Source organism: Castanea sativa, chromosome 3 (genome assembly GCF_040712315.1).
Source record: "Castanea sativa cultivar Marrone di Chiusa Pesio chromosome 3, ASM4071231v1".
NCBI lineage: Eukaryota > Viridiplantae > Streptophyta > Magnoliopsida > Fagales > Fagaceae > Castanea > Castanea sativa.
In genome coordinates, this window is record NC_134015.1 from 59564671 (window position 1) to 59700053 (window position 135383).

Sequence of the window (135383 nt, forward strand, 5' to 3'; positions counted from 1 at the left end):
TCCATAGAATTATTTTTCTGTTACTTCATACTCTGTTTCGAGTACTCCATGTAAAATTTGGTTCGAACAAATGGAAATTATTTCTCATGTAATTTTTTGTTGGTTATGTGCTGTGAGGGATATTTTTGGTGAGTGGGAAGAAAAAAAGGGGAAAAAAAAAATGAAGTCCAAGTGCATGAAAAGGAAATCTAGAGGTCTTAGCTTAAATGACGTAGATTGGGTTTTGAGCTACTTCACGAGAAGAATCTAAAAATATTAAACTTCATGGGTTATCAAATTTGAGAATTGATGCCTCTTTGAATTTGAAGTTTTGTTAAAAGTTATTATGGTATAATATTATTGATATGTATATTAACCTTTGATGATGCTTAATTAGTTTTTAAATTTTGATCATCTTGTGTATTTGGATGGATTGCGAAATGGTAACTTGATTGTTACTCCGTATGCGTTGTCAAAATGGGAATTGATGCTACGTTTTGTTCTAGAATTTGAATCTGTAAAAAGTTATGACAAATGACAATTCATTGATAGTAGCATATCCGGGATTTTACGGAGCTGGAGTGCATTGACAAAACTGTTGTGGAAAATTTCACTAAATTAATTTAAATTTTTTCAAAAGGAAAAAAAAAAAAATCTAAGAAGGGTATAATAAAATATGGCAGGTTTGGTTAAAGAGCACTGATTTATGTCTATGATGGGCTATAATAACAGCACACAAAGGTGTTAGATTTTGGGTTTTGAAGCATAAATAAAATTGTCGCTGTCTAGTTTCCTTTTGGTGTTCATTTGGCTCCATGTGGTGTTGCTCCCTGCTAAAAGTATAAACCAAACAAGGATGATATAGTATTTTTAATTTCTTATCCTTTTGGCATTTGACTAGATTCTATTATTTCTTCTTTTGCAGCTTGCTTGGACCTACTACAACTTCTATCAGTCAACACCAACAAAATTGGCCGGGAAGAATCATTTCTTTCATTCTGGGTAGGTGAGTTTCTTGACAACCTGATAACAGAATTACACATGCCATTCCCTACTAAATACAATAGGTTCTGAGGGATCCATACCAAAAATGAAAAAGTCCAGGCTCTTATTTGGCATTTATTTATACACTAGCTTTGATAAAATTAGTAGTATTTGGCAGTTTGCAATGAATTTTTCTTTTGTAGCAAATATGCCTATGTTTCTGATATTCATTGTGGTTGTGATGCATAAGCCTTTTTGGGTAAAAGTTTCTTTAGTATCACTAATTTTTGTATCACCAAGCTCTTTTGTGTTATTTGAAATCTCTGTTCATCATACCAGGTAACTTTAATCATGTTTGTGTGGTTGATGATGTTGACATAAAAATTTAATGTGGGCTGGTGGTTTAAAGAGGGTTTCATTTAGTCTTGACTCTTTCTGCTTGCACATCTAGTTTGATGTTTGAATACTTTTCATGAAAGGATTCAAAATAGCAAATTTGATTATATGACTTGTCAAAATGGCAAAACTTGTTCATTTACTATGTTAGTATTGGTGGGCAGCGGTTGCTGTTTTGCATCATGGGGAGGTTTATGTTCAAAATTCGAAGACATGGTTGTATGTGGTATTATCTTTTTTAATTAAAATTAAATTTAATTCAATTATGTGTTGAATTAAGAAAAAAAAAAAGATAAATGATTTATTGGAATTGTGCCAGATATATTTGTTTATGCATTACTTTATTAATGATTGAGAAATAATGATCATCTATCATATGCTTAATGACTTAATCCTTTCATTTTTTTTTCTTTTCTCTTCACTTAAACACACACACACACACACACACACACACACTCTCATTTCCCACACTCTCCCACCGGACTCCTCTTCAAACCACAATCTCACCATCATTTTTCTGACAAGATCACCGGAAAAATCCTTAGGAACCCCTAAGCATCTTCATCCCTTTTATTTGAGATAAAATTTTCTAATCTTTTTGGTGAGTTTTATATTTTGTTTGAGGTTATATTTTTATCCAAGCTTTAATAATGATACTCATGTGATTTATGAGTATTAGATGTGATATTTATGTGTTTATATGTATGGGTTTTGCATTGGTGGAATTATTTGATGAGTGAGTTTATGGTTTATGCTAATGATGACTACCTAAGATTTATTTATGGTGAAAAATTTAGGGGTTTTGAGTTATAACATGTGAAGGTTGGTATCAAATTTTTCCATTGCCATTGGGTTTATTTGGAATTAGTTGAAGTTCTAAATTTTTTATCTTGGAGGATATTTTGATTTTTGCTTTCATGGGTCTCTTAATGATGTAGTATAAATTTTATGGAAGCTAGTCATAATGTTGGAGATGATATTAAATGGGTTAACCTTATAAATTGGAGTTTATACCTTGTGAATCAATTTGTTGAGAAACTTTGGAAGTAGAATATATTATTATTGATGAGGTTAAATACTAGGCTTGTCTAATTATGTGCTTATTTGACAATTCCTAAATTGTAGCTAAATACAATTTCAAGCTCTTTGTTTATTGTGATAGGTTTACTTGATATATTGTTTAGGTTCTAGCTAATCTCCTTAGAGCTTGAAGAATTAGGCTTTTGCAGTTGCGATGTAAGTAGCTTTTTAATGAGATTTTTGAAAAATAATCACTTTGCATAAATATTGTTTTTGGATTAGACACGCTTTTGAAAACTACCTATAGAAACTATATTTTTCTAAAAACTATTGTGTCGTAACCTTTATATATATATAAAAATGCATCATATTTGGTATTGCATTTACGGAAATGCATGAATTGTTGATATGGAAAAATGAGCATCTTTTATTTAATCTTTGATTAGGAAATCATAGATTTTATGGTATATTAGAAAATTTAAAGATGCTTGTCTTGTTATGTGGGAAAATGATAGAAAATCTTTTGACAAGAATGAAGTTGAAAACTTTACAAATTTTGTAGAAGTTTTGGTTATTTAAGGTTTTTCTGAAACTACCTGGACATAAAATATGTGTTTCAAAGTACATTTAACCTGTGAGCTTTATGTGGTTTTAACACCATGTCATGTGTGATTTCCCGGTGATCACCTAATTTGGTTTTCGTAATCTTTATGAGAACAGAATCAAATTCAGGTCAGTACCCTTTCACTTTGGATAACGTGTTCTTTCTTGCTACCCATGTGGGGAAGAGGTTCCTTGATTGTGTATGAGTGAGGCTGCTGCCCATGGGGCCAAGAGACCACATACAAGAGAGGTCCTATTTGACACGCTCTATCTACTGCCTATTGGGGGGAGAGAAAAACCTTGAGGGTATGGGTGAGGCTATTGTCCATAGGGCCAAGAGTCTGCATACTAGAGAGGACAATATCATGCTAGTTGTGAATGTGTGGATCCCCGACTGGTCTATGTGGTAGTGTGGTATATTTGTGATAAATTACCGTATGTTAAATTTTATGGTTTTGGAAATTATATTGTTAGTGCTTACAGATTATGGTATATAGTTTCAAGGTATCTACTTTGAGAAACTTTGTATTTCATTATTCAGTCATTCTTGTCATATCATATTATTATTATTGAAAATGAAACTTGCATTTCTCCCACCCCCATTAATTATGCTACTTACTAAGCTCAGTCTCATCCCATTATTTTATAAACTTTTCAGAGTAGGCAACAATCTTTTGAAACAGCTTTTTGGTGGCTAACAGTAATTAGACTAACTATTGATGGAGGTTGAACTTTTGTGATGGAGATATTAGATGATGTACATCTTAGAATAGGCTTGACTCATTTTTTTGTACGTTATAGTGGTTGAATTTATTCCCACTAATGGGTCAAGCTGATAATATGTAATTATTTATTCAGACTTCTATTCTTTTATGGTCAATAATTCTTATAATTATTACATAGAGTTCTAACTTACTTTAGGAGTATATTTAATGGAATCATTATGATAATTCTTGATTTTGGTACTTGATATAATTTATTTGGATTGTATTGTCAAAAAGGAAAAATCAACAAGTACTTTTGAGATGTTTTTCTCATGCTTTGGACCCTTTGGGGTTCACGGCGTGATATGGTATCAGAGCTTATGTTATGATTTTGTAGACTTTTGAAGTTAGGAAATGATCTTGATCTAAGTTAGAATATTAGGCTTTGCACTAGTAATCCATGCAAGGTGGTTTTCTTGGGTTAGTTTAGGTGAGAAACTATCTTGTGTGTTATATTGGTTGATTGTAATGGCTTGGAATTTGTGTAGTCTTTGTCCTTTTGTGATGCTATTGTAAGTTTTTAAATCTTTGTGTGATGTGAATTGTTGTGCATCTATACTTTCGTTATTGCTAATGTGCTTACTATGCACTATTCTTGAAATGTCTGAAAGTTTAGAGTTAAATTCCTAAAATTGTTTTGAGCAAACAAAAATGAATCAAGTTATCAAATTTCATGTTTATAAATTTTGAGGACTTGTTTAAAGATGATTTGCCATTAGCAAATATTGTTGGTTATGCTGACTTTAGGTGGTGCAGTTTGGTCGAACCTCGCTGGCCTCGAGTGGCACGACAAATTGTTGACCAACTATCTTTAGCGTAGCCCAACAAATTTTTAATTTAATTTGTGATGGTTAGTTAGTGGATTTGTTTGATCCCATTGAGCTCACGTGGTGTCTAACAAACTGCTAAGTATCCAAGTTTTGTGCTATGGTATTTTTTGTTTGGTGTTAAAGAAAACTGTTTTGAAGCAACATCTTATGAAAATTTGTTACTTTATTTCAAGTGTTTTCTCTCTCTGTAGGGTTTGATACTAATATTGAATCTCTTAACTTAGATTTGAAAACTGTTTTCTGCCTATGACTTGTATATTAAATACTTTTACAAGCCTTAGATTTTTATTATAAGTTGGAAACCTTACATATTAGACATTGTAGATACCTCTAGTAATTGGAAGTCTTTTGAATGTTGCCTTGTTGATCAAGGATTTTTTATATGTGAGAGTTTGGACACAATTTTTTGTACGATTATTCTCTGTTATATTTTGGTCTTTGGTTTCTTTCCAAAGAGTGCTTGAAAAGCGAATGTGTGTATTCAATATGGATTTTGAAAGTCATACTTCTTTGCTTGTGGTGACTATACCTCCCCGTTATACTTGATCTTAAATTGTAAATCATGGCTCCTTGATTTAAACTGGCGGGATTTTCTTGCCACATTGAAAAGTATTTAAGTTTTGTGGGGCGTATGCCAGTTGTATTTGTAAAAGACAATTAATCCTTGTTTTGAAACTAAAACTTTGTAGATTATAAAATTTCATGGATGACTACTTTTAAGCTCTAAATTGAATACTCAGTTACTATGCCTGAGAACTTGCAACTAGTGATTGATATCATAAGGTTACACTCCTCTTTTAAATCAAAAGGCTACTTTGAAGTTTTATGACGTTCACCCATTTCCAAAAGGTTATCTATTTTATGAGTTGAAATCTAGGTTGCGTTCTTCAACCCAATTTAATTAGAAGTATATTACTCTATTCCTTTGATTTAAAAACTTTGGCAAACTTTTAATCTTATGACCAAAGGAATGATTGGTCTTGTTTTAAGATCCTTCTCTACGGGTACAATTTCGGGGACAAAATTCTTTTAAGGAGGGAAGAATGTAATACCCCCAGTTTTTCTTTAAATATATGGATATATTTTTAGTGAGGGCATTTTTGTAAAATTGTCAACAAGATATTTGTTAGAACGTCCACAGCAGTGCAGCTATTTTTTTAGCTATTTGACCACAAAAAGTTATTTTATCTATTTAACTACTCATTTTACAAAATATCCAGCAATAACGAATCTATTTTAGTTTCAACACAATAAAATAATATAAACATCACAATAAAATAATATATTAACTACAATAAAATAATACATCCCACTGCCAAAAAAAAAACCACAAACCGATCAATTGCACCATTCACAACCACTGCCAACCAAGAACAACCACCCACAACTACTGCCAAAAATCCAAATTAACCAAAAACCACCACACAAATCACCACAAAAAAAAAAAAAAATCAAATTCAAGCTAACTTGGCCAAATTGAACCAATTTTTACTCTACTTGTGGTGCTTGAGTGATGAAGTTGCTAATAACAAAAAAAAATGATTTATTTCATTTCGGAAAATTTTCTTGGCAACCAAACGCCTTAACAAAATTACATTTCCGATTAGAAAAACAACAAAACAGAACAAAAAATCAACAAAAAGAACTGGTGAAGCTAAAGCCTTTGTGGAGGATGAGAGTTTGAGTGCCGTTTGTGAGAGCTGAGAGCTTGAGAAGAGAAGAAATAAAAGAAATAGAAGCCCAGAGAAACCCAAAGCTTGGATCGACGATGAAACCCACGAAATCAAGAGAAACTCAGGCTTGTCGGCATTGGGTGAGCGGTGAGATGAAGGATTGGGCAGAGGCATGGGTCGGAGGCATGGATCGGCGGCTTGGGACTTTGACGAAGTGGGTCAGCGGTGGGCCGGTGACGTTGAGGCCAACGGTAGTGAGACAGAGAGGTGATGTTAAAGCCGGCGGCAGTGAGATAGAGAGGTGAGAGTTCAGAGGCAGTTGAGAGTGAGAGCGAGAGTGAGAGTGAGTCACGTTGGATAAAAAGAATAGAAAAAAAATCAACAAACAAATAGTATTTTAATTGGGTGGAGAATAATTTTTTTTTTAGCTGTCAGCTACGATGCATAGCCATATCTAGCTATGCATTGTAGCTAGATATGTAAAAAATATACCTATACCTTCATTGATGCAGCACTCTTTTTTATATATAGCGGTGCTAAAAATAGCTTTTCAACTTTTTAGCACCACTATTGCTAGTACTCTTATGTGTGGTCCATAATCTCTCCCATCTATCACCACACGTGAAACCCCCCCCCCCCCCTCTCTTTTAATTCTCACAGCTACTCTCCCTCCTATCTTTTATTCACTCTTTTTCTTCTCCAATGATGACCGAACCTCAAAGCTCTCATCTCTTTCATCATTTCTTTCCTCTCTCTAGTCAATTTCTTTCCCTTCTCTAGTAGAAATCTCCCTGTTAGGGAGGATTATGTCTCCATTGATTCTCCTAGTATAGCCAAAACTCCATGAGATTCTGAAGTGCAAGAGACCCAAGGTAAAAATCTAAGTTTTCTCTCAATTTCTTCTATAAAATCCTTTGGGTTTTGTTAGTTTATGATGTTTATGGTATATACTTGATGGGTTTGGTGAGTAATGGAAGATTAGAGGGTTATGAGGATTTGGGTAGCAAGTGTTTTGTTTAAATCCGAAAATTTCAGTTATTGGTGGGTTTTTGCTTTAATGGGATGATTTAGTTTTTACTATGGGTATTTATCCTATTTTGTTTGTATTGCTCTTTGATGTTGTGGGTTTTGTTTTGGGGCTTGTTTTTTTGAGTTGTTGGAACATTTAAGACTTCATTTGGAGACTATTAATTTAATGAGGTGAATTGGATGTTTTGTTTGGCAACCATGTGAGTTGGGTTTCTTGAGAAATCATATGGGTTTTTTATTTATGTTGAGGATTGGGATTTATTTTGAAAGTGAGTTCCTTGCATTTTGGGAAAGATTTTGACATATGTGATAGTTGATGGTATTGACTGTGAAATTGTTTAATTGATATGTACATTATGCCTGTTGCATGCCAAGTGTTTGATCAATTGCCTATATTTGAATTTCTTGACTTGTGTTGTGATGATTGTTATATGAGGTTACGGGTTGTAATCCTAGTTGTTTATATGGGCTAACACATGTAGCTCTAAGGTTTAACCAAGTCTCAAAACTTTTGGCATAGTGTTAAAATTATACTATTTTTCTTTTGGGACTCTAAATCTGTCCCTGACAGATTTGAGTAAGTTTACACTACATGATTTTTTATAAATTATAGAAGAATTATTTTGAGCCAAATTTTTTATGAAATTTATTATTAGACTAATCAGTGTCAAAATGCAAAGAGTAGGTTACTAGCAAAAGACAATTTAATAGAGTTGATCACTTGATTCTATAAAATAAAAAAATAAAAAAAAATAAAAGAAGAAGAAGAAGAAGAAAAAAAAAAAGAGTTGATCACTAACAACTATGAATTTCCCATCATGAAATTTATTATTAGACAAATTAGGCTGAGTTTGGATACGGATGAAAACTGAAAGCGTCTGCGTTCAGCGTTTTTTTTTTTTTTTTTTTTTTTTCCCTTCTGCTTCACGCGGTTCATAGGAGAAGCGGCTACTGTTCATGCTACTGTGCATGAACAGTAGCCGATTTTGTTGACTTTCAGTAAATTTGTGGGTCCCGTGTACTGTTCACGGGACCCACAAACTTCACTTTTTAGATTTTTTTAAATTAAAAATGGGACCCACAGCACTATTCACACATTTAAAAATTATTTTGGTACAGTGTTTTCAGTTTTCAGTTTTCAGTTTTCAGCAATAAGCTCTATCCAAACGGACCCTTAGTGTCAAAATGCAAAGGGTAAGTCACTAACAAAAGGCAATTTAATAGAGTTGATCACTTAATTTTCGAAAAAAAAAGGAGTTGGTCACTAAATTTCCTATCATGAAACTTATGATTAAATAAAATTGCAAAGAGTAGGTAGCTAAAAAAAGGCAATTTTAATAGAGCTGAATAGCTGATCACTTGATTCTCAAAATAAAGAAAAAAAAGAAAAAAAGAGTTGATTACTATTTTATATATACAAGAGAGTTGATTACTAACAACTATGAATTTCCTATTATGAAATTTGGATAGGTAAATAATAATATAATGAAACGTAATTAAATATGGTATAGTAAATCGTATAGCTTTGTTTGGGTCTATATATAATTATATGACCTATTTTCTTTAGGTAGATTTTATTTATTTATTTAGATGATGGGTAGGCTGAGATGATGGTAAAACCAGGAAGCCAAAATAATTTTTTGACTGTCCTAAACATTTGGGACAGCGCTAGCTTTAATAAGAGCTCATCTTTGGGCCTAAACATTTCACAGCATCTCAAGTCATAGTTAAAATGTTAACTTGGGCTTGAATTTCAATGGTATAAAAGCTCATGATATATATATATTTTTTTGGATAAGAAATAGCTCATGAATTTTGCTGGAGAGAGATTCAAATTGCAAGGGTAAAAGGGTTACAACCAGCACTTACATACTAGTTACATCTACTAAACCTAATTAATATTGTACTTTACCATTAAAATGAAAAAAAAAAAAAAAGTGCATTAAGACAGTGAATACCATTTGATTGAGGGTGGAAATGTTGAGGGTTGGCCCAGGCATTAAGGCAGTGACAAAAACAGTAACAGAGATCTTACTTGGAAAATATTTCATGGCTTGAGAAATTGCCATGCCACCAAGGCTATGATTAACAAGGATTACTCTTTCGTGAGAAGGAAGAGCTTCCATGAAGTCCCTCAAGGGCTTGAAATAGTCAAAACTTGATTGGAGATCATTTGCCTGCAATGGATTGATCCTAGAAGCAACTAAGTCTAGTGCAATGACATTGTGACCAGGAGATTTTAGTAGTGTCACAAGCTTGTACCAGGACCAAGCTCCAAGGCATGACCATGAATTAGCACAAAGTGCTTGCCAGTTCTTGGTGGCTCCTTAGTAGCCTCAATTCCAAGAGATGAAAGAATGATGAAAAAAGAAATTAACATGAAATGCTTCTTGCTCAACTCCATATTATGTTTTGTTCTTCCTAAGGACACACAAATTGTCATGGGTTTTATGTAGTTATAAAGGTAGGTTTTGATGATGAGCACCTTTCCTAAGGACTCAACATAAACTATGCAATTTGACCATATAATTTTTTTTCCCTTTGTTTGAATTTGACTTTGAGATCTCTGATAAGGCCTTTTGAAAATCTTGTCACAAAGAACACCAAGCTGATCACTTGTCAAACATGTTAACAAGCACAAATGATTAAATATTTTTTATTTCTTTGTGCAGTTCTCCACTACTACACAAATTATCATCAATGTATAAAGGGTAGGTTTTGACAATGATTATTCTAATGGGCTCTTCTAGCAAAGAAAGAAAGAAAGAATTTTATTTTATTTTTTTTAAAAGGAAAAGAAAAAAGAAACCCATTCTAATAGGCTCACGTTTTCTCAATAAAAGAAAAATATCATGCAACTTAAAACTTTGACTTTTAGAAAAGATTTTGAAAGTCATAGCAAGCAAGTGCAGCTTCTGGAATCTGTTTATTTTGTGAATGGGTAGAAGATGACAACATTTTGTAACTTATAATGACATTTTTCAGGTTTAAAACCACCCCTCCTTCACTTATATATATATAAAAAAGAAAGATATTAGACATATTATAATTTTTACTGTATTCATTGTCATGTTTGTTTGTAAGATTTTTTTTTTCTTTTTATATTTCATATTTGGAATTGAGTTTGATGCTAAAAGAAAATATATTATCTTTATTTGTAAAACACAATTTTGTGAAGAACAAGAATCTAGCTAAATAATTATTTTTGTATTATGTATGTCATTCAACAATATTATACTAAGTTTCAATGAATTTATCATAATTTATAATTTATATTTTGTCATTATTTTTTGGAGGAAAAAAAATGACGTGATATTGTATTTACAAATGTAACGATAATTTGAGAAAAATAAATAACTACTATAAGGTTCTTAAGAATAAACCAAACACAACAATTTCATATTCCTATGAATCTTATTAAATTCCTAATCAAACCAAACATAGGAACAATTGGATTATCAAGCATCCAAATTACTAGGCTTCACTTCTCAAGATTTTGAATTGGATGCCGGTGGTAACATAGATTCCCGTAACATGTTGATTCTCATAACATAGATTCCTAAGAATATTTCTCAGCAATGCCTTGGATATGAGACCAAAGCTCTATTGTCTTAGACATCATGACCATGTGATCTGATCCTTTGATCTCCACCACATCATTGGGTGGATTTCTCTCAATATTCCACAATTGAAAATCTCTCTTTATCACCTTATCTATTTCAGCTATGATGTAAACCCTTTTAACTGACCCATACTTCTCAGTAGACAGCATTAGCTGCTTTGACAAGTCTTCATCACTAAACAAACGTAATGGTCTCAACAACAAGGTAGCCAGTGTCAAATCCTACAACAAATTGCAACATAAAATGTTAGAGCACTTGTTTGAACATGATCAGAAGGTTGACACTTAGTTTCAAAAAGAAGTTTTGGAAAAGAAAATGCATTTCTTACCTCAATTGGACTAAGCGGGAACAATTCTGATGCCGAGTACAAGGGCCCGAAGATAAGAGTAGTTGGAGGGTTGTTTGGGCCTTGGCCATATGTATAGTGAGTGTCAAGCTGAGGGCCTCGTTGGCTCATTGACTGTAATAATAAGATAAATCAGTGTCAAAACTCAAAGAGTGGGGTTGGTGTTACAGGAGTAAAGTGAAAACTTATTTTTAAGGATCACATATCTGATATCACCAATTTAATAGAGGTTTTTTTTTTAAAAAAAAAAAAAAAGAAGAAAATTCAACAAAGTATTCAAAAAATTTAATAGAGTTGATCACTAACAAGTAACAACTATGAATTTCTAATCATGAAATTTGTATAGGCAAATAGCTTCTTCTTTTTTTCTTTCAGAATCGAACGGGTAAATATTAATAATTAGCCAATTTCATAGAAATATATATATAATAATTATATAATGAGATATTTTCTTAAGGGTAGATTTAGACTTTATTTTTATTTTATTTTTATGATGGGCAGGTCGAGATTATAGTAAAGCCAGGAGCCTAGAACAATTTTTTGCCATCCTAAAGTATTTTTGGCCCAGCTATAGCTTCAACAAGAGCTCATATTTTGGGCATGGACATTGCACAATAGTTCGAATTTTGTGGCTATATGCCAACTTGTGCCCAAATTTCAATGGTATTTTAAAGGGTAATGAATTTTGTTGGAGAGAAATTGCAAGTGTAATAGGATTACACTTACTTCTATTTGATCTAATTATATTATATTGAATTTTATCATTAAAAAAAATCATTTGAAAAAAAGTTGCGAGGATTACCATTTGATTAAGTGTGGAATAGTTAAGGGTCGGCCCAGGCATGAAGGCAGTGGCAAAAACAGCTACAGAAATCTTACTTGGAAAATATTCCATGGCTTGAGAAGTTGCATACCCACCATAGCTATGACCAACAAGGATTACTCTTTCATGAAAAGGAAGAGCTTCCATGAAGTCCCTCAAAGGCTTGAAATAGTCAGAACTTGATTGGAGATCATTTGCCTGCAGTGGGTTGATTCCAGAAGCGCCTAAGTCTAGTGCAGTGACATTGTGCCCTGAAGATTTTAGCAGTGTCTCAAGCTTGTACCAAGACCAAGCTCCAAGGCATGCTCCATGAATTAGCACAAAGTGCTTGCCAATTCTTGGTGGCTCCTCCTTAGTAGACTCAATTCCAAGAGATGAAAGAATGATAAAGAAAGAAATTAGCATGAAATACTTCTTGCTCAACTCCATATTATGTTTTGCTCTTCCTATTCACACAAATTGTCATGCGTTTTATGTAGTTATCAAGAGGTAGGTTTTGATCATGACTCATGAACTTTCCGATGGGCTAGTTTTTCCTCGATATAAATATGCAATTTAATTAACCATATAATTTTTTTTCCCTTTGTTTGAATTTGACCTTGAGATCTTTGATAAGAATTTTGAAAAACTTGTCACAAAACAACACAAAGGTTAATACTTCTCAAACAAGTTTAACAAGTTCAAATGATCATTGAGTATTCTTTAATTTCTTTGTGCAGTTATCCAGTAAACAGATTATCATTGATTTATAAATGAGTAGGTTTTAACAATGATCACCTATTCTATATCCTGATAACGAGCAAGCTTGGTAGGAGGCACTAGTGTAGTCCAACATCAAGTGTTCACATCAAAAATAAGGAAGGTCGACTCGCCATCATATTTTTGAGATACAAGAATCTATTTTTTGAAGGAGAGAGTAGTGTAAACAATATGTTTAGCAAAAGGTGTTATCAAAGCCAAAACCAGATGGAGGATTGGGCAAGGGGTTCCCAAGTATTTAAGATAGGGTCATAAACCTCCATCCAGCCATACCCTTTTGCTTCTGTTTCTTCCAATCGAAACTCACCACATGCCAACTACCCATGACATATAACTTACCATCAAGGACTACGGATTTTGGGTATAATTTATCAGGAGAAATCATGGGTGGAAGAGCTTCCCAACCTGCATCAGGACAGTTAAGGTCCAAGCGATGCGATTTATTAAAATGATTCATATCCAAGAAACCAGCTAGTTTGATATCACCTTCAAAATTCAGGCCCACAATAGAATAGAGATAAGGCGCTATATATTCATGTTTACTTTATATACCTATTGATGGGGTTCAAGTTAAGGTAGTTCATCCATATTGGTCTAGTCATCCAGAAGGTTTTGCGAGGAAATCTAGTTTTATAACTTTTTCCCAATTCAAATAATTAAGAAAGTTAGGAGGGATGAGTAGCTGGGTGAAAAATTTTGCTTTATTGTAGGGTTTATAGCTTTTCCCTGTGTAAAAAGTAGTACTGTCCTAAGTTCACCCATCTACATATAGTTTTTAGGTGGAGCTGTAATTAGATATTGTTGGCTGAATTTGTCTTTGGACTTTGGAGCTACCCTTGCAGTTTGTACATAGAGTACTGTGTAGCTAGAGATATTTGTTAGATTTTTTTAGGGATATCAGGTTAACATGGCTATTTAACCAACTACAACACTTGTTGACTTCACAACCAACTTAGTTGCTTGCAAAGCTAGCTAACTACCTACTTACCTTTGCAATTTTTTTTTCCGCCAGCCTTTAGTATTAAGATTATCCAAAACAATCAATTTGGTTCCTTGTAAAGCTACCTACTTTTATCTACCTTTGTGCTAATTAAGAAGATCCAAATTGGATGTAAAGCTACCTAAACATGTAAGAGCTTATTCCTATTGAATTTTAAGTTGATTGGATAACTTGTGATGGACCAAGTGGTTTTTACAAAAGGACTGACCTACTGTGCAGTGAATCTAAAAGTATGATGAGAATGTTGAGATTTTGTGAAACTTACTTGAAGCCTTTGTTGAGTGGGTTGGCATGTGTTTTACTTAGTTAACTTTAATAATGGTTTGGTTTAATCTCTCGTAATAGTGTATTAAAAATGATTTGGTTGTGTTATGATCTTTTGGATCACTTGTATACTTGTTTGATAACTCTTGGAAATAGGTACCTCGAGATAGTCAAGTTAGGCATTAGGCCCTTAAACTTGTCTCCATTTTTGATTTATGGAGACAAGTTTAAAGGTTTTTTGTAATAGGCCTTATTATTGATAGGCTTGATCATTGTGTTTCTAGGTTTCAAGATTCTTAGTAAGAGACATTTTTTATTTATGGAGACAAGTTTAAAGGTATTTTGTAATAGGTCTTGTTATTGATAGACTTGATCATTGTGTTTCTAGGTTTCAAGATTCTTCGTAATGAACCTAGTAATTGGATTGCTTCCTTAGGTGGTGGTGCCCAATTGAGGGAAAATTTGTTGGCCTCCTGGGGTAAGTGGCTTTTAATGAAATTTTCAAAAATAAATCATTATTACACTAAAGTATTTTATGGTTAAGCCTATTTTGTAACATTATCCATGATTTTTCTAAAACGTTCGAGGTGTACTATTATCATGGTTTTAAAAACGAGACCAGACCAATCGGTCTGACCAGTTCAACCGAGAACCGGCTTTCAACCCAGTTCGATTATGACTAAAAACCGAAAATCATCCAATACACAGGAAAAATCGAGAACCTGCAGGTTCAATCATAAAAACCGGAAACCGGTATGGTTGAATTGGTTATTGGCCGGTTCGCTTAAAACACCAAAATGCAGCAATTTTGACTAAATAGTAAAGATCTGAAAAAGCAAAGCAATCAACCAAGAATGTCGACCATCCTTTGCCACTGAAAAAGAAAAAAGAAAAGAAAAAAAGAGTAGTTGAGGAGAGAGATTTTTCAATAGAGGCACCATCTGACTATCTGAGATTCTGAGCACACACAAAAATGTCGACCAAGACAACTTAAACAAGTCTAAAAGAAAAGAGAAGAATCAGATCTAAGTTGAGAGAGTAAACTTTAAAAAAAGAAGTGGAGATACCCAGAAGTTTCTGGCGAAAATAAGAAGGAGAGAAAGAAGTGGAAAGTGGGGTACGTGGGGTATTAAATGGTTTTTTATTAGAGTTTTTTTTTTTTTTTTTTTTCAATGTTGTCTTGTAGTGTATGTAATATGCAGTTTCGTTCTTTTTGGAGGTGTGTTTTTTGCTTTTGGGCTTTTGGCAACCTTTGGGCTATTAGCCTATTTCATGAACTTTAGTCCAGAGGAAAAGAGGTAAGTGACATGTTACTTGCCAATTGTCAATTTTGATCATATAAATAAATAATATACTAGTCTCATCACACGCGCTTCGCGCGTGCGATGAAACTTTTCTCTTTTAGTGGTTTTATTTTGTAAAAAAAATTGTATTTAATTATTTTATATATATATATATGATTTTTATTTTAAAAATCTAATTTATAAGTGAATAAATCAATTTAAAAATTAATAGGAGAGTGGTCCTATTTTTTAGACAATATTTTAGTGGGAGTTAGAGTTGCATTTTTACCAGATTGTCCTTGAATTTTGTCTCTACTTAAACATAAGACTGTAGGGGCATCTTTGAACTAAAAAATGAATTTTTACCGGATTGTCCTTTAGTTTTGTCTCTACTTAAACATAAGACTGTAGGGGTATTTTTGAACTAAAAAAATAAGAATCCAAACAGGGGAAGCCCCTTAAATAGTAGTATAGATAATATATAATAAATGAAGCCAAAGCATAATATATATATATATATATATATATATATATATATATATATATATAAATGCACAATAATAATCCATATAAATTTAGTAATAAATAATAGTAAAATTTTTCTTTTTCTTTTTCTTTTTTTCTTTTAAGAATTACTAATTTATTATGTATTGTTAATTTCATACTAAATATTTTTAATAGTATAAAAGTTGTGGATTTGTTATCTTAATTTTCTAAATATAAGATGTGACAATTAAACTCATATTTTTTAAATAAAAAATATGTATTTAAAACTAAATATTTTTAGTTTTAAACTTATTACATATTTTATTATTTATATTTTATAATTTATAATTAATTAATTAATTATGACATCACCAATTTGACCATCGATCTGACCACGGTCCGACCATAAAACTGAAAATCACAACCTTTTCCAGTTCTTTAACCGGTCCCATTTTTAAAACCATGACTATTATTGTTAATCATTTATGGAAAATTCATGAAGCATTTAAAGTGCATCATATTTCTTATTGCATATGGGGAAATGCATGATTTGGCATGGAAAAGAAAAGCATCTTTGATTAAATTCTTGAGAATGGATTTTATTGGTTTATTGCATTATTTGCAAAGTTTAAAGGTGCTTTGATAATTAGGAAAGATGATACAAATATTTTGGACAAGGAATGAGTTTGAAAGCTTTGAGAACCTTGTGAATATCTTCAGATATTAAAGGTTTTGTGAAACTACTTAGAGATGTATTGTGTTTTGAATTCCTGTAAATTGTGAGCACTTTTTGTTTTACCCTTGAGCTGTGACATGTGATTACCCAGTGATTACCCAGCTAGATACTATAGTCTATGTGACATTGGTATCTTAGTACCCGTCTTTGTGATGGTTATGAGTTTCAACTTTGTGTCAGCGATTGAGTTCCGGCTTTGTGCCGGCAAATTAGTTCCAGCTTTATGTCTGAGATGAGTTCCGGCTTTGTGTCAGTGAGTGAGTTTTGGCTTCGTGTCGACGATTGTCTTGTGGTCCTAGGTTAGATTTTCTGGTTTGGAACAGTGTTGTTATTGCTCACAGTGTATAGTATGTAGTTTCATGTTAAGATATTTTAAGAAAACTTTGTGCTGCATAGTATTAATAATTCTTGTCATTTTACCAATGAAAATGAATTTGCTGGATTTTCATTGAATTTCCCAAAAGTATAACATGTTTTGTAAAATGCTCATTATCATGAGACTTGCATTTCCCCCACCCCCATTAATTATACTATTTACTGAGTTTTAGCTCATCCTAATCTCCAACAGTTTTACAGATAAATTAGCTACACGTTGGGCATAAAGCTTAATTTATTGGTGGTGATTGGAGTGCTATATTAAATTGGGAAACTTGGGCCATAAATGGTTGATGACTCAATCTTACAAAGTTTAACGAGATCATAATTAATTCTATTGGAGGTTGGATACTTGAGATTTGTTAGCCTTAGGCTTTGTAGGCCTAACTTCAATGTTGAGGTTGTGTATTCTAGAAGGGATTGTGGTTTTGTGTTATCCATTTGAAGCTTTGAAATATATTCATGCATTATTTGGAGGCACATGACTTGAGTTATTGTTTGTAAATGTGTTATAGAGTTTTGACTTGTAATATGAAAATTTTAGTATGGTTATTTATTCTTATCATGTGTCAAGGAGAAGAAAAGAAAAGAAAAGGAAAAAAAATCTCCTACATACTTCTCTCACGCTTTGGACCCTTTTGGGTTTGAGGCCTAACAATGGAGGATTCCTTTTATGGGAGCAAATAATATCTCCTTGATCATGCATGTTTTTGACCAATTTAAATAGGATAATGTTGGTGCAAGTTGGCCCTACCTTGAGTATTCTTTTTACCTCTCATTAAAAACAGGTTAGTCCTTCACGGGTTTGAAAGTTATCATCATAGTCTAATCCTTCCATAAATTATACCTTTTTGTAACCAAATATTATGGATACATCATCTTTGCATTTGAATTTGAAAACTCATAAGCAACTAACAATATTCATCAATGGTGTTGTTGGGACAAGAGGCCATATTGGTTATGGAGAAGCGTGTCATATTTTTAGTTAGGTTTTAGATTGGCAAATCCCATGACTTGTAATAGTCAAATGTGTATGTAATGTGTTCAACCATGTTGAAAATGTGTATGTAATATTGTGTTCTACCATTGGGTTTTATATATATATATAATGGGTCTATGTAATGGGTGTATATATATATATATATATGCTATATATTTTTTTTTTTTTGGGTGGAGTCAGGGGGGCCCGGGCCCCCTTTGCCCCTACTGGTTCCATCCCTGCTCTAAACCCAATTGAGCCAACTCGAGTTGGCCCACTTGAATTCTCCAATATATTACACAAGCTCAAAATTTGCCTACTAACTTAACCCAAAATCCATGATACAAAACTTGGGCTTCTGTCCCAACTTAACACACACACTTCCCCATTGGGCTCACAACCCCAAAAAGAAAAAGCAAATACCCTCTCTGCTCAACTCCAAAAGGCCACCGTCTCATTCAAACCCCACAAAACAAAACTCTCCTCCCCAGCTCTTCCTTATCAGTTATCCTCATAGCGACAAATCCTTTTTCCCATTTTTCTGTCAAAGAAAACAAAGTAGTTTTCCAATGGCAACATTTACACTCTCTTCTAGTCTTCTCCCTAAACCCTTAACCCCACTTTCTCACTCCAAGTCCAAACCCTTCACTCCCACATCTAGTCTCCACATCCAGTGCTGCACTCTCCCTCACTGGAACCCAACTCTTGCCACCAAATCTCGGCCCTCCATCAGAGTAGCAGCCGTGGATGGAGATTTCTCAGCTAGAAGAAGCAGTAGCAATAGCAATGAGCCCAGAGAGACCATTATGCTACCTGGGTGTGACTATAACCACTGGCTCATAGTCATGGAGTTCCCTAAAGACCCTGCCCCAACTAGGGAGCAAATGATTGACACTTACCTTAATACCCTCGCCACTGTCTTGGGCAGGTTCGGTTTTTTTTTTTTTCTCTTCTTCTTCTTTTGCTATGATATTTCTAGTTTGCCCATGTTTGCGTGTATGTCTGTGTGTGGAAAAAAATATGCATTATTATGAAAGTTCGGATTTTTTTTTCTTTTCCCAAGAGATGATACTGAATTGATATATAATTGGGTAAATGAGAAAAGGGTATATTCAAATTTGGGGTTTTTTTGTTCACCCATTTTCTTGCTAAGAAAGATGTTACTAAAATGATAAGCAATTGGGTAAATGATAAAAAGTTATTTAGATGACTTAGAGAATGTATATGACAGGGTCCTAGAGAGGTTATGTGGTGAGTTTTGGAAAAGAAATGAGTACTAAAGTATATTAAGTTGATTGAGGACATGTATGACAGAGTTGCAACTAGTGTGAGAACATGCAGAGGCGACAAGGTGTCATAAGTGAGTTTCCTATCATTATAGGTTTGCATCAAGGATTGCAATTAAGTCCACATCTCTTTGCATTAGCAATGGAAGAGCTCACTAAATTGATTTAAGAGGAACTCCCTAGGTGTACGGCCTTTGCAGATGATCTAATTTTAGTGGATGAAACTAGGCATGGAGTTAAACTCAATTTAAAATTCTGGCCAGAGGCTTTAGACTATAAGGCTTTCCATTAACTAGGAAAGTTTAGTAAAATTAGAAATAGAGATAGAGTTGTAAGACTTGATACTCAAGAAATTCCAAATGAGAATGTTAAGATGGATAAGTGGAAATGCATGGAAAGACAAGATTCAAATTGAGGAAACTTACTTAAACATTGGTGTGTCCCCTAATGATGAGAAGACAAGGGAGAGTCGCTTGCGATAATTTAGTCATGTTTAGAGGTGAGTGATTAATGCACCATTGTGAAAGAGTGATTTGATTCAAGTTAAGGGAACGAAAAAAGATATAGGAAGACCAAAGTAGCATTAATGGAAATAATAAAAAATTGAAATGTCAATTAAGGAAGTGGTTTGTTGAGGATCCATAGCCAATTAGCCAACCATTAAAATTTTGGGGCTAAGGCTTGGGTGTTGTTATTTTAGGAAGGAATATGTTACTAAAATGATAGGCAATTAGGTAAATGACAAAGTTATTTGCAAGTGATTATTTTGAAGGTAGCCCAATGAGCTTTGGCTCAAATGGGACATCCTTTTATCATAAGAATGGGGTGGAGGGTAAGCTTGTGAGTTCAAATCCCAATGGATGTGTGTAACTTAACAATAAAAAAGAAAGTGATGTTTTTGAAGAAAATTATGAGTTGAAAATGGATTTTGTGGCTGTGTGATTGCCTTTTTTTACATTGTTCTCCATTGCTAAAAATTGTTTGAGGAATTTGTTTGTTTACCAACTACATCTGTTGATGGATACTAGGACTTTGGGTTCCACAGATTTGGAATTTCATATGTAATCTCTTGGGATTATGCCTCTGATTTCTTTTGCTTCATTTGGGGTACTGCCACCTTTCTGAAGATAGGGCTGCTTGTGTGCAATCTGACACATGGTTGAATTTTTTTGTTAGCATTTTTTTTCCCCAAGTATTTTAGTTTCTTTCCTACACCTAAATTGAAGCAATTTTGGTTTCCAAAGGATGTAAGATTTCTTAATTTTGAATCATTAAATACCTCAGAAAAAACACTCCACTCATCACTGGTAATGGCATCCTTTGTGGTGCCCCATATCTATTGTTCGAACCCCACCTCCTCTTCATTACTACCTACCTATCTCAGAATAATGTTATTATATTACTTCTATTTAATAATCTTCCTGGTCACAGAATTAAGACACATATTCTAAATGGGAAGTGATAAAAAAATATATTCTTCTATGATCTATATTAAAGCTGTAATTGTAGCTGTAGTAGTTGGCATTTTTTCCATTACTGTTATTTCATAAATATGGAACCTGTGTTTGTGTGTCAGCATGGAAGAAGCAAAGAAAAATATGTATGCTTTCAGCACCACCACGTACACTGGATTTCAGTGCACTGTTGATGAAGAGACATCTGAGAAATTCAAGGGTAAATACCTATGTCAAGCACTTGTCCTTTGACCATTATATGGGTTTTGTTGATTTTGCTTCTTTCTAATGTATTTTCAACCTCATCATTGTAGGATTGCCTGGTGTTCTCTGGGTATTGCCAGACTCATACATAGACGTAAAAAATAAAGACTATGGAGGTGATTCCCATGCTTTATTTCTAAATTGACACATAATTTTCGTTATGTCTATATATTGTAAAGATGCTATGATGATGTTTCTAATTTTTTTTTGTTTTTATATCTTTTGTTGTAGGGGATAAGTATATCAATGGGGAGATCATTCCTTGCAAATACCCTACTTATCAACCTAAACGCAGTAATTCAAAATATGAGAGTAGAAGGTATGAAAGAAGGAGAGATGGCCCCCCTCCTGAGAAGAAAAAACCCAGACAAGAGGCAACCACTACAGACTCTGCCTCTGGCTGAGGTAGCGGAACTTTAGCGTCACGATATCTTTTCTTTTGATTCAGTTTTTCTTTCTCTATTTCAAATTTCTTTGCTGGATGAGGTTTCTGAACTTACTTGCCCATGAAAAATTATCCTTTGTGTATTTCAATACAGTAATTGAATGGTACCATCCACTGTTAAATTTAGACCTATCATGATTGTAATCCGTTTTGTTTCGTGCTGTTATGATTGCAGGTTGTTAAGGCTCGTTTTTGAAGTTCTTAGCCTGATAGCAGTTGCAATTTAATTATCATTCTTCAGTGTCTGCAAACTATAGGGCATGGATAGTTTAACATGAGGTCAGAAAACCTGCTTATAAAGTGAATTTGGTCAGATGCAGTGTTCTTGTATGTTTTGTAAGATCAACCTAAGTAGCATTATCTGGAGGAATACGTAGCTTTGCTGTATGACTATGTTATGCAAAGGGGATTTTGAGTTACCTGAATCTATGTTTAATCCAGAGTTACTTATGCAGCAACTATTTGTAGTTCGATTCATTGATATGTGATATCAATTTTCTTTTGTTATTCCATCTTTTTTGCAGCATAAAGCAATGCTCCTTGAAATTCATAAAAAATAAAATTATTTTCTTTTGTGCTTTTCTAACAATGTCAAGCATGTCATATCACCCTTTGCTAGTTTGGTGGTAGTCACGTGCGTATGTTTGACATCTCTTAATAGTCTGCATCTTAGCTTTATCACCTTAACACCTTGGCAAGGCAGCCAGGTAAACTATGTTGCAAACTTAATGCACATCTGATAGTGCATTCTTGCAGTGGCGTATCATTTCAAACCTTCTGACCATTTTCAGACATCTAATAGAGATTGAAGTCATTCTACATTCTTTCCATGCTAATAGAGATTGAAGTCATACTAGTTGGATTAAATTAGTAGGGTCTCCCCACTAGGGATGGCAATTTAGATCCAACCCGCGGATACCCGGCCCGGCCCGACCTTAATGGGCTGGATTTTACCCTGTTCGATAAAGAATAGGGTCGGGTATGGGTTTTAAAAAAAAAACCCGAAGCGGGTCCAGGTCGGGCCCGGGTTTTATCAAAAAATTCTGAAACCCGACCCGAAACCCGGTCCGGATAAATACCCGATATGTTAAATTACTAAAACACCCCTCCCTTATATATATATATATCATTTAGTAACCCTAACTCCCTAAGTCACTCCTCACTACACATCCCAGCCGCCCCTTTCATTCGGTCATTCCCATCAGGCCTCAGCTTCATGCTTCATTCCCATCAGTCCTCAACTTCACGCCTCAGCCCCTCACGCCCTTAGCTTCACGCTTCAGCCTTCAGCCCCTCACAGCTCATCATTGGAGATCTTGGTCGTCTGAGATAGAGAGAGGCCGAGTAGGAGTCCGAGATCGGAGATAGAGCCTTGGTGGACCGAGTTCTCCAATTTTTTTTGGGTTCATGTCCTCTCTCAAATCTAAGTTTGTGTTTGTGATTTTGTGAATCTATGTTTGTGAATCTATATTTGAAAGGGAATCTGTGTTTGTGAATCTGTGTTTGTGATTTTGTGATTTTTTTAAAAAAAAAATTGTATGGCACAACAATAGCGGACATAACGATGCCGTTGAGTTCTTCAGGTCTCGTGGCATTCAACCTCTCTTTAGGCAATATATGTTGGATTTTGTGTATATGTCAAATGCAAAGTACAAAAAAAGACAATGCCAGAAACTTTTTCAATATTTCGTTATTATTTTATATGTATATCTGAAAATCTCATTACATAAACACAACCATATTTTATATGTGTACGCCGGAGTTCAATTCTTTTTTTTTTTGGATGGGCCACCGCTGGGCCCAAATCTGGTTGGGCTAAACGGGGCCTGTGGAGCCCGGTGGGGTGGGTCTAGGCTCAAGAAAAAAAAAACCTGTTTAATAATCGGGCCGGGTACGGGTTGCGGGTTTAGACCCGCGGGTCAGGTCCGGGTATCAAAAAACCCAATCCGAACCCGACCCGTTGCCATTCCTACTCCCCACATGCAGCTGATGTTCCAGGACTCCAAAAATGTACATCCTACAACAAAATTGAACTATTTTTTTTTTTCTTTCATATGCGATTTTGTTATCTAATCAATGTGCAATACCTTGGAAATGTGATGTACCTACATTCACGGTAGGACCCCCCAAATTAAGAAATTAATATAACATAATTGAGCTTAAATTTATAGATTTAAAATTTTAGATTAAATAATGTCTTTATATATTATATAAAATTTAAATTCAAGATTCAAAAGTCATAGTAGCTCAATTAGTACCTTTTGACATTTTTAAAAGAGACATTCAATGTTTGAATTTCCTTCTCTTAGCTATCGAATTATTATTTTTCTAAAAAAAATCAAATTTGAATAATGATGATGGCAAGATCTTTAAGGTGGTGATTGTGATCCCTTTCACGTTAGGCGAGGATGAGATGCGTGCTCTTTGAGTTATGGACAATGTGCATCACAAACACAAATGACACACTTGGAGCTCTGGAAGTTCCACATACACAAATAACAATAACAATGACAATAATAATAATAATAATAATAATAATAATAATAATAATAATAATAATAATAATATAATTAGATTCAAACTCAAAAGTGATGTCTCCAACGAGAATAAATGTGATGCACTCATTAATGTATTCAATTTTCCAATTCATTTTAATGATTGATATAGGTTTTACAATTGAAATATTTAATACTGATAATGAAAAATTTTAACATGACATCCAACAGAAAACCACACATTCCATGTGAGAGGATGGAGGATTCATTTTATGGGAGCGAATAATTTCTCCTTAACCATGCATGTTTTTGCCCAAATTGAATGGGATAATGTTGGTGCCAGTTGACCCCACCTTGAGTATTCTTTTTACCTCGCATTATAAAGAGGTTAGTCCTCTAATTCATGGGTCTGAAAGTTATCAGCATAGTCTAAGCAACTAACAATATTCATCAATGGTGTCATTGGGACAAGGGACCATATTGGATACGGAGAAGAGTGTCATATTTTTAGTTAGGTTTTAGATTGGCAAATCTCATTACTTGTAATAGTCAAATGTGTATATAATGTGTTCAACCATGTTCAAGATAATTTGTTGAAGAAGTAGCACAATTTAAATAAATAATAAAGAAAGTAAGTTTCAAGCACCCATCGATCAACCTTCTATCAATCAAAGTTTGAAATCTCTAGATTGAGGCTTGATCAATCGAGAATTATGGTTGATGTATTTTAACTCTAGAACATCAACTATGCCTAGGTTTTTTACCCTACCAGGTACATTTCAAAAACTAAAAATGATGTTGGTAGACTATTTTGTTGTAAACCCTGTTGATAGAAAATCAATACCTAATCTTCACACACTGGATGAGTATAGATTGCGGGATATACAAAGATGATGGTATACTTGAATAGTTAAAGTTGAAAACACAGGAGCCCAATAAGTTACTATAGTAAAGAAAATCTTTAAGAGGCTTTTGGAGTCAATCGGAGGTTCCAACATGATGTACATTATCCTCTCCATTTTCTATTTCATGATTTAGATTTTATGTTCTATACTTAACAATATATTCATGTCATTTAAAATTTTCAATGATGTAGTACTAAATACATTTAAAATTCAATAGTATTTCATCTAAATTATAAAATGGATCAATTTTCAAGTAGAGAAGATCTAAAATTCCAAAAAACTAAGAGTTTAAATATTTGGTGTAAGGGTGTGCATGGGTCAGGTTGAGATGTTTTTAGAGGTTTTTTCAATCCGGCCTATCATGGCTAGGTTGAAAAAAATCCAACCAACTCAACCCATTACAAGGTTCCAACACAATCTAACACATACTATGTTATTAGTGCTTCAAAGATTAAACCAATACAAATAATAGTAGATTTATATTGGTAGTGCATCAAATCAACAACAATAATAAAACCAAATGATATTTGATTTAGCTAGTAAGATATTAAATAGTTATATCTCAACTTAGTTGAGAAACAAAATAAACATGAACTAGTTGTAGATGCTCATTTTTGTAAGCCCAGCAGGAGGGAAGGCCCAAAGTCATGGGCAAAAGAGAGTAGTATGGAAATGCCATTAAGCTAAGTGGCAGGGATGATGAATAATGGGTCTACAAAGCAAATAAATGGACCCTGAGAAAGTAAGTGGGCCTAAAAGGACTCGGAAGAAAGAAATAACAAACCCATAGGCTGTATGAATGTAGAAAAGTGAGAATAGGTCACGGCTGTCACAACAAGCCCAAGGTAATGTAAAGTAAAGAAAGTAAGGGGTAATGGAAGACCCATGAACCCCAAGAAAAAAGTGAGAAGCACTTGGGCAGAGGAAGCCTAAGGAGTTAGTAGAAGCCCCATGGTAAACACAGAATTAGAAAAGGGGCAAGGATGCTCTAAGAAAGTAAGAGGGCCAGTGATGTCCAAATGAAAGTGGGTGGGACAAGGGAGCCTGCGAGTGGCAAAAGGCCCAATAGGATTATTGGACCTTCTGAGAGAGAGTGAATAGAAAAGCCCAAAAAGGCACGGCAGGCCTGGGTCAAGCAAACTTCACGATAGGCATAGCAGAACAATGTGGCAAGAAGCAAGTAACAGGAGGCTGGAAAACATAAGAACAGCCCACAATCCGGCAAGGCTCGCCCCATAAGAAAAGCAAACCATAAATGCAAAGCCAGGGAAAGCAGCTCACACCAAAACAAGCCAAAAACGAGCGGGCAGACTGGATAGTTTGACCTTCAGACCGCGGCAGACAAGTGAGCAGCAGGCAGAATTTGAATAAGTATGGAGGCAAGGCACGCGCAAGGCCTAGGCACCACCAGCCTATACCCAGCCAATACAGGAAATGGTGAGGTCATGGGTTAGAGGTAAAGGGGTATGGTCTGGCAGTGGGGAGCCCCTCCCCATTTTTATGTTTCCTGCTCAAGCTCTTTTGGAGGCAATGTCCTGCTGGAAGGACATACTACCCAAAAGAGGCAAAGCTAAGTTGGAACCATTAGGTGCATGCCATGAGGGATAGAGAGAAGGAGAAGTATTTACACCATGGCAGGTAAGGGTGCCACGGCGAGCAAGCAAACAAAAAAGGAACCTTCTTTGTTTGATGAGGCAGAGTGGCGATGGCTGGGTGATTGATCAGTCAGCGATGGTCGGCAAAGAAACCCACGCCAGACAAAAGCGGTTAAGGGCTAAGTAAAAGCCAAGCACGGTTGGCCCTATATAAGGAGCCCTACTGTGCACAGCCGAGAAGGAGGGAAAAAAGAAAACCTCTGTGAAATAGTCGCTAGAATCACAAAAAACAGGGTAGCGAGAGAAACAAGAAGAAAAAGAGAGAAAGAATAAAAAGATAGTAAAAAAAAAAAAGGATTAAAGAAACAGAGAAAATGAAGTAAGAGAGAAGCAGAGAGAATGGAGCGATTGGCATGCACCGAATGAGATAATCTCCCTCTCCCCCTCTAATCCATGCTCTCTGGTAACAAAAAGGAACTTCACTCAATCCAAGTCACTTAGGCCCGTTCCTTCAAAGCAGCTAATTTCCTTCTCAAAGAGATTAGTAGCGTTGAAGGAGTGGTTCCCCTTCCTGACGTCGATTCCACAGGATGATTTAACAAAGCAGGCTGGCATTTATTTTTTAAAATACACTTGTTGTTCTCTGTTCAATACTTATTCTTCTGTTACCATTGTGTAAAGCAGGCACCTTTCATATGGGCCCACTGTCTATTCTATCTAAATTCTTATTATTGTCTTTATTATATCTGTCTACTGTAGTTAACATAACAGTTCTGCCTGCCAAAAGCGTATGATCAGGTTCTGATCAACAGAGGCATTGTTTGTGCACAAACCGGGCCAGGAAGGTTTGCTCCCGGACCGGTCCCAACTCCTCGATCCAGAAACCTTTGGGCCTATTGTAGCAGCAGGCCGCCTAGTCCAACACTTGCAAAAAAGGCCCACACACTAGTTTTATTATTCTATAGTTAGTAGGATATTATATAATTTTATCCTAATTCAATTAATAAACAAAAGAGTAAAGGATAAAATCATATGTAGGGATGAAGGGCCCAGATAAAGATATTGGGATGTGGGCTGCACCTGAGGACGTCAAAGAGCCTAAAGACAAGCACATATTAGTGAAAACAAGTAAATTACTGGGCCGAGGAAGAGGTTTAATCATAATGAATAGATGATGTTGTCCAAGGAGAAAACCCTCCTTGGCCAACAGAGTGGAAGCCTAAAGTCCAACCACCTATCAAGTACTGGGCAGTAGGCAATCATGATTGGGAGTATAAACTTTAGAAAGAGTTTAGTCAACAAAGAATTGGTAAATATCTAGGAAAAAAGCTGCTACCATCGTATTGAATGCTTTGCATCTAACCCCCTAGCCTTATTATTGTGGAAGTGATGCCTAAATAGTGACTTACAGCTACCCATAAAGACTTCAAGAAGGTGCTGATGGGATAAGTATTAAGGAGATTAGCAATCTGATCTGCACGTGAAAGACTGAGATGAAAGAGGGGAAGGGAATATAAAAGGAAATGATTCCATCACAGGAGGTGGGAGGAGATCCAGAAAGAAGATCCCTGTACAACCAAGAACTTGAATCTTTGTATTAGTCCAGGAGAAATATATAAGAACATACCATCCTCAGATCTGACCGATAAGTACCTTTTCTTTTCAAACTGTTTATACTACTCATTCTAACGCCAACTAGCCTATTGTGATCTCTATTCTAACTCATTGAACATTCAATAACAGGCTCACTCTCTATCAAATTTATTGTTTTGGGCTCATTGGACCATTGATCAAATTGCATCCTTACATTATATATATATATATATATATTAAATATAGGTGGATTGAGTTAGGTTAGGCGGATTTGTGATTCTACTAACTTGCACCCAACCTAACCCACCGAAAAAATATATTTTGACAATCCAATCAAACCCACCAACCTCTAAAACCGGCCTAACCTAGCAAATTGAGTTGGATTAGGTCAATTTTGGTTGTGGCGGAATAGGGGGTTAGCTGCACACCCATAGGTGTAATCTACTCTTTGCCACATGTATATACATAGTTCAAGCGTATGAGTCCTAGGTAGGGAGAGTAATATGTTAGATGGTCCCTCTCCATAAAAGGAAATGGAGCAACGTGGACAATTGGCTGCAAGTGACTGATGTGTGTCTGATGGATGACACTTTTATTTTTCTCCTTCTGTCAATTTGTTGATGGTGAATCGGTGATGGACACTGCAAGCTAAGTCTCTGAAACCGTATAGGAGCTTTCTCTATTTCTTTAAAGGCAAGACTATTTCTTGCATTGCTCTGTATGCCGGTGGTTCCTAAAACCAGTTTTCTGGATATTATAACCAGAATCTGGTAAGGAAACCACCTTAATTCGGCATATTACCTTTTCCAATCAACAACAAAATTGTTTTTTTTTTTTTTGGTGCAATTGAAATTTAAGCTCAAATCTTTCTCTTAGTATTTTGTCATGCTTCTTACATCGTGGTATGATATATATATGTAGTAAGAATTTATCACTGCATGTTGCTACATAATTTATATTTTAAAAATATACATATAGTTGAAGGGGTTGAGTATGGGAGGGACCAAGGTTGAAAAGATAAAGAGTTGGATTGTAGGTGGGTCGCTCTTTGATCAATTTAACTTGTGTGTGGTTGGAGCCACAACGCTGTTGCTGCTGTGCACCTGTACAGTCCAGCTGAGAGCACTGAGCAAGACCATGACACCCAGGTTTTTGATCTTCTGGACTTCTCAACACATTGACACTACTCCTCAAAGTGAGTATGTGATATATATACTTGTTTTACTTGTGATGATTAATGCAATACAATCATAACATATAGAAAACAATAATGTTATTCAAGTCATCAGGGAAGATATGCTTTTCTATTATTTGTCTAATTAATTATGAAATGAGTTGAGGATCACCATATTGGTCATACAATCTGAAATTCTCCTCAGGAGTTTATGAAAACAATGGATATCTAACGATTTCGGCCAATGGAGGATTGAATCAAATGAGAGCTGGTGTAAGTACTTTACTGCTTTTACATCCTTTTTTACCGCATGCAGCTTCACTTTCCTTTGGAATCACTAGCTTTCTTAGATGTAGCCACTATGAGTGCCTGCTGAATCATTAGCCTTGATTTGTGGTTATGCTACGCAGATTTGTGACATGGTTGCAATTGCAAAATATTTGAACGTCACGCTTGTGGTTCCTGAATTGGACAGTACCTCCCTTTGGCATGATAGCAGGTGAGTCGATACCAAAACAACAAAATGCTTTTTATTTCAGAGTCAAATTTTCTTTCTTATTGTCCCAAAAAAAAAAAAAGGATTTTATTTTTTCATGTCATTTGATGTAGGATTATATATATTTTAAATTTGTAATATCTGAACCATGAAATTGATCTATTTCAAATGAAGAGGATGCAACTCATCTAATTCTATTTCTTTCTTTCTTTCTTTTTTTAAACAATTCTATTTATTTCTTATTGCTCCCCCCCACTCTTTTTGGAATGTATTGATTCTTGAATCAGTATGATCTTTTCAAACTTAGAAATGTCAAAAATGTATATATCAATTCATATGAATATCATATAAAAAAAATTCTTAATGAATTCTTTTGCTGAATGGCAGTCAATTCCAAGATTTATTTGACGTGAACTATTTCATTACATCTCTGAGAGATGAGGTTCCGATATTGAAACAGTTACCTGATGAGCAGAAGAGAAGAGTGAAGAATGATTCAATTTATACAATGGAGCCCCATTCATGGTCCAATTTGGGCTACTATTACTACCAGGTTGATTTGCAAGGAGTTGTGCGTATAAGCTTTTCCTGCTCTTATGATTTATGTATATGTATGTCTGCATGCAGATTCTTCCCAAGATAAAAGAGCAGGAAGTTGTGCATTTCAATAAGACAGATTTTCGGCTTGTAAATAATGGGATTCCTATAGAGTTTCAAAAGCTGCGCTGCAAAGTGAACTATGAAGCTCTGAGATTTACTCCCACAATAGCAGAAGTAGGGAAGAAGATTGTCAAGCTTCTGAGGCAAAAAGGTCCCTTTTTAGTTCTTCATCTCAGATATGAAATGGACATGGTAGCATTCTCTGGCTGTAATGAAGGTTGCAATGAGACAGAAGTTGATGAACTCACAAAACTGAGGTGAGTTGTCTTTGTTTCTTAACGATCCAAGAAATAAAAATGAACCTTGATTTCTTAAAAACCTTTTAGCATCACTTTCTGTAGATGTCCAATGTATAAACAAGTTTAAAAACAACATTTTTCACAACACCTGCTATTGTCATTGGTGCATAATAAACATTTTTCACAACTCTTGCTATTGTAATTGGTAAAAAATAAAAGTGATTGGTGTTGAAACGGAATGAAAATAATGTTGTTTTAACCACCGCAAGTCATGCTAGATTTTGTGAAAAATTTAATCTTCCAAACATTACTCGCGTGTAAATTCTATACACAATGTTTTGTCAGATATGCCACCCCATGGTGGGGACAAAAAGTAATAAATTCTGGATTGAAAAGAAAAGTGGGTGCGTGCCCTTTAACTCCCGAGGAAACTGCACTTGCATTGCAGGCATTGGACATTGACCCTAGTATCCAAATTTATATTGCGGCCGGAAATATATATGGGGGAGAGAGGAGAATGGCAGCTCTGAGAGCTGCTTTTCCAAATCTAGTAAGTTGATCAACATAGCTTGATGCAGGACTGCTTCAATACTATAATATTTGCATTCGTACATGGTCATCAGTCATCACTTGCTTACCTATTGTTTATTCGTCGTGTGAAACAGGTTATAAAGGAAACATTGTTGGCACCCTCCGAACTTAAACCCTTCCGGAAACATTCAAACATGAAAGCTGCATTGGATTACATTGTAGCAATAGAAAGTGACATTTTTGTGCCTACCTATAGAGGAAACATGGCAAAACTGGTTCAAGGCCATCGACGGTATTGTACCAATTAATCATTTCGTCCTTAGAATTCATCATTGCGTGTTGATGACCCTTCAATTCATCTAACATGCACAAAGTTTATTTGTGGTTCAATTTTTTTGTAGATACTTGGGGTACAAGATAACAATTTCTCTAGATGCACAGCTTCTAGTGAACGTGATCGATCGGTACAAGAAGGGAGCGCTGAACTGGGATGAAGTCTCCCAGGAAGTGAAGACAGGCCATGCTGATCGAATGGGTAGCCCTACTCAGAGGATGGAGGTTCCTGAGAATCCCATGCATGAAGAGTACTTCTATAGTAATCCACAGGAATGTTTGCCACCAGTTGGTAAAATTTCGAAGAGTACATGATGCTCGTTATGAATTATTGTCGGTAGTTTATTTTTGGAATCCACTAATATTCTTGTCCGCCACATGCTGCTATTGTACATCTCCTGTGATCCAAATGGAAATACTTCTGCTTGTGTTTGAGTTCCTGTTCGGTCAGGGTTGGAGCTTTGGGCCTTTGGGATGGCCAGTACTGCATTAGCTTGGTAACTAAAACCAAAAAAGTGTTACTTTTGGAAATATTTTTCAAAAACAACATTTGTCACTTTTTTGCGGCAGAAGTACATAATTCAATTGGCCTAAAATTTGATACATCAGTTTGTAACACAGCATGCGTTTGCATTGGGTGTTTTGCCCAATCCACGCATTCACCTTCTTTTAGTAGGTCCTGATGATACCATTCACGTACCACCAAACTCACGTCTTCACAGATTTCCAAGTAAATTTAGGTCCCACAGCACTATTCACACTTTTAAAAATTATTTTGTTACAGTATTTTCAACAATCAGTTTTCAGTTTTCAACAAATAAGCGGTATCCAAATAAACCCTAAGCCTCCCTCACAATTAATAATTAGTAGCAAAGACTAAAATAATAGTACTGATTGTCACTATAAAACAATAAGGATGGCAGGGATATGTTAATCATATTAATTAGTAATGTTTTCCATCAACTTCTGTGATTTGTATATTCTATAACACATGTAAAATGATGTTGCTTTTATGCGTTTATAAGAACCAGTCACAGTCAGTTTGATGTTGAGCCTCTTAGAAATTGCTGAGAATATATCATTTGGACATTTTTATAATATGTAAATGCTGATCCCTAGTCAGTCAAGATCATAATAAATATTTTTCCATTGAGAGTCAAGAGTATGATCATGGCAATGATGACAGATATTTGACGCTTGAACATGGAATAAGAGAATATGTTAATAACAAAGATGGTTGGAAGTAAAAAGAACAGATGAGGTTTAGAGCATGGAAATTTGTGGTTTAATGGGTTTTTTCTTTAAGAAGATGTAGGCGATATGGTAAGGCTATTAAGGAGTTATGATTTAAACAATGATGACAATTATGGTGGCTGTGATGGGTTCAAACTTCAAAGTTCGAAGACCCAATGATTGGCTTTGGCAGATAACACATTCTTTTCTGAAAAACTAACGACATTTTTTATGAATCCAACCCAGGGTCCCAGCATTTGCTCCTTGCTTTCTGTTTTGTTGGTGTTGGGATATACAAATGCAAAGTCGTGGTGGATTTGAAACCAGTTGTTGATTTTACTGTTTCTAGGGGAAGTTTTGAACCCAGCCTTTGAGACTTATCATGGAGGACCCAGGTGCTGGACAACCTACTGTGGAGCAAATTCGAAGTGCTACAAGTCATATTAACACTATCTATAACCATTACTGCATTCAATGCTTCCTGGTTTTAATTTTGCTTGCTCATAGCTGTTCAAAATATTCCAGGTGGGGTTCACTACTTCACTTATAAACGTCTGTCTCAAAAGAAGGCTCTAATAATGGAGAGTTTTTACTTAATTAGATGAAGCAAGGTGTAATTGTGAGTTGTGACAGAAAAAAGGAGCTCTGTGTTGAAGAAATGTGAGAAACAAAGAAATGCAGAAGACATGAAAAACCAGGCTATGTACAGAGAATTTAGTTTCATGCATTTGAGATTATGTATGATAACAACAACAACAAAAAATTACAGGCAATGGCACCACTTGAACAGATTCATAGAAGGAACTCCCCAAAAAAGAATTTGTAATTTATGAAGCAGTTTGGGTCATGGATCCCATGGAAAGTGTAAAAACTCAAGATAACTGAAGACACAGCATGTACAATAACCAGGAGCTGGCTCTACAGAAAGTAAATAAGAAATCTAGGCGAAAGAGAAGATTCATGAATTTCCCATACTAGTTTTATGTTCTTAGCCGCTTTTGAGCTTGATCTGAGTCCTCTCTGCTGCCAGCATCAGTAAGATGTGTCATTGCTTGGTGGCTAGATGGGGGATTCTCATGATCCTGGAAAATGAAAGAATCATTAATTAAGTCCAAAAGATCACTGTAAAAGAGGTCAGTGATAAAAATAAATAAATAAATAAAAAACCCTCCACTTTCAGGGACGGGGAGGAAAAAAAATAGAGAGAAGTGGCAACAGGAAGAAGTAAAAGGACTTCCTGTTTAACCAACTCTACATGAAAACAATTACCTAATTTATTATTTATACCTTAGCGATTGATGTTCCAGAAGTCATCCCTCTATTTGCTCGCTTCCCAAGATCAATCTGCACTGAGACGCTGGCCTGTGATAGATCAACACCTGCACTCTGCAGTGCTTGTGTCAAAGTGTTCAATAACCTGATCATCACCAAAATCAATCACTCATCAGCTTATACTTTTAGCACTCAATTCCATGAAAAGGCTTTGAGCAAAATAATGCACGCATGCATTGGCACCAGATGATGTAAGTTCTGTAAGCAAAAAAGTATTTTTAATTGGAAAAAAATGAAAAAAGAAAAGAAAAATCTTGCTGGCCACGCCTAGCCAAAATTCATAGTGGGCTAAATAGTTTGACCAATCTATGAATCTCTATGCAAAAATCACAGAACAAAATAATTATAGTTGAAAAGATATTTAGAAAGTAAACCAAGAAAGATGAAGGACACCATTAAAAATCAACAATGGAAATTATTCCACAACAACAATAAGCAGATGAGGACCAGACAACATTCTCAGCCATCCATTTTCTGATTGATATATAATTAATAAAATTTTGAAAAATAAATTTATGAAAAAAAGGGGCTAAAATTTACTTTACACCCTTGAAGTGCAGGATTACTTCTAAATCAGTCCGTCACATTTTTGCTGTTAACCCTGCCTAAAAAAATGTTTCTTGTATTTTTCTATTCAAAATGAAATCATTTATAGGTGGGTAACAACAATATTCTAATGGATGTTGACAGAAAGGGCAAATTTACCTTGTTGTAATACTTGAGGGTGTAAATTGCTAGTTTCCATAGTCAAGGGACTGATTTGGAAGTGACCACAAGCTTAGAGGGCATAAATAGTATTTTAGTCCCAAGAAATACACAAGAATGATGATACAATTCCAAAACAGCCCGATTCAACATCTATAGAGTAACATGAAAATCAGGCTCTTTGATTTTATACATGATTATAAACCCAAATTATAAATTTCTCAAACCCAACGCTCAAAATGTCTAAATATCAAATCATAGTAGGTGTTAAACATGAAAAATAGACATGAATAACATCATCCATACCTAACCAACATTTGAACAACCAAAACATTACATCTTTAACACTAGTGATGTATAGAAGCCTTTTTAAAAACTATTGAAATTGATTTCTGAAAGAATGAGAGTTTGGTTCGCTCTTACTATGAGTAAGATTGCTAAAGGTACTATCCCCACAAGAGAAGCCTTACTAAAGTAACTAATGACTAAGCTTGTGGAGCTTCCCAAAACAGTCAGAAGTAAAACAAGCTAACACAGAAAATGTACAAGCAGATTTATCAAGGAGAAGTATCAAAACTGAGGCAAGATTATATGGGTACAAGAACTCAACTGGAGGGAAAAAAGAAAGGAAAAAAAGAAGAAGAAGGAACTCTATATATAAATAGTAGTCTAACTATAAAGTTGGTATACCAAATATATCTAAATCTCAAGAAGCATCATCATTTTTTTTGAAAATAAACACAACAGATTTCTATGATTACCCACCCTTGAGAGTAAACACTTGAGATGCTAATTGTTCCCCCTTCAATTATCAGCTCCTCCTGTTGGTTCAGTGTTTCACTGGTCATGGGAGACTCAGTTGATTGTGCATCAGAAACCAATCCCTGAAGAGGATGGGCTTGCACACCATCACCTCTGACAGAAATAGGCACGTTTGCCTGCAGAGGAATGGGCAGAGGTAATCCCTTGTTTGCTAACTCTGGTTGTCGATCCATTGGTTTGCAGGTGATATCTCTGCTAGGATCGGATTCTACAGGATTCTGAGTGCTTGTAAGCATTGTTGGGGTTATAGAGACATTACTCTCATCAAACTTCCCAGGAAACGTTGTCCCCAGACCAGAACCATTTTTTATGGTTTGAGGGTGACCAAAAATATTCTGAACACGCCAGTGACTATTTCTCTGTCTCAAGCAGGTGAGTGAACAAGTTAACAGTGACAATAATTTCAACAAGAAAACAAGCATCCTATTCAAATCAAATGCATCCTTTAATTCCTCTTCATCACCAGGAAGATTCCATCAGCAGTGAACAGAACCAATCATTAACCAGATACTAGCCCATCACTTAAACCAGTCAATGAATATGTTATGTTATTCAATATTTCAGAATCAAACAAATACAGAATAAAGAGAATCAAACAAATACAGAATAAAAAAGTTTTTAATTTTAGGACTGTTCAAGCCCCAAGCAATGGCATTAACACCAATGTATCAACTTTGACAAGGCCTAGCCATCATACATTCACAAAACACCAAAAATTAAAAAATCTAAGGCAAATAACATTTTCAAATTTAATTTATTCTAGGTCTCAAATTTTACCTACTTTTTGTGGATTATGAAACTTTAAAGATAATTTTATATGCATTAAAATTTTCTACCCATAAATTGCATACATTTATGACCTATACATTCATAAGAAAAAATATTTTTATATGTGAAAGGAAATATATGAAACCATATATCTTACTACAGTGAAGAGTTATTTACTAAAAGCATAACATCATCCACCATAAGAGGGACCATGTGATGAGATTCTCTTCATATATCAGTCCCACTACAGAAGGCTTCTTTAAACTTGCAAAATGCATAGGTCAATTCCAAGTTAAAAAGTAGAAAACTTGTATTCAATATTTACACATGAGAATTCACTTAGAAACAAGCATGCAGGTCATCCTTAAACACAAATATTGTGCAAAGCCAAGTATCAGGACTTTACCCATGGCATCAACTTTGTGGGCTCAGAACTCCATCCCTGGTAAGAACCCTCATGCTTCTGTACCCTTTCTTGTAAATATTGAACATACTCAATCACCTGAAATGGCACACTGACCATCGGTCAAATTAAGCACAAAAAAAGAGAGCTAATTTTAACAAATTTGTTATAGTGTCCACTAATAAAATAACAACTAAAAGTTTAGCAAATTTGTTATAGGTTATTCACTAATAAGGTACCTCTAATAGGAATGATGCTGTATCTCTCTTTTGATCACTATTGGGTATAAGATCTCTCAATATCTGGAATCTGAAAGAAAAAAGATTAAGCTTCACCAAAGTCTTTTTTCATATAAGTAAAAGGGGTGGCAACAATAAATGGATAATATATAAATAAACTACACATTCAAACATCTTTATTCATAAAAGATCTGTTAGTTGAGCAACCTATCATGTTTTCAGTTACGAACTTGACCAGGTTGACATGTAACTAAACCAGTTGGTGTGATGCCACCCCATAACAATGTACAATTTTCACCTCAAACAGAACAGAACCATCCAAACTTCACAAGTAGTATCTGTTTTTCCTACTCAAGCTGCACTATTAAAGTAATTCTATACATTTATAAACATAAGTGCAATAATTTTTACAAGGTAAAAAAATGACATGTACAGCTTCAGAGTTCAGATGAATTATGAATCTCATTACGAGTTGCTTATCAAAAGTATATCTATAGAATCATTGAGAATGCCGTAAAAGACCCACAAAAACCATTATATCAGATAATGAAATTAATTTTAGGACAAATGCCAATCATGTTGGAACCAATGCCACTTGGGCCAAAAATAATGTCGAACTGTGAATTGAGTAATCCAACTATACTATTCAGATTTTTTTTTTTTTAAATGGCATACTATCTCTATTATAACAGATAAAGAAGTTTCCTTTGCTCTGGAATTATAAAAGACTAATCCAATTGCACGTGTTAGCACCTTCATTCTCTTGCTATAGAAAACAAAATTGATGAACAAAGGCATCATCAATGAACCATCCAATTATAAATTGAGTATAAGAAATTGATGAAATATGGCACAATGGAAAAAAAATGTTGACTCCATCACAATCACATATCATAAAGCTTGTTGATTTAATGTCTATTACTCTCTCGGCTCTTATACAAATCAAAGTGACAGCAAGATAAAGTTAATGACATCAACAAAAATATAGAGAACAACAAAGCCTACAGATAAAACCCCACTTTGAGTTATAGGCTACCTGTAACAAAAATTTGTATGGTTTGGCCTATGTAATATTATGTATTCATGAGATAAGGAATGCATAGACACACTAAGAAACACTTCATAAGAAGTATGGCAGCTAAATCCAATAACCACACAAAAGGCTAATATCCATCAAAATATAGAATTTTTATTTATTAGCTCTTAAAATCATGGTTATCAAAATGTTTACTGTACAAACATTGTTGAGGGACTCAAATATACCTCTCGTTGATTTTGCTCCTCCTCCGCTGCTCTGTGACTGAATGTTTCGATCGTATGGCACTAGCCTTATCATTGTTCTTAGCATCTAGTTTCATAGTCAATATCCCAACATAAGGATTCCAAATTTCAAACGGAGAAAAAAAGAAAAAAGAAACGCAGTCATTAGTCAACCCCAGTATTCCAAAAAAATAAAATTGACCCATAAAAGAAAAATCAAAGTTTAAAAAATTCACCCATTTTCCAAAAACAACTTTAAAACAAATATGAACATCCTCATCAATAGAAAGTGCACAACATAGGCAAGAAAAATCCAAACTTTAAGGGACCAACGTCCATATCAGTTTCCAAATTCAAGGGACAACAAGAATTTCAGAAAGATTAACCTACGTAGCTATTGTCAACCCAAAAGAAATTGCAGTCTGTATAAGAACATCAATTATTTATTACATAACCTAGTACTAGGTAAAAGGGATCTCTCAGAAATGGATCGTGAAAAAAAAAAAAACAAAAGGGTCAGTCTAGAATAGGAGAGAAAGTAGAAACCTTTGTTGTTGTTGGTGGTGGTGCTGGTGCTGTTGTTGTTGTTGTTAGGCGTGGAAGAAGTGGCATCTTTCTTGGAGCTGAAATCTTCATCCTCGTACTCCTCGTCTTCCTGATGATTACCCTTCTCTGTTCTCATCCTTTCTTTATTATTATCAAAAAAATAAAAAATAAAAAAGACAGGTGCTTTGCTTTGCTTTCTGCTCAGATTTTCAGTCTCTATGAGAATCTGCAATATACCCACAAAACCAAAAAAATAAATAAATTAAATTAAAAAAAGATTAATTAGAAAGAAATAGAGAAAGGGGTCAAATTGGGAAAAGGGAATGAACTTTGGTTTGATTGACTGGCAAGGATTTGAGATTGCGATTAGACTTTACAGTTTAGACAGAGAGAGAAAAATTGGATCTTTTTTTTGTTTTTGTTTATATTTATATTTTGGGGGGTGTTTGTGTTTATATCAGAGACTCATTATGTATTTGATTCCGGCCAGTTCAGCACTATTATTAACAAGTGTATTATATTATATATAATAAAAAGTGTATAATAATTATAATAATAATTAGGAAATGTAGTTAATGGGGGGTGTTGAACAAATCCTACGGCTATGGCTGCTCTGCAAAGGCAGTGGCTTATGAGTTATGATGAGGCACTCACCACTCACCAGCGCCACCATGATTCCTCTCCCTTTGCTGCTGCCATAACTGATAACTGGAGGTATCATCACCATCATCATCTACAAAATACTCTAACATGTAACATTCAACCAAGAATAACATGTGACTTTTGCAACCAAAACAATAAAAGAATAACATGTGACTTTCCTCACGTGCCTCCCGTGCTCACTTTTAATTATACCTTCCTTCCTTTTTTTTTTCTTTTTTTTCTTTTTCTTTTTCTTTTTTATCCTCTATGAATGTTAATTTGAATTTAGGGTTGCTCAACTCCCCCTACACATTTAGGATCCATTTTAGATCCGCTTATTTTGTTGAAAATGAATACGTTTTACTGAAAGTACTGTAGATAAAGGTAAAAGTAGTTGATAGTATAGTAGGACTCATAAATAGTACTAAAAGTGCAGAAAGACTTATGAATAGTAGCAAAAATAAACTAAATAGTAAAATAAGTTAGCAAAAATAATTTTTACCAAATGGATACTTACTCGGTTATTGAATTAAATGTTTTAAATAATTGAGTGTAAGAATATATCACTCGAAAACCCAATCTGATTGACTATATAAACTATCAAAACTAACGTGTGTTTGCAAATAAGAGCAGAAGAAAATCAAGACATGAAGGCCAACATCAACCAAAGCCAACCCAAAGATAATAAATCCTTCTAATATCTTTATAGCCTATGGTTTTGAAATTTGAGATTTTGGTTTTTAGGAATAGTTAATTATAGGATGTATTTTTGGTAGGGAATGGTAAGCAAAATTAGTTGTAAACATGATCTTAACATTTGAATTATATTAAAATTATATATGTACTTAAATGTTACTTGACAATTTAAGTGGAAACCTGAAATGGTTCATGAAAAGGAGTTCTAGAAAAATGAAACAATCTATAAAGAAAAAAAAAGGGGGAAAATAATCTTTTTGACAAAAGCCCATTCGTAAACCACAAGATTGTGGGAGAGTGTGGTCACCACCTAGCCAATTCAGTTTGACAAAAGCCCATCATGAGAAACTTGCCCAAATAAGACTAATGGACCCTACTTTGATCCAAAACTGAGTCTAGAACATCTAGCTCCTTTAAGGTTGAAAACTATAAAAGGTAGTTTTCATATAGGTACTATCAAAATTATTTGGTACAAATTTTAAGGTTATTATTTTACAACAGTTCAAAAAATATCATAGTTTTTTCTTCCAAAAATAAAACAATAGTTTTCGTACTTTTTTCGTTGATTTGCTTTGAGTGAAGAAATTCAAATTAGATGAAAAGTGCATAAATTGGGTCAATTGCTAAAGTTCAAGATTAAAATTATTTAATTTGTGTATTTACTTATATTAGATTGATCTTGAGGTGTTATAATTTGAAATTTTGGTGGAGTTGTTGCAGGTAAGTAACCTTTTCCCTTAATTGGTAATATCTTTGGTTAAAACATATTGTTTGATTTAATGAATTAGTTATTTGATTCTCATTATAAACAGTGCGTTCGGATGGGACATTTTGCCTAATCTGTGCGTTCACTTGTTTTAGTGGGTCCTGGTGGTACTGTTTACATACCACCAAACTCACTTTTCCATAGATTTCTAGGTAAATTTGGGTTCCACAATACTATTCACACCTCTAAAAATTATTTTGCTATAATATTTTTAGCAATAAGCTTTTAATTTTCAGCAAATAAACTGTATCTAGGAAGAGTTTGGATTGCATTTTGGAGCTTGCGTCTGCGTCTACGTCTCTGTTAATGGGTCCCGTGCATTGTTCACCAGACCCACAAACCTCTTTTTTCAGCAAAATTTTTATTAAAACTAAGTCTCACGGCACTATTCACACATTTAAAATTATTTTGCTACAGTATTTTCAGTTTTCAGCAATAAACGGTATCCAAATAGACCTCTAAACACACCCAAAATATATTATTGTATTATATTAGTTAAATTTTTCAAAAAAAAAAAAAAACAGAATCTCGTTCCTTATTATGATAGAGTTTTGACTAATAAATTAATTTTGCAAACTTTTTCATCCTTCAAATACTTGGATAATATATATATATTACCATCCATTTGAACCTCTCAACATGTGAACATGTAACTTAATTGTGTTGCTTTTTGCTCATCTAAGGATTGCATTTCTTATTGTATGAAGCTGTGTAATAGAAAATTGCAGAGTCTGAGTTTAGAATTTAAACACTAAATTGATTCAAATCATGCATTTTGAGTCTTTATTTTCTTTTCGGGTTAGATAAATAATTGAGAGTTGAGAGGTTGGAACTCCAAACATCAAAGTGGGTGCCAATAGGCAAATAGCATTGAACCGCATACATTTTAATTAAGTATTGATTGTCACATATATAGTGCATATACAATGTTAGGGACCAATTTGATCACCATGCGGACCCATAAATTTCATAGCCAATGGAAGACAGTGAACCAGAAAGTGGAGTAACAAAATCCAAATCAAACCCCTATTTCACAAATGCATCTGGTCTAAAACAATGTTGATGGGTCCACCTTGACGCCAGGTACAAGATTGTGCTGAAGGATTGATCCAAATGAAAAGTTTATATATGCTAGGGCATAATCGTATCATCCTTAAAACATTTTATATTGGATTATCAGGTAATTGATAATTATATTCATATTTTTTAAAGAAATAAAATCTTTTAATTCCATAAATATATAATTTATAATGGGTTAAAATGAAAGTTTCCACCCTTAAAAATGCTACTATGATGCCTTAATAAAAAAAAATTTGTAAAAGAGTGCAAGTAAAATAAAAGGCCTTTGACCAATATAATGACAGCCCTTCTTATTAGTTATTGCTCTGTCACTTAATTTTGTGTAAACATTAATAAAAACTAATTGAAATCTGGTGAGGGATTGAGGGTTCTGTGAGCTGGGTTCACGGGATTCTGCAGGAGTTTATGGCCTAAGAGGCTAAGACCATGGCAATTCTGAAGGAGTTTGTGAACAGGCTTAACAACTGCAACACATTAACCACAAATTGAGCAAGAGTGAGGGATTACCAAGGCCCTAAAGGGTGCTAAAATGGTTTCTCCTAATTAATTTGATTCACTATTTTTGTTTTTATCCCATAATAGTAAACTAATAATATTATGTATTGTTGGTTGTGCAAGAAGGTGGAGTTTGAATCCTAATACTCTTATTTTACTCGATCTTAAACATAACTGTAGGCTTCAGCATTACATTGTCTAACATAGATGACACATTCAACTATCCCCTCTAATGAGTTATAGCTCAATTGACATTTTTATTCTCTCATAATAATAGAATGGAGGGTAACGTCAACGGTTTAAGATCCATTGAATGGGTTTGTAATTTAATAATAAAAATAAAATATATGTTCAACTAACCCCATTAGGAGAGTAATGATTCCATGCGCTCACAATACACATTCGATGACTATGATTATTGTATGCAAAACATTTTTAAAGAACAAAACGTCTTAGTCAATTTCTCATCTCCCTTTAAAAATGTGCTGTTCCTCCAATGAACTAAAGGCAACCATTGAGGACAGTAGCAGGGATATGCAATTATTGAGAATTTCCTAGAGGTGATCCCTTATTTCAAAGATGTGCCAACAAGTCAAAAAAAAAAAAAAACGTTTGGGATCATTTGAAAACGTTAAATAAAATATTGTATGAGCCCGACTTGTAGGCTCATATGTCAATCTCATAATGATGTATACGCCTTACTCACTAAAAATTTTCTTATTTTTAATAGTGAAAATACCTTTAGTAAAAAATAATTAGTACATAGCAACCCTATTTTACAGATACTGACTCAATATGTATTGAATGATATATAAATTAATATTATGAGAAACAAATCTTTTAGCAGTGTTTAGCGATATCAATAAAACATGGAAAATGCTAAGTAATGTTACGAGAAGCAAATCCTTCGGTGAATTTCAAACACAATAGATAATGTCAAATTAACTTTTTTTATAATTTATGACACATCAGTCTATAAAGAATGTCTTCTTTTTTTTTTCCGGAGAAAAATCAGTTTGTAAAAAATATGAATTAAAATTTGTAATATCTTTCACATCACTTATAAAACATTAGCCTCTGAGCACGCGCTCACGTGTGTGCTCAGAGACTCTTCTATTTTTTGGGTAAGGGTTAATTTAGAGCATTTATTATAATTTGGAATTACTACATTTTTCAATCCCAAAAAAAAAAAAACTTACAAGTGTGATGAAAAATTATTTCACCACACATAATACTCATTACACCATAGATTTTTTTTGTGATTAGAAAATGTAGTAATCCCAAATTATAATAAATATTCTAAATTACACACATGAACGCATGCTCAGAGCTATTTATATATATAAAAAAATAATTGTGAAAGCTTTATTTATATATATATATATATATAAAGCTAATAATTATGAGCAATTCTAGCTACCATTTTTTTTCTTTTACGGTAAAAGAGTAACTTTCTGTTGTTTCATTTATTTATTTATTTTTGTTAAGAAAAGGCTCCAAATGTGCATCCATCTTTTTTTTTTTCCTTTTACGGTAAAAGACTCAATTTTAATCCTAAAATGTTATGTTTTAATCCTAAAAGTTGGCCATTTACTACACATTCATAACAAAAGTTAAAAAGAGTTTAAATTTCAAATATATCAACTATTTTTAAAACAGAGAAAAATGTACACAACATTACTTATGTAGTAGTAAATTAATAACATTTTTGTTAAAGGAAATGCTTCTGGAAAGATCCTAAAATTTAGTAACTACACATCCGTTTTTTTTTTTTTTTCCTTTTTGGTATTGTTGATGTTGTTCTTTTTTTCAAATTTTATGTATGGCAGTTATATTTTTTGTTAATCCTAAAATTTTTTTGGGTATTGTTGTTCTTTTTTTTTTTTAAAAAAATGTAATAATAGTTATCAAATTTTGTTTAATCCAAAAATTTAGTTTTTTAGTCCTAAAAGTTAGCCACTTACTACACATCCATAACAAAATTTAAAAAGAGCTTAAATTTAAAATTTATCAATTACCTTTAAAACTAAGGAAAGGTACTGTAAGGTCACAATTTGTACCTAAACTTAATAATAGGAAGGGTATAGGCCCAAAGAGCCCAATACAATAAATTTGTAAAGAGTGGATTTGAAATCTGGTTTCTTTTCCTTACTCATCTCTCGCTAGCAAGCCAAGAAAATATAAGGCAAGTCTATGAAAGTAGAAACAACAATTGCAAATATGTTATATCTGTGTTGTACGAACGAATTCCTAAAGAAGTGCTTTATCTGCTTGTAGATCAGTCTCCGAGAACCATCTTGGCCATTATATAACCTCAAGTTTCTTGATGGTTAAGCAAGAATTGTAAAAGTTCAAAAGGAAAGATCGCAGAACTTAGCTAGGAAGTTGACCATGTTTATTGGACATGGTCTTTCCAATATATTTATAATTCTTTTTAATATTAATTTTTGAATGCTACAATCTTTATAATTTTTTTTCATACATCATACGTGGTCTGATATAGTCTACTATATTGGCAGTTGGCACACTCGCTTTTTACTGTGATGAAGTAAATTTGATTTAAACAACACTAGTTGCTAGTACAAGCTGCAGAGAAGTTACGAGTCACACGAAAAAAATAATAATAATCAAAATCAGCAACTAACCACGTAAGCATTCCCTGTTCCTGTTACTATTTTACACTTTATATGGGCCAAAACATGTAAAACTTGGGGTTATATCTAAAAAATTATATAACCCAGCTAGAATAAGTTGCAAGATTTACAATTTACTGTTCATCAGTTTTAAACTTAAAATAAATTATTTTATTCACTCATTTCTCTCTTTCTTACCTCTGTGGTTTCTTCTTCTTCATCTTCTCTCTCTCTCAAATCGCCATCGCCCTCACTTTGCATACTAGGTCTTAGAGATATTGATTTTCTTATGCTAAGAAAACTGTCTTTTAATCACAAGTTCTCATTGGACATGATCTCATTGGGGTGGGATCTAGATAACTTTTCCAAATTTCTGAAAGAATTTGATTGTTGTAATAATATTGTCAAATTCTGCTGCTTTTTGGTATGCACAAACATTCCTTTCCCCAATTAATCATAACCTGGAATTGCCATAGTTAAAATATATGAGAAGGGGATGTATGGAACCTCCTAGGTTAATGTTTTTCGAAGTAAACCTTAAATAATAAACTTTTATTTATGGAGGAAAATACATGTTATGTTTTTTTTACAAGTGCTAAGCCACATTAGCACCCCCAACAACATGTAGGAAATTCCCTTGCCATCATTTCAGTTTTGGCCTTGTCGAAAACTTAGGGGAGCCAAGCTTCCAGAAGAACTTAGCTTTTGACTCCACTAAATCTAATGGATAGAATGCCACTACGGTCACGCCAAGTTAGGAAAAACATTTTGGTTGCCCGTTCCTATCATTCAACCAAAAAAAAAAAAAGTAGCTTTAGACTCCAATGCCAAGTTAAGGAAAACACTTTGATTACCCCTTCCTACCTTTTTTTATTCAGCTAAAAAAGTAAAATATAACTTTAGACTCCAATGAATCGCACCATATCAGCCAGGGCTTCAAAAATCATACTCTGATGAGTTTGTGCAATGTAGCCAATAAGAGATTCACAATTGCATGTGAACTACTCAAATATTTTCTACCGGCAATTTTTAGTTTGCACTTGGCTCAACACCCAAATATAAGTGAGAACCAAACTATGTGTACATATTCAATGCGTTGCCTGATGAGCCAGAGGTCTGTGAGGCTTTGGAGCTGAAACAAAACAAACTATAATTTAAGTATAAGAAGAGGATGAAATTATATATATAGAAGCATATTTTATTTATATATACTAGGGTGCTAACACATGTAACTGTTATGCTAACAAATCAATTCTTAAGCACATAAGGTTTGCCACATTGAACAAATGAAAGGTGTAATTTGACGTCCCAGGTGCAATATTAGCAGCATAACAATTAAATGCACAAATGGAAGCCAAATAAAAGTTAGCTACTTCAAACAAATCTATTACATTTCAGCATAGTTTACTGAAAATAAAAGTTATGGCAATTCTCCCATTAATTCAGGTTGGAATATGAGACATGAGAACATCTTAAGGTTTGAACTTAGAATAAACTTTCTAGGACCCCTGACCAATTTTTTGTTTTTCTTTGTTTTTGTATTTTCCATTTCTGAGATCATGACTTACTTGAAAGAAGAGGATATAGCCTAATCAAATTTGTATCATATTGTCTTTTGTCTTTTTCTATTTAGCTAGGTTCTTAAGATTTTAAGATAACAAGGACAAATAATATCTAAGAATTTGTCAATGAGTATCATTTTCTCTCAACAGGGCAATTTCATTAAAATCTCCACAAATACAAAATCACAAATTAGACATGATATTTGTCTTACAAACCAGGCAAATTGGACATCACATGAGGCCGTAATATCACATCCCTACTCACTTTTTCATATTATAAATCTATTATAAACATTTAATACATGTAGGAGATTGTAATAGGTTAAACTTAATGACTAGCAGACATCCAACTATCATCTAATATAGATGTTAATCATACAATATCAGCTTGTTGAACATCTCAGTTGTAATTATTACAGATTACAAGATACGGTTCAAGCTTTCAACCCATTTGAAAAAGCATTGGCTTATGGTTAATTATCCACTTTACTAAATAGTATCAGAGCCTTGATTTGACAAAGAGGTCCTCACTTCCAATCCTAGGAATGCAAGTCCTACATTTTTTTTTTTTTTAAATAGGTAAAGAAAAATTTGAAATAGGATAAATTGGGAAAATTTGTCTACATGTGGTGGTGGTGGCTTTAGGACCGTTTAAGAAGATTTGTGGGTTTTCAGTTTAGAATCCCTTGTAAAGGGTTAGGCTTCAAAACAGAAACTATTTATTTTATGGTTGAAAAGATAAGAAAAAGAAGCTGAAATATAATTTTTACATTTGTGAATAGTGAACAGTAACGTAACTATCGGTGAACAGTAAACAAGAGAGAAGAGAAAGGGAGGAAAAAAGAACTCTAAGACCAACATGCCTCAATACTCAAAACGCTGAATAATTTTTATTAAATAAATCTAACTTTTTTGAGTATGATAAGACACTTATATAGACCCTACATAACTTCTAGTAGAATTAAGACTTCTACTTTGACCAGTAAACAAAACCCTAATTGAATTAAACCAAGGCTCGTACATAAAGACCCATAAACTATATTAGACTTATTAATAAAAGCAAACCTATGGCCCATACCCAATACTTGTAGAATTACTAAATACCCTACACTTTAGAAATACCAAAAATATACTCCCTCTGTCCCAATTTGTTTGTTCTGTTTGAAATGTCAAACTTTTTAAGGGAACATCATTTTTTTTTTTTTTTGCCTTATAAAAATGTATAAGTTTACAAAACTACCTTTAAATAAATTTATCAGCTTTTTAAAAAAAAATAGTTATTCTTAAAAGGCAACTAAAAAGGTGCCATAGTTAGATTGATTTTTTAAAATATTCGTTAGTTTTCTTTTCAAAAAGTTTTGAAAATAAGACAGGAGTATAATAGGAACATTAGTAAATTAACGACTTTTATTTTTAGAAACAGGACAATATATATATATATATATATATATATATATATATATATATATATATATATCATGCTATGGTCGCGCCATCAAAATTAATTAATGATGCCCCCCCCCCCCCTTTTTTTTTTAGTTTGGGGAGGGGGCGTGGGACTAGTGTTTGTTTGTTAGCTTACACTTTAGGAATGAATTATTTTTATAAGAAGTGCAGTGTGTTACTAGTAATGCCATGGTTAGCACACCAATTTGTATGAGAGTAATATTTTAGTCTTGCAGAAGGTTATCCCAGTAAAAAATGAAATCGTGAGATGCATTTCTAAACGTGACTCATGAATTCTTTTCTCATTGTTTTCAAATGCCTTCAAAAAAAGATTTATTACTTCCTTGAATGCAGCCAAATGGAGCCTAATTACAATGAGGTTACATACCATTAGGGTTCCCTTGTTCATAGAATGTTCGTAGAAGAGAGACTGCTTCTGATGCCATTATTCCTCCAGTACATTTAAATCCCTTTCCTTGAGGAACACCATGACTATCATTAAAGAGAAAGTTACAGACTGTCCATTATAATGAATTTCACAATGCATTAATTAGTCAGAGTGCATACAAAAATAAAGAACAATTGAAAAGTTATGCAAACACTCTTCTTTTAGATTTCTACTTTCGGGACCAGACTCACAATCTAATATGAATGTAAAATATTCTTGGGTACTACCAAGTCAAGCAGAAAATTTTGGTTTTCTTTCTTTGTGACAACACTCTGAAAGCATAGAAGTTTCCCTAAAGAAGGTATATGAAACCAGAGACTGTAAAATTTTGTATTTTTCAATTGTGGAAGTAGGTGGCAAAGACACAGAAAGAAACTAGTAAATTATTAAGAGAGAATATACTACTGACAAAAGAACAGAGGAAAATAGATGAAATGGAACTTTGCCCACCATTAAAGGATAAATGATAACTAAAATCAATTTGTGTCAGCAGAAAGTATTCATGACAGGGAAAATAACTGGAGCCCTCTTTAAAGACTTATAAGAGACAAGGGACAGTTGACTTGAGTCTTATTTTATTGTTTTTTTGACATTTTCAAATTTTGAATATCAACTTTTATTGTGATTGAGAGATTTACGATGCATCGATGTATGATTGTAATCTCTGGAGCCAATTAGAATGGGGCTCCACAAATGTTTTGGGTAGTGCATTTTGAATGAAAATATTTTCCAGTTAGAATTGTTCTCACTTGGTGGTGGTGATTCCAATCAACCTTAGGTGATGAAGCCTAGGGTTCTCGTGCTTTCCAACACGTTCTGCATCAACATGGTATCAGAGTCAATCCTCTCTCCATTGACTCAGGTTTCATTGTGTTGGGCTGCTGTTTCGAAGGGGTTGGGCTCTAGGATTCAAAGCCATGCACAAGGAGGTTTGTGGGACTCATGGACTGTTTGGGGTTTTGTGGCGGTATTCTCGGTCAGTTTGGGGGCAGCAACAGTTTGACCGCAACGGGCAGCTTTGGTGACTCTGCAAATTTAATGGGGCATCATCAGTCAAAAGGGGCTTCACATGATTCCATAAGGTATGTATTTGGTTTTTGTTCAAGTGTGGTTGAGGTTGATTTCTTCTTTAGTCTGATTTGGAGTGGGTGGAGGGGGGATTGGGCACTCTAATCCAAGTTGATGCAGAACGTGTTTGAGGAAAGCAAGAAAATATGAAAACAAAATAAAACCCTAGGCTTCACCAACTAAGGGTGCTTGGAATCACCATGCAAGAACAATTCTAACTAGAAAATATTCTCATTCAAGATGCACTGCCCAAAACGTTTGTGGAGTCCCCTTCAACGGGCTCGAAAGACTACAATTAGACATCGATACATCATCATAAATCTCTCAATCATAATAAAAGAAAACATTCAAAATTTGAAAATGTCCACTGGTAAAATGAGAAACTATCTAAAACAATAAAGTCTGTAATTAAGGGATAGTAAGTTGGCAACTATGGCAAACAATCCCTGCATCCTTGCTCTGGTGTCCGCACCACTGACACACCAACAAGAGTATGCAACAATAGCAATAAGCCTTCTCCATCCATGTTTTACCAAGGTAAATCTAGGGTCGGGTTTTCCATGCCATACATTTGGATTTCTCTTTAACATTAACGATAGTGTACTATGGTTAGCCTTTTTATAGGGGTTTTTTTTTTTTTACTTTTCTTTTTTTGATGACTAGCTTTTGTAATATTTTTATTCTCCTCTCATATCCAATAGCTTTGTAAGGCCAAAGAGACGCATTTTTATCAAGGACATTGATAATAGACCATCACCACATGTATCATTACTTTTGTATAATGGTGCCATTTATTGGTTATGTCAAAGATAAAACTTATTCATCACTAAATGTTTCAGCTATCTGCTGGTTGAAAAGTTGAGGCATGGACTGGTCAACACAGGTTACTTAATGTACCAATTTTGCTATGGTAACATAGAAGATGATGATCTGTGTAGCTATTTCACAAACAAAATATCAACAACTTGCAGATTTTTGGCACAATAAGAATTATATCATATGCTTTACGACCTTTTTGGAGGGTCTTCCTCTGGATATATTTGAATATCAGCCAAATGTAAAGGCTGTTTTATTAAATTTTCTCTCAGTAATGCTATGCCCCTAAATTACACATTATATCATATCAAGAAATATATATATATATATATGGCATAGTCTCAAATATATATGCAGCAATTTATTATGAGAAACAAAAAGAAAGTTTCCCAAGGAATAGAAAATAAATTGAACCAATCAACAAATACTTAACTGCGAGGATGGGTCCAGAAATAAACCTTTTAAGTGGCTCAGAGCTACCTAAATGCAAGGACAATATTGATCCACAACCTCCAAATTTATCATTTGCACAGCCATAACATACTTCCTTTATACCTAAAGAGAGAACAAGGAAATGCAGTGATCAGATTATCGCCTAAAAAATAAAATAAATTTTCTTTAATAGAGTTAAGAGCATACCAAGAATTGATAAAGAAGCTGCACACATTATGCATGGTTCACAGGTAACATAAAGGTAGCAGTTTGAAAATTTTTCAGCAACTTCTAACTTTGAAAGTCCATTTTTCTGCCAATGCTCAAGAAGAATATCAATAGCTTCCATCTCCGCATGTCTTGTGGCCTGTACACATACCACAAGTCAATTTTACTGAAAATTTTATAATAAAAAATCTCACAAGATTAGTTAAAAAGCATTAGTCACAGCTGAAAATAGCATTAAAAGTGGAAGGCCTTAACATTTATATATGATTACTGTTATTTTATCTGTAAGAAACAAATGTAATAAGTTTAAGTGTCATACTTTTTCAAGGATGTTTGAATTGAGAAGTCATGAACTCAGGGACACCCCAAATCAATAGGCTTAAAAGCTTTGTCAAGTTGCACAACTCATCTTTGACCATTGGGAACAGCTTATCTAGTTTTTTTTTTTATAGTTAAAAAAAATCTATATAAATAAAGCTTCATTATGCAAAAGGGCACAAAGAAGTCAAGAAGATAAAAGCAAAGAAAAAGACTTAAAATACAAGAGAGAAGAGAAATAATGAACAAAGACAGGGAGTCGCTAGATGTGAGTCCCCATGCCCGAGACTAGTCAAAAAGAGAACCACCAAAAGAAGCAAGCAGCTGGTCTTCCAGACTATCTACATCCTCAAATGTCCTCCTATTACACTCTCTCCATATACACCATACCAAACACAATGGAGCTAAATTCCAAACGTTTAAAAGATGCTTAATGTGGTGTATGTGGAGGGAAGGTAATAGACAACATTTGAGGACGTGGAGAGTTCGGGAGATCAATTGCTTGCTTATTTTAGTGGTTCTCTTTTTAATTGGTCTCTGGCTTGGAGACTCATATCTAGTGACTCCCTCCCTTTATTCCTTACCTTTGTATTTATTTTTTTTTTCTTTTTTCTTTTTTGTTCTTTTTCTTTTTCTCCTAGTAATACTTGGTTTGCTTTGTGCTCTTTTCGCATGAAGTAGCTTTTTCAATATATACCTTTCTTACTTATTAAAAAAAAAAAGTAGGAGCTGTCCCTTCTAAGAGATGAAATTTCTATGAAATGTGGTAGTGATTGCAATTTAATTTCTTGTTAGACTAGATGTAATAAACCGGTATTAGCTTCATAGCTACAAGATAAAGTGGTTAAAAAAATGTTTGCAAATCAAAATTCTACAACACAAAAGGAAATCAAAGCAAAAAAAAAAGGAGATCAAAGGAGCTCCGAAATAATGGAAACAAGTAGAGAACACATAGTGGCAAAATATGAAAGGAAAAAGAAAAGTGGATCTTACATTTCGTGTCTCAGTAGTTCGATTTCTTCCTGAGGCAATAACCTTCCCATCCTCAACAATCACACAGCTGGTTATCATATTAATAATGTAACCATATAATCATACTCCAGATATAATGTGGAATAAATTATCAGCATAAGAATTAAGAAAGACTCATTGTACCACTTCATGAAACTTTTTTTTTTTAAGCCTATATTATAATGTAAGAAGGTCAGAACATAGTGTAATGTTTGTTTCGAAGAACATCGTGTAATGTCCATCTTCACAACACAGTTAACAGTGACATACCACCAAGCCTTGCATATGTGAAGGAGTAAGTGGCCTGAAGATCAAATGAACACACCTCTCTATTAAACATAGTTATGGGCAAGAAAGTTATACTATTTGGAGCAAAATATGAGAAAGTTATTCCATTTACTTTTTTTCTGGTTCACACAATGTGACTTACATAAGAAAAAGGTCAAATGATGAGGCTTCTATCAACATAAATAACCCAATCTCAGCACAAATTAACCCAAGATTTCTCAAACCTATGCTTTGCTCAGCTATAAATAGTCTCACCTAAGTGAATGAGCTCTACCTCAAAATACACTTCCTCCTCCCATAATAATAGGGTGAAAGGTGAGATTGAGGGTTCAAAACCCACTAGCTGCATGTATAACTTACCAAAAAATAAAGAATAGACTCATGTAGATTGTCAACAGCTAAAAAGGAACCTGAAGCCCTAAGCTAAACATTTTGAAAGCTATAAGTCAAAGTCCAACTCATTAAATGTGATAGTTAGTGTTCTTATTGTAAAAGACTGATACAGCCAAAGCAGCCCCGCCATAATCATTCATAATTTTTTCTTAAAAAATGACTGGGGGAAAAAACAGTGTACCAGATTTTTTTTTTAAATGATTGTATAATTAACCTATAAGGTTGAAGCTTCATATTTTTGAACTTGCGTTCAAGTCAAGCTTTAGTTTTGTGGCATTCTATAAACGCTCAGAGAAAATGATTGTATAATTAACCTATAAGGTTGAAGCTTCATATTTTTGAACTTGCGTTCAAGTCAAGCTTTAGTTTTGTGGCATTCTATAAACGCTCAGAGAAAATATTAATCAGGGGCAGGGCATTGCAAGGATACAAACTCTGAATTCAGCAAGAAATATAGTTTCTGACAAAATAAACTAATTCACAAAACAGTGGCACTTAGAAAATATTTTAAACTGTCATAGCACAAAATTTTTAGAGTACAATTGGTGACAGGCATGCCATGAAAGTTTGTGGAGTATTATTCACAATATTACCAAATATATCTTCTAGTGCAATTAAAAGGTACATATTTCTGAAAAATGCTTATTGTAAAACTTTATGGAAAAACATTCAAAGTGGGTGAGAGAGGTTTTCTCATCGCATTCGCTTTGAGGTGGGGAATGCTTGGGGTACCCGGTTTTGGCATCATGTGTGGTGTGGGGAGATTCCTCTTAAAGAGGCTTTTCCAGTGCGTTTCAAACTGCTGAGAGCAAAGAAGCTCATATTGTTGATCTTATCTGTTGGAACAATGGGGGATATTGTGTGGGATGTTATCTTTACAAGGTCACTTCATGATTGGGAGTTGGGGGCTTACAGGCCTTTTTTTTATCTTCTATACTCCAACAACATTGATCAGCAAGTGGAGGATAGGATATGTTCGGTTCCTGAAAAGAGTGGCTTTTTTGCTATTAAGTCATATTATAAAATCTCACAATCGGATGTGTACATTCCTTCCCTTGGAGAAGTATTTGTTCAGGTGCAGTGGGTTCACCACCGTGAACACATTGTTCCTTTTCTCATTAATATAATTTTCTATTATCTATCCAAAAAGAAAGACTCTTACACTGGATAATTTGAAAAAGTGTCAATTGGTGCTGTTTGTGCAAGACTAATGAGTAATCTGTGGATCACTTGCTTTTTCATTGCACCTATGCAAGTAGCTTATGGTCTTTTTTACTATGCTTGTTTGGTGTTTCTTGGGTGATGCCTAAATAGGCGGTGGAGACATTTTTTAGGGGAACATTCCATACTGGACTTGAAACGTTTTTTCTTGAGTTCTTTGTATGATTGGATGATGGGGAACGTAATGTCTGTGATGAGTGATCTTTCCTTTTCCTCACCTGTAGAAGTTTTGGATTTGTGCTCATTTTGTTGATTGTATAGGCCTGTAGTACTACACCACCTGTCTACTCTGTGGCTAGATAGTAGTCTTTTTAAAATAAAAAAATAAAGTTCATCTTTACTGATCCAATAAATAAATGAAAAAACTGTCATACAAAAAGACAGCACAACAAACAGCTTACCCAACAGGCACTTCAAGGCTGTCCATAGCAAGCTTTGCCTGTCACATGAAAGGAATGAACAAGAAACTCAGTAGAGAAACCATTTAAATTCCAAAAAGCAAAACAATAGTTTAAATTCTAAAGAGAATACTAGAATAAACTTATGCATGCACAGTAAGAAAATCAACATGAAGCTCTGCGTTGCTTCCAGCTAATATAGTTAACCCTCAGCTAAGCAGAAGCAATGAATGGCATCTGCAGATCAGAACAAGCCACCAACTGATAAGTAATTTTCCAGCACTCCAAACTTAATGAATTCCAAAAAAAACCACAAAACTTGTGAGCGATAAAGCCCAACAAATCCAATCATCAAGAACAGCTCATAAAGCTGCAACATATGAAATTGCTCAGGAACAGGCTGGGCTTGGCTCAGGAAAAAGCTCTACTTCACTTATTTATTCAACCAATTAGCCATTCTCAGCATTGTGAGGCTTTTTTGATAAACAAGCCAAATCTGAACATAAGATAGCTTTGATTGACCAATGAAGCAGCTCCAATATGGAACTAATAACAAAATTATATATGTAATTGATAATAACTATTTTTTTATAAGTGTAATTGATAATAACTATTTTTACGACTCTACATCTACTTATTTTATTTAAGTGACGCTATGAATTCTAAAAGGGAGTGACAATTTGTAAAACCCAACACACGAGCCCAATCAATCAGACTTCTAATAAGCAAAAATTCCAACTAGGCCCTTGATCTTTCTGAATCTTTGAAAATCTGACTATTTCGCTCGTTCCACAATAGCAACATCCAACATAATGGGACGAAGTTCCATACATCCAATGAGTGATTCCTGAACCAATTCCTCCACCCAAACAAGAGAGATCCAGGATACTCCTTTTCATCAAATTCTTATAAAAATATCTATTTTGTTTTCATTAACAATATTTTATTTTTTATTTTTTAAATCTTTTTAACAAGTAACAAAATATATTGGAAGAGCACAAAAAGGATGCACCACCCTAGTACTAGGGAAAAATTATTAACATTTAAAATATTAGCAACTCTAAAATCCAACACATTACAAAAAGAAAGACAATCCGTTGCTGCAATCCACTTGTAGAGCGTTCTAAGAAACACAAGGTTCGACACAATCTTAAGATGAGTTTGAACACAACGATTACTAATCAAGCTGCATTTTGAACAGTCAAAGCTTGGCTCAATTCCAGATGTAATAGCACACTCATATTTGTAGATGACAGGCAGTTGTTTCCCATTCTTACAAGTCTAAAAACATGCCATGGGTGCATGCTTTCAGTGTCAATATTTCTCTAGAACGTGAGAATAATCAAATGACAAGAGAAAGACAAAGGGGCTCTTTCTACTACTACTACTACTACTACCACTTATAGGCTAAAGGTGATCTTCTAGCTAATAACTCCATATTCACTCGCAAAAACCATCAAACTTCTTAAATATAAATTTTTTTTTTTTTTTTAAAAACACAAAAAATACTATTTACACCCTTTTAGTTTGTGGTTGCTTCAAAATTGGTCCCTTGACTATGAAATCCTGCAATTTACACCCTCAAGTATTCCAATAATGTCAATGCGTCCCTTTCATCAATATCCGTTAGAATTTGACCATCACAAAAGCGACAATTTTTTTAACAGTAAGAATGCGTTTGGGAGGGGCTGAAACGTCCAGCGTCTGCGTTTCAGCCCCTCCCTCTTTTTTTTTTTCTTCTCTGGGACGCGCTTTGTTCACTGTTCATTGGCCATGAACAGTGATTTTTTGGCAATGAACAGTAATTTTAAGCGTGAACAGTGTTTTTATGCATTAAAAAATTATTTTGCTACAGTATTTTTCAGTTTTCAATTTTAACTACATCCAAACAGACCATAAATAGAAAAAACGATGTTTTTAGGTAGGTTAACGGCGAAAATGTGACAGACCAGAATGGAAGGGGCATATTGACATAGTTATAATAGTTTAAGGCGTAAATTGCAAGTCTCAAGTGGATACCCTCATTTTGCCATTTTCGATCCTATCTTTCCATATATTTTCATTTATCCATCTTAACATTCTCATTTCAACTACACTCATTTTATGAATATGTTACTTCTTATTAGCCCAACATTCAGTACCATAGAGCATAGTTGATTGTATAGTAGTCCCATGAAATTTTCTCTTTAACTTAATAGGTATTCTACAACCTCACGATACTCTTGATACGTTTCTCCATTTCATCCATCTTGCTTTTATCCTATGATTCACATTCTTTTTAATCTCTCAATCCTTATGAATTATTGATCCAAGATATCAAAAGGCCCTTGCTCTTTCGTATCTCTTTGTCAAATGTCTCTCAAACAGACATGAACCAGAATAAAATATATATGATGCATTGTTTAACTGATTTTTAATTTGAAGCTAGAATTGATAATAATAAAAAATTACATTTTTTTTTCAATAAGTAATAAGATCTATTGATATAAAAAAAAATTCGAATTTAATAAGGATAGTGTGTAAAACTTATATTTTACACCATCCAATAAGAGATTGTCATGCCAACATTTTACTTAAAATTCAATATAACCTACGAAAACCTAATAACATCTCAAGAAATTCCCGATTTGGTTAAATTTATATATGGGTATTAGAATTGATTAGGTGTGATTGTGCTTATTTTTAAATATGTGATAAGATGATGTGGCATGTTGAGATTGAAGGGGTAAAACATGAGTTTTACACCACATCCTTACAGAATTTAATCTCATAAAAAAAAGGGGTCACCCTAGTACTCAATAAGTGTATAGGGGTCAAGTACAAAAATTACAAGAATTAGGAAAATCAAATATAGAAGAGAATGATTGGTTTCGTAAGGCAGATAACCAATCCAAAAAAGTTCTAAAGAAAAATAACTTGAGGTCTGATATGGATCTCTCAGTATCTTCAAAACACCTACGGTTTCTTTCCCTCTAAAGACACCACATTAAACAATGGGGAACAATTATCCATTTACGACCATTTCGATGACGACCAAACCGGCCTTGCTAGCAAACAAGGAGCTCCCCAACTAACTTTGGCATAACCCAACTTACTCAAAATAAACCCAAAATCATAGACCACAATCCATAGCAATTAGACAATGAAGGCATAACCCTACTTACTCCAAATAAACCCAAAACCATAAACCACAAATCCGTAGCAATCAAACAATGAAGGAAAAGATGGTCAACCGATTCACCATTACACTTGCACATATAACACCAATTCAATATCCAAACCTTCATTTTTCGTAAATTATCAATCATCAAGCATTTCCCCAAGGCAGTAGTCCAGACAAAGAAAGCCACTCAAAAAGAGATCTTCTGATTCCAAATACTTTTCCAAGGGAAACAAAAAAATTAGAGCCCACTAGAAGACTATAATAAGCATTAACCATGAACCTCTCATTTCTCTCTGGTTTCCAGGTCATTATATCCTCCCCAAACCCCCTTAGTGAAGAAGCATATATCCATGAAGCTCGAGACAACCTCCAATTCCCGAACATGAAAACCCCTAAAAAAAACTTACATCCCAAACAAGATTTCATTAGTGAACTTCATAAGCTCAGCCACACTTGCCTCCTTATCTCGGCAAAATCTAAACAATTTAGGATATCTAATAACAAGAGGTGTCTCCCCTCACCAATGATCTTGCAAAACTTCACCCTCGACCCATCACCAAAATCATACAGAATATACTTGGATATAAAAGGCCATCCCCGACTAATATTTTTCCAGAAACCAACACCATATGGACCAGACACCAAAAACTAGACCAAAACACCAGTCACCCCATACACATCCATATTTCACCTCTATCACTTGCCTCCAAAGGGCATCCCTTTCAAGCTCAAATCTCCATAGCCATTTCCCAACTTAGGCAGGATCAGCAGATTCAGCCCCAGGTAATGACCCTATAATCCTTTGCTTTTTTCCCCTGCTCTTTGAAAAGAACTTGACATAGCTACTTGTGTTGGAAAAAGAAAATCTCTAATTTTAATGACTTCAAAAGAAAAAAATTTAATGCTTATTTTTTTGGATTGGCTAAGAATACACATACATGCATATATGACAATGATTTTTATTTGATGACTAGCTAACAACCTGTTTTGTTGGGAAAGTAATATGCCTGTCTTCTCATTATATTCAATTAACAGCTGCATTTGTTTGGGTGGAAAATGTTTTGTACTTTTTCCACATTTTCCTATGTTTGGTAGATTGGAAAATATGGGTCAACAGAAAACTAACCTCTTAGTCAACAGAAAACACTCTTATTTTTGCTCCTCTTGTTTTTAGAAATTTTTCTGGGGAAAACAAGCCACAGAAAAGACTCCACCAACGTCAATAGTAAGCACACCTTCAAGGCTTCAATGCTTGTGTGGGTCTTTATTTTTGGGTAAAGTTTGTATTTTTATATTGGGAATTTGCAATGGCTATTGTGCATTTCTGGTATTTGAGATTTAGTGATAAATATTTTTGGTAGATGCCCATTTTGTTATATAGGCTTTTTTTTTTTTTTTTTTTCTTTTTTTCCATTTGGGGACTTCAGGTCTGCTCCTTTAGCAGTGTTTCTTGAGCTTAACTAACTAAGCTTCTAATGAATTCCCAATGCATTTCTCAATGCAAATTCTGTAGGGTCAATCTCTTTTTTGGGTTTTTTTTTTCAATTATTTTTTTATTTTTTATGAACTATTTTTGATTAATTTTGTAGTTGATTTACAAAATATATATGTCATGCATGATCCTTTATTGAATGGACCCTATCGCGGCCAAATCAAAATTTTGTTTTTATTCTCAATTCTAAGAGTTTTGCTTCATCTAATTATATTGAATTACAACAAATATTACTAATTTTTTGCCTGTACCAAACATCAAAAAAAAATTTCCAACTCCTTTTTAGGGATGCAACCAAACACACGAAAGTGAGTTAGATTTCCAGATTATGTTGTCTAGAAAACGAGTGTTTTTAGAAAACATTTTCGTCGAAACAAACAGAGTGTAAGTTATAAGAGAGGCAACAAGTCCTAGCATAAATGAGAAGGCCTATGCATTACCTGTTGTATCGCAAGTTCCATAAATGCAAGAGTATCGGGAGAGCAATCTTCCTCATGTGATGCCATCTAACCCAAAACCTAAAAAGAAGTAAATATTAGAAAAGATATGCAAGTGTGATATCGTGTGCCTAGGCACCTGAGACAAAAGCAACATCTATTGGTTTGTATTTTGACATCAGATCAAACTTACAATTTTAAAATCACAGATTCCCATATTGATAGTAAATTCTTTCAATTACATGACATAGTAGTTGATTTAGTTGCCAATCATGACACAATTGTACAACTTGCAATGAATGCAAAATCGCTGATTCCGTTCAATTCAAATAGTCCACATTAAACAGCCTGGAACCAAATTCCAAATGTCAGATCTATGCTTCCCAAGCCAATGATACCAACAAAATAATAAGTCCACAACTGAACCTGGCATGACCCAATCGATCCCAAACAACCAAAGCATATACATCCACAAAGAATGAGCTATCAGACATAAAAGGATCCACTCCCCAAACCCAATTCGTGATTGGGTTCCGGGGAATGGAAACGAATATCAGCAAAACAAGAAAGTATCCACTCCAATCCTTTACGTCCAACCCAAATAGTGTGCTTTACATGCCGACTGCTTTCATGAATAGCATACGAATCATGTCGCCCACCATTGAAAGAAAAAGAGAAAAGCTTTGCATCAATACGGAAAGGAAACTTTCTACCCCCATTATCTGAAGAAGATGGGTTTGATGTCAGATTTAGGTAGGGAGATATCAGGTAACAGTGGGAGTGTAGGCACAGAAGGTTTGTTAGGCAATGTGGATGGTTGTGGGCATAAACTAGAAGGGATAGAGGGACGACAAAAGGTGTATGTTGGCAATCCAAAAGGTGGGAGTTGAGATAGAAAGAGAAAGGGATAGGGAGGGAGGGAAGGAAAATGTGGGACAGCCGCTGGTAAGAAGGGGAAGAGAGAGGGAGTTGGGGGAGGGAGAGAACTAAGAAAAATCAAAACGAAACAAACAAGTGAAGAACACCCAAATCCCCTTCTCATACTCTTCAAGATTTGAATCTATTACTATAAAATTCTTAAATGGTCTCAGCAACGACAATGAAGCCCAAAATAATGTAATATGTCATTTACGTGACTTGCTAGGCATTTTAACAAACATTTAACGAACACACTAATAACTAAAGAAGCTATCATGGCGAGCAAATAAGGCACCTGCTCAGGGAAGAAACGACAGAGCAGTAGATGTTGTTGGGGTTGCGGCGGCGGAGGCTCAGTTCGGAGTTCTTTGACGACGGCGGCGGCGAGTGACTCCGGGTTGAGACCGAGGTCGCAGAGAGCTATGAGGACGGAAAGGGTGTGGCGGTCGAGCCCAGTGTCTATAATGTTCGACATGTGGAATGCAAGGTCGAGTGTCGTTACCCTTAATGTTTTCTTTTCTTTTCTTTTCTTTTCTTTTTGCTATAGATTTTCCTTATTTTCTTTTAATTCTGAATATAAAAAAAATGCAAAACCGGATCGTTTCAAAAATTCTAACGGCAGCTATTAATTGAGATTTAATAGAATACAAAAATTGAAAATTAGAAAATTAAAATGACAAAATTAAAAGTTAGGTGATTAAAATGAAAAAAAGCTGAAAGTGGCAGTACCAATTTTGAATTTTTGCCAAATTTGTAATCATATAAAAAGCCTCAAAAAATTTTGGTATACAGTAGAGAGAAAACAAAGAAATATTACTGCTTGTCTTAGAGATCTGCACCAGACATGACCCAAAGAAATGTGAGTAATCATATAGAATTAAAATTCAAAGATCTACCGCAACTGCCACTACCACCAGAGAAATGAAAACAACGAAAACACAATAGATAGTTTAAGCAAAATGAATCTATATAGCTGATTATCAAAACATTTGTTATTTTTAACAAAATAAATTAATAAATTAATTAATAATTAACAAAAAAAAGTAACAGAAATGAAATTTGGATCCAAGATCTACTACAGCAAACTGTGGTCCTTTAAAATTCTGAGAAAATGCAGTAATTTTTTTTTTTAAAAAGGAAGTTTATGAGTAAATGAATCTACCACTAGTAACTAACTTACTAACTAATTAGTTTCCTTTATATTACATTACTCCAGTATTTCAAAAACCAAACACAGCCTGCCTAACATGAATGATATGTAACTAAGTATTAACATACAAAATCCAGGTTAGCCGGAAAGAAAAAAAAAAATCACAATCAGATTTTTTTTAGGGTTTGAACCTACCACTTAAGAATCCAATCAAAACTCATGCAAATACCAAAAAATAGCAAAATCCATGCCAAATCAACCAAAACTATACTAATATGAACAGATTGATATCCAAAAAAATTATCCCAAACCCATCAAAATCACGAAATCCAAAAATTGGAGAAATAGAAAATCATAAAAAAAAAAAACCTTGAGTTCGGTGCGGCGGCTCCATCTCCAAAGACAACGTGTGCAGCGGCGGGGTGGAGCTCCGGTGCTAAGAGGAGAGGAGTAATCTAATTTGGAGTTTTCAACTAAGAGCATCCACACCAGTTCTTTTATAGCCTTTTATAATACAAAAAAATCCTTCATTTTACACATTTTGGTAAAAAAAACACCCACATCAGTGGATGTAAAACTATGTAAAATCATGGAAATCCATCCACGAGTTACAGTAACCGTGTAAATATACACGGCTACTATAGCTCGTTCATTCATTATTTTATTGATTCCCGTTGGCTCCTTTTTTTTCTCTCTCCTCTTAGTGCTCAACAAACTTAATTATCTCCTCATCTTCTTCTTTTTCCTCAGATGCACACAAACACATCCACACAGACAAATCAACACAGAGATATACTTGCTCAAAAAAAAAATGCAAAGATACACAAACACAGATCGATGCTTGATCGGAATGATCGGTGCTTGATCGGAACGATCGGTGCTCGATTGGATCGGAGCTCGTGGGTCTTGCATGTGGATTGGAGCTCGCGAATCGTGGATCCAAGCCCGCGGATCGTGATCGGAGCTCGCGGATCGTGGATCGGATCTCGCTGATCGTGGATGTAGCTTGCGGATCGTGATCGGAGGTCGCGGATCGAGGATGGAGCTCGTGGATCGTGATCAGAGCTTGCAGATCGTGGATCGGAGCTTGGAGCTCGTGGATCAGAAAGGGAGAGTTGATCAAGAGGGAGAGATGGGTATAGAGAGAGAGCAACAAATCAGAAATGGGTAGAGAGAGAAAGAGAAAGCGCGGGTATTATATCCGGGTAGTTGAGAGAAATAATAAAAAATTTGAGGAAATTGATTATTTAATTAAAAGATGTGATAGAATAGATAAACTGATGTAGGTGCTTTATAAAAATGGATGTGTAAAATAAAAAATAAAAAAAAGTAGGTTTTTAGTGTAAAAATGGATGTATAAAATAGAAGAACTGATGTGGTTGCTCTAAGGGTAGTAAAATGCATGAGACGACATGAGCAGTGAATGTATTTAAAAAGCTGATGTGTCAACTTATTATTGGTGGAGTCCGGACAGAAGTATTCTCAATTTGAGATAAATGGGTCTAAAACGACGTAGTTTTGTATGAGAGACTTAAATTTATGAAATTTCTTTGTATTTTAAAAATGAAGCATGATTTTAACAGAAAAGGAAAAGGCTTGCAGACCAAGAACCTTCGCTTTGGTGGAGCTTTGTGTAGTGGGCGCCGATGAAGGTTTGCATAGTCCTACGTCACTGTCGTGGGTTTGAATCTGGTAAACAGCAGCGTGTTTGCCATTGTGGGTTGCTTTGATTCCGATTTTTTTCGTTTTGGGTTTGAAGTTGTGGCTTTCAATAGATGTTGATTCAGTAATTTTGGGTTTGAATCAAAGTGGTCTAGCTTGATTTCGGTGGTGCTAGGTTGGTTTCGGTGGCTGGGACTTGCTTGAATCAGTGGTTGGTTTGAATTGGTGCGGGTTGGTTGCTTCAGTGGTGCTGGGATGTGTACGGTGGTTGGGGCTTCTTTGAATCAGCGTGGGTTGGTTGTTTTGGTTTCAATAGCTGGTGGCTGGGGCTGTGTTTGAATCGGTGGTGTTAGTCTTGCTGGATAAATGAAGGGGACAGAGAGGTAGAGAGATGAGAGATTTATAATATTTTATGGTGTAGTTATCTATCTATATTATTATTTAAGAGACTGGCCTGTTTGAATTGGATTTTTTTGTTCCAAAATATTCTTATACCCTAGGTTTAAGTAGAGACAAAACTAAAAGATTGTTTGGTAAAAATACATATTTAACTTGCATTAAAATATTGCCTACAAAATAGGAACATTCTTCCACTAACCAATTTCTTCAAAGTAACTATACAATTATTATTTTTTTAAATAGAAAAATAAGTTAAACACGGCACGTTTATCTAAAAACAAATCCAAATATATATATAAAACTAAAGAACAATCCGGATTTTTTTTGTTCTAAAATACATTTACATTCCTATGTTTAAATAGAGACAAAACTTAAAGATAATTCAATAAAAATACAACCTTAACTTCCACTAAAATATTGCCTAAAAAATAAAGGATAATCTGGTAAAAATACAACCTTAACTTCCACTAAAATATTGCCTAAAAAATAAGGTCATTTTCTTATTGATTTTGAAATTTATTTATCCACTTATAAATTAGATTCTCAAAATAAAAATTATATATATAATAAAAAATATAGATTTTTTTTTTTTTGCTACTACCACTAAAAAAAAATTTGGATGTTGATTCTATTGTAAAATGGGATGATATCTATACTACTATTTAAGGGGTTTCTCTTGTCTGGACTAGATTTTTTTTTGTTCCAAAATACCCCCACACCCCTAAGTTCAAGTAGAGACATAATTAAAGGATAATCCAATAAAAGTACATGTCTAACTTTCATTAAAACATTACCTATAAAATAGGAACACTTTTCCACTAACCCACTTCTTCAATGTAACTCACTAACTCACTTCTTCAAAGTAACTCTATGTTTATTGAGGTTTAAAAAAAAAATAGATTATGCATTATCACATCAACTAAATAGGTTTAACTATAAAAATAATTAAAAAAATCCCATCCGTCCACTTTTTTTTTTTTTTAATTCTCAAAAAAAAAAAAAAAAAAAAAAAACACTCCCAAGTAAAATGCAAATCCCACTTCAAAATTCAAATACACGTCCAAGCAGTTACCTAAACTCAAATCTTAAACCAACTGTTTCACTCCATATTCCAAACTTAAAACCACGATGATTTTGCCTTTTACAATTCTTAAATTTGTTTTTGTGGTTCTATGGAATTTCACTACTAGGTAAGAGGGATGCTCTACTTATTCCTCCAATTTCATTTTTTTTTCTTTTTGGTATTTATGTTTCTAACCACAATTGTTTTTTTGGATCCATAATCCCGGTTAATTACTGATGTATTGAGTCTTGATCAATGTGATTCTCAATCATTTTTTTTATTTAATTATTTTACTTAGTCTCAGGTAATCGGGTTAGATGAATTTTTCTGCCCATGAACTATTACATTTCTTTTCAGGTCTTAGTACTTGGGGTGTGAGGCAATGGTTGCACTTGAAGATGCTATGGTTCTTGGAGAGCCTGTGGCTAGGCCTATTAGAATTTTATAAAAATTGTGGAAGAGTCAAACATGAAATAGTTACAGATCTCAAATAAAAATGAGGAAAACCGCGTAAAGGAATGGGATAACTATTTATTGGAGAGTGATGATTGAGAGTGAGTTTGATTTTGTTACCCATTATCTTGCACTTCGGATAAACATCATAAAAAATAACTTTAATGTTTTTTGTTTTATTAACCTTTTTTTTTTTTTTTTTTTGTATGTGTATGATTGTATCTCAAGTTGAGGAACACGAAAAGAAGGCTATCTTAGCCATTTATTAGTCGGATAAAATGTTGTAATTTAAATTTTCATCCAATTAATTGAAAAAAAAATAGAGGATTATTATTATTTTGCTTTCTTTCTTATATCTATTGTAGGGTCAATGGGCCTCGGGATATATATTGGTTTGGTCCAAAGGTATTAATTGGGCTAAAGGCCCAATCTGATGACACTGAATGGTCCGAGGATGTGTAAATGTCAGCCCATGAAGTAATGCTAAAAGGTAAAGAAGTGATGTCTGGTCAAGCATATCTAAGAGAATGGTCCGAGGAGGGATATGTCCCCGGCTATCTAAAGTCGAGGTAGAAGAAAGGCTGGTTGACCTCCTCAAACACTATTCTAGAAGATCTTATAGGTAAGGATAAGCATGGTATACGTAGAAGATAAGAAGAAGGGCGGTGGAATATTTTTAATAAAGCTGCTACCACCACCACTGCATTGAATGCTCTGCAACTACTTTTCTAGCCGCATTAATGGGGAAGTGAGACCTGAGCATCAGGATTCAACTTTACAGCTGCCTTCAAAGACTTGAGAGGAGGGAGATGGGACAAGTATCTAAATCAAGAATTTGATCCATGGGTGGGAGGTGATATAAAAGGAAGAGGAAGGTGCTCAGAGGAGGGGGACGGAAAAATAGAGAGATGACACTGTATACATCACCATCCTTAGTTGTAGTCTATCTTTGAAAGAAATAATATAAATCATCATCAACTTGTGTCAAAGGACAAATTTCTTCAATATAAACAGTTCCTTGTGTGTAATGTTGTGATCGAGCTCATCATTCTAGTTATCTAACATCATTAAAACCTAGATTTCAAGCTCATTCTCTACAAATTTCATTGTATTGGGTTTTTTGGGCCTATTCCCTTCTCATTGTGGGTTTGGGTGCAAATTGTGTCCTTACATCTATAATTCTAAGGATTTGGATGGTAATAAAGTAAAATACACAATCGAAGAAGGTAGTTTTGTTTTGTTTTTTGTTTTTTTTTTTCAAATACCATTAAACCGAAGGATAGTGACTCCAAAAAAAAAACTTTTAAATATATTTTTTTTTCCTATCTTTTATCTCTCTCTCTCTCTCTCTCTCTCTCTCTCTCTCTCTCTCTCTCTATATATATATATATATATATTTTTTTTTTTAAAGTATAGCTTTCTCCACCAAAAAAAAAAACACACCTTACGATGGTGCTTATTTATATCCTGAGCTTTTGACCCACAAATTTATAATACTCATCACACCTCTAGGTATTTTGTGATTCAAAAATGTACTAATCCAAATTATAATAAATGCAAATTATTAACTTTTTCTTAAAAAAATAAAAGAACCTCTGAACACGCGCGTGCTCAGAGACAGGGACGAAACCAGAATTTGAAGTTGGGGAGGGGGGGAAGTATAAACCCAAAAAAGTTTATAAGAATCAAAACTAACATCTACTCAAGCTTTGTTGAATTTCATCACGTTCATTAACATTATAATCTCATATTTTCACAATTTGGACTGAATACTAATTTAATAGGTGGTAATTTTTTGGAATTTTGTTTGAAAATTTTCATGAATTGGGACATCAACACTAGAGGCAATCCTGCATTATCAGCTTCAAATTATTTGTAATTTTTTCTCTTTAAAAAAATCAAATATTAGAGATAATTTTCCCATCATCAACCATTCAAGTAAAAGTTTCGTTATTTCCATATTATATAGCTCTATCGTTTCAAAATTTAGTCCAAAAAATAAACCAAACAAACATACCCCATAAGCTACAACAACATTAATGTTAATAAAATATTTTCTGAAAATAGTTAATAATTCATAAAAATAAACCTACAAACAAGCATTACTATCCACTTGTATATTTGATCATAGTTCCCACGGGCTTCATATTTTTGAATCAATATGCAATGGCCAAAAGGATGTTGTAGTTTTCTTTTTAGTTTTCATGGATTAAAATGTAAAGATTTTGAAGGAAGGGGGCCAAAAATATATTTTTTAGGGGAAATTTTTGTATATAGTGTTTTTTTTGGGGGGGGGAGGGGGCATGGCCCCCTCTGCCCTAACATGGGTCCGTCACTGCTTAGAGGCTAGTAATAGATAAAATAATTTTTTAAGATTTAAAATAGCAACTTTTATACAACTCTAGATGTGAATGTTAATTATTATATTTTATAGTACTTTTGATAGTAATAATATATATACAACATTTTTCATTAGGATGTAAAATTAATAATAGTAATTGTATAAAAACTATAAAGTTTACAATCACGTCTATAGGTTTTTTTTTTTTTTTTTCCTACCAAAATCTACCTTAGGCCTAATCATTGCCACCGTGGCTTACAATCTCATAGAGTTACAATGTTTCCCAACAAAGCACACTTTGACGTTTGCGTAGCTTACACACGACTTTGTCACTCCCATCAGCCTAAGATTTATAATGTAATGAAAATAATGCAATGGTAGCGGTTAGTTGCCGAGTAAATGCTCTTGTATTATATGTTTTGTGGTGGTGGAATTCGAATGGTTTTGGGCTCATTGATTGTGGATGTTGCAATGCGGTTCTGGAAAGCGTACTGCTAAAGGTGCAGTAAAGATAGCTGTAGACATGGCAAATGAAGGGCTTGTTGATATGCACTCTGCAATTAAGATGGTGGAGCCACAACATCTTGACCAACTTCTTCATCCACAGGTATATATATGTTGACAATGGTCTAATAGCAAATATATCTGCATATAGATTGGCATTTTCATCTTAACCGCAAATTAAAAAATATAGGTCAAACTAAAACCTGTTCTGCTTTCTCATTGTGCAGTGGATATAGTAGAAGTTACTGGGAAGGAACAAATAGATGCACAGCCAACCAAGAAGGGAAGGGGAAGAAAATAATAAATTTGTATGCTACTAGACATATAAGAATGGTGCTTGTTCAAATATGCCATTCTCTTCAAATTGCTTTGCTGAAAGATGGATGTCATCAACGGTTCCTGATGTGGATGGAGGATTTGAACCTGAAATGGAGTCCACATTGCGAAGACGTGCAATTGAAGCCAAAAAGACCCCGCTACTGAATCTGCTACAAGTGGTATGTCAGTTTAGTTTATGTTCCAAATTAGTTCTTCAGGTACCTTATTGGGTTTTGGTGTTAATTATTGTAGGGCAAGATGTGTTAGTAACCACATCTTATTGTTGAGAAATGCTGAAATTATTGAAGTGGATTGAAAAAAAAAATGTATTTTTCAAAATTTTGTAACTTCAATTTGATATTTAAGCTTTGGTTCCTAATTGTTGCAATTGGGTGACATTTTTCTTTTGATATCTATTTGCACTAATATGCTTCTTCAATATGGTGGTTTCAACATGAATATATCTATATATATATATATATATATATATATATATATATATATATATATATATATATATATATATATATATTGTGCATGATTGTGGTTTTTTTTTTTTAAATAAAATAAAATCTTATTTTGAGGGTCAAGAGACCCTTTAAATAACCTTATTTATTAAGGATTGTAAATATAAATATTTTAAACCTTGATAAAAAGTTATAGAAGGGTCTCTTGACCCTCAAAATAAGATTAGAGCACTTGTTTTGAGGGTCATGAAGGCCCTCAAAATTTCCTTTTCAACGGTATATGTTTCAAAGGTTATCAAGGGTCGGTTGAACTCTTAAAATAACTTCTTTCAAGGTTTTTTAATACTTTTTTTAGGAGCTTTGACCCTTGAAAAAAGTCTGATTTGTTGTAGTGTGTAATGTCTCATCCCTGTACACAACATATATGCGATGACCACAAGTCCATCATCCTCCTGCAAATTGAGTGAATTCCACAGTGTCTCTAAAGGTAGCACAACCTAATAATCTTGAACAGACATGGCATCCCTCCCTTATGCAGTTATGCCCATGGTTTTGGGGTAACTAAGGTGTGTGCAGTTCATTAACGTGTCACCATATATATGCAGCTTAGCTACTTTTCACAATGATCAAGATTCAAGAGTCAAGACATGGCTACTGGCCTTAATCATTGTAACTTTTTCATTCCTTAATTAGTTTGACCCAAAAATCAATAGGGCCCAGAATGTCTTCTTCAATTGAAGAGAAGATATTCACATGACATCTCCATTCTCCACCAGGTAACCCAGTCCACTAGATAATTGGATCCTCTCTCTCAGCCTCCAGCTACGTATATCAGAAGAATTGGAGAATGATGGGTTTTTGCATCCACCCTGTTCTGAACTAGTATTAAACCTCAACTATCCGTGAATTTGGCCCAACATTATATAGGCTAAGGACAGGTTCGGGCCATGTAACTAGCCCAAATAATTGTCAATTGTCCTGTACTGTAATCTAACTTTTCTTATTTGTAGAAGAAAAATAAGTTTTTGACTTATAATGAACTGTGATTTATAAGTTTGACACACGTGATATTTATGACATATACGTGATTGTAAAAAGCATATGTATTAATGAGTTCTAAATCATCCTCTAAAAACAAAAATGATGGAAATTATACTTAACTAATATGTAGAATGAATATTAAGGACACAATTATTCATTTTTATGTTGGTGTGTACTTTTTTAGAACCTTATCCGTATTTGAAAATCAATATGAACTATACTTGAGTTTTGGTTTGCATCAGACGTGATCCTAGTTTGGTAATATTCAAGGAAAATACATTGGCAAGATAATCAAATTGACACCCTTTAAGGTCCAAGGAAGATACTGCTTCAATCTAAAGTTTTTTTTTTTTTTTTTAGGGTGAAAACTCAAGAGACTTTAAATTAAATTTGGCTAAATGTGGTGGAACATCCTTCATCCACACAAGGAAGTCTAGTATGTCAATTGCATATCTAGCCAGACTATAAGCAAGCCTATTACATTCTTTTCTTACATCAAAGTATTGTAATTGAACAAAATCAGTTGATAGTACCTATGAGTCGTCTATCCAAGGTCCTATTGAAGACAGTGTGCTCCAATCTAAAGTTGAATGAGTTATTTAGCATTAGAAGTATAATTTACAAGGATGATAATTTAAAAATAAAAATAGAAACCCCTTAAAAACTAGTATAAAAGTGTCTTTTGAGATAATTAGAGAGAGAGAGAGAGAGAGAGCATTTGTTTTAGGAAACAACAAAAAGGTAGCTTCTTATGTTGAACAAGTCGTGCTTATTGGCATAAATTGCATCAATTTGAATGAGATAATGATACGTTGAATATATATATATATATATATATATATATATATATATATATATATATATATATATATATATTCAACATTACATTTGTTGCTCAATTATCCACCAGATCTACCCTATCCTATGTCTAGTCAGTAGCAACTTATATAATTATTTGGCGCCCACCCTATAATGATTCTTCTTTAATTATTATCACGCTAATATATATGTGATTGTTGGTGTACATGGAAGCGGGTATTAAAACTTAAATTTCTTATTCGATAATAAAATAATTTATCGATTAAGTTAACTAAAACTCACACATCATATACTTGAGTTTAAACAAACTTATTATAAAAAAAAAGGTTAATCAATCATGGAAACAACACATGCAGTACTCAAACAACCTTACAGTTAAAGTCACCTATAACATATATTACAAAAAAAACCTTAGAGCACTAGCACTGGGGTGTCTATTTTACCCACCCACCAAACCCATAAAATGAAGCTCTAACTGGGCATGAGAACCTAACTTTTTTTTGCAACCTGCTAGAGTAAGGTTGCATTTATACAATCTTACTATAGCAAGATTGTATCATTTTAAATTAATATCTTCTCTCAAATGGTTGTTGAGGATAGAGACAAAGATGAAGTGATGGAAAAAATAATAATTTTTAATAATATTTGTTGGTATGTTTATATTATTTTAATGAGTTGTTTGTAAAAAAAGAAACTAAAATGTTGAAAGAGATATAAAATAAGATGGTAAAATAAATAAAGTAAGTTTTTAGGATGTAAAATTAATTTTTTTTACAATCCGATAGCTAATACTCTTATAGTAATACTTTGTCTAAAAGGCCAATATTGGGACCCTCCAAACATTTTTTTTGTTTTTTTCTACTAAATTTGATTACACAGTATTAAATACAAGCAAATTTTAGACAGTTAACCATAAATTGTGCAGGCAATGACAGTTGAACATGTGGGGGATATTTGGGTTCTTTGATGGGCACGGCATTTCTTTTCTTTTTTCTTTTGTTTGAGTGAAGGGCACAACATTTCTTGGGCAAAGAACTGCAATGTCTTTTATATATATATATATAAATTTTTCGAGTTTAGCTAACTTCCAATATTTTTTTAAAAGAATTTTTTTAATAAAAAATTGTAACATCAACTACTAACTAAATAAAATGTGGATATTAAAATTCACTATTATTTGTCATTGTATATTTAAAACAAAAGAACATGTCTAATTAAAAATATATTAAAAATAAGTCAAACTCAATTTGTGCATACAATATAATTAAAAATAATTATAATTACACAGATGTGGGTTCAATTATACTTGACATAGCTTAGGTAAGAGTTATATATTTTTTAATGAATTTTCTCACAGATTTAACTTTAATTATATCTATATAAATAGTATTTCTATTCATTCATTGTGGAATGGATTTTGGAACATTGTGATTGAGAGCACAAGAGTGGATGTTGTTTTAGGGTTGATACACCCTCGTGTGCATCAAGGTTTGTACACGTGAATAACACATGGTAAATGATAAAGATAATTAAACACAAAAACAGCACGCAGGTCGAGTCTGTCATAAAAAGTAAAATCCATGTGCGCTTCCACTTCGTCCCCCGCCCACCGGATTAAGATCATATCAATATCATATCATACAATTCAATTTTTGAATTATCAACATTCAATGTTTTATGTCGGTTGCGTACATAAATTAAGGCAACTTTCAGCTCTTTTCGCCAGGAATCGTCCTCTACGACGTACGTGTCAGTATTCTAGTTGTTGTCTCATCTCATTTTCTGCCCTCTGCATTATTTTGTCTTTTGCGTTTTGTATTATATATATATGGCTACAAAATAGTACAAAAATACAATAATGTCTCTAGTCACTCCATTACCCTTGTACTTATTTATATTTAAAACGACAATAAAATATTTAATATTGATAGATAATCTAAGGTCATAAAACTAATAAAGTAATGGTTATTCTTCCATTCTCTCTCTCTTTCTCTCTCTCTCTTTCTCTCTCTCTCATGATTTTATTGTCTCTCCTCTTTTTTTCCAAACTATACTTAAATAACATTTCATTCATCCATAGATATAGAGATAGTGCTTTCATTAAAAAAAAAAAAAATGGAGAAAAAACATGTATCACTTATTAGTTCTTAATAAGACAAAATGTGCACTTGTTATACATGTGAAAATTGCCTATTGCTTGCGTCTTGTGAAAATGAAATTTCAAAAAACTTCCCATCATCCATTGCTTAGACCATCTACTCGTGAATAGATCTTCCAATTCAATAACTAAATCACGTATTTTATCCCCCCCAAAAAAAAAAAAAAAACTAAATCACGGATTGTATCATGGTATGATATACAAGAATATGACACAAAGATAGATTTAAGAATGTATGTAGTTGGAAACTTAGGATATATGTTATCCATGCATGAAAATTCTAATAGCAATCACATTAGGTTTTGTAAATTTCATATGTTAGTAATATTTAGCACTAGAGTTCCAAAACCCCCTCATTATCCGGTTTTGCAAAGTCTTACAATTGCAAAAAAATCTGCGATTGTACTATAGTGCCATCTTATTTTTATGATAGCACTGTAGCAACTTATAAAAGGTTTATATTGTATTTTATGGTGGTGGGTGGGTATTTTTAATTATTTTTTTATGAAAAGAAAGAGAGAGAAAGAGTTAGGGAAATTAATATTTTAATGAATAGATGAGATAAATAAAATTTGAAGTGTTAAGCGTATTATAAAATGGTATGGTATAATTGATAAAGTAGTTTTTAAGATGGTAAAATAGAATAGTTTCAAAAAAGCGGATGTGAATGCTCAGAGGCGATATATATAATCAACCAGTGCGATTACTTTTGGCATATGTTAATGATGTGTAAAAGTGAAGGTGTATTTAATATTTAATGTTAAATAATATTTTTTATAAATTTTTTTTTGTAATAAAAAAAATTTGTACATACATATAAGAAAATCACACCTAAAGTTTTAATTTGTGTATGTAAATTAATGAATTGGTAAAATTTATTATTGTTGAATAAGAGATCTGAAATTCAAACATCCCTTACACAAAAAATTAATTGATAGCTTAGCCTAATGATAAAAAACAATTATCATGAAATGAATGGCATACATTGAAATTATGTATTATCTATAAAATAAAAAAAATTAAAAATGTTAATAATTGAATATTTATTATTGTTTTTAAGGAGAAGTTTTGGTGGCATAGCAAATTCAATCCACTCTTTTTGTGGATAAGGTTTTAGGAACTCTACGGTGGAGCTACTCTAAAAATTCTAGAGGATTCTTGTTGTGTGGGCAATTTTTGTACTCCAAGAAAACTTATTGCGTACTTCCTGAAAACGTGTTTTTGTCCCACATCGCAAAGATCCTCCCCCACTTGCTGCCTTATAAGCTTGAAACTGAAGGAGTAGTGTACCATCAGTTATTAATAACTGATGGTACACTCCTCTTTTCGGCTCAGGCTTATAAGTGAGAAAGTGGGAGGAGTTCTTTTCGATGTGGGATACAAGGTGTCAAGCCAAACAATGTTACAAGGCAAAAAACCCTTGGCTCGAGAGGTGAAAATCCTGAATACCCACACTTATCTTTAATACTTATTTGTTAAGGGATGACCTAATAGTATAGGTTAATTAAGATGTATTTAATACTCCATTTAATGACATTTATATATACATATATATTTTTTAAATAAAGTCAAATGGTGTACAATTATAAAAAGACACACAAACACATTGAATTTATACAGGCAAACCATAATATTGATAGATAATCTAAGGTCATAAAACTAATAAAGTAATGGGTTATTCTTCCATTCTCTCTCTCTCTCTTTCATTATTTTATTTTCTCTCCTCTTTTTTTTCTCAACTATATACAATATACTTAAATAACATTTCATTCATCCATAGAAATAGAGACAATGCTTTCATTAAAAAAATGGAGAAAATACATGTATCACTTATTAGTTATTAATAAGACAAAATGTGCACTTGTTATTCATGTGAAAATTGCCTTTTGCTTGCGTCTTGTGAAAATAAAATTTCAAAAATCTTCCCATCATCCATTGCTTAGATCATCTACTCGTGAATAGATCGTCCAATTCAATAACTAAATCACGTACTTTATCCACACACACAAAAAAAAAAAAACTAAATCACGGATTGTATCATGGTATGATGTACAAGAATATGACACAAAGATAGATTTAAGAATGTATGTAGTTGGAAACTTAGGATATATGTTATCCATGCACGAAAATTCTAATAGCATTCACATTGAGTCTTGTAAATACTATATGTTGGTAATATTTAGCATCAGAGCCCCAAAACCTCCTCATGATCTAGTCTTGCAAAGTCTTACAGTTGTAAAAAAATTTAAAATTGTGCTATAGTGCCATCCTATTTTTATGATGGCATTGTAGCAACTTGTAAAATATTTATATTGTATTTTATGGTGGTAGGTGGGTCTTTTTAATTATTTTTTATGAAAAGGAAGAGAGAGAAAGAGTAAGTGAAATTAATATTCTAATAAATAGATGAGATAAATAATAGCTGAAGTGTTTGGTGTATTATAAAATGGTATGGTATAATTGATAAAGTAGTTTTTAAGATGATAAAAAATAATAGTTCCAAAAAAGCGGATGTGAATGGTAAGAGGAATAAGATGAAAGTGATATATGTAATCAGCGAGTGCTTACTTTTAGCATATGTTAATGAGTCAGTAAAAGTGAAGGTGTATTTAATATTTAATGTTAACTAATATTTTTTTATAAATATTTTTGTAATAAAAAAATTTGTACATACATATAAGAAAATCACACCTAACATATTAATTTGTGTATGTAAATTAATGAATTGGTGAAATTTATTATTGTTGAATAAGGCATCTGAAATTCAAACTTTGCTTACGCAAAAAATTAATTGGTATCTTAGTCTAATGATAAAAAATAATTATCATGAAGTAAATATTATAGGTTGAAATTATATATTATCTATAAAATTAAAAAATTAAAAATGTTAATAATTGAATATTTGTTATTATCTTTATGGAGAAGTTTTGATGGCATAACAAATTCAATCCACTCTTTTTGTGGATAAGGTTTTAGGAACTCTATGGTGGAGTTACTCTAAAAATTCTACACTATTTTTATCTTTGATACTTATTTGTTGACAGATGACCTAAGAGTATAGGTTAATTAACATGTGTTTAATACTCCATTTAATGACATATATATATATATATATTTATTTAGATTAGGAAATGCTAACAAATGCTCTTAGGATATTGATTAATAATCTATTTAAAGAAAGTTTTTATGAGAAAAGAAAAAAATGAAATTAATATTTTGACAGTTTTTTTTTATTTTTCTTAAAAGTAATATCAAAATTTTCCTAAAATGAATTTTTAACCAATACCCTAAAGGTATTCGTTGGCATGACTTTTTAAATAAAGTCAAATGGTGTACAATTATAAAAAGACATACAAACACATTGAATTTATACACACAAACCAATAAACTATAAATAAGTATATATATATATATATATTATTGAAATACAAGGTCTTTTACAATATTAAATTATTAATTATGTTCTATCTTTTTATGAAAAAATTTATATATATATTTTCATAAAAAGATAAAACATAATTAATAATTTAATATTGTAAAAGACCTTGTATCTCAATAATATATATATATATATATATATATATATATAATATATTTTTTTTTCATAAAAAGATAGAACATAATTAACAATTTAATATTGTAAAAGACCTTGTATCTCAATAATCCCATGTTCAAAACTTGTAACTTAATATTGTAAAATGGAAGTTTGTTGATTGGATTATGTTTTTTTCTTTTTATTTTTTTGTTTTCTTTGCATAATTGAATGGGTTATGTTTGAAAGAAAGCATTGAATCTGGCTAGACCGAGCGGTGTGGCTCAGCAGTCGCATTATATTCCACTTGTACCTTATCCAGAGTCCAAACAGAGATGGACGACATGGAGTAATTCAGAGGTTGCTTCGTGAGTACAATAAATAATAAAGAAATAGTGACACGAAGACACGGTAGACGATAAGAGGGATACGTGTCGGATAAAACAATGATATTCTACCAGTCACCATCACATGCAGATGCAGATGATGCAGTCTTTGCAGAATGCTTTATTATTAGTTTGACTACATTTAACATGCAGCTAGCTTTGCATGACACACTTTACTATGGTCTGTGGGATCAGCTAATAACGTCTATACATGTAAAGGGAAATGTTAACAAGCGTTTGTTAACATTTACTTTTTTGTATTTCATTTAAAAAGTGCAAAAACAAACTGTAAGAAAATTGTTAAAAGAAATAAAATAAGTTTGTCAAAAATTAAAAAAAGTGTCAAAAATTAAAAAAATTATTTAAAATGTATTGTTAACAAGCAGCTTATTGTGCCCGTTAACACAACCCACATATAAAAGATCCAAGTAAAAAAGTATACGGCATTGTGGGATCACTGGGATCCTTCACTTCTTAGGATCTAAGATCATAGCCTTTGAATCAATAGCCCTTGAATCAGTCAATCAATATTAATCTCTGCTAATCGTATCGGTTATTACAATAATCAAGTTGGTATCTTAAATTAATGAGATTGAGATCACTATATATGTCAGAATGTTGACCATATATAAACTAATTAATATTTGATTTAATGGACGAGATTTGTTGGATTCCACGATATATATAAACTATGTTGCTAATTTAGAGGATATTATATATATAAAATGGACTCCATGAAAGTCTTAACCTCGACAATGGACGGCCCTGCACGTCCATGTGCCGTCTTGCACGTATCGACTTCTTTAATCTTGCAAATCAATGCAGCATTTGACTCATCATTATCTCAGTTTTTAAAAAGTTTTCAATAAAAAAAAAAGTGTTAGCTTGGCCGAAGTATATCTCCTCTCCCTCACATTACTTGAATGTTCACTTCTTGTCCATTCTGTATGCATGCAGACTGAAAGAGAAGCCAATTGATCTGCTAGTATTGTTGGAGGTCAGCTCAACGCATTTTGGATTATAAGACAACAACTTTAAATGGGGTCTTTTCAATTACTTTGTGTTCAAATTCTCCTATTTAGTTAGTAATATAACTAACCTACTTACTCTTTCTTGTGACAGTCAATCTTATATAAGATATAACTAATTTCAATTTTTTTTTTTAAAAAAATTATGCAAATCAACGCTGTGGGAGTGAAAACTCCTGAATAAACATTTGGGCTTTGGGCCTGATTGGCTAGTACTAGTTCGTTTTTTATCAGGACCTCCAGACCCACAAGTCAATTTGCACTATAGAGGTCCGAAGAGTAGTCCAAGAAGGAATGTATCCTCGGACAGGCCAGGCAACGACCTCGGGACTTGCTAAACGGGTTAAAGACAGAATTCTGGAAAAACTGATGGGTAAGAGGGTGATCCAAGCACCCTCTAGAAGTGAGGATGTGAGAGAAATATCTAAGGAAAATGCTGCTACCACCACATTAAAGATCCTGCATCTACCTCCCTGGCCGCATTAATGGGAAAATGACCTCTGAACAGTAGAGTTCAGCCTCCCTGCTATTATTTGAAGACTTCAAGGAGGTGGTGAATGTGACAAGTATCTAGGAGGAAGATTTGGATGACACGTGTATGAACCAGTGAAGGAGAAATATATAAGGAAACGAAAGAGGAAAGAAGGGGGGCTCTCTACACTTTCCGTTGAGAAAAAACAGGAACTAGGAATTGTAAACTTTGACATAAAAAGAGAACATATATACACAAATCATCCTCGGCTTACGTCCGAGGAGGTCTTTTTATCATATTTGCTTGTCATTTGCACAGATAGTGGTACTCTAGCCTATTAAACAAACTTCCAACATCCCGAACCTAGATTTTAAATCCATACTCTACAAACTTTATTGTATAAGGCTCATTGGGCCTGAGCCCAACACTTGTTTTTGGGTTCGAGTACAATTGTGCACTTACAAACGCTACTACAACAAACATTGTTAGTATTATTATTATTATCTAAGCAATACATAAATTTGGAAAAAAGTCTAGCATTTTTATATAATCTAGTAAATTAATTATTGTATTTTCATCTATTTGTAAAACTTTTTGGAAATAAATCTAAACAATTAAAAATATATCATGATAAATTTTCTATTTTAGATCATTTTTGTCTCTCTTAGTGATGTCTAATTTCAGGTAATGAACATTGGATTTCAATAGTGAATTTGTAAAAACTATAAATTCTTGTTTTGGTTTTGATAGACAAAGAAATGAAGAGTTTAGTCACTTTCCATGTTTTATACTCTTAAACTAACACAATTCCATGTTTTATACTCTTAAACTAACACAAATATAGTAAATCGTGTTAACAATATGCACAACAATCAAAGAAATGGATATTTTTTAATTAAAAATTCATTGTAAAAAAATAGACAATACATTATATTAGCTAATAGAAGAGGGCCTTAAATTTTTATTTTATATTTTTATAGAAGAAAATAAGTACTTTTATTATGAAGAAACAACTATATCATCTGAATTATAGCTTGAAATTGTGATGGAGCATGCTCCATCCACATATACTATAAAATCTTAATTAAACATCTTTTTGCAAATCTTGCATGATTATGAGTTTCCTTATTGCCCTTAAGTTTAGTGTGTGAAAAACTAATCCGACTATAGGAGCAAAAGATGAACTTGGCTTCTTGGATTAGAGTTCCATATGGGGCCAAAAGAATATGCATTTGATGATGGGGCGCCCTTCATAATATATTTTATTGTATAAGGGTTTTTTTCTATATTTTTGTTTTGAAGCTCCAAATGTCTACTTTTTAATGAAACAAGTTTTACTTAGAAATATGATCAAATCTTGAATTTTGAGTAGATTGAAATTTTGTTGTTTTTGAGCAATTTATAACCCAGAGTCAATTTTAATTAAGTCTTCAACACAATTTTATTGATATAACCCAATTTCGACATGCTTTGACACTATGATTTGCAACACATATATCATGCCTAACTAATCCCATTAATATGATGGTTAAACTTATACAGTAATTTATGGAAATTATATTAGGTGAACTTTTGCTTGAACAAAACAATACTAATCAAGCTTTTACATAAGGCTTAATGATCATATGGTGTGAGATGCTCTTTTGGTGGGATTTGTGTCGAAGGTTTAATCCCTCTATGTTATACGTATTAAAAAAATACTACTAAAATAAATAAATAAATGATCAATTTTTTTTTTTAAAAGCTAAAAGATCGTTCAAGCTTAGTATTGAGCACACTGCATACTTACTAGTATATATCTTGGACTTCAACATAACATCATAAGAAAGACTAAATCCTTAATTGTGATGGAACTTGTTAACCCAAAACCCACGTATACTAAGAATTGTCAAGGGAAATTTCACGAGCACGCTAAACTAGTTATGATCATCAAACTTTTATTATTTTAACTAGAAAAATCTCTGATGGTTGAATAATAGATTTGAGATTCAATCCTCATCTACACTAAAAAACAATTAGTGTCTTAGTTTGTATAAAAACTGTCATTAAGAGCGGACACCTTAAATTGAAACTCTCTTAAAAAACTAGTATTAAAAAAGAACAATATTTAAAGTAACCGCATCAGTCCTTCTAAAATACAAAAAGAGGTTAGTTTTACACATTTTGCCCAAAAAAACACCCACATCAGTGGGTGCATAACTTTGTATATATCCAAAAATGCTACAGTAACCGTGCATATATGCACGGTTACTATAGATTTGTATTTAATATTTTAGTTTTTTTTCTCTCTCTTTCTCTGGTCTCTCTCACTCTCATTCTCACCTCACTCTCTCTTTCTAATCAAATTAGATCGGGCCAGTTACCAACCCTCTCAACTCTCATTTCTCTCATCTCATTATCTTTCTCTAGCTTCAATGGCTGGACATCACACCAGCAATCGCCGCTCACCCTTGTCACAGTCGTGGTGGTTTTCAGAATCTTTCACTAATCGCCGCTCACAATGCTTTTCTTGGAGGTGGATTTTTTTGGCTCAGGCTTAAGCACTATCACGGCAGTCTCAAAGAAAAGGAGAATCATTAAGGACATATCTTATGTAATTGACTAATCTTTTAACAAAATGCATTTTACTTGTAATTGGGTAGATCTAGAGTTGGTTTAGTACTTCAAGAAATATGTTATTCAAACCAAGTATTAAAGTTATGAAAATTGGACCAAGAAACAAGTGAAGAAAAATTGTTCATTAAAACTCGACAGATACTTCGACAAAAGCAGTATCTATCGAGACTTAATGAAGAAAGCTCGACAGAAGCTTGACAAAAGCTGAATCTGTCGAGATCTACGAAATTAGAATTTCAGATCTAATTTTCGGCCCATGCTAAAATATTTGTGTAGAGTTTCTTTTCTCACAACCTTAGACATATATATGGCTTATTTTAAAGGCCGTCACAAAGGGCATGCACATAGAGAACATATGAAAAAGTGACCGAGTGTCTTATTCTCTCCGTAAAAAGTTACTCCGTCTTTTGCGACTTAGGGTTTTGTAGCCAGGTACTTCTTGATCTTCATTGTTGATGAAGTGAAGAACTTTGTAGCCAACAACATTTTCTTCAAGTTGCTGGAGTTAGTCACGTACTAAGATCCGTGCATCATTGGTTATTAATATACTGGGATTTGTGCAAAAGGATGACGTTCATATATTGAAGAGTTTAGAGGTTCTGAAGCGATAGAAGATTTCTGCTGTAAGTTCATCTACGAGGATTGTAGAATCTAGGGACAAAAGTTTTGTACTAGATCTAAAACTTCTTTTTACTATAGTAAATTTCTTTTTGGGAAGGTTTCTTCCTAGGTTTTTTACTGTGAAACTAATTTGTTTCATTGATTTTCCTGAGTTATCATATCTCATGTTATTTATTATTCCGTTGTGCATGATATTGATATTTATTTGTTTTAACAAGGTTTATTCATAATATATCTAATTAACAATTTGGGTTTAAAACTTGTTAATTCTATCAATCGGGGTCTAAATTTTCCAACAGATTCGATGGAGAAGACGGTGAATTTCGACCAAGTAATGAACGTCGGTGATTAGTGCACGAGCTTTTGTACGGACCAGTTTCCTATTTCTTGTTGCTCTAGTAGTGAGTCCAGCGATCTTGTATTTGGTATTTTCTCTTTGCAATTCCATCTGGGGTTTGTTCTATTTGATCTTTGGTCATTTAATGTGCAATTGTTGATTGTGTTTTTTTTATGCTTGATATTTGGCTCTGGATTCTGATTGGTCTTGAAATGTTGATTTTGGGATGGATTTTTTGTCGGTTCATGGTGGTGGAGGTGGGGGATTGTTCACCGTGGTGGCAGGTGGTTTTTGGGTTTTGTTTGGGTATTGGGTTATGGTGGGTTTGCGGCTTGGTTCTTGAGTCAAGATTGTTGTGATGGTGGGTGTGGATTGATCATTGATGGTGGCTGGGTGTTGGTGATTTTGGGTTTGTGTTGGATCTGTGAGAGGGTTCTAGAGATAGAGAGAAGGAAATAATAAAAAAAATGTAAATGAACGAATATTTTATTGAATAAATGTTTTGAATAGATAAACTGATATAGGTGTTTTGAAAAAGTAGGTGTGTAAAATAGAAAAAATATGTTTTTTTTTGTTGCAAAATAGACAAAAAATTTACACCCACTGATATGGATGCTCTTACCATAAAATATTACCACAAAGACCGGCTAGTGCTATATTAAAAACAAACCCCTTTTCTTATATTACCATCGGAGTGCTGGATGCCTGGACCCATTAAAAAGGAAAAAAAAAAAAAAAAAACCCTATTAATTGTAATTAGGGTTTGTTGTCCAAATATGTATGTATATAGAGGTATCTTTAATTTTACGTAAAAACACACCTGATCAGAAACTCTCTGTCCCTTACCTAATCCTTTCTTGCTCTAATTCACTAGTAGCATTCGGAGACTATTTCTAAGAAAGCCCTAAGATTTGATTCTTGGAGACTAACGAGCATTCAATAACTACGTGGTCGTTGTTCACTTTGCACATGTGGTGGGAGCTCGTGGGGGCACATAAACCAAGCTTGGTACATGTTTGCTTTCCACCGGTGCTAATTGCCTTTTTATTTTCTCCAAAAAAGTGAAACATATATCTAAATCCTTAGTTTTTGAGGTACTTTACTTCTCCTATTTTGATGTATTCTTTCAGTTGGATGTTCCTTTGATCTAATTATAGAATATCTGCATGTCGGCTTGCCTATCATAAGTTCATATAACAGTAGAAAAGAAATAAAGGAATGCTTCCAACGATATTGGTCATAATATTTTCTTTTTCTTTTTCTTTTTTTAAACTTTTTGAAGGTAACATATGAGAGTGCTCATGAAACATTGGTAAGGCTTCCTTCCGGTATTCTAGCATACGGAACATTTTAAGATATGTGTGCCCATATATGTTGCATCTAATACACAAGAGTACTGGATGCAGTCAAACTCATAATATATTCTTCTTTAAAACAAACACTTTCTTCAGAATAAAACTTATTAGTAAGCTTTCAAATGTTATTAATATCAAACATAAAAAAAAAAAAAAAATTTCCAACAATAGGATCGATCCACACCTAAGCTAGGTTAAGTAATTTCATTGTATCCTTATTAAATCAATTATGGCAACAATAATAATAGTACTCCACATCAAAATCATCTTCTTGATAATGCCTTCCAACATACCAAGCACTTAAATCAAGAATATCTATTTTGTGTTGCTCAAATTTTTTTTTCTTTCATATGATGAGACAAAAATCTCATCTAGTTTCTTTAATTTTTGCATTCAATTCATCATTATTTTGGGTAATTACACTTTAGCACTCTAAACCATATCTCAGATTATACTTTATACCATAAACTTTCAAAATTCATGATTAGCATCCCTAAACTATAACTCGTGTTACATTTTGCACTTGCTGTCAATTCTATTTTATTTTAGATGGAAAACAAAAGTTTAGGGTATAAAATGTAATTAAAAATATAGTTTAGAGTGGTAAAGTACAATTTCAACTTTATTTTTAAAAGATTGAGAATATAGGCAATAGAGTTTTTTCACGTGATGTCGTCCAAGATAACGATATAATTGACGATGAGGTGCAAAGTGTAACATGAGATATACGTTATAGTTTAAATTGCTAACCGTACATTTTGAGAGTTTACAATATAAAGTGTAATTTGAGGTATAATTTAAGGTTATAAAGTGTAACTTCCCTTACTATTTTAAATAAGATGCATAGTGTTTAGAATATCTTGAGATTTTCATTGCAAAACTTGGGAAATAATTTTAGTGATTCCATGATGTCATTCATGAGTTGCAATATAAAGAAACCTCTTGGTGTTTTCAATGAAGTGATGTAACATATTCACTATTCTTATTAATATTTCTACATATTTTTTTATTAATATGTTTGCTTGTGAAATAGGAATTGTAAGGGCGCGGTTTGGATCTTAAGCCCAAAAGATAAAAGGATTAAGGCCCAAAGAGTCAACACAATGAATTTGTAGAGAGTGGGCTTGAAACTAGATTTTAATGAGTTGGACAACAATCATAATAGGTTAAAGATGGCAAGAAAAACAAAGATAAACAGGTTGTGTGCAAAGTAAATCTTCCTCGGCGAAGTCCAAGGAGAATAGCTCTTGTATATATTTCTCTTAAACTTGATTACAATTACAGTTTTTATTACTACGGTATTTTTCTCTACAGATTCTCAGATGTCCCATTGTAATGGAGTCTTTCTTCCTTATATTCTCCTGTTTTGCTTCATCTCCACCCTCTACGTGTAGGTCAAGTTGCCTCTTTTGATCCTTGTCCCATCAGCACCTTCTTGAAGTATTTGAAAATAGTTGTAAGGCTGAATATCACTGTTCAGGTATCACTTTCACATTAATGCGGCCAGAGAGTTAGTACAGAGCATTTAATGCGGTGGTAGCAGTTTTTTCTTAGATATTTCTTAGCTTCCCTTTGTCATATTCCCTCCTAATGTTTATCCTTACTAGTAGAATTGCCCGGAGTATTGCCCTTAATGGCAGGTCAACTTCTTTGACCTCTACTCTATTAAGCTGAAGAGGCATTTCTCCTTGGATGATCTTCTCAAACCTTCATGACCAGGATCCTTCCATAATTCACTAATTCGTACCTCTTTGCTAACATTTACCGGTCCTCGGATTATTAAATGTCCTCAGACAAGGCCCACGACTTAATATACATTCATGGGCCTTTCATCCCTACAAGAATAAAAGCACAAATTTGTATTTTCGGAAATATAATAATTTTATAATATTTAATAATACAAATAGAAATGGTTTGTATTTTTGTAAATATAATAAATTTTAAAGTTATTACATATATTAAGAAATAGTTAATACATCTTTTTTAGAGAAGAATCACTATTCTTCAATTCAAAAAATAACTATTTAATATAATAAAAATATAGCCAAACCATCAAATAGCTATTCCATGTGAATAAGCATTCCACAATTTATTTTTATAGAAAGCAATCGGTTGTTTATTTCATTGATACTAAGAATTAACAAACAATGTATAAGGAGCAACATCCACATGTATGTCTTCTAACCATACTTGTAGCTTATCACAATTTCTATTACATTATGGGACCTATTACAAGAATAAACATTCCATTATGAGACCTGATGAAGTTTTAACAAGATGCTACGAGCATTTGCAGCAGTAGAGCTAAATAGCTATTTTAGCTCCACCAAAATACAGAAATCATCCATACAGCAGTGGAGATAAATGTATTTTTTTTTTTAGCTTCATTGCTATAGTGCACATCTATTTATAGATATGCACTGTAGCTGAGAGCTAAAAAAAAAAAATATTCCCAGCCCGATTAAAATATTATTTTTTAATTTCTTTTTCTTTTCTTCTCAGAACTCTCACAATCTCTCAACTCTCTCTATCAACTTTCAAACCTCTCACGCCACCGACCTACGCAGCCACAGACCTAGCTCCGACCACGGCAACCCCCCCCACCACCCCCACCACATCTTCTCACATCTCTCTCTTTCCTCTCTTCTTTGTCTCTATCTCTCCAGCAACCACCACATAAGAAAGAGGAGCTCAGCCAGCCACCACCTCACCACTACAGACACCCCAACAATCACAAAAAAAAAAAAAAAAATCAGCAACCTCTACACGGACCTAGACCCACTGATGAGCAACCCACCACCACCACTGATCTACACGGGCCTAGACCCATTCCACAGACCAAATCCACGGGCCCAAACACACGAACCCAAACCATAGCACCTCTACGGACCCACCATGCTCAGCCATTGCTGATTTACACAGAGCAAGGTTTAAGAGAGCTGATATGAGAAAGGGAGAAAGAGAGAGCTGATCTGAGAGAGGGAGAAAGGTTGAGAGTTGAGACCGGTGACTGAAGAGAGAAGGAGAGATGATAGAGACTGAGGAAAGAGAATAAGGGTTTTTTTTATTATATTTATTTGGAGAGAAAGAGTGAGAATACAATATTAATTTTTCGTTCTGTACCCTCCGACTCACTTTTCACAATTGGTAAATTTTTGGGGTAGCGATTGCGGCGGCGATGGAAGAGTTGGTGGTGGCGACGGTAGTGACAACGGTAGCGGGTGGTTATGATTGTTGTTTATTGTAATGAATATATTATTTTATTATGATGTTTATATTATTTTATTGAGTTGAAAGGTAAAATAGATCCATTGCTGCAACATGTTTTGTAAAGTGAGTAGGTAAAATAGGTAAAGTAACTTTTTGTGGAGCTAAAAAACTAAATTTTTAGCTCCACTGTTGTGGATGCTCTAAGGAGGTGTTTGGTAGAGTAGTTTGAGATGAGATTTTTGTAGTTTTTTGAAATAAATGTGGGTGAAAAAGTGTGTGAAAATTTATGTAATGTTGTTTAAAATGTAAAAATGCGAGTTTGAAATGCTAAACCAACCAGCCCTAAAACTTTTTTGATTTGACAATTTTAATGTAGAACACGTTTTAATTTTTTGAGTTATAAAATAGCATTTTAACAATTTTCACGTCTTTAATGTAGATGCTCTTTATAAGTCTCATACACATCTATTATAATGAAAAGATGTAGAGAGAAACGGGAGTGTGAAGATAATTTTTTTGTTTCTTTGTTTGTGCGTGGGGGATAAAAAATGGATGTGAAGATGATCCGCTAGTCCCGAACCTTCCTAGTAACTATCCCATTAAATTGTGTCAGTAAATCCAAACCGTACGATCAGCATCGCCTGGAAAGGACTCTGCATCATATCTTTCACCGTATTGGACTAGTAGGGCCCCCACACGGCCACACCACTCCTAACTCCTCCCAGCTCCTTCCTAGACCTAGACCTAGACCTAGACCTAGGCCTAGTATTTTAGTATCGTACAGTGCACAAAATACGACAAGCCTCCTCAAACAAAGGCCTGGGGCATTTTGGTCTTTCGGCAACCTGGCGATAGAGATAATTTCGGTATTTAACGTAAAATATGGTCACAGTGTGTGTGCTGCTGCTGCTGTAGCTGTAGCTGAGGCTGAATAGAATAGGATCCACCTAGAATTTGTCAAAAGGGTTAAACCTCATAAATATAAAATAAAGAAAAATAAAGAAAAAAAAGAAATAAGGGGATTCGCTGGGTATTTGATTTGATAGGGACCGCCACGTCACTGCCCAATCCCTTATCTCCACGTCACCAACCTCATCTGACGGTCCAGATTTATTCACCGCTTCTCACAATCACAAATCGAGCGGCCATGGTTCCGTGTTCTAGAGCCTTCCAGTCACTAATTAATCACATAAAAAAGAAAAAGAGTAATTAGATTGAGAGCAAAAGACAAACTGAGGGGTTAGCTTTAGCTTTTTTTTTAACTGAGTCTTGAGTCTGAGTGAGCCCCAAAGCCAAAAACAAAGAGACTGCAGACTTACTGCTTTTTAGAGAAGAGAAGAGAAGGAGAAGAAGAAGGGGGTGTTTTGGGTAAAAAGGAGTTGAATCATCGGACTGACTGAGAGAGAGAGAGAGAGGAGAGTCGGCATATCCTTTGGCTTTGGCCTCTGCCTGCCTGCCTGAGTGTTACTTATTGAGTTGAGACTCGGGTCGTTAAGCCTTTTGGTTCTTGGTCAGATTGAAAGGCCGCTCTCTAACGCCCGGATCTCGCATTATCTGGTTAGTCTCTTCTTCTGATTCTTTGTTCATCGGACACACATATCAACTATACCTACGTCTCTAAAATCTAGTAAATCTCTCTGTTTCAATCTTCTTTTTTCATGATTTGTGTCAACTTCAGAAATCTACTAAATGCTTTGTATTCGATCTTTTCACTGGGGGGATCAATCTTTTCTTTTCTTAGCTTGGACGACTTTTTATTTTTATTTTTTTTATATCAAAATATATTCCTTTGTCCGTGTTTTTGCTGTTTCTTTACGTTTTCTCTGTTCCCTAAAGAGGGTGTTTTTGCTTCAGATTCAGACAAAATATTATAGAAATAAATGTTCCAAAAACTGAAGGATGCCTTTAAATCTGTTATAACAAAACTAACTTAACGCTCCAATGTATTCTGCTAACATCTACTGAAGTACACTGTTTGTGGCATTATTATTTCGGTTTCTTTTTCTGGGAGGGGAATGGATAGAAAGGTTTTATTGATTTCAGTCCAAATCAAGTGAATTTCTTATTCAGATTCAGATTCTTATTATGAGTTAGCCATTTAGGATTTATGTAGTAGTGCTTCCTTGTGAGTGTTAGTATTTATATTTTGGTGGGTTTCACTTTTTAAATCAGTTGGAATTATTTTTGCAGATTCTTGTATCCTATTACTCGGGAGCAGCGATGGCTGGTTCGATGTAAATATTGAGCTACATCTCTTTCTTCTTCTTCTTCTTCTTGTTCGTGTGTTTTTGTTTTGGTTCTTTGACAATCTTGGTTGGGATTTGAATTTTTGAGTTTATTGATTGATGATAGTTTGGGAGACACACATTGTTGGCGCACAATCGATATCGGCTTTGGAGTTTGGTGTCTTCTTGGGAGGGAAGAAACTCTCTTCCACCACCAACACCTCCTCCGTTGTCGGCTGTGCAGACCCCCCTCAGTTACGCTATTTACTGAATGTCTCGTGAATTGGACAGCCCTGTTCAAACTCAGATGGCTGTGACACTCTTTAAGAGCCCGCTCAGCGGGGAGTACCACGGGAGCAGGAGAACGGAGGGCAAACAGCCTGCTGGGAGGAGACGGGTTTTTGTGCAAACCGAAACTGGGTGTGTTTTGGGGATGGATTTGGATCGCAATGACAATGCCCATACCGTGAAGAGGAGGTTGCAACTAGCTCTTAATTTCCCAACCGAGGAGAGCTCACTCACTTTTGGGGATAAGGTGTTGAAGAATGATCTTAGTTCTGTTCGAAATGATTCCCCTCTTCTTCTTACACGCAACCTTATCCATAGGAGCTCCTCAACTCCTTGTCTGTCACCCACGGGGAGGGATATCCAGCAGAGAGATCAGAGTGGTCTTATTGAGATTTTAGGACAGTCAAATTGCTTTGTTAATACGAGACCAGTAGTCAAGGAAATTGTGAAGGCAATTAAGATGGGGGTTGATCCAATTCCTGTTCATGGTGGACTCGGTGGTGCATACTATTTTAGGAATTGCAAAGGTGAGAGTGTTGCGATTGTGAAGCCTACAGATGAAGAACCTTTTGCACCAAACAATCCAAAAGGTTTTGTTGGCAAAGCTCTTGGGCAACCGGGTTTGAAACGATCAGTGCGGGTTGGGGAGACGGGCTTCAGAGAAGTTGCTGCTTTCCTTCTTGACTATGATAACTTTGCAAATGTTCCTCCCACTGCACTCGTGAAGATCACTCACTCAATCTTCAATGTCAATGATGGGGTGAATGGCAATAAGCCTCACAAAAAGAATCAGGTCAGCAAGATTGCATCTTTCCAACAGTACATCTCACATGATTTTGATGCCAGTGATCATGGGACCTCTAGTTTCCCAGTTGCAGCGGTGCATCGTATAGGGATCTTAGACATTAGGATATTTAACACGGACAGGCATGCAGGAAACCTTTTAGTCAGAAAACTTGATGGTGTTGGGAGGTTTGGTCAGGTGGAGCTCATTCCTATTGATCATGGCCTTTGCTTGCCAGAAACTTTGGAGGACCCATACTTCGAGTGGATTCATTGGCCTCAGGCTTCAATTCCATTCACAGAAGACGAGCTTCAGTACATAAAAAATCTTGACCCAGATCGGGATTGTGAGATGCTGCAAAGTGAGCTTCCCATGATTCGAGAAGCTTGCCTCAGGGTCTTGGTTCTCTGCACCATTTTCCTCAAGGAGGCTGCCGCTTTCGGCCTCTGCCTCGCTGAAATTGGCGAGATGATGAGTAGGGAATTCCGTAGCGGCAATGAGGAACCCAGTGAACTCGAGGTTGTGTGCATGGAAGCAAGGAGGGTGCTAGCAGATGAGGTGTTATCCCCTAAAGCTGATTCTGTAGACGAGGATTTTCAATTTGACATAGACTATGAGGAACTTGAGTTGGACTTTATGCAGAAGATGGCTCTAGACGATTATATGACCAGAGCATCATTCCAATATGGAACAGGTTTTGGGCATGGGCGCAATCCACTATCTAAACTGGAGGAAAGCATTGAGGAGGATGAAAGTGAAGGAGAAGAAGAGCAAGAGGGAATTGCTACTCTTCCAGCTCCTGAAAGGTTCCCTGCCATTTCAAAGCTTTCTATGTCGTTGAAGAATACAGTTTTGGCCGAGAAGAATCATAAACATCAGAAATATCCTGGAACAAAAGTTGAAAATGGCTATTTATCCAGTACATCATCTGGGCACAGGAGTGCAAATGAGCAGCTTCCGACAAGTGTGAGCTTTGTGAAGCTAGCAGATATGAGTGAGGATGAATGGAAAATGTTTCTGGAGAAGTTTCAGGAGCTGCTGTACCCAGCACTCGCCAAAAGGAAATCTGTGACCATAGGTCAGAGGCAGAGACAGAGGCTTGGTACTTCGTGCCAGTTTTGAGATTGAGATACCTATAGTTGTTTGACTGAGAGGATTAAAGAAAGATTAATAAGACCTAGTAGCTTTGTGGGAGTGAAGAATTGTTAAGATAGGGTTTGGTTTATGGGTTTCCTTGCCGGCACGAGTTATATAGTTTGGAGTAATGGTATTAGGAGGGACTGCTGTAAATATTCTTGGCATCAGCTATAAGGCTTAAGCATTGAGCCTGAGTAGAATTTGGTTGCATTCCTTTTGTTAACTTTTCTTTTATTTTTTTCCCCTTTCACTCCTTATGGACTTGTTTGATAAATAAACTGTAGAATGAAATCCAAAAAAGAAATATCCTGTAAATATAGGATCCTGTTCAGTTTGCTTGGAAATGTGAGTATCAGAGCTATGGTGTTTCATTATTGTGTTCCTTCACGTCTCGACCATCAATTATCAAGGTAGAGGCTTGTTGTATAGGCATTGGAACTTGGAAGCTGGCATTTCTGTTGTCAGCTGTTAATGAGAATTGGGATTTTTGCAGTTTTTAGATTTGAGTGAAATAATATTAAGCTGGTGTATTCTCAGGTCTCTCTTTATCATGTCTTGACCTATATTCTATCGCTTCAAACACAACATATTTTAGGTTTCAAAGATTTGAAACTGTTTATTTTCAACTAATTTTTATTCTTGTGTCGAAAGGCACTTGCAGCGTATGGCTAAACGAAGGTGGTTGTGATGCATTCAGAGCAAATTGGAAATTTTAAAAACAAAGCTTCAGTCAAGTTTTGCTTTATTATAGCTTTAAAATGAATATTCAGTTTCACCTTCAGGGTCCAGAAAGTCTCCTAGTTCTGCCAATCATTACACCCGGGTAGGTGGGATCTCACAATGGATTTATTTTTATTTTTTGGATGGAAACAATGGATTTTGATTACAGAAAGGCGAATGACCTATATGCTGTGCTAAGATATCGACGTTTCTTTTCCTTAATGGAAGTCTGTCTTATCATTTAGTAGAGTAACTTATCATTTAGTTGATTGTATGTTGTGAGTATTAATTTTTAAATCTACAATAAAACGTATGCGATATGTTACTACTTAGTGATGACTTTTTGTTGAAGAAAGAGAATGCTCTTAATCCAAATTACATAATTGCATGTATCGTTACCACTTGTGCCAGGCCACTTGCTTATCACGAGCATGATTTCCACAAAAACAATTGGCGCCCATGTAAAAAATCACAAAAAAAACAAGCTACTCTTTGTGCTGTTTTAAATACAAGAAAGGCTTACTGTTACGCAACTTTAATGCGGTGATCATTCCATAAATATAAATGCTTGTGAGGTGTGGGGTAAGGACTGGGGTTTGGGCGTAAGGACCGGGGTTTAAGTCTCCAAGAGGGAGCTTTACACACATATACACTTAAATTAGACTAGAGTAAAAATTCTATTTTGTATAAAAAAAAAAAAATACAAGAAAGGCTTTGCGATGAGTGATGACAGTATCGGGTATGGTATTTATGAATTTCTTGACGTCCTTCTCTGTTCCAAAACACCTGCCTGCCTCTTCCATTTTCCGATCTTATTTAATTATTTTCCCACCGTCTGAATTGGTGGATTTTTATCAGTTTTTCTGTTACTCTTTAATGTCATTTTGAAAAGGACAAGAGTCTTGTTTATGTCATGGTTGTTCATATTAACTACTCGGGAGAAGGATTACAAAAAAACCTTTGTCTATGCTGACATAGCTAGCCTAGAAGGCAAAAAATATATATTAGCAACCAACAAAGGAACATCTTAAGCGAAATAAAGCAACAAAGGAACATCACATGTTATGGTTCCCCGAGCAACTTGACTGAAATTATTTCAAGGATTGACCTTTCAACCTCTTGGCGGGGTCTATGACTATGCTCAATAGTCCACGTTTCTTTTTTTTTTTTTTCCTTAAATCTGTTTTCATTCATTTCCTCGTCAATATATGCGGGTTTATTATAGTTTTTGCTTCTTGGTATCAATAGGTTCATGGGTTTAGCTAACTTTGGAAAATGAGGATTGAGGAGTACTGGATATTTGTTGTTGTTTTGGTCTGAGAGGTCATATTATGCTTTAGCATCTGAAATATTATATGATTGTAAGGTCTACAGCCACAATTGATTGTGTCAGGCACCAGCGATATGGCCTTAGTTTGCATGCGTCAATTTTTGTTTTGTTAGGACTAACAAAGTGCCTGGTAAAAAAAAAAATGAGGCACCTCCAAATGTACTGCTTGAGTTATAGCATTGAGTAATGTTAAAAAAGTGAAAATTGAGTGTGTTCTCAGCATCAAGGACCGCAATGAAGCCTCAAGAATGGACAACTAATGCTACTAGCTAGCTAGCACACAAAACAAGCTTGCTTAGAGATAGGTCGTAATGGTTACTATCACAGTATCACTGGTGGGGTTTTATTGCTATCACTGTAACAAACACAGCTTAATATTTAAGTGTACAAATCGAAGGAATACAGATTTAAGGATAGACTCAAGGTTTGGTGTAGGTCTCCATCTATCATTCTATGTGAGCAGAAAAGGGTCGTTATAGTTTAGGTGACCAAATAGTTGCCTCATTAGACAAGAGTAAACATGAAGGAACTTAAGCAGTTGATGAGATTACATATGGTATAATTATTGGGAGAGAATATTAGTCTGTCCAGTGACTGAGGGGAAACGTGGCAGCCTTATCATTGATTTGGGCTGTTTTTGTTTTATATAGCCACTTGTCTGTGGAGTGCGGTTCGTAAGGGAATGCTTTTCAATGTTTGCAATGCAAGATAAATTGATTCATCATTAGAGGAGCATAGACAAGACTGGTGGGGACTCAGATTCCTCTAATTGTCTGTTCCCTCATAATATCTTTTTTTTTTTTTTTTGCTGAATAAGGCAACCCCTCATAATATCTTGAAGCAAAATCATGGTAAAGTTCGATAAAGTTTGTTTTAATTGACTTAAAACTGTGGAGAAAACAATTGACCGTGTAAATTTTCTTTGTTTTACTTCGTAAAATTGGAATATAAATAAACAAGTTTCACTTGGGCAGACTTTGTTGTGATCTAGTTTATCTACTTTTTATCAAGTGAATTCATAGACAAGATGAAACGTACATAGAGAAAAAAAGTCAAAAAGGAAAGACAAAGTTAAGGGCAAGGCACTTACTCAAAGCATATATTGGGAAAGCTGAAATGTATGTATTACTCTGTATGTGAAGAAAAAAGATTAATAAAAAAAAGGAGGAAAAAGATCAAAAGGAACAGAAGAATTTTGCATGTGCATTTGACCATGAAAGTGAGTAAAGATGTACTTTTGCGGAATAGATTATAGAAAGTATAAGAAGCATGGATCGAGTAGTGTAATATCTGTGATTGAGGGGATTTGTGTGTTGATTTGGACTGCGAGGCATTGCACGAGTGTGTTAAGTTCCGTATCAAATATGTACTAATTTAACATGAGTTCGGTTAATGTGTGTTTTAAGGGTATACATTAAAATATCTATTTTTGGTAACATTTTTTCGGAAATTGAAAAAGTTGCTAATACTTTTTCAATTTCCGAATTTTTTTTTTCCAAAAGTGATTAATTATTGTGTGTCCTTAGAGCATACATTAGCAAATCCATTTAATATAAACATAAGTAAATTATGGAGAGTTCAATCGTGACTAGTCATTTTGCATACAGTGAATACTTTCTTAAGCCATGGGCCATGGCTAATGGAATCATGGCCAAAATGATAATGTCATGTGACTCGAAGCATGTGGACCTTGACAAGGTTATTAGGGATTTGAGTGAAGAAAGTATAGTACTCCTTATTATTACTATCCTTTTCAAGCATAACAAAGATATGGCTAGTGGTTTCTCGAGTTATGACAGGAAGATGAAGATGAAGATGAAGATGAAGATGAAAAGGTTCTCGCCATCAATCATGCTTGGAAGGATCATTTAATTTATGAGAGAAGGGAGCCAAAGCTGGTCCAAAGTTGTAGGCCTGATGTATCAAACATCGAGGAACTTGGCTTTTAGTCATGGTTTTAACATAGTTTTTTACCATTGCAACGCATATATATGTATATGTGCTACAACACCGTTGGTGCTGTGCCGTTACAACTCACACCTGATAAGTGATAAACATGATAACCTGCAGAGAGTAAGAGCAATTGCAGCAGTGGAGCTATATAGCTATTTTAGCTCCACTCAAACACAAAAAATCCTCCTGCAGCAGTAGAGGTAAAGCAAAAAAATTTAGCTAAAATGCTACGGTGCTCATGTGCTAAAGTGCTACAGTGCTCATGTAGCTGAGAGCTATAAAAAAAAAATTGTTTTTATTCACCTTTCCAATTAAATTGTGGTTGAATATTTTTTGGGTAGTGACATATATTATTTTATTGTAGTATATATATTATTTTATTGTGATGTTTATATTATTTTATTGTGTTGAAAGCTAAAATAGATCCACTGCTGCAGCATGTTTTGTAAAATGAGTAGATAAAATAGATAAAATAACTTTTTGTGGAGCTAAATTGCTAAAATTTTAACTTCACTGCTATAATGCTCTAATTGGATATCTACAGAAGTCTGCAAATACATACATCATTCAGTAATTTCAACATGGTAATTTGAGACATCATATCATATCATATCTCCTTTGGATTCCTATGTAATCAACACAAGTGCACCTACCATTCTTTGAAGGAATCCAAAAAGGTGTACCTCTCTCAGTCAGTGTAATATTAGGTAATTCAGTCTGAATTTCAACTAATGCATCTGATCTTGCTTGGGGTCATTTCAACATTGCACCACACTTTGAGTCATACAAAACTCAATGCCCATATATAAAATAAAAGGGGACATGATTCAGGGAGCCAATGATCATTGCAGAACTTTTCTCCACCTCATGCACTGTCATGTGGGACAGATAAATCCCAAAAACTCCTTCCTCAAAACACATATTCCTTAATCCAAACAACGCGTATACAACTAGCCTTACCAAAAACACACCCAACTAGCTGACTCATCTTATTGCTACTGTATGATTTTGTGTTAGGTCTGACAATTCACAAACTGCCAGTAATTAAAAAATGGCAGGTGTGACCCACAAAATAGGATGTCCATACTGAAGACAACGTAGCAGAGTCTAGTGCCTATATACTTGTTAAAGTTATGCTAATCAATCTATATTCTTTGTATATCTAATTTTTTTTTTTTTGAGAAACTTATATATTTAAAATTGAAAACATAATATTTGTCTCTAAAACTACTGAAATGTAATATTTATTGTTCTTATATTACTGATAAGTGTTAAGTAATATCAACAGTTATATTATTCATCTATTTCCAACTCTCTTTCTCTTATTTTTAACTCTTTTCTTTTTAGGCTAATACATTATATTGGTCTCCTATATTTTAGGGTTATAGTCAATTTAGTCCCTATAATTTAATCTATGATATTTTCAATTTATAATCAATTTGGTTTCTAGAGCATGCTTACATAGCAAATGATTTGAATTGGCACAAATGATGATTACATGCTTTTAAAATATTATTAAAAAAATTTAGTCAACAAAAAAGTGCCACGTCAGCTAAAAGTTAAAAAAAACAAAACAAAAAGATCAACCAACTCTCTCTCTCCGATTATTTCTCTCTTCAAAAAAATCAAAGATCAGATCAAAAATATATTTTTTTTTATTCCAAACTGAAGTTTCATTCAATTCAAAGATGAAAGTAAATCAATATATATATATATATAAATAAAAGTAGATACTTTATCGTGTGAGATTCTAAGGTTTTACCTAGTAGCACACTCTTTAAAAGGAAAAGTAAATTTTCATCATCTTCTCAAGAAATTAAAAAAAAAAAAAAAACTCTTCATTTTTCGAATGACTTTTCGTTTTACTAAACTTCAAGTAATAGATACTTAATGACTCTTTCTTTTTCTGAATTAACCACACTCTCCAAAGGTTTCAATTGACCATTGCTTCTTCAGTATTTTTGTTTTTAAATTTTCATGCGTTTTAGTTTTCCAATTCCCAAAACATACCACACCATCTGTTGTTTTTTTTTTTTTTATAAATTTTTTTATAGAACATGCCATGCCTACTCCTCTTTATTTGTTACAATATGCATTTTGCTTTTGCTATGCTTATGTTGCTATTTGCTAAGATTATAATTATGTATTGTATAGTTTGCTGAAATAACATGTTGTCTTATTGCGTTCCTAGGAAATATTATCTTCATCTCATAAAATTTGTACCGGATCCAAGGGCAAAAGAATCTTCCATGGAAGCACATGTTCATTCACATGGGTTGGTAATCAACAATATTCCCCATCTTGCACATACTTGCCCAGGTCCCTCATAGTAATTTTCTCCTCTCTCTCCCTCCGAGTACCAAGATGTTCCTTTATTACATGTACTTGATTTGTATGGCCTTTTGGGGAAGCATAATATTAAATTATGCATTTTACTAATTATTTGTGTCTAACATTATGGTGCCACATCTTCCAATTTGGTTTTTTTGGCAGATTGTTAATTTATTTTCTGAATTCCTTAATGTTTTTCACAATCAGTAGAGAAAGAAACATCATTGCAACTTCAATGATATCAACATAATTATTTTTTTCCTTTCCTTTTTTTTTTTTTTTTTTTTTTCCTTTTTCCAAATTTGTGTAGTTGTTAAGTTGATGTTTATTATTAATATATACAACTTTTTTTTTTTGAGAAACAAATATATACAACTTGATTCATATATATTATTTTTCTTGATTCATTTAATACATCCAAAAGGGAGACTTTCGCAAAGGTAAAATATAAATATGTTGTTATTTGCTTGATTTTCATTTAAGTTTTATGAAGTTTTAGCCACCACAAGAATTAACACTTGAGGACTCTAACCAAAAAAAAAAAAAGACACTTTGGCCATTGCAAAAAGATAAATTTCAAACGAAAAACCACACAATTTAAAAGATCATTTCTTTAACCTAACGAAAATACACGCACTTTAATAATTTTTATATTGATACTAATAATTTTAATGTGTAATTTTTTGGTGGTAGAGATTAAGAAGAACCATGAAGTGTAGCTTGGTGGTGTTAGGACTTAGGAGAGCTTTTGAGCTAAGAAAGTTGTTTTTATTCAAAAGATTTTTTTTTTTGGGCATAAAATCAAAGAGTTTTAATACAACCTTTATGCATTTGTATATATTTTTGTGTATGCACAAACGTTTATGTGTGTTGAGTAGTTGTTATTATGTGATACTATTGCTACTTTTTTATTAATCTTAATTCAAATATCGCAACATACTCCAATAGATTAAAAATATATTAATTAGAGTAATCATTACTATGCTCAGATTGTAACTTTCTATACTTGATTTATGTACAATTGTACAGTTTCTATATATTTTTTAACAAAATTTTGCAATTGATTATAATTGTACAAAATTAGCTATTGCAATATTTCCAAGGCCATATAAACTACAATTTGTTCTTATAAAGATTTGAAGAAAGGAGGAAATGAGGTATGTTATACTAAATGATAAGTTAACTATCTTACTACACATCAACTTGCTTGCATCTTCAAATAGGTATTTTGTTGTTCTTTTTCTCACCAATTGGTTTAGTTCTATACTTCCTCATAATTTGTTTTTGTGCCCAACATGATCTTTTTGGTATCTAATGATGTATTATTATCTAATGGGATGGTTTCGTAATAATTCTATGGTATTTTATTGAGCATTATACTTTGATGTCATACATATCTTTTTCTTTTCTTTTCTTTTTCTTTTTCTTGATAATTCAATAGTTGGGGGAGGGGGTTTTAAATCGTGTATATCACCATTAGAAACACTAGGAGATTCTTATTAATCTAGAAAGCTCTAAGTGATGTCTATGCACATCATAATGTATCCACACATTGTACGGGCACATCGGCTAGTTAATTAGAAAGGAAAAAAAGGTATAGATTGTAGAACATGCAATACCTCAAACGGTTTTGTACCCTTCCAAATTTGTGTGTTGGTGTTTTTTAGACAATAAATGGGCATTTGTCCATAATTTACAAACTATGATGTAAAATGCCCCTGTTTAGACATCATATGCGCCCTCACGTGCCTCTCGGATTTTTGGCCTCGCCTCCACACTCCAATGGTTAACGCACACGCCCACATGCGTCGAGGAATCGTGTTGATGTTATCAATGATGTCATCTACAACATCGTCTTCTGACGTTAGAAGAGCCACGTCAGCCCTAGCTACGTTAGCAGCCACGTAGCTTGCCACATCAGCAATGTCGCCTTGTCAGCATCACGTCATCTAACTGACCGTTTACTTGGGCCAACTTGACCCAGACCACCTGGATCTAACCCGTGAGCACTGATCGTTGAATTTGATATTCGGTTGACTTTGACTTTTGTGTTGACCTTTGACCAAAAGTATGTTGATGTCCACTTTGGCAAGGAAGCCTAATAGCAGAAAGAAGCCCAACAATATGGGAAGAAAAGAGTTAGTAAATTGAGAAGAAAATCATTAAGCTCAAATAGTAGGAATAATGGATCATAGGCCTAGAAATATAGTAAATGAGAATCAAAGAAAGCAAGCGGGCCTAAAGGAGCCCAGAGAAAGAAATAGTAAACCCATGGGCATTATGAGAAATATAAAGCAAGTAAGAATGGGCCAAAGAGGCCCAAAGTAATGAATTAGGTGAGTAAGGGGTTGATGGAAAGCCCATAAACCCCAAAAGTAAAGGATGTGAAAATTTGGGCTGGAAAGACCCAAAAGACTTAGCAAAGGCCCATGAGAGTAAAGAATTGGAATGGGCCGAGGATGCCCAAGGAAAGGAAATGGGCCGAGGATGCCCAAAAGGATGAGATGGGCCAAGGAAGCTCGGAAGCAATGGAATGGGCCAAGGAAGCCCGAAGTAGCATGAATATTAGCCCAATGGTAATACTGGACCACTGGAATTAAGCAAAGAGAAATCATACAGTAGGCCTAAGAGAGGTCTAGCAAGCACGGGTCAAACAATAGCAGAACAAGAATGACAGAATGGCATAACAGATGTGTTAGCAGATCTGTGAAAGGGGAAAATAATGGATTAGAGAATGGATAATCCATAATCAAGCAAGGCTCAGGGAACCATTCACGCCACAAGAGGTCAAGCATGAGCAGCAGAATGTACAGACAAGCTTTCAAGTCATGGCAAAAGCATGAGCAGCAGACAAGCCATGAACACACATAGAAGTGAAGCACGTATAAGGCTCAGGCACCGCCAATCTGTACCCAACCAATAAAGAGTGGTGGACCATGGGTTAGAGGTAAGAGAGAGTATGGTATGACGGTTGGGAGAAGGGGAGAGCCTATTGTGGGGTTCCCGCTCAAACTCTTTTAGGGAAAATGTCCTGTTGGGATGACACATCACCTAAAAGAGGGAAAAATGAGTTGGAATCACTAAGTGCATGCTATGAGGGATAGTGAGAAAGAATGCCCACCCTTATCCGGATGGGAATGCCACAGTGAGTAAGCAAACAAAATAAGACCCTTTGTCTCGTAATGGGATGTGGCACAGCTAGCACAGATAAGTGGTGTTGGCTGGGTAGCTGGCAGACCAGTGGGTGGTCTGGAAGGACACCCACACCTAGACAAAAGCAGTTAAGGGGTAGAATAGTAAAAATCCAGTCACGACAAACAGTATAAAAGGGGCCCTAGCCGTGCACAGCGGGAAAAACAACAAGGGAGAATGGAGGAGGAATAACAAGAAGGCAGGAGAGAACATAACAACACCATAAAAGAACAACAAAAAGGGAGAAAATAGAGTAGAAAAAACTTAGAAAGAAAAAGAAGGAGTTAGAAAGAAAAAACAGAGAGTAAGCAAAAGTGTGTTAGCAAGCATGCATCGATAGGTTAATCCATTCTCTCCCTCTAAAAGCCTCCCTTTAGTAAGGATTAGGGAATTTGAGTATAAGCCATTTAGGCTCATTCTCTCAAAATAGGTAATTTCTATGACAGTATCTCCCTGTGAGGTTACCCACATTAAAAAAGTGATTCCTTTCTTGGACTTAATTCCGTAAGACAACCAGGCATGGCAGACTGACCATTTCTTTTTTCATTTTATTGATTAAGCATTGGTGTTATTTCCCTTTTATTACTATCATTTATTTCATTTAGTATTCCCTGCTTTTCTGGCTGATAGTAAGCATTTTTTTTCCTTTTATTGTTATATTATACCTGTCTGCCATGACTTTTGTGTAACCGTTTTCTCTGCCATGAGCATGTCACTAAAGTTCTAGCAAAGGGGTTTTAGTTTGCGCACAAGCCGGTCGAGGATGTGTTGTAGTCAAGCTGGTCTTGACTTTCCTACCTAGAACCATTGGGCCATAGCGTGACAAGAGGAAGCCCACCACAAAGTCAAAATTTCCGAAAGGACCTATCTTGCTTAGTTTTTTTGCGTAGATTCCGATTTTGGACTCCATTTCTTTATTTGAAACTATGAAATCAATCAATTGGCACATTCTTCATCGTGGTTTCTTCAAAGGAATTCTTCAAGGTATCTTCTCATACTTATCCAACTTCAAGCCTTCATCGAGCTTTCGCCTTGAGTTTGAGGGAGGGTCTTAGAAATATATTAGACATATTAGCTCAATGTAATAGGCCCAAACCCGCTCTTATTTGTACAAATAGTCTAGGGTTTAGTCGCCTATATATACTCATGTTAGGGTTTATTGTAATACAAGTTATTGTACTACACTTTTACATAATAAAGATGTAGCCCTTAAGGGATTTTTTGTGGATGTAGGCCGGCAAGGCTGAACCATGTAACTCTCTTATTCTCAGTGTTCTTATTATATGTTTTCCCTTCCGTATCCACTCTAATATATACAACATGGTATAACACATTGCGTTGCTAATATATATTTAACAATTGACAATGTAAATTTCTTACATTCTCTATTTGTCATCTTTATTTTCTCCTTTGTATTTTCCTATACACTTTATCAAGGTATCAAATTATGTCTTGCCATTTTTTGACATGATATCAAAGTTATGTTTTATCATTTCTAATATGGTATTAGAGCAAAACTTTTGTAGCCTCTATTAATTCATATCTTTATCACAAAATTCCATCCAACTTCCTTCTCTCATCACAATTTTTAGTCATTTGTAGACTTATCAATGGCAGCGATATTTCTTTCATCAGTCATTATCGCTGCCAGCCACTCTATAGGCTCATAGTAATTAATTCCTTATCTTAACAACCTCATATGCATCTTTCTCAAACTTGATTTTTTCTTACAAATTTATCTTAAATGATTTTCATTCCAGTTACCCGCTCTGTTTCATGTTTAGGTTGCATTACTTAAACCGTGCCTCTAATTAGTAACCATTCTTGGCTTTCTCTTTGGTCGCACATCTCTATCATTTTTAATTAGAGTTTTTTCAAATAGCACCTTTGATTGGTAGCTTTTACTAGTATGATAAGTATTTACACCTCATTCATCTTGTGCATCCAGCTTGTCGTCTACGGCATTTAATTTGGTTTGTCTTGGTTCACTCCACGTCTAATTTGGTCACAATTTCACTCTCTTTCCAAAGTCAAGTTGTATTCAAGCTTCCACCTTGAGTTTGAGGAGATGTTAGAGATATGAAGGCCTAATCCTAGTCAAGGCTCAAGTCTGTTATATAACTCTAGCATATGTTCATTGTATCTAAATAGTGTAAGCAAAGTAATCCTAATCCTACTTGTATTGCAAAGTATTACAACCCTAGTTTATTCTATGATTAGTCTAGAATTTAGCCTATAATATACATAGATCTCAATAGTAAAAATGTAATTGTCAATGCCGTTGATGTGTTCTTCTACATTCTCATTCCCTCTATCATCTTTAATTTCTTTTTTATATTTTTCCACACAATTTACAATCATAGTATCAAAGTTATGTTTTACCATTTTTGAATAAAACAAGAGTTATATTAACGAGTCCCCTTAAAGTAATGGTTAATAATCTATTTTAGGAAAGTTTTGATACAACTTTTATGAGAAATAAAAAAAAAAAGTCAAAATATTAATTTTTTTTTCTTATAAAATTTTTTTTTAAATGGATTGTTAACTATTATCTTAAGGGCTTCCGTTAACATTTCCCATGAAATAATCATATAGAAGTTTTGCCGTGCAAGCCATCTTCGATTTCATTCACTCATGCGTCTTTACCTTATACAAATTATGCATCAAATTCAACATACATTTCATTTATTGGTGCAGCTTACACAGCATGACCTTAGCCAATCACCGGGCTAGCATGGATATGATATGATAAACCTGGCCAAACGTATAGGACTTATGGAATGGGCTACGTACAGACCTGATTTCAGTTGGGCATTACCTAACTTTATGCATCTACACTCACTGCCTCAATAGTAACTAAATTGGATCTCCCTGATTGACTTTGCTGGGAACAATTTTGGGCTTTGTGTACAAAACATTTTAGGAGCGTCCCTCCTCAATTTAGAGTTTTTTTTTCTTAATTATTTTTTGAATTGTTTGATTCCCTAATGAACGTTAATTATTTATTTACAAGGAGCGAGAGAGGGAGGAGCTAAATCCAAATCTTCTCATTAGAAGAATCAGACAATACCACTAAATTATGGGTCCCTGGAGTTTTCGGGATGTCTCATTTCTAATGGATATCATTTGTTACTCTAAACCCACTAATCAGTGCAGGTTCCTCCTATTCAAGACTTTGTTTGGGCTTTTGGGAGAGTTTCTGGACCGTATTGGAAGAAGAACATTAGATTTTGGTCTTGATATCAATAAGTCCACTAGACTAGATAAAAGGCTTTCAGCCCTGTCAAGCTAGGCCTTAGGGTATGTTTGGTCGGGTGAAAACAGGGAGTATGAAAAATATGGTGAAAAATGATATTTTTCACCGTTTGGTTTAGGAGAAAAAACAAGAGAGACAAAAAATGGAGAGGAAAATAATCATTCTAGGCCCACATTTTTTTATCCTCCCAATTTGGGAGGAAAATGGAGAGGAAAAAATGCTGAATGATGTAATTTACACAAATATCCTCACTTTACTGCACTCACCTACCCTTCTCATATATCTATTTCTTATATATTATATAATAAAGACATAATAGTCAATTTATATGAACTACATTGTCCATTCTCCTCTTTTTCTCTCCAACCAAACGAAAAAGTTTTCCATTCTCTCACTTTTCTACCCCTCCAACTAAACACACATAAGGAAAAACCAAATTTTTTCTATCTTTCCACTTTTCCACTTCTCCAACCAAACGGACCCTTAGAGTTAGGGATGCTAGTCTGGAGTGGAAGAGAGGCTGGTTTACTTTGTCTTTGAGAATCCGCTGACTTGCGTGGATTCTCTCTTGCTCTCAAATAAGCACTTGTCTATTGCTACTTTGAGATATATTTTTTTTTTTTTTTTTTGAGAATTAAGTACACAAATTAGTTGGCATAAGAATCTGCAATTTTATTATCAATGAAAACTTAATTAAACAGATACATTTGTGCATGCCTGTGTGAGAGAGAGAAACCAAACCAAAATAACCAAACGGCTGTCCTAATAATCAATCTGAATCACCAGAACTTCTTCAACTTACAAAGCTTTAACATACAAAAAGGATCTATGATTGTTGGTTATTATTAAGGCATTACCATAAGGTCCATATTCATCACCCTTGTCATTCTCATAAGTACAACCGAATTATATTGTAACAAAACAAGCGCTCAGATCCTCTACATGTTGCCACTTGCAAGTACACAACGTAATAATTACTATTTGCTTCTTCTTTTACAGAATTAGTACATATCCATATGATAAATTACTAGTTGTTCCTCAAAGCTTAAGTTTTTAAATAGGAGGTAAAGTGGAAACATGATTCAAACTCAGGCCACCAACTTTGATGCTGTAATAAATTACCAATTATCCCAAAAGGTTAACCATTACCAATTATCCATGTTAGATGTGCCTCCAAGGTCTTTCGGCAAGGCTTACACATTCACTGTATCTATAACAATCAACAAGATGATCAATCGTCAATCCAGCTGCTTGCATGAAGGAATACACAATCACCGGGCCAACCAACCGAAATCCGTGCTTTAGTAAATCCTTGCTGACAGCTTCTGCTTTTGGAGTCCTCAGAGGAACATTTCTTGGGTATCTATACCGGTTGATCACTGGTTTGTGATTCACATAACCCCACATATAGCTACCAAAAGATCCAAATTCCCTCACAATCTACATTTGAGGTCATAATTGAGCACAATGAGCAACCTATCAAGTACTATATTAACCAGCTGAGGAAATATGCAAACGAGTCAAAATTTTTAAGCTTGCCTTCAATATGCATTTGGCATTGTCTAGAATGCACCTCACTCTGCACTCTGTTAACATGATAGCCTTGTTGGAAGCTATATCTGTAATCTCTGTCTCCCCCATTTTGGCAACAAAGTTAGGATCAAATCCGCCAAAAGCTTCCCTTTGTCACAGAAAAAATCAATATTTTCAATACTATATTGTTCAAAATTATATTAACATAGCTTTTCAATTTGTTAAACAAGTAATATTAAGCTGTGCAAGTTTAATTTAAGTGGTACAAACACTGTTACCTGTATAGTTCCCTTCTTTTCAGGATTTCAGTCCAATTGTAGTCCATCAACATACCAGACATTGCAAGTAGCTCAAACAATTGGCTGTTGATAATTTACCACTTTAAAATTGGCAAATCACTCCATAATTAGTAGTAGACTTTCATTCAAAAAAGTACGAAGGACTTACTTGTCGTCATAAACTGGAACTCCCCAGCACTCATCGTGAAATGCCACGTAAACTTTATCTGTATAAAACACAATCAGTTCTAAGTAGAATTTCTTTATTTTATACCTAGTATGCTAAATAAAGAGTCGCCATAAAACCATGATTTCAACTCATGGAGTTTTAAATTTATAATTTCAACAGAAGAATTACCATAATATGCTAAATAGTTCCCTTCTTAATTTGTGATGAAAGCTAGGTGACTTTCTTCTTTGTTAAACAAGTTTGACTATTCTTTTCTTTTTAAACAAATTCCAAATCCCAAATGCTATGACAATGTTGAAGCAATTGAGCAATAGGCTCAGGAGATTATAGAAACAAGAGCACAAGTACTGTAGTTTAGGAGCAGCTGTGTGAATCTTATAGCCTTCAAATTCGTTTGACACGAATGTTTATCACATGCCATACACAGATACACTCTACAGACACTGCAAGAAGCTATAGTAGTTTGACATGAACGTTTATCACATGCCATATAGTCTATAGACACTGCAAGCTTAATACATACATACATACATACATATACATATATATATATATATATATATATATGTGTGTATATATATATATATATAGCTTCTTACATGCTAACAAAGCCATAACCATTCCATAATGCTAGAAAAGTAAATCAAATGTTATTGGAAATTGATAAATGAGTATTCTAAAGCTTACCACTATTCTTTGTAATCCAGTTGCACCTCCTCAATTCCCCAGTACTAGTATCCTGACTTTGCTGCTGCACGGTTTTTGCCCAGGGGGCTTCTCTTCTTTCAGACGGTGCAATCAGTCTTAATGCTCTAGAAATCTTCTGGTTCAGTGGAGTAGTAGAATCTGTAAGCGAAGAGTCATTCGAGTTCTGTGACAAAGACAACGATAAGGATGATAGGGAGGATATCGATGAACCGCTTCTCTGAAGCCCAATTGGGTAAATTCTCTTAAGGTGTTTGGACAAAATGCTTTGGCTTGGCTTCTCTTTTTCTTTCGAGAGTTTGTTTCTCTCCAAATCATGTCTTCTTGTGTTTACTTTAGACATGCTTGGAGAAGATGAAAGTTTATGGTTTAATTAGGATAGCTGTAAAGGTGGGTTGAGAGGGGTTTTAAAAGGAGTTGGTGCCATGATGAGCAGTACTTAAACGTTGGTTGGTGAAATGTGAGTTTCACAATTATGGATTACCATTTGCTCCTTAGGTTTTAAGCAAAATTTGTAGGAGTATACAAAATTGGAAACACATCATTTTTTTTGGGGGAAAGCATAGTTTTTAAGCAGAGTATAGCAGGCTCCCAATGTATGCATGTACCCTGACAGACTGGACTCATATATGGACCAAATGAGCCATCTTTTTTCTTCTTTCTATTTTGTTTTAATGGTAAGGTACACTCATCCTCAGATATCTTATTTAAAAATTAGTTAGGTGAATTAAAAACTTCATGTTTACATCACACATCCAAATACTTAGCCCAAAAAATGGTTCTCTGTAATTATTACTGGAATGTTTTTTTTTTCGCATGAAGACACAGAAATCACAACCAACCCTTTTTAACAGAAGGAATAGGGTGAAAATGGAGGTGGACTTGTAGCTGTAGTGCTATTGGTAGTCCCCAAATCACAGGAAATTAACTCTAATAATAACCCTTTTAGTTGTGGTGTTCGTCTCATTGTAAGTGTAATGGGTCCGGTTTATTCTTAACTCTTACTCTTGTCTTGTGTCCTATAGGTTTGAGGCATACCTGTTGCCTGTATAGACAAAGATATGCCATCCTTTTTTTTTTTTTTTGGATGAAACAAAGATATGCCATCTATTATTCTTAGAACTGTTCCCCATTTTATTTTATTAAAATATTTATGGGGTTATTTGGTAGAAAGGCCATGTATTCAAGGTGCAAAGGGGTCACTAATGTGCCCTGCGCTTCAATTTGTAGAGAAGATATTTTGAAACTCTAACTAATCTCTATACACAAACAATCTCTTCAAAAAGCACTTTTTTTATTCATTTATTTTACAAACAGGGTATCCAAGACCTCTTCAGTGCTTTTGTTCCACACACACCAAATTATTACTTATTACAGGAAAAAAAAAAATTAAAAGGTTTTGAACTTAAAATCTCATATATCTGCCATAATATTCAAACTCTGAGCATAACTTTTTGAGATGTTAAACACAAGTCTTAAAAATTACAAAGACTAAGTAAACAATGTTTATTAAATTTTAGCACTCCCTTGTCCCCCTATGAAAATTTATAGACCAAACGCATTTTGGATGAAACAAAAAAAAGTTTTATAAGATATCATTTTTTTTTTAAAGAAATAATTATAACATGCTGCTAACCCTGCAGCTCGAACCCTTTCATCTTAGACCCCAAAGCACTTTGTGCATGGGGAGGTGCCAATTCAACTACAAGGTCTTTGGCGTTTTATAAGATATCTAGTATCAAATGATGACTACAAGTGTAGGAAAATTTTTAACATACGTTATCAACCTAAGATTAGGAATATTTTTGAAAGATAATTATGTTTATTTTGCAAATTTAAAGATGCATAATTTTGCAAAGCTTCATTTGTTGCATGTGGGGTGGAGGGAGTTTTAATGATATCAATTGATGATGCAATTGATTAGATTAAATGACAAACGCTTACAATAAATCACTATATTGAAATGACATCAGTGTGGTGCCAAGGCTTTTTCTAAGACAAAACTCAAGGAATTTGAAAGCATTCACTCTCTCTTACCTAAATCAATGCATGAGATCCTGACTTATGCTAGGTTTTCGTGGTGAATTGTTATGAAACTTTTTTTGATTTTTAACTGTTGTGTTCATGATGGAGGTGAGATAAATGTCATGCCTTAGGAGAGAATTTTGATATTGATAATTGTTGCATACTCTTGATTGCTTGGGTTGATTAGGAGTCCATTGGCCTTGTCAACCCTATCTATATCATTAACTATCAAAAAAAGAAAAAGAGAAGTGAAACTAATAATTATATTTCGATCCTCACTCTTTTTCCATCATTTGTTTTATTTCATTTTCAATCTTTCATTGGGGGGTTCATATGATATACCCAAGTGTATAGCGATGTCCGCTTCTTTTAATCTAGTTCTAAAAAAGCCAAACGATTATTAGTTTAATCAAATTTCTTGATTGATCGAGGTTTTTTGAGTTTTATCATAAAATAATTTATTTAGTTTCAAAACTAATCTAAATTATGGTTCAAATCTACATCTTCTATTGTTGTAATTATCTAATTATTGTTAAAGATCTTGTAACTTAACTAATATGTATAGTTTTTTTTTTTTGAATCGGAACTTAATATTTCATTTAATGTATAGTTAAACTTTTAAGATTCAAGTGGGTTTTGGTTAGTTCAGCTGGTAAAGTCTCTGATTGGTGTTGCAAACACCATAGGTTGAAAGTCTACAAAAAAAAAAAAAAAAAATTATGATTCAAACCAGCCTAGTAGTATTTTTAGTCAAATTTGATCTACAAAACTATTTTAACTAATTGTTCGTGGTGCGGTAAGTTTAGCTCTTAGTTCTAGAGAGTCAATCAGATTGTGATTAGGTTGTGCAAGCCTTACCAAAGTTCATTATCATTATTATTATTTTCTAAAAACCGTGAGTGCTTGACCAAATATTTTGCAAGAAAAGAAATCCTATGAGTTTTTTCAAGCTTTTTCTGTGGTATTTTTTATTTTCTTCATTTGGTAGACTTGGTTAATTGGTTTTATGAGGAGCAAACTGAAAGTAAATCACTTAAAAGTTATTTGTAATAAATAAAAGAGAGAAACATAAAATATGATAGATTAATTAGGATATTTGAGGTGTACTATTTTTTTTAACTGTTAAATTTCATACACACTTTACACACAGGCGTGTGTGTGGAGTTAAAAAAAACTTTAAATATGAAACCGAAAGTTAATTCTAAGGTTCTAATTGTCACAATTAATGTATAAAACAAGAGAAAAATCCATAATGGGAAGACTAAACAAGTAAAAATCAAAATATGAATAAACACTTTTCTGATTAATAAACACAAATATATTGTTGCCGAGCAAGTTTCAACAAATGCAAATACTCTCTAGAAACTCCTACACTCTCTTCTCAATTTTTCCAATCCCATCTAAGTGTAGGAGAAAGGCCCTATTTATGCACTTAGTTCATCTCCCTATAGTGGGTTATCATTCTGGATGTTAAAAGGTGTTTGTCCCATCGAGCGTCCCTTCCCCTCTTTTAGCGATGAAAATAGATTTTTGAGGTGTAAGTGTAAAGCATTTTTGGTTATTCATTCAGCATTAATAAGACTTTTATGGTCCACAGTATATCGAGTCTCAAAAGCTCTATTAGGATTTAGGCCTTTGCCATCATTTTCAGTCTCGGCCTTTTTGATGGGATTTGGGCCGGGCTTGGTTTCTCGGACCGTCGTTCTAGCCCAATATATCCGGGCCCATAAAACGTTTGAGGGGACCAAGACCAACCCTCTAAAGAACGACACCGTGTGTTGGGAGGGGTTGATTAGGCCCTGACATGAAGAAAACCAGTGGGTTAACACATCACGAAACGTAACAGAAGAGTCGATCAGGCTCAAATATATTTCCCACGAGGGAGCGTAAGAGAAAAACCAAGCAACGGCTCTCTTTAAAACCTAAAATTGTCTCTATGGATTGGATTATGAAACCCTAAAGCCGTAGGTGTAGGCGAGTTCCAAATGCTCAAAAAACTCCACCAATGCCAATGGAACATTTACAAACCTCCTCTCCATTTCCGAATTCTCTCTTCCCTCCTCCTCTTCTCCAAACCCTCCTCCTCTGTCTCCGCCGCTATGCTCCACCACAACCAAGACCAATACCAAGACCACCAGTTGAGGACATTCGCCTTCGGAAGATTTGTGGGCCCCCGGCCCCGTCTCTATCCACCGGCTGAGCTGGATCCAAAGATTTCACAGTTCTTGCTTTCCCATGTTTTGGCGGGAAAAAGGAGTTTCAAGGACTTGCACTCGCTTATATGCCAAATCGTCCAACACGAAGGTATATCTCTATCTATATCTATATCTATATAATAGGAATTTCGGAATTCAAAGTTTCAACCTTTTAATTGTACTAGTCTAGTCATTGTTTTGCTTTCTCTATATGATTTTTATAGCTTCAATTTCTGTTGGGTATTTTTATTTTACTTGCTCAATTCCATGTCTTCAATTTCTTTGCTTCTTAATTGATTGGGTATTTTGTTTTTCATAATCACCCTACCCCTACCATTAAAGATATGATTTTGTTGTTTATAGACTTCTTCTCAATTTCTGCTAGGCCCTGCTTCCGCACCTTCAATTTGTGAGCTGCTCTTGAATAATTTCCAGGCCTGGGATTCGAATATTGTAGTTTGGGATATGTTGGCTTTTGCTTATTCGAAATTTGAGCTCGTGCAAGATGCCCTCTTTGTTCTCGCCAAGATGAAAGATCTCAACTTGCGTGCATCAATACAAACATATAATAGTCTGTTGTACAACTTAAGGCACACTGACATCATGTGGGATGTGCATAATGAAATCAAAGATAGCGGAACTCCCGAGAATGAGTACACTAATTCCATACTTATACATGGCCTATGCGAGCAATCCAGGCTACAAGATGCAGTTTCGTTCTTGCAAATTTCCGAAGGGAAGGATACTGGTCTTTCCGTCGTTTCATTCAATACCATCATGACAAGGTTCTGTAAATTGGGTTATGTAGATGTTGCAAAGTCATTTTTTTGTATGATGCTCAAGTGTGGACTACTCCCTGATTCTTACAGTTACAATATTCTTATTCATGGATTATGTGTAGCAGGTTCCATGGAAGAAGCCTTAGAGTTCAAAAATGACATGGAGAAGCATGGGGTAGAGCCAGATATAGTAACCTACAACATTCTTGCTAAAGGATTTCATCTACTTGGTTTGATGGGTGGGGCTTGGAAGGTAATCCAAGACATGTTGCTTAAAGGGTTTAATCCAGATGTTGTTACATATACAATTCTAATGTGTGGGCACTGCCAGATAGGAAATATTGAGGAAGGCCTTAAGTTGCGGGAAGAGATGCTTTCTCGGGGATTTCAGTTGAGCATCATCTCATACAGTGTATTACTCAGCTGCTTGTGCAAAAGTGCACGGTTTGAAGAAGCATTGATATTGCTTTATGAAGTGGAAGCTCTTGGCTTGAAACCAGATGTTATAACATACTCCATCCTCATTCATGGCCTCTGCAAGAAAGGAGAAGTCCATAGGGCTATCCTACTATATGAGGAAATGTGCTTGAGGAGAATCTGTCCAAATAATTTTACACACGGTGCCATTTTATTGGGTATATGTGAGAAAGGAAATATATCAGAGGCAAGGAAGTATTTTGATAATCTGATAACAAGTGACTTGGGGGAGGATATAGTCCTGTATAATATTATGATGGGCGGATATGTAAAACTTGGTAATATTGCTGAAGCTGTACAGTTGTACCAAAAATTAACTGAAAAAAAGATTACTCCTAGTATTGTCACTTTCAATACTCTTATTCATGGATACTGCAAAAGCAATAAACTAGAAGAGGCTTGGAGGCTCTTGGATACCATCAAGCTGCATGGGTTGGTTCCAAGTGTGGTAACTTACACCACTCTTATGAATGCATACTGCGAAGTAGGAAACATAGATGGCATGCTGGAATTGCTTTGGGAGATGGAAGCGAAAGCTGTAATGCCTACTCATGTCACTTACACTGTAGTTATTAAAGGACTATGCAAACGGTGGAAGTTGCAAGAATCTGTCAAATTACTTGAGGATATGCGTGCGAAGGGTCTGACTCCAGATCAAATTACATATAATACTATCATCCAATGTTTCTGCAAAGCTCGTAACTTGAGCAAAGCTTTTCAGTTACATGATGAGATGCTATTGCATAACCTGGAGCCTAGTCCTGTCACATATAATGTCCTCATCAATGGTCTTTGTGTATATGGAGACCTGAAGGACGCTGACAAGCTATTGCTGTCTCTTGAGGATCAAAAGGTCAGTTTGACAAAAGTTGCTTATACCACAATAGTTAAAGCACATTGTGCAAAAGGTGATGTAAGTAGGGCAATAATATTCTTCCATCAAATGGTGGAGAAGGGATTTAAAATTTCAATCAGAGATTATAGTGCTGTGATCAATAGATTGTGCAAAAGGTGTCTAATAAATGAAGCAAAATATTTTTTCTGTATGATGTTATCTGATGGTATTTCACCTGATCAAGAAATTTGTGAGATGATGCATAATGCTTTCCATCAGCAAGGTGATCTTGATTCTGTTTTTGAACTACTTGCTGAGATGATCAAATTTGGGCTGCTGTGTGATTGATCCATGAGAAATGATGATTTTCATGCATCTCACCAATAGAAAGAGCTGTGCCTTGCTTATAAAGAAGTCAGTATGTGAGTACGACATCATACTACATGCATATCTGTCAATCAATTTTTAACTCTGCTATTAAGTTAGGAAGTGGTTATAAATCCTCTTAAATGATTATTATTATTATTATTATTTTTAATATCGATAAAAACATTAGACGTAATCAAATTACAAGAATCAGATCGAAGAAGACAATCCATTTCTGTTTAATGCCTGAAGCAATATGTTGAGGGCATTTGATTGCTCTTTTGATTTGTGAAGGCTACATATGTCATTAATCTTTTGATTTAACCATTATAGTAGATCTCGATCTGCATCACATCTACGAACACTTTGATGATTTGGCTTGTGCCTGGAGATAATAATCATTTTCAAGGTCAGTAGGGATAACTTGGTATTAAATTTGTGGTTGTACCATACAAGCTTCAAAGGCAATCCTACTGGGTCAATTAGCAAATGGCAAAAGCAAAACTTTCTGATTTTATTGGCTAGACAGTGCATATTACAAGATCATTTCTGTCATCTCTGGTTCTTGCAATTGAGACTTGTATTTACCATTTTCTTGGCAGTACAAGAGGATTTTATGTGCAGCTGTAATTGTCAAGTACCTTGGTACCTCTCCTTATTTGGATATCTCTCAGGTTGAAAGGAAGAATTTCACAATTGGCATGAATTATGCACCTGCCTCGTTATGTTCTTCCTGAAACCAGACTTGATATGGTAAGATATCAAAAAGGTCGTACCTAGTGCACAAAACTCTCAATTTTGTGGAGTCTTGGAGAGATCGGGCCTTGGTGCAATGGCAAGTGCCTTGATATGGTAAGACATATTGTATCAGTTACTTATTTGTATATTTCTTCCATTTGGAGAGCAGCTATCCAAATTTCTAACTTTGGTCTCCCGTGTTCATTCAATGGCTGTGTCCTCAATTTCTTCATATTTTTGAAAGTATGAACTTTAGTTGTTGGTTTCTTTTCAATTAACTTTCTTTTATGTTTTGCAGGACTGTTACCCAGTTTCAGTGGATTAACGGGGAATTGTGGAATGGTGAAGCTTAGTATCTCTAAAGTGTGAGGTATTAATCAGATAAGACATACTTTTTTGCCAGTAATAATTTAGAATAATATCCTCTATTTCAGGCACTATTAATTTAGAAGTTACTAAGTTCTTGGTGTAGAAATAATTTGCCCATGGGTTGCACACCAAAGTTGTTCATGGCATGTGGCATACAGGAGACTTTTTGAAGGTATAAATGATATGGCTGTTTCACACAGTCAGATTTTCGCAAGCCAAAGCGGTCGAGATTATGACAAATGTATGTGAGGTATGTATCCAATATAACTCACTAGACTTGTTTGACAATGTCATTGCTTTGCCAGCAACAGTTAGGAATAATGTACTGTTTTTTTGCAGAGACTATAAAATTAGAAGTACTGATGTTCCTGGTGGACAAACCATTGGCTGGAGTGCATCATGAAATTCTTTCATTCAACATGGTGTATAGGAGAGTGTGCCAAAGATACAAGTCAGATTCTGTTTTTAGACAGTCAGATTAAGATTATCTCAAGGTCTTTTATTAGGTAGAAGGCAAGCCCAGAAAGTAGAAACAATGTTTTTTCATCTGTGAATCTCTAACTTGGTGTGTGATTTTAGTCTATGCCCTGAGGTAAAATAATTTACTCTGGCAAGCGTGTGCAGGTGATTATTATTGGAGTTCATGGTTGAATCTCCAAAGATGTGAAGTGACAGAAATTATTATGTACATGGTGTATTACAGACTTGCATTTCTCTCTATTAACTATATTAAAATGTGGGAAGATTCCTGAAGAATAGTGTTTGGTTGGTTTTAAAAATTTGGTGAGTCTCTGTCTAAATGCTCCAATATGTCGGGCAGCACAGACGTTTTTGTTGTGCACCCACCAAAACTCACCATTTTATCACTATCCCTCTAGAAATGGCTAAAATGAAGACCCAGTAGAAGAAGAGTATGTTGGAGAGAATGAAATGACAGGAGTAGAAAGAGAAGAGATGTGCTTCGACCTGCTCTGTATGGCCCTATTTGTTGCTTTTTGTGTTGAGATTGAACGAGGGAGAGAGAGGAGTGCTAATCACATGAATTCTCGGCTGAAAATCTGGGACAAGGGATGGGTCTCTTACCTTCTCCATTTGCATTAGGAGTTCTACAAGCAAAGCATATATGGTTTCTTTCCATTGGCTTCTCATTCTTCTTCACGATACCTAAACGCCCAATCAATTCATCACTCCTCTTTTTAACATGACCAGGACGTGCGGCCCAAACTAGTCATATATGTATGTATATTTTGTAGAGAGGGAAAGAACGACCTGTGACCATTTCGGCAAATTGAGAGGATAAGAGTTATTGCTCAATCTCTCTAAAAATTTTCCAATTATGGGCGGACGAACAATCAAAGTCGTAGCCTTTGCATCCTTATCATCTTTCTCCTTACAAATGAACAAAGTTGGTTCTTGACCAATCTTCAAATCCTTGAAAAAGAGTATCATGATAGCTGCTAAAAAAAAAAAAAAAAGATTGGTACAAACAAAGCATGTAAATAATAATAAAAAATAAATAGAAATTAATAATTAAATAAAAAAAAGTGAAAAGGCATAATTTCTCTACACTTAGAATATTATGCCACCTACTGGAGATTATTCTAGTACAATTTAAGGCATGCCTTGAGTGGCCTTATATGGAGATCTTTAGAAACTAACGGATAAAAGGAAAAAGAGATGTGAAAAAACAAAATACCATACTTTCAAAAAATATTGCACTAAGTACCCATAGAAGGATCATGTTGTCAGAAAGAATTTATTGCACTAAACCTAAGAAGGGCTTATAGGACTGCAAAGAGTAACATGTCATCTAGAAGAGACTATTGCACTAGACCTTGGATGAAGTTCTAGGCCAGCAAAGGGTAGCATATTGTTCATAGCTATTGTGCTACTAATCCTTGAAAACAGTAAGAGACATTAATGGTTACCTTGAAACCAATCCGCCTGAATTGTCAAACATTGTCAGAATTGACAAAGTAGACTAGAAGGCCATAAGTTGACAAATTTGACACCACAGAAGTCATCTACGACATTCAATCTACCAAACCCGCATTTTCCTTTGTGTTTTGCTAAGGCCATGTACCTTCTCTTCGGTGACTTCTGGAATCAATTTCCTAGGTCCTCTTGTTTTGATAAATAATAGCCTCCTTTGACTACTTTGGGTTGAACCATTCTTTCTTCTGTTCACTCATTAGTATAAATATGGAAAGCTTATAAAATATGATGTATAAGAAAATTTTATATTTGTGAAAATATATTAATTTTAAGGGTTATACTAATGAGTGCTTTTAGAACAATGATTAACAATCTATTTTAGGAAAGTTTTAACATCACTTTTATAAGAAAATAAAAAAACAATCAAAACATTAATTTTTTTTCCTATAAAATTCTTTTTAAATAAATTATTAACCATTATCCTAAGAAGATCAGTTAACATTTCCTTAATTTTAAAACCTATTTATATGCACTAAAAAACATAGCTATTATAGTAATTTATTAGAAAAGTTATTACAGCATACAAAAGTTATTACACATTATGCACGCACGAAAGAAGTGAATCTACTCCAAAGTTTTGTATTGAATGTAGCCTGTATCTTGGGAGAACGCCAAATGTCTAGTTGTTACACTAATAAAGTAATAAATAATTAATGATTTTTATTCTTTTAACTCCTACTACTGCTCGTTTCTCTTTATTTATTTGTATTGTACGTCCAGCTAGCGGACTTTCCACGCCTGTAAACCACTCTCTCTCTCTCAAAGTCTCCTCCACAGTCTATCATCAGGATCATGTCTTCTTCGCAGTCACACATCCTGGTGTTCCCCTACCCAGCCCAAGGCCACATGCTCCCACTCCTCGATCTCACTCACCAACTCTCCCTCCGTGGCTTAACCATCACCATCTTAGTCACCCCTAAAAACCTCCCCACTCTCTCTCCTCTCCTCTCTTCCAACCCTTCCATCCAAACCTTAGTCCTTCCTTTCCCTCCCCACCCACAACTCCCCCATGGCGTCGAGAACGTTAGACACGTCGGCAACGCTGGAAACCTCCCCATCATGGCTGCCCTCACCAACCTCTACGACCCTCTTCTCCACTGGTTCACTTCCCACCCTTCTCCACCCATCGCAATCATCTCCGACTTCTTCTTAGGCTGGACTCTCCGCCTCGCCAACCAACTCAACATTCCTAGAATCGTTTTCTTCTCCTCCGGTGCCTTTTTGGCCTCCCTTCTTTACAACTTGTGGCCTGCCACTAACGCACAAGCTCTTCGTTCTCTCCCCACCCTTGATTTTCCTGATCTCCCCGGATCGCCCTCCTTTAAGCAGGACCATCTTCCCTCCGTCTGGCGCTTCTATATCGAATCCAACCCCGAGACCCACTTCATCAAAGATGGTATGCTCGCTAATACTGCCAGCTGGGGTTGCGTTTTTAACAGCTTTCATGAATTGGAAGGTCATTACTTGGATTACCTGAGAAACAACTCTCGGGTCTACGGGGTTGGTCCGTTAAGCTTGGTGGGCATCACTTCCAGCGGTGTTGGTCGGGATTCTCATTCGGCCAATGATGACCACGTCAAAACGTGGCTTGACGGGTGCCCCGAAGGGTCCGTTCTGTACGTGTGTTTCGGGAGTCAGAAGCTGTTGAGTAAACAACAGGTGGAGGGTTTGGCTTCCGGGCTAGAAAAGAGTAAGACCCGATTTATATGGGTGGTGAAAACGGGTGCGGAGGTCGGGTTTATCCCGTATGGGTTTGAGGAGCGAGTGACAGGGAGGGGTGTGATATTAAAGAGATGGGCCCCACAATTGATGATACTGAATCACAAAGCGGTGGGTGGGTTTCTGAGTCACTGTGGGTGGAACTCGGTGTTGGAAGCGATAGTGGGAGGGGTGATGATATTGGGCTGGCCAATGGAGGCGGACCAATTTGTGAATGCAAAGCTATTGGTGGAGGACATGGGTGTGGCCGTTTGGGTGTGTGAGGGGACCAACTCTGTGCCTGACCCGGACCACTTGGCAAGGGTCTTTGACGAGTCAATGCTTGGGGACAGTGCCACTAAATTGCGGGCGAAGGAGTTGAGGGACAAGGCCTCTGAAGCGGTCAGTGGCTTTGGTAGCTCTTCAACGGATTTGGATGCACTTGTCAAGGACTTGGGTCAACTCAGCTCAGCTCCCACCGTGCGTGAGTGAGATTAGGCAAAAATCTAGGACTACACCCTTTGTGCCACAATTCATGGCAAACTATACGTATGCGATCTATGATCTTTGCACTATCATTGAATCTATTCTCAGGTAATAACCTTTTTATGGGTTAGGCAGGGTGCCAAAATTGTATTCTTTCTTGTAAAAGAGTTCAATATTCTCTGCAGTCTTTTATTATTAAAAATCATAGAAAGACAGAATTTTTAAGGTTTACAATTTGTTTTTGCAGCAGTGCAGCACACTATCTTCATTTTTATGTATCTGAGCATACCCTTCAACGCAAATGTGGTGTGGCTCTATGTAAGGTCATTCATGGGCTCATAAAAATTATTTTATGAGGTAGTTGCATGAGATATCTCTTTTACAATACATCATAAGTCTCAAACACTTAAATCTCGTATATTTTAAGAGAGGTATCACGAAACCGTCTTATGAGATACCTAGTGTGGACTTGGTTAAAGATATAAACAAAGCAGCCATAGTTGCAAGTGATGTCTATTTTTAGTTTTGTTAATCTTGTTGTAAGTTGCAACATGTAGCTCATGTTCTGGCAAAAGAAGCTTTGCTGAGTAGTAAGTCCCAAATTTGTTTTTTTTTTTTGGAATGAAAAATGAGGTCTCTAGTATGGGCTCATCGACCCCACGTCACATGATAAAAATGAATAATACCACGTATACTATACAGATCTTACTAGAACTATCGCTCAAACTACTACTCTTTGAATGCTTGGAAAAGAATTCTTACCATGAAGCCACACCTCGAGTTGTAATCCCCAAATTTGGTTATAGACTCTCCTAGCTTTCTTTGGCCTTCTCCACGAAGGATAAGTCTTATTTTTTAGTAAAATTCCAAGGTTTTATCTTGAAAAAAATAAAATATCCCATGCTGTCTTTTACCTACAGCACATGAAGGACCTTAGAGCATCCACAGCAGTAGAGCTAAAAATTTAGCAATTTAGCTCCACCAAAAGTTACTTTATCTATTTTATCTACACACATGCTGCAGCAGTAGATCTATTTTAGCTTTCAACACAATAAAATAATATAAATATCACAATAAAATAATGAGAGGTACTACGTCCATAACATTTTTACAACATTTTCACAACAAATCATAGGTGGTTAGTTATTATTGGTTCAAATTTGAACTTAACACTAAGATTACTTTTTTGCCCCAACAATAACAACCAGTAACAACCTGCCACTTAAGATTTGTTGTAAAAATGTTGTAAAAATGTTGTGGACATATCATTTCTCTAAAATAATATATCTACCACAATAAAATAATACATCTCACTACAATAAACACACCACAATAAAAATGTAATGTGAACACAAAATAAAAAATTAATTTTTTTTAGCTCTCATGAACAGTGCACATCTATCTATAGATGTGCACTATAGCAATGAGCTAAAAAAATATAGATTTAGCTCCACTGCTGCATGCTTCTTTTTGGTGTTTTGGTGGAGCTAAAATAGCTATATAGCTATTTAGCTCCACTGCTGCAAATGCTCTTAATATTGAAAAGTGAATAAGACCTACTAATGGGTCCACCATTTGTTGGCCAGAGAGGGTGTAAGAGCATTTTAGCCTTCGGACTTCTAAAACATATCTTATTTTATTATCTTAAAAGTTAGTTTTTATTATACTGTATTACTTTAGGGCATTCACATCAAGAATATTATAATACTAAAACTGCTATTAATAATAACCAACACACAACAAACACACTACATCAAATATGTTAAATGCCATAATTTTTGAGACTCAGTTACAGTGAGCGACCATCTCTAGCAACTTACTGTAGCAAGGTATTAAAAAAAAATATTATTTGTTTTATCCCACACACGTGCTCTTTCTCTTATTTTCATCACACGCTACCTCTCTTTCCTTTTATTTTCTAGTTCTCCCTTCTCCCACACCTCATCAGATGCTGCTCCTCTCTTTTTTTTTTTCCTGTTGGTTCTCCCTCAACCAGGGGCGGAGCTGTGTTGAAGGTTGGGCCCCCCAAAATTTTGAAATTGTTAAAATTATATATATAATTATTTTAGTATTTTTAAAGTTTACTCTATAAAAATAAGAGTTCCCCCCTCTTCCCAAAATATTTGAATTAGTCCAATAATACTCTTAAAAAAAATAATTGGTCTAATAGTTATAGAGATATTGTAAGTGCACAATTTGTACTTGGACCCAAAAACAAGTGATAGGCTCAGGCCCAATGAGCCTTATACAATGAAATTTGTAGAGATTGGGTTTAAAACTTAAGTTTGGGATGTTGGAAATTGATCAACAGGCTAGAATGCCGCAATCTATGCAAATGACAAATGAATATGACGAAGAAACTTCCTCGGATGTAAGCCGAGGACAATTTGTATAACACTTCTCTTTCTATGCCAAATATTACAATTATTAGTTCTTTTTCCGCTAACTCGCAGATTCCCCTCTCTTTCCTCACTCGTCTTCTTATATACTTCTTCTTCTTCCCTGTTTTATCCACGTGTCACCCAAATCTTCCCCTTAGATACTTGTCCCATCCACCACTTTCTTGAAATCTTCAAATAATAGCAGGAATGCTGAATTCTACTGTTCAGAGGTCATTTTCCCATTAATGCGGTTAGGGAGGTAGATGCAGGACCTTTAATGTGGTGGTAGCAGTTTTTTCCTCAAATATTTCTCACATGTTCCTGCTTTTAAAGGGTGCTTGGATCACACTTTTAACCACCAGTTCTTCCAGAATTCCGCCTCCAACCCGTTTAGCAAGTTCTAGGGCCATTGCTGGGCCTGTCCAAGGACATACTCTTCCTCGGACAACTCCTTGGACTACTATAGTGCGGACTGACCTATGAGCCTATGGACTTTGACCAAACAGACTTGTATTAACCAATCAGGCCCAAAGCCCAAACGTTTGTTCGAACATTTTTATCCCCCACAGATATAATTTTATTTTTTGCAATTCTATTTTTTATTGTAAAATATGTTCTTACATCTGTTAATTATTTGATAAAATTTGACATCAAACATGTTTAAATTTATCTTTTTTAACCCGTTATATGGCGATTAACAAGTTATCGACTCATTAAAAAAATCTTGTCACTAAAACTACACATGAAATGTGTCTTTAGTTGACACATAATAGGTTAGAGCAAGATAGTTTTAAATATGTTGGGAGCCTAACTTATTTTAATGTCTTTAGTAGCATGTTTTTGAAATTTTCATTAGTTTAATTGAAAGATTTTTTACTTCAGTATAAAATTTGATAATTTGTATTTAAAATAAAACTTTTTAAGAATTTCACTATGAAAATGGAAAAAATAAATTTTATTTTATAAAGATTGTCATCAAACATAACTTTGATTGAAAATACTAAGTTTTTTTTTTTTTTTTTGTTGGGTGAGTGTATATATATATATATATATATATATATATATATATATATATATATATATATATATATATATAACTTATCAAATAAAAAAGTGTGTATATATGTGTCTCTATATAATAAAAAAAATGTGTGTGTATATATATATATATGTATATGAGGGTTGTCTTGATAAATATATTAGTGCCGCAACTTGGTCCCCCCAAACAAAAATTCCTGGCTCCGCCCCTGCTCTTAACCCAAGCCACAATGCTCCCTTCCCTTCACCCATGCCTCACGCTGCTTCCCATCACTCAACCCTCGCCGCCAAAAACTTAAGCTCTTCCCTTCTCCCTCTGACTGAACCTAAGAACCCAAGCTCTTCTCTTCTTCCTCTAACCAAACCCAAAAACCAAAGCTCTTCTCTCCTTGACCGAACCAAAAACTCTCTCTCTAAACTCGATCTCCTTGTGGCTTCTGAATTTTTCAGTGGTTTTAGTGGTGGATCATGGTGGCAGTGGTTTGTAGGTCTAATTTGGAGGCATGGTGGTGAGATCGGTTGTGGGGCACGGTGATGAGATCAGTGGGTTGGATTACAATTTTGTTTTGGTGGATGGTTGCTTTTGGTAGATGGTTGTGGTTTTGCTTTGTTTTTCTTTTCTTTTCTTCCTATAGTGGGTTAGATCAGTCATTCGTCAGTGCTTGGCTGTGATTCGTTGTAGGATAGGAATGGTATCACTGAGTGTGTGGCTGAGATTTGGTGGATGAGGAAGGTGGCTGAGATTTTGTTTTTGCAATGGTTGGTTGTTTATGTGGTGGTTAGGCAGTGGTTGGTTGTGATTTTGGTGGATGTTTGTGATTATGCTTTGGTTTTTTCTTTTTCTTTTCTTCCTACAATAGGTTATGGACCTTATGGTTGGCACACTAGTGTCTGTGCTTGTGGTGGAGGTGGCTGTGGTGGTGAATGGTTGTGGTTTTGTTTTTTTGCTTTTGTAATTATTTTTTCCTGCGATGGGTTGTGGTTGCTATAGTGGTGGTTGTGGCAGGTGTGGTGGTGGTGGAGGAGGTGGTTGCTATAGATTTTTGTGTAGTTGTTTTTTATTTTATTTTAATGAGTAGTTTATATTATTTAAATGAAGTGGTAAAAAAGATAGAAGTTTTGATGTTGGATGTGTTTGAAAGTAAGGTGGTATGATAGATAAAGTAGCTCTTTGAGGTGTTAAAATCTAAAATTTTTAGAATCTTTGATGTGAAAGTAAATGCTCTTACAACACACCCAACATCTCAAACTCTATTCTTTTACCACTTTATTTAAATATCATTTTTTAATCTTTTTTTATTATTTGTTTCCAACAGTCATATTTTTAAATAATCGTCTTATTGTAACGGTTGTATTTTTTTAAATTTGACTTTTCTTAACAATTTTTTTTAACGGTCAAATTTTTGGAAATCTGTCTTTTCATGATTAACATTTTTCTGGAATTATTTTTCCCTTTTTCAATCAAATAGGTTCTTTGAAGAGTGACAAGGGAAATTTATTTTTACTCCAACTAAATTAAACTATCAACTTGTCACTATCCATTTATGCAAAACATAAACTATCCACCTGTCAAAATTCATTTACGCAAAACATGAACTATCTTTGAAGAGTGACAATGGAAAATCATTTTTGCTCCGATTGAATTAAATTATCAACCAGTCAAAATACATTTACGCAAAACTACCTAAATATAATATAAATTATCAACCTATCAAAATTCATTTACGCAAAACATAAACTATCTATGGAGAGAGACAATTGGAACTCATTTTTACTCCAATTGATTTAAACTATCAACCTTTCAACCTATCAAAATTCATTTACGCAAAACAGAAACTACCAACCTTTCAAAATTGATTTACACAAAACATAAACTATCAATCTGTCATAATCTATTTACGCAAAACATAAACTATCTGTGAAGAGTGACAAAGGAAACTCATTCTTGCTCCAATTGTTTTAAACTACCACCTTGTCAAAATCCATTTACACAAAATATAAACTATCAACCTATCAAAATTCATTTACGCAAAACATAAACTATCTATGAATAGTGACAATGGAAACTCATTTTTGCCCAACTGATTTAAACTATTCACTTGTCAAAATCTATTTACGCAAAAATATAAACTACACTATGAACTTGCCAAAACTCATATCATTAGCTGGAAACATATTTATAGATGCAATATAAAATTCAACCTGCCAAGTAGAAGTAGTTTCAGTTGAACTAAACTATCAATGTAGTCTATAGAAAACTCATGCATATATCAAATTACAATAAAAACCCATGTACATAACCCACACATTCAAGTTCCTACAACTTGCCTTGTAATTGCCATAAATGATCAATAAGGTCCGACTAGAGTTGAGAATGAATTTCATAGTCTCGAATGCATTGATGACTTTCAATGAATGCCATGAATTCATTTGTCTGCTCCCGTGACACTTGTATAGGAGGATTTTCATCGATTTGTTCATAATCAAATTCTGCCACTTCATTTTTATCTCGCTCATCTTCAATGATCATGTTATGGAAAGCTACACAAGCTTTCATGATGTCTTGGAGTGTTTCAGGATAGAAAAATATTCTAGGTTCACGTACAATTACAAATCTTGCTTGAAGCAATCCAAATGCATGCTCTACGTCCTTCCTATTCGCCTCTTGGGTTTTTGCAAATAATTTTCCTTTTGTCCTTTTGAAGCTGGAATTGTTTTCACAAATGTTAACCACTTTGGATATATGTCATCAGGAATATAGTATCCCATTGTATACTTATTACCATTGATTGGGTAATTCATTGCTGGAGCACGTCCTTGTGCGAGCTTAAAAAATAAGAAACTATTTTAATACATTAATGTCATTATTTAACCCAGGTAACTCAAAAAATGCATGTCATATCCAATAATCATATGATGCCATTGCTTTCAAACTAATAGTTGGCTCACGAATATGACCACAATACAGAACTTTCCATGTAGCTGGACAATTTTTTTTTATTTTCAATGCATGCAATTAATACTCCCTAGCATCCCTTGATATCAACGTCTTTGACCATGGGTTAACAATCTAGCAATATCTTTGTTATTTGGGGACCTCAAGTATTCCTTAGAACAAATATCAATCATCGCTACAACCAATTTTTTTAGACTTTTTATTGTAGTGGTTTCCCCAATCCGCACATACTCATCCATAAAATCAGCTATTACTCCTGTAAGCATCCTAAGTGCAAATGTCATCTTTTGAAGGGAAGTAAACTGAGTTTTTGGGCATTATCTCTTTTTTGGATAAAGTAAGGTTCATAAGATTCTACCTTAGGTTGAATACAGAGAAAAAGAGAATGATTCATCTGAAATCTCCTCTTAAATAAATTGGGAAGATATACTGGTGAGTTGGCAAAGTAGTCGAGATAAAGTCTTTTATGGCCTACCATATGATTACGTCTAATATACCAATGACTTTTACGTTGTAATGTTGAACTCTTAAGAAGTTGCCTCATTATATCATCCTCATTTATCAAAAAGCAATTTGTGAAAAAGAGAGCGACCCATAGAGACAACCTTGAACACAATATTGTTAGTAAATTATCGCTATAGATGAAAGGAACATAAGAAAAATAAATTTTGTAATATATGTTGGGGGGGGGGGGGCAAAAACAAATTACTATATAAAATATGATACAACCTTGAAAGCAATATTGTTAACAAATTATCACCATATATAAAAGGAACATAAGAAAAATAAGTTCGAAACAAGACATAAGTGTAAAAGATAAAAATGTTTTGATTACATAAGTGGCATAGGATAACAAAATAACAAATCATTGCCACAACCTACTGATAAAATAAGTTGAAACAATACAACATCTACATGTGCCAAACCTAAGCCTAAAATAAGCTACTACCAAAATAAGGTCTAAACAAGATATCATATAAATACGCCAAACCCTAAGCTTAAAATAAGTTACTACCAAAATAAGGTATGAACAAGACATCATCTTCATGTGCCAAACCCAACTATTTACTCCAAGTTTCGTCTCGCAAGGATTTGGTCTTGTAGATTTTCAAAAAATAAAAGAAATTTGTTTTTCAAACATGCCACTAGTATCCCTCATCATTATTCTTTCACCGTTTTTAATAATTTCAAGGCGAAAACTTTCCTATTCAATATCAAATCTTTGTTCATCCACTTGAACCCTTTCCTCTTTGATATGAAGAACCTCTTTTTCTTGTTCAAGTGATTCTTGAATATATTACAATTTCTTCGCCAAATATTCCCCAAAATCTTTCTCACAATCTTTGCTCTTTTGATTAGCCTTTTTGACTTTTCTACCAATTGGTCTCTCGAGTACCATTGTGTCATCATCATTACTACCAACTTGATCTATTGAACTCGGAGTTTGAGGTAACCCTTCTAATCTTTCTTTAGGCATACTCCATTTTGGTTGGTTCTTCAACACAAGCCAACAATGTTCAAATAGGAAAACTACATATTGGATGATGCTTTATATAGAGCCTTTGCTACATCCAACTATTACATAATTAGTATCTTCATAGTATTGGTAAATTAATATTATGACACCATTGCATTAATTTATACCTTCGTTTGATCAATCACACCACTTTGATTCCAAGCTTCAACTTTAGACATGAACCTAGCAAATTTATTTGTAGTTCCAAAGGTATTGTTCTCGCAAAAGTATTGCCAAAATTTCTCACCAAATGTCTCTTGCTTTTGCTTATTACCATACATGGCATCCATGCTAATGTGAAGCTATGTAGAGACAAGAAGGTTGTCTTCATCTACACTTAAGTTGCCACCCCATTTTGTTGTCTTAAGGGTGACAATTTCAACTTCCGACAAAGAATCTTGGATGGGCTTTGAAGTATTTTAAGACCCACTTAAAAATGGTGCCACGAAATTTGAATTCCCTTGTAAGATATTAGCATATAATGATATGTCTTCTTGTGAATCAATCCCTTTTAAATAGGTAATGTAAATAATAACACGTCCTACTTAAAGACACTCCTACATAGCACCCAAATCACCAAGAATATAAGATGATAAAATAAGACAACCAACTTAAGCAAGCATTTAGAATTTCTCCCACAATTAATTCTTAAACGTAAATAAGACAACCAAGAGCAAAGAGGTCACAATACAGTTAGAACTTGAAAGAAATACATAGAGAATGGAGTTTTAACAATGGTGAATGGAGTTTTAATAAAATTAGATTCAAGAATCCCCCATAAACAACAAGGGGCCATGTTTAAGATAGCATTCTTAAAACGAGCTATGTCAACATCATGAGCTATAATTGACTTCCCATTTACTAAGTTGCATTAAGCTTTCCAATGTTTTAAGTCGAACTCGTGGGGTAAAAAAATGGTACTAAAATGTGTCATTCCTCTGATTTGGTATTCAAATTATAGCCTAAAGACTTTAAAGATTGACAATGGGAAGGAGTGTGTGAAAGCAATGTTAAAGTTCTGGTAGGCTACTAAGAACTAGAACTAGACAAAGTGTGAAAATCAAGGTTCAAGACTAAAGGGTCTCTCTCTCAATAGGTAAATTTAGAGATAAACAGAAACTTAGTATGTTAATTATTACAGAAGTAGGTCCCGCATATTCTTGGCCAGTTAGGTCATGATTATTTTGCAACCTAATTTAGTTGGATTCAATTTCTTCTTAGCTACGGGTTTTAGTTTAATTAAAGGAATTTGGTAAGGGTTTAAAACTAAACATTTGGACACATCCTAAAAAAATCTATGCAATTACAATGAATTTCAATAAAAAAAAAACATTATGGCTAAAGATTAATTAATTCTACCTATCCCATACAAATAGACACAAAATTAATCCTACTACTACACACCCCCTTCATGAAAACCAACACTCCTACAATTAGTCTAATGGACCCTCAATCCCAAATATAGTATCAATCAATTGAAAGATATGGATAGCAATACATTGCTGGTAATTGAAGTTGAATTTGTGAGCAAACTTTCTAAATCAAACGATTGGTGACCACCTAAAGCGTCCAATCTTGTGATAAAAAGCAACAACCCACTGTGAAGAAGCTGAGATACTTAACCCTGTTGACCCAAACGTTTGATAACGCAAACGGTGAGAGATAGTTGCATCGCCAAGAGGACCTAAACAAAACCCTCCAACATCGATGAAGCTTCGATTTGAGATGACCCAAACGAAACCTTAACCAAAACTCAAAAACCCTTGAATCTTCAGTCTAAAGAGAGAGTGATAGTGTGGGCACAAGGAAGTACGCCTCGGCCTTGGTGTGGACTGGGTGGAGGGTGAAAAATGGAATCGCCACCTAGATTAGGTCTAAGAACCATGTTGGGTGTTTTGGGCCACTTACTTACATACATAAACCTGCATACCAGATTATGGGTCTGTAGTTTGGGTATGGCTTGGGAAGGTGTTAGGCACCCAAGACCTCTTGGCTTGGGGGTCGACCTCTATTATGCGTCACTAGGCCACATTTGAATAAAGAAACAATTAAAAGAGCCCTAATCTTTAACCCTAAACATACATCATGCACTTAATTATAATAACACACACAACATGTTAAATATCCTATAACAAAATAAAAAGGAAACAAATAAAACACAAACGAAACATTATTTTAAAAATGAAAAGATAAAAATTAAATAAAGCACACAAGGAAAATAAAATAAACCAAACATGGCAAAAATACCAAAATAAACATGGAAAATAATTAAACACAATTAATTAACCTAAAATAGAGTCAAACAAAATAAAATAACATGTGAAAAATGATTAAAACAATAGAATAAGATTTTTGTCAAATTTGGGCTCGAGGTGCGTACGTACGTATGGTCAAAACCATACACACACATACTCAATAATGCGTACGCATCCTCTAGCACATATCCAAAAAAATTACATTTTGCAAGTTGTAACAAACAAAGATATAGCATATGAGATCAAATAAGCATGTTAGAATCCCTAAATGCTAAACTAACATAAAGCAAATAAAACAAATATCAATATAAACAATTAAACATGAAACAAAACCAAGTAAGCATACTAAACTAACATAAAATAAATAATTATGTTAAACTTTACATAAAACCAAAATAATAAAACAAGAACAACCAAAACAGATTATAAACAACCTAAAATCAAATTAACACATATAAAAATAATTAAAAATAACAAAAGAATCAAATATAACAATTAGAAAAGACTATATTAATAAACTCATGTGAATCCTATTAAACAAAGAAGGAGTTCATGGAAAGAACACTCACCTTGCTTAAGATTATGAGTTTAGAGTTCGTTTAATTGACCCATTAGTTCCTACAACACAAAGATTAGATTGAGAAGACAAAGATAATTGAAGAACACAATAATTGTTAGTAATCACAACTAAAAAAAAAAGGTTTTGTGAAACTAATTTAAGAACAAGTTTCTGGCTTAGAACTAACTAAAGAGAGGTTTTTTTATCATTAAAAAATGTACTCAAGCCTGTGTGTGAGTTTAGAAAAAATGATCTAGGGTTTTAGAGTAGATGGAGGCAAAAAAATAAACTCACTCTGGCTAAGGTTATGATTGGAGACACAAGGTAAGTATTTATAAGTTAAAATTAGGGTTTTCAGGGCTTTTTAGAGGTTTTTGGACATTTCCAAGGATCTAGGGGCTGGCCCACATAGAAAATGAGTGTGCATACACATCTTTTGAGTGTGCACACACACACTTGATTCATGCGTACGAATACCCTAAATTTGACTGCTTTTATGGCCCAGCTTCAAACAATTGTAACTCACTCAATATAAACCTAAATTAGGCATATTTATGTTCAAATTGAAGCTCAGGATGTTTAATTTTCAATGAAATAAATTTCACTTAAAAATTCTTTGTGGATCAAAAGTTATGGTCAAAACAATGAGCAAATGTCATTTTTCAATATAATTTTCAAAGTAATTTGAGCACTTTTGAGTTGTGATCACTTGCAAAATATTGTGAACTCTTTAATTATCTTTGATTGAGATATTTCAAGCTCATCATTGGAGCTAAGGACCAAACTTTATTAACGAGTACAAAATGAGGTGTTTACAGATAGAGCGATAGAGTGAAGAGAAAATGGGTAGAGGGATAGTGTGCTAGAGTGCTAGGTTGAGCGACACAGGGATAGAAAGAGTGATTGGCAAAAGCATGGGAGAGAAAGAGAGAGCAGCTTAGTTAGAGAGAGAGAGAGAGAGAGAGAGAGAGAGAGAGAGAGAGAGAGAGAGAGAGAGAGAAAGGAGATGAGAGATTGAAGAGTGAGAAAGAAAGCATATATTTTAGGAGGATAGGGAATAATAAAAAAAAATTTAGGTTTGGAACATTGCTTTAGTGTTTTCTAAATTTAAGATGGTTCTGTAGCTAAGTTGTAAATTTTTTTTACAACTAGTCTCCCGGATAATGCATCTATTTAGTGGTTTAATGCTAAAATTTAGCATATCCGGAATTTTACAGCTCCAGATATGAATACTCTTAGCATTAGGTATTTGAACACTGAAAATGCTTTTTTGGCATCCTAAACAACAAAAAACAAGCTTCATTTGATGTGCCATTTTTAAACAAATTTACAAATATGCTATAGTGATATTCTTTTAGTATTCGTCACTGTAGCATCTCTTACTCATTTTCTTTTATAAATTAAATTCTCTCTCTCTCTCTCTCTCTCTCTCTCTCTCTCTCTCTCTCTCTCTCTCGCCAATCTTTTTGGGTTGTGGTTGCGGTTGCGATGGTAGGATTGATTTTGGGCTTGGTTTAGTTTTGGTGGTGGGTTTGCATGGTGAAAAACTTGGTGGATTTGGTTTGATTTAGGACAATTTTGTGGAATTTAATGGTGGAGTGGTGATAATTTTGGGAATAATTGTTGGTGGGTTTGTTGGGAATTTGTATATTTTCGAATATTTTTGTGGTGGGTTTGTGGTTTGGGGTTTTGGAAAAGGGTTGGTGTTGGGTTTTGGTTTTAAAATCTATTGTGGATAGCTTGGTTTTGTTGGTTTCATGTGGTGAGTTTTTTTTTTTTTTTTTTTTTAATATTTTAATGGTAGGGTTATTTTAGGTTATTTTTATGAGTGATGTTCTAAAATAAGAAATGAGATAAATGGTGAATTATGAAATAGTTTATTAAAGTAGCATTTTGTTGTGCTAAGTAGCATTTTTAGCACACCGATTTCTAATGCTCTTAGTATTTACTGCTTCTCACAACAATAATTCTTCCATGGACAATGTGAATGTCAATAAGAAGAAAAGGCAAAGGAAGACATCTCATGCATCTTGCATATGCATCTAAATTTCTATCATTCCCTAAAGTTTAATTTTGAAAATCTTAGAGTGCCTTACATTACATCAAGTGGCATAGTTAATTATACATGAATTTATAATCCCACAATTAAAATTTTTCTATTCTATAGGTCATGCTTCTTTCAAATAAATTATTGTATTATTTATCCCAAAAAGATAAATAGATGCTAACAGCCTTAAAGTTCAATTGTTTGACATTTTTTGCATGTTTTTAATGGATACATTTATGTTTCAAATCCTCTCTCCTCTATTGTAAGTGTAACCATTGAATTATTTAAATAATAGAAAAAGAGATAAATAGATGAGATGAGTTAACTCTTTAATTAATATTCCAAAAATTATTGTCTCATCTTGCTGGTTTATTTTTAAAAATAATTTAATAGTTGGGGAGAAAGGATTTGAACCCTAGTTTATTTAATAAAATGATACAAGAAATGAAGAATAAAAGGCCGATAAAACCATGATAAGGCCTTAGAGCATTCATATCAAGCTCAGTACATTTTTAGCCAAATAGGTAATCTACTATTCGCATACAACTATACCAAACTCAATATACTATCATTATTTTATTTTATCTCTCAATTATTTATCATATGTTTTATTTCTCATCCGATCGTTTTCAAAAACAATGAATGTTCTCTCTGCAAACAAAAACACAACCAAAGACACAAACACTGCACTAGAAACTCATTTACACACACACACACACACACACACACTTTTTTTTCTTTTTTCTTTGTTGTCATTTCATCCTTTTCAAAAACAATGAATTTTATCTCTAGAAACAAGAACACATCCAAAAACACAAACGCCACACTAGAAACTCATTTAAACACACACACACCGCCGCCAAGTCACCGAATGGAAGGTTGATGTTGCTAAAGCACCAAATTTAGCCATTAGACCCAAGTGACGGTCATATCTCGATGGAGCACCAGATCAATGCATGAGATTGATGTTATGCACTACCATGACCACTAAGTGCCCGTTTGGTTTAGCTTTTTTGGGCAATAAGTCACCATTGCTTTTTCAAATTGTCTTTTTTTTTTTCTTTTTTTTTTTTGGTGTGTTTGGTAAGACTTTTCGATGTTGAATTTTGGGCCCTAAAAAAAATTTCTTTTCTTGAGTTTTTGTATTGAACCCTTAGAGCTTCAATGTAAAAAAGCCATATGGTTTGTAAATGTTACTGTTGGTCATTTTAAGTAATATCCCTAAACTACCCTTGTTTTTATTTTGAAATTCCAATTTTACCCATATTTCTAATTTATATAAATATATACACCGTCTTGGTGGAGAAGAATTTTCTTGCGCTCTATGCTCCATCCCTGTCAATTGCAAGAAGCCTAAAAGAAGAATCCCATTGTGTAGGTAGTAGTGGTTCTTCTTTCATTTCCTTATCTTCTCCAAATTCTCCCCAACCAAACAGACTGCAAATTTCTAAATCAAATGTACAATTTTCAATCCCAACATAAACCCATAAGCCGAAATAGATTGTTGCGGGTCTTTTGGGTGAAGAAGAAGAACTGAAGAAGGGACATAATAGTAGGTGGAGGAAAAGAAAAGATATTTAATGGAAATTGGGAAGAAACAGGTGGATGAGACAAAAACTGAAAAAATAAAAATAAAAACTGGTTTAAGTGGGATAATTTTGTCATCATATAAGGAAATTTAAAAAATAAAAATTACAATTGCATTAGGACTCAAAAAATTATCACAACATTTGAGGTGTCAAATCTTTCATATGTCAAAAGAAAATTAAATAAATTAATAAAACATTAGACTAGGATTGGCCACAACTAAAAACAATTAGACTTGTGAAAATATTGTGACATTTTATTGTATCCCTAAACTTTTTAAATTAGTGCTATTTTTCCTTAGAAAAAAAAATTGTGCTATTGACGCAATATTTTCATAAAAAGGTTTACGTAGCAAGTTGTTATTAGTTTTTATTAGACTTACTACAATCATTATTATTATTTTTTTATCTACTATTAACTACTTGTCACATAGATTTTATTGAAAAAAATTTGTGAAAATGTTGTGTCCATAACTTTCATTAAGTGAAAAAATAATTTGAAAAGATTTGTTACTAATTTACTATTAATAATTAATGTGTATAACAATTACAAAAATAAAAACATAAGTCTCATAAAAACCCTATAAAAAAAAAAAGTCTCAATGAAAATTTATTGCAAAGATTTATACAACTGAAATTATTAAGTTTAAAGATAATGATGGTGTATTCCATTCTAAGAAAAATCAAAAGTGTCATTTACTATTGAGAAGTCATTAATAATAATAATAATAATAATAATAATAATAATAATAATAATAATTATTATTATTATTATTATTATTAAAAAAAGAATTCTCTTTTATATATGTAGGCGCACACGCCACTACAAAATTTTGGTGCGATGGTCACTCCACAAGTATAAGTACTTATGGGGTATGGGGGCAAGTTCGGAGTTCAAGTTTTTAAGGAGTTCCACACACATATACACCTAAATTAGGTTAGAGTAGAATTTTTATCTTATATCAATGTGTGTGTGTGTGTGTGTATAAAAAATCTCTTTTGATAATTTATAACTTAAACCGCCACTTTTAAAAGTGCTAGCCAAACACAGTTAAAAAAAAAACACTTTTATGACAACTTTTACCAAACACTTAAATAAAAAACTTAATGTCATTCCACAATTTTTAAAACCATCAATTTTTCATAAAGCATAGTTTAAAAAAGCTGAAACAAACTCATCCTAAATCATCTCACCATTGGTTAGGTTAGAAATTTCTCAACTCAACATTAGTGGATTGGGTCGAAAATCCCTCCAACCTGACCTTGCATACCCCCTAAATGAGGATTGAGTTGGGTTGAATTAGACCATCAGGTTGGGAGTGAAAACTGGAAAAAAAATCATTTTTTTTAAATCATAGGGATCCTTATAATATGGCAAGTGACATTGTAAATGTTGCACAATAAATGATGAGTAATGCTAGGACCATACCATTTTAGATATAAATCCACATAAACCCACTAGTACACATCTACCCCTCACAACTTGCGACGTGGCAGGTTGTGAGTGGTAGCATTGCTCATAAATGATACATAAAATTAAGATAACATGTCTATCTTTTGTTATGTGGGAGAACACCATTATAGCATGGATATTTTATTACTCATATATTTTTCTTTTTTTAGCTAAAATTAAGGGATACCAATGATGAAGGGAGGTCTTCTCAAAAAAACAAATGCAGGTAGGTAGAAATGTCTTTTCTCATTTTTATATTTAATAATTGAGCAAGATTAAGGTACGGTACTTTTCTTATGGGATAAAAGTATATTTTTTAGTTAAATAGTCACATGTGTGAATCTTAAGAGGAAAACCTAAGGAACAACAATTAAGTTTTTTCCTTAACAATTTCAACTAATACTCTTTCAAGAAAAAAAGAAATTCAACTATGATCGTTTGCCGCAAACATGCCCCACCACCAAGGTACAACAAATAACCACAAGTTAACAATTACCATTTACCATAACTAGTAAAGTTTTTTATCAATGGATAAGATATTTGATATTCAAATTCTTCCTGCACCAAAAAACCTAATTGGTTTTTTTTTTTGGTTGGTTATTAGTTTGCGTGGCTTGTTTTTGGATATTTCTGTTTCTTTATAGTTTGAATGAAATCTCAGTCATTTCTCTTAAAAAAAAAAATCTTCTTCTAGCATATAAGAACAATTATTATGAAGTGGACGCTACAGGTTTATATTCTAAAATATCTAAAAAATATACACTTCTTATCTAGAAACAAACTTTCTTATCGTTCCTTTTTAATCCCTTACATGGTGAAGATAATGTATCTCATGCAAATGCAACTATTGCATGTAGTCACAATCTCAAAAGTTGGGAGAACCCACAGATGTATGAGGAACATGTTGCAAGAAGATGGCTGCAAACAGTTGGAACAATAATAGAGACAGAAAAAAGAGTAAAGTGGAAGAAGAAAAATTAAGGGAAATAAAAAAATTAAAAATTAAACCTACTTTTTTAACAGGTGACACTTCTTTGATTGTTTCATAAAAAATAAAATATACTGCCATCCATTAATATAATTATTAATATGAA

The 135383-nt window shown here is 34.1% G+C and overlaps 9 protein-coding genes and 1 pseudogene across 28 annotated transcripts; 5 read left to right on the plus strand and 5 right to left on the minus strand.

Annotated features, from left to right (window-relative positions):
• Positions 1–8963: 8963 nt before the first annotated feature.
• Positions 8964–9721, minus strand: LOC142629269 (putative inactive methylesterase 20; annotated as a pseudogene).
• An 877-nt stretch (positions 9722–10598) lies between these two features.
• On the minus strand, positions 10599–12769 carry LOC142629623 (methyl jasmonate esterase 1-like). The gene is made up of 3 exons (XM_075803637.1): positions 12050–12769; positions 11230–11361; positions 10599–11122 (listed from the first exon to the last, which is right to left on the minus strand). The coding sequence occupies exons 1-3, from the start codon at positions 12497–12499 to the stop codon at positions 10838–10840; spliced, it is 867 nt and encodes a 288-aa protein (XP_075659752.1). The 5' UTR covers positions 12500–12769; the 3' UTR covers positions 10599–10837.
• Positions 12770–18431: 5662 nt separating this feature from the next.
• Positions 18432–21911, plus strand: LOC142630071 (multiple organellar RNA editing factor 9, chloroplastic-like). The gene is made up of 5 exons (XM_075804146.1): positions 18432–18880; positions 20815–20912; positions 21007–21072; positions 21188–21361; positions 21577–21911. Exons 1-4 carry the CDS (start codon positions 18522–18524, stop codon positions 21358–21360), a joined length of 696 nt encoding a protein of 231 aa, XP_075660261.1. The 5' UTR covers positions 18432–18521; the 3' UTR covers position 21361; positions 21577–21911.
• Positions 21912–28709: 6798 nt separating this feature from the next.
• Positions 28710–31737, plus strand: LOC142628027 (rhamnogalacturonan I rhamnosyltransferase 1-like). Its single transcript, XM_075801962.1, has 8 exons — positions 28710–29184; positions 29369–29436; positions 29574–29662; positions 30047–30212; positions 30287–30576; positions 30904–31108; positions 31224–31381; positions 31491–31737. The coding sequence occupies exons 1-8, from the start codon at positions 28983–28985 to the stop codon at positions 31735–31737; spliced, it is 1425 nt and encodes a 474-aa protein (XP_075658077.1). The 5' UTR covers positions 28710–28982.
• LOC142628028 (transcription factor BIM2) lies at positions 31405–39477 on the minus strand. Of its 4 annotated transcripts, XM_075801966.1 has the most exons (9): positions 39060–39192; positions 38731–38956; positions 38188–38272; positions 36925–36994; positions 36689–36784; positions 35458–35873; positions 33943–34072; positions 33631–33737; positions 31405–31923 (listed from the first exon to the last, which is right to left on the minus strand). In XM_075801966.1, the coding sequence occupies exons 2-8, from the start codon at positions 38864–38866 to the stop codon at positions 33636–33638; spliced, it is 1035 nt and encodes a 344-aa protein (XP_075658081.1). In that variant the 5' UTR covers positions 38867–38956; positions 39060–39192; the 3' UTR covers positions 31405–31923; positions 33631–33635. The 4 variants fall into 4 exon arrangements, with proteins under 4 accessions (XP_075658081.1, XP_075658080.1, XP_075658079.1 ...); XM_075801965.1 differs by lacking the exons at positions 31405–31923; positions 39060–39192 and adding an exon at positions 39385–39477 and having other exon boundaries at positions 33360–33737; XM_075801964.1 differs by lacking the exon at positions 31405–31923 and having other exon boundaries at positions 33360–33737; positions 39108–39231.
• Positions 39478–45563: 6086 nt separating this feature from the next.
• On the minus strand, positions 45564–61176 carry LOC142629502 (tRNA-specific adenosine deaminase TAD2). 7 transcript variants are annotated; one of them, XR_012843069.1, is made up of 8 exons: positions 60977–61176; positions 59767–59844; positions 54675–54712; positions 52354–52420; positions 51022–51181; positions 50816–50937; positions 48439–48567; positions 45564–46189 (listed from the first exon to the last, which is right to left on the minus strand). XR_012843069.1 is itself a non-coding variant. In XM_075803503.1 (8 exons), the coding sequence occupies exons 2-8, from the start codon at positions 59830–59832 to the stop codon at positions 46131–46133; spliced, it is 591 nt and encodes a 196-aa protein (XP_075659618.1). In that variant the 5' UTR covers positions 59833–59844; positions 60977–61176; the 3' UTR covers positions 45564–46130. The 7 variants fall into 7 exon arrangements, 3 of the variants coding, with proteins under 3 accessions (XP_075659618.1, XP_075659619.1, XP_075659620.1); XR_012843070.1 differs by having other exon boundaries at positions 45564–46174; positions 48439–48542; positions 60977–61175; XR_012843071.1 differs by having other exon boundaries at positions 48439–48542; positions 60977–61175.
• Positions 61177–87902: 26726 nt separating this feature from the next.
• LOC142627638 (phosphatidylinositol 4-kinase gamma 5-like) lies at positions 87903–91418 on the plus strand. 2 transcript variants are annotated; one of them, XM_075801518.1, is made up of 3 exons: positions 87903–88170; positions 88804–88847; positions 88966–91418. In XM_075801518.1, the coding sequence occupies exon 3, from the start codon at positions 89110–89112 to the stop codon at positions 91030–91032; it is 1923 nt and encodes a 640-aa protein (XP_075657633.1). In that variant the 5' UTR covers positions 87903–88170; positions 88804–88847; positions 88966–89109; the 3' UTR covers positions 91033–91418. The 2 variants fall into 2 exon arrangements, with proteins under 2 accessions (XP_075657633.1, XP_075657632.1); XM_075801517.1 differs by having other exon boundaries at positions 87928–88170; positions 88804–91418.
• A 13062-nt stretch (positions 91419–104480) lies between these two features.
• Positions 104481–106992, minus strand: LOC142629519 (uncharacterized). The gene is made up of 5 exons (XM_075803528.1): positions 106518–106992; positions 105810–105867; positions 105641–105724; positions 105369–105510; positions 104481–105269 (listed from the first exon to the last, which is right to left on the minus strand). Exons 1-5 carry the CDS (start codon positions 106876–106878, stop codon positions 104991–104993), a joined length of 924 nt encoding a protein of 307 aa, XP_075659643.1. The 5' UTR covers positions 106879–106992; the 3' UTR covers positions 104481–104990.
• Positions 106993–110253: 3261 nt separating this feature from the next.
• Positions 110254–115075, plus strand: LOC142628152 (uncharacterized). 10 transcript variants are annotated; one of them, XM_075802170.1, is made up of 6 exons: positions 110254–110864; positions 111141–112864; positions 113815–114064; positions 114249–114320; positions 114423–114569; positions 114659–115075. In XM_075802170.1, exons 1-3 carry the CDS (start codon positions 110546–110548, stop codon positions 113947–113949), a joined length of 2178 nt encoding a protein of 725 aa, XP_075658285.1. In that variant the 5' UTR covers positions 110254–110545; the 3' UTR covers positions 113950–114064; positions 114249–114320; positions 114423–114569; positions 114659–115075. The 10 variants fall into 10 exon arrangements, with proteins under 10 accessions (XP_075658285.1, XP_075658282.1, XP_075658280.1 ...); XM_075802167.1 differs by having other exon boundaries at positions 111141–114064; positions 114403–114569; positions 114661–115075; XM_075802165.1 differs by having other exon boundaries at positions 111141–114064; positions 114411–114569; positions 114661–115075.
• Positions 115076–117037: 1962 nt separating this feature from the next.
• LOC142627296 (UDP-glycosyltransferase 89A2-like) lies at positions 117038–118726 on the plus strand. The gene has a single exon (XM_075801119.1). The coding sequence runs from the start codon at positions 117107–117109 to the stop codon at positions 118502–118504; it is 1398 nt and encodes a 465-aa protein (XP_075657234.1). The 5' UTR covers positions 117038–117106; the 3' UTR covers positions 118505–118726.
• Positions 118727–135383: the final 16657 nt, after the last annotated feature.

Coding starts and splice junctions, on each gene's coding strand:
- LOC142629623 (XM_075803637.1), bottom strand. CDS start 12,499: ATGGAGTTGAGCAAGAAGTATTTCATGCTAATTTCTTTCTTTATCATT. Junction 11,362..12,049: donor ATTCCACACTTAATCAAATG/GTAATCCTCGCA, acceptor TTATTATTACAG/TCAATGAGCCAACGAGGCCC. Junction 11,123..11,229: donor TCCCGCTTAGTCCAATTGAG/GTAAGAAATGCA, acceptor AATTTGTTGTAG/GATTTGACACTGGCTACCTT.
- LOC142630071 (XM_075804146.1), top strand. CDS start 18,522: ATGGCAACATTTACACTCTCTTCTAGTCTTCTCCCTAAACCCTTAACC. Junction 18,881..20,814: donor CTCGCCACTGTCTTGGGCAG/GTTCGGTTTTTT, acceptor TTTGTGTGTCAG/CATGGAAGAAGCAAAGAAAA. Junction 20,913..21,006: donor GACATCTGAGAAATTCAAGG/GTAAATACCTAT, acceptor TCATCATTGTAG/GATTGCCTGGTGTTCTCTGG.
- LOC142628027 (XM_075801962.1), top strand. CDS start 28,983: ATGGGAGGGACCAAGGTTGAAAAGATAAAGAGTTGGATTGTAGGTGGG. Junction 30,577..30,903: donor GATGAACTCACAAAACTGAG/GTGAGTTGTCTT, acceptor ATGTTTTGTCAG/ATATGCCACCCCATGGTGGG. Junction 31,382..31,490: donor CTGGTTCAAGGCCATCGACG/GTATTGTACCAA, acceptor ATTTTTTTGTAG/ATACTTGGGGTACAAGATAA.
- LOC142628028 (XM_075801966.1), bottom strand. CDS start 38,866: ATGAGAACAGAGAAGGGTAATCATCAGGAAGACGAGGAGTACGAGGAT. Junction 35,874..36,688: donor CCACAAAGTTGATGCCATGG/GTAAAGTCCTGA, acceptor TGCTTGAGACAG/AGAAATAGTCACTGGCGTGT. Junction 34,073..35,457: donor TCAAGTGTTTACTCTCAAGG/GTGGGTAATCAT, acceptor GGTGATGATCAG/GTTATTGAACACTTTGACAC.
- LOC142629502 (XM_075803503.1), bottom strand. CDS start 59,832: ATGGCATCACATGAGGAAGATTGCTCTCCCGATACTCTTGCATTTATG. Junction 50,938..51,021: donor AGCTTCTTTATCAATTCTTG/GTATGCTCTTAA, acceptor TTCTCTCTTTAG/GTATAAAGGAAGTATGTTAT. Junction 48,543..50,840: donor AGCTCTGAGCCACTTAAAAG/GTTTATTTCTGG, acceptor CTTTAATGATAG/TCATGGTGTTCCTCAAGGAA.
- LOC142627638 (XM_075801518.1), top strand. CDS start 89,110: ATGTCTCGTGAATTGGACAGCCCTGTTCAAACTCAGATGGCTGTGACA.
- LOC142629519 (XM_075803528.1), bottom strand. CDS start 106,878: ATGTCTAAAGTAAACACAAGAAGACATGATTTGGAGAGAAACAAACTC. Junction 105,868..106,517: donor CTGGATTACAAAGAATAGTG/GTAAGCTTTAGA, acceptor TGTTTTATACAG/ATAAAGTTTACGTGGCATTT. Junction 105,511..105,640: donor AAAAGAAGGGAACTATACAG/GTAACAGTGTTT, acceptor TCTGTGACAAAG/GGAAGCTTTTGGCGGATTTG.
- LOC142628152 (XM_075802163.1), top strand. CDS start 110,546: ATGCTCAAAAAACTCCACCAATGCCAATGGAACATTTACAAACCTCCT. Junction 110,865..111,140: donor CCAAATCGTCCAACACGAAG/GTATATCTCTAT, acceptor AATTTCTGCTAG/GCCCTGCTTCCGCACCTTCA.
- LOC142627296 (XM_075801119.1), top strand. CDS start 117,107: ATGTCTTCTTCGCAGTCACACATCCTGGTGTTCCCCTACCCAGCCCAA.